The 144,179-nt window shown below is 41.7% G+C and overlaps 4 protein-coding genes and 1 pseudogene across 8 annotated transcripts; 2 read left to right on the forward strand and 3 right to left on the reverse strand.

Annotated features, from left to right (window-relative positions):
- Positions 1-42,696: 42,696 nt before the first annotated feature.
- LOC143440618 (formyl peptide receptor 2-like) lies at positions 42,697-47,862 on the reverse strand (annotated as a pseudogene).
- Positions 47,863-52,127: 4,265 nt separating this feature from the next.
- Positions 52,128-57,062, reverse strand: Fpr2 (formyl peptide receptor 2). Of its 2 annotated transcripts, none has more exons than XM_076927899.1 (2): positions 56,965-57,062; positions 52,128-53,334 (listed from the first exon to the last, which is right to left on the reverse strand). In XM_076927899.1, exon 2 carries the CDS (start codon positions 53,321-53,323, stop codon positions 52,271-52,273), a length of 1,053 nt encoding a protein of 350 aa, XP_076784014.1. In that variant the 5' UTR covers positions 53,324-53,334; positions 56,965-57,062; the 3' UTR covers positions 52,128-52,270. The 2 variants fall into 2 exon arrangements, with proteins under 2 accessions (XP_076784014.1, XP_076784015.1); XM_076927900.1 differs by lacking the exon at positions 56,965-57,062 and adding an exon at positions 56,808-56,952.
- A 4,267-nt stretch (positions 57,063-61,329) lies between these two features.
- LOC143440957 (fMet-Leu-Phe receptor) lies at positions 61,330-68,023 on the forward strand. 3 transcript variants are annotated; one of them, XM_076927901.1, is made up of 3 exons: positions 61,330-61,427; positions 65,257-65,600; positions 66,259-68,023. In XM_076927901.1, exons 2-3 carry the CDS (start codon positions 65,588-65,590, stop codon positions 67,359-67,361), a joined length of 1,116 nt encoding a protein of 371 aa, XP_076784016.1. In that variant the 5' UTR covers positions 61,330-61,427; positions 65,257-65,587; the 3' UTR covers positions 67,362-68,023. The 3 variants fall into 3 exon arrangements, with proteins under 3 accessions (XP_076784016.1, XP_076784018.1, XP_076784017.1); XM_076927902.1 differs by having other exon boundaries at positions 61,365-61,427; positions 65,478-65,600; XM_076927903.1 differs by lacking the exon at positions 65,257-65,600 and having other exon boundaries at positions 61,333-61,427.
- Positions 68,024-87,192: 19,169 nt separating this feature from the next.
- On the forward strand, positions 87,193-100,010 carry Has1 (hyaluronan synthase 1). The gene is made up of 5 exons (XM_076927904.1): positions 87,193-87,475; positions 92,318-93,025; positions 94,861-95,086; positions 95,560-95,692; positions 98,902-100,010. Exons 1-5 carry the CDS (start codon positions 87,467-87,469, stop codon positions 99,575-99,577), a joined length of 1,752 nt encoding a protein of 583 aa, XP_076784019.1. The 5' UTR covers positions 87,193-87,466; the 3' UTR covers positions 99,578-100,010.
- Positions 94,977-116,101, reverse strand: Spaca6 (sperm acrosome associated 6). 2 transcript variants are annotated; one of them, XM_076927905.1, is made up of 9 exons: positions 115,175-116,101; positions 114,361-114,438; positions 107,852-107,920; positions 107,274-107,297; positions 106,446-106,523; positions 106,262-106,371; positions 105,837-105,993; positions 105,554-105,764; positions 94,977-95,109 (listed from the first exon to the last, which is right to left on the reverse strand). In XM_076927905.1, exons 1-9 carry the CDS (start codon positions 115,380-115,382, stop codon positions 95,049-95,051), a joined length of 996 nt encoding a protein of 331 aa, XP_076784020.1. In that variant the 5' UTR covers positions 115,383-116,101; the 3' UTR covers positions 94,977-95,048. The 2 variants fall into 2 exon arrangements, with proteins under 2 accessions (XP_076784020.1, XP_076784021.1); XM_076927906.1 differs by lacking the exon at positions 94,977-95,109 and having other exon boundaries at positions 105,001-105,764; positions 115,175-116,092.
- Between the last annotated feature and the right edge of the window lie 28,078 nt (positions 116,102-144,179).

Consider the following 144,179-nt stretch of genomic DNA (forward strand, 5'->3'; position numbering starts at 1 on the left):
ATAGAGACAACCACCATTGAGAGGATCCACAGAACTCTGGAGATGATAGAATCATAGACCATGACTTCTGATCCATTCAGAGGGATGGAGTAGTTGGTTTCCATCTTATCTGTACCTGAAAATTTTTAACAACAACCATTTCTCAGATGTGGCTCCCACTTATATGACCCCTATTTTGAATGTTCACCAACTTCTATCAAAGGAAAGCCATTTTACCAGTAATATTCCAGAACTAGCTCTTTACTCAGTGCCTTTCTGGGATAACATAGCTATCCAGATTCTTCTCATTCTTAAAACAATTCAAGCTTTTCATACTGATTATCAAAAAAATAATAATCCTTCATGTCCCAGCAGTGATATTGAACTGAGTATGAACAGAGAGCAAAACATGGGTGACAGGAATTTAGCACTTCAAGGAAAGTGGTGGGATCAGTAGATTATCCTTTGTGAAGGTTTTTTTCTCAGGTCTCATGTTAATAAGAAAAATAATTCAGAGGAGAGATGCCAAAAGTTTAATCAAAATGTTGTATACAAAGCAATGAACTGTAAACTCCGGGGGGGTGGGGGGGAGAGGAGGCAGGGAGACACAGACAGACAGTCAGACAGACAGACAGACAAGAGATATTCAATGGCATGACACAAAGAATTAATAGCAGTCCATTTTACTCTGCACCCTGGATTTCAAAGACATCATTTGCGAAGATTTATGAGGTGAGTGATATAAAAATAATGTGAGCCTTTATTCTTCACACTTCTGGTAGACCAGATGCTGTTTTTGAGTATTGATTTCAATGATTCTCTTGAAATTTTAAAAAGATGAGAGGTTAAAACTACCACAGCTTAAAGGCTATTATAACAAAACTATGGTCACATGCAGAATCTTTAATAATGTATAAGTATCATTACTGGTTATGCTTCTTGGTGTCTTGGTTTCTTAAATAGTACAAAAACCCTAACTGCAATATAAAGAATGCTTAAACATGAAGGAACATTGTGGAAACAGCTGTACACAGTGACACATAGGTACCACCTCTATATTCAATCCAGTACCATCCACTTTCTCTGCATGAGAAGTTCCTCACACCTTAGTATACAAAAAGTATATATAACTGAACAGTTTAGTGTTACATGGGTTACAGGGTGATACCTAATGAATTTGGGGGAAGTTTGTGGACTTCTGAAAGAACATGCATTCTGTAATTATTGTATATGGAATTTAGATTGACCTATATGAAAACTGTAAAAGGTTCATTATTTCTCATTTTTGTAAGACTAGAATGAGCTTAAGAGAAAATATGACCCTGAAAGCTACCTAAATAGTGATAGGACAGATGTCAGTCTAGCTACATCTGCATCCTCCTACCATACCAAATGTGGCAGAAGTTGCTGAAAGTGCCCTGTGCTGTCCTTCAGAACTGATCACTTGCTCTCTGCTAGGCAAACCACAGTTTTATTGAGGTAAAGTTGTCCCTCCATCTACTTTTGAGTGTAATTCCTAATCAGACTAGAGAGTATGCTCAATCTTCACTGCTTCTTAAGGTATTAATGGAGTCATGAACTTGACACACTTTTGGATGATAACACTAGAAGCTCCTCAGGGAGGTTCTCTGGTTACTTTTTAAGCATCTTGAGAATATGACTCACTTTTACTGTTTCCTGATATATAGTTAGTTCATATCTGTGTTTAGTGTAGCCAATTAAACCAAGAAGTTTTTGTGAACAACTCAGGTTAAAGAAACTTAAAATATTTCCATATGCTATAGTGTGGGAGCTATAATATCTGCATACAGGCTAAATTCTTAAAATTTATTCATAGGCCTGATGTTGTTATATTAATAATAATAGAGTGCTTGTCTAGAATCCTGTTAAGAGATGGGATGCAGTTCAAAGGTAAAACACCTACTGGACCATATAGAAAATACTAAAACAAAAACTGTAACCCAAAAAGGATAATTATTCATGCCACTCTCATCAAGAAAATACAGGAAATGACAAGCACACACACACACAGTAACACTACTAATATCGAAATAACAGGAAATAACAACCATTGGCTATCAATATCTTTCAACATCAATGGACTCAATTTCCCCCAATTAACATTCACAGGCTAACAGAATGGATGCAAAAACAACATCCATCATTCTGCTGCATACAAAAAACATATCTCAGCAATAAAAATAGACATTATGTCAGAGTAAAGTGCTGGAATAAGGATTTCCAAGCAAATCTCAAAAAGCAAATTGGAGTAGCCATAGTAATACCTAATAAAATATAATTTCAACCAAAATTAATCAAGAGACAGGGAATGTCACTTTATACTCATTAAAGAAAAAAAATCTACCAAGATGATATCTTGATTCTCAATATCTATACCTCAAATATATGGACATCAATATTTGTAAAAGAAACATTGCAAAGGGAGACAACCATGGAGATGAAAAACCTAGGAAAAAGATCAAAAGACATAGCATCACCAACAGAATACAAGAGATAAATGAGAGAATTGCAGGCATAGAAGATACCATAGAAGATATGAACCCAACAATCAGATTTTTAAAAACTGCAAAAAGCTCCTAACCCAGAACATCCAAGAAATTAAAGAGTCAATGAAAAGAGCAAACCTAAGAATAATAGGTATAAAAGGGAGTAAAGACTGTCAATTCAAATGTTCAGTAAACATTTTCAACAAAATTTTAGAAGAAAACATTCCTAACCTTAAAAAAAGAGATGACCATAAATATTCAGGAAGACTACAAAACACCAAATAGATTGGAGCAAAAAAAAAAAAAAATTCTTTCATCACATAATAATCAAAACACCAAATTCACAGAATAAAAACAATATTAAAAACAGTAAAAAAAAAATGATCAAGTAACATATAAAGGCAGACCTATCAGAATTACAACACATTGCTCAATGGAGACTCTGAAAGTTAGAAAATCTTGGGCAGATATTATACAAACCCTAAGAGAACAAAAATGCCATCCCACACAAACTCTCAATTACAATAGATGGAGAAACCAAGAAATTCCATGACAAAACCAAGTTGAAATGATATATTTCCACTACAAAAGATAATAGAAGGAAAACTCTAACACAAGAAGAAAAACTACAACTCCCCCAAATAATAAAACAAGAAATTAATTTCTCACAACAAACCCAAGAAACCACATAAACATAATTACACCTCTAACAACAAAAATAACAGAAAGCAACAACCATTGGTCTTTAATATATCTCAACATCAGTGGATTCAAATCTTCAATAAAAAGACACAGACTAACAGATTGGACACATAAACAGGACCCAGGATTTTGCTCCATAGAGGAATCACACCTCAATTACAAAGACATACACTACCTCAGAGTAAAAGGGTGAGAAAAAAACTTTCCAAGCAAATAGTCCCAAGAAACAAGCTGGAGTAACCATTCTAATTACCAATGAAATAGACTTTCAAACAAAAGCTATCAAAAAAGGTGGGGAAGGACACTTCATACTCATCAAGGAAAAATCCACCAAGATGAATTCTCAGTTTTGAACATCTATGCTCTGAATGCAAGGACACCTACATTTGTGAGCAAAACATTACTAAAATTCAAATCTCACACAATAATATAGGGAGATTTCAGCACCACACTCTCAACAATGGACAAATCATGGAAACAGAAACTAAACAGAGACACAATGAAACTAACAGAAGTTGTAATCCAAATGGATTTAATAGATATCTACAGGCACCTCATTATACCTTCCCCAAAACTGTCCATATAATTGGTCACAAAACAAGCTTCAACAGACACAAAAAGATTGAACTAATTCCATGGACTCTATCACAACAGACTAAGGCTGGTCTTCAATAACAACAAAAACAACAGAAACCCCACATACTCATGGATGGTCAACAGTTCTTTGACTCAGTGATAATTGGTCAGAGAAGAATTAAAGAAAGAAATTAAAGACTTTTTGAAATTTAAAGAAAATGAAGGCATAGCATACCCAAACATATGGGATACAATGAAAGCAGTGCAAGAGGAGAACAAATAGCTCTGAGTATCTTCATAAAAAAATTGGTGATAAACTAGAGACATAGCTCAGCAGTTAAGATCACTGACTGCTCTTCCGGAGGTTCTGAGTTCAAATCTCAGCAACCAAATGGTGGCTCACAACCATCTCCAATGAGATCTAATGTCATCTTCTGCTGCGTCTGAAGACAGCTTCAGTCTACACAAATACATAAAAAAAATAAAATCATTTTTTTTTAAATAAAGTCGGTTAGGTCCTACACAAGCAGCTTAACAGTACTTATGAAAGCTCTAGAACAATAGAAAACAAACATACCCAAGAGGAATAGACAACAGATAATAATCAAACTCAAGGCTGAAATTAACAAACTAGAATCGAGAGAACTATACAAAGAATCAAAACTAGGAGCTGGTTCTCCGAGAAAATCAACAAGATAGATAAACTCTTAGCCAAACTAACTATAGGGCACAGAGACAGTATCCAAATTAACAAAAACAGAAATAAAAAGACATAACAACCGAATGTGATAGAACTCAAAAACTCATCAGATCCTACTCCAAAAGCTTATATTCAACAAAACTGCAAAATGTAGATGAAATGAATGATTTCTAGACAGATACAGGGTGCTGTCAGGCCATGGAAGGGTATCCTGGTTCTTGGGTTGTGGGTCCGGCCACGCCCCCAGAACCCAGGCTTCTGACATGAGGTCTGCTCTCCATTCAACCTGTGACCTTCAGTCATGTAGGACACAGGTAGAGGGTGTAAACAGGCACCTGGCCCTAGAGAGATTTACATACTAATGAGGTACCTGAAGGCCAGAGGGTGGAGCCAATTAAGCATTTCTCCCCAACCCCTCCCCCTCTCTTTCTCTGCTATTTAACTCAGGACTGCCCTGGGTTTGGGGGGGTGGGAGGGGCATCCAGATCCAACCACCATCCATCATGCCAATAAACAGGTTTTGGAAACCCAAGGACTTTCTCCTGTGTTGGTACCATGCCATGAGGAACCATGAGGTCACAACAGCCAGGCCAAACTTCTAGCTGGAGGAACCCAGAGCATTCCCAACCAACTACCCACAGCCTGGTGTGAGGAACTCTGCGGTTCCCCAGACATTTTTTACCTACAGAGTGCCAAAGTTAAGTCAGGATCAGATAAATCTTCTAAACAGACTTATATCCCCTAAGGAATTAGAAGCAGTCGCTAAAGTCTCCCAACCAAAAAAAGCCCAGGGCCAGAGAATTTTTGTGGAGAATTCTATACTTCTCAAACTATTCTTCAAAATACAGACAGGAGGCAGACTATCTAACTTCTTCTTTAAAGCCATAATTAAGTTGATACCTAAACCACACAAAGGCCCAACAAGAAAAGAAAATTTCGAGCCAGTTTCCCTTATGAATATCAATGCAAAAGTACTCACTAAAATTCTAACAAACCAAATCCCAGAACACATTAAAATGATTATTCACCATAATCAAGTAGACTTCGTTCACAGAATACAGGGTTGGTTCAATATCTGGAAATCCATCAACAAAATTTATTACATAAACAAACTCAAAAAAAATAACACATGATTATCTCATGAGATGCAGAAAAAGCTTTTGACAAAATGCAACACCCCACCATGTTGAAAGTCTTGAAAATATTAGAAACTCAAGGCACATAACTAAACTTACCAACCAACCAGAGCTCCCAGGGCCTAATTCACCAGCCTGAGAGCACACAGGGAGAAACCTGTGGCTCCAGCTGTATATGTAATGGAGGATGGCTTTGTAGGGCATAGCAGAGAGAGGAGGTCTTTGGTCCTGTGAAGGCTGGATGCTCCAGTGTGGGGAAATTCAAGGGTGGGGAGGTGGGAGTGGGTGGAAGCATGTCCCTGGTCCAATAACTGGAAAGCATCAATTAATTCAAAATAGGAGCCTCCTTTCTCTTCAGGCCTGTCCAATTTTGACTTCCCTCCCAGAGAATTTTTAATATCACAACCACCAATCATATAACATCATTCATTTTGATAATTAAAACAATTCAAAGCAATTAAGGCAATCTAAACAATTATTATCTTTTGAGACAGTGGTGCTTCATTATCCTCTGTCTTGTTTTTACATAATTAATTTTTAATAGTGAGATCAATACCTAGACTTATTTATTCATCCATGTATACTTAAATTCTCCGTCTATGGAGATTAATATCCTGGTAGGTGCATATATCCCCTTTCTCTTTATATAACTTGAACTAACATCCTTGCCTATAAATTTAACTTCAATTAAATTTCCTTCTATATTTTTGTGTGGGCCTATTTCTAGGCTACTAATGTCATATGCCAAGCTAAACAATCCAAGAATTCCTGTGGAGCCCATGTTCAAAGAACCCACTGCTTATAAAGCATAAACTTTTAAATTTTTCTTTAAATCAATTGTTCTATTTCTATACCTTATTTAGACTAGCTCTCAGTGGCCTGCTTTCTCCTCAGCAGGAGCTGCCTGTTTGTTGCCTACCTTCTCCCCTCTTTACCATTCAAAGCTCAAGCACTTTAAGAATACCTAGCCCCCAACACCCCATCACTGTCTCTGGGTCAGCTTGGATGTGTGTCATCCTTAATCCACAAAGCCCAGAATGCTACATGCCAGTTTAACAAGCCTTTTGTTCTATTTCCAAACCCACACAGCTTGGGCAGGAACTGTGTGGCTTGGGCAAAACCAGCAGCTTGGCTGAGAAACCATCTCTCCTCACCACCTAATCTTTCTTACATTATTGCACGTGTTTTCCCATTAATTATCTCCAATTAATTTTATATGTTTTTATTAGTAATTTTATTTATTTAGAGCTCAAATAATATCCTCTTTCCAATTCCCCGTCCACAGACCCACCTAACTCATCCCCTGTCCTTTTTGTCTCTATAAGGGTGCTCCTCCACCCACTCACTCCTGCATTACCACTCTAACATCCCCAACACTGGGGCATCAAACCTCCACAGGACCAAAAGCCTCTCCTCCCATTGATGCCAGATAAAACCATTGTCTTCTACATATGTAGCTAGAGCCATGGGTCCCTCTTTGGTTGGTGGTTTAGTCCCTGGGAAGTCTGGGTGGTCTGGTTAGTTGATATTGTTCTTCCTATGGGGTTGCAATCCCTTTCCCCTTCTTCACTTTTTTCCTACCTCTTCCATTCAGGTCCCCAGGCTCATTCCAATGGTTGGCTGTGATGATCTGTATTTATTAGAAAGGTGCTGAGAGGTCACCTCAGGGGACAGTCATACCATGCTCCTCTCAACAAGTGCTTCTTAGCATCAGCAATAATGTCTGGGTTTGGTGTCTGAAGATAGGATGGATCCCTAGGTGGGGCAGTCTCTGGTAGGCCTTTCCTTCAGTCTCTGCTCCATTTTTGTGGGAAAAAAACATCACAGGGGACCAGCTGCTGGGTAGCAGGGAAGTCCTCCACTCTGGTCACACGATGGCAGGCCACATTAGACATGAGGGAGTCTGTGGGTTTCCAAGTGTTTATTGTTCATGGGGAATATAGATGGTGCACACTCCCCAGTTAAGCCAGAGTGGGTCTGACTTAAATAGGGAAGGGAAAGAGGGGAGGTTCTGGGAGGGAATAACTTAATTAGCTATACCCTCTGGCCTTTAGACAACTCATTAATATGGAAATCTCTTGAGGCTGAGGTCTCTAACCACAGCCTCTACCTGTGTCCTATGTGACTGAATGGTGTAGGTTAAATGGAGATTAGACCATCTGTCACGGCCCTGGGTTCTGGGGGTATGGCTGAACACCTGTCACTTCTCCCTTGGAGTCTCAGGGTTCCAGGACCATGTCCGCCCAAGAAACAAGATACCCTTCCACAGCCCAACATTTTTTGATCCTATCTTCCCTGTAGACAGGAACAAATCTGGATTAAAAATTTTGAGCTCAAGGCCAGTGGCACAGGACCCTTCCTGTCTGCACCTGTGCCTGGAGCAGCCCTAAGGCTTCAGCTCTGCACTCAACCCTCCAAAACCCAGAGGAGTCTGGACTCTCAGGAGTTCTAACACACCAAGGAGTGTAGGTGAGTAAGTCACAACACCCTGCCCCCTAAACAGGAAAAAATTTAAGACCTGCTGGGACCCAGGACCTCCCTCAAGGCCAGTGGCCCAGGACCTTTCCTGTCTGCACCTGGAGCAGCCCTAAGGCTTCAGCTCTGTACATAACCCCCCAAAACCCAGAGGAGGCTAGACTCCCAGGAGTTCTAACACATAGGAACATAGGATTATAGCACCATAGGATCTCAGGAGCTTGGGCACATCAGATTTCAGAAGCCCAGAAGCAGCCTGACTCCCATGAGCTATCACAACCAGGGTCTCACGATTACAAGATCACAGAGACAGCTGGACTTTGAGGAGTTCTGACACAGCCAAGATAACAGAACAGAAAGGCTCCAATCAGAGATAGTGAGTGAAGGTAGCACTAGAAATAACCAGATGGTGAAAGGCAAGCATAAGAACATAAGCAACAAAAACCAAGGTTATGTGGCATCATCAGAACCTAGTTCTCCAAACATAGCAAGTCCTGAATACCCAATGACACCAGAAAAGCAAGATTCAGATTTAAAATCACTTCTCATAATGATGATTGAAGACTTTAAGAAGGACATAAATAACTCCCTCAAAGAAATACAGGAGAACACATTTAAACAAGTAGAAGCCCTTAAAGAGTAAACATAAAAATCCCTTAAAGAGTTACAAGAAAACACAAACAAAAAGGTAACAGAATTGAACAAAATGATTCAGGACATAAAAATGGAAGTAGAAACAATAAAGAAATCACAAATGGAGACTACCCAGGAGATAGAAAACCTAGGAAAGAGATAAGGAGTCATGGATGCAAGCATCACCAACAGAATACAAGAGATAGAAGAGAGAATCTCAAGTGCAGAAGATTCTCCCCATTACATAATAATCAAAACACCAAATGCACAAAACAAAGAAAGAATATTAAAAGCAGTAAGGGAAAAAGGTCAAGTAACGTATAAAGGCAGACCTATCAGAATTGCACCAGACTTCTCACCAGAGAAGATTCTCAGCCAGAAGATCCTGGACAGAGGTCATACAGACCCTAAGAGAACACAAATGCCAGCCCAGACTACTTTACATAGCAAAACTCTCAATTACAATAGATGCAGAAACTAAGACATTCCATGCCAAAACCAAATTTACACAACATCTTTCCACAAATCAAGCCCTACAAAGAATAATAGAGGAAAACCACAAACACAAGGAGGGAAATTATAGCCTAGAAAAAGCAAGAAAGTCATCTTCTTTCAATAAATTCAAAAAAGATAGCAATACAAACATAACTCCACCTCTAATAACAAAAATATCAGGAAACATCAAACACTTCTCCTTAATATCTCTTTGTGAGGCTGTGGCTCATGCATGGGTGTTGGTCCTGTTGAGCTGAGTTGTGGATCCTGCATGTCTGCCACAGCTCAGGGAGGCAAAAGCGCAGGAATTTGATTAAGTTTACTCCACATGTGCCAGGAACATGCCGTGATATGAGAAATCAAAGAACTCCACTCCAGGCATGGGAAAATCTCAGTCTGTGGTCCCGTGTGGGTGGAGCTCTTGAGGGCCAAGGTGGCCTGCAGGAAATGGGTGGTCTCTGCCCTTGGGCACCCAGGCACTGTTAGGAGGCAGCAGAGGGACTGAGACAGGGGGCATAAGGGATAGACAGGCCCACAGCTAAGAAGGACTAGGGAAAATCGCTCCAACAATGCCCAACAGGGTAGAAACTATTGTTTGAGGCAACTCGCTTGGCTGGGTCATAGCTGGCTTGGCTAGCTTGCTTGAGTTGGTGAGCCTCCGTGGCTGAAATGCAGAGAGGTCCTCTGGCGGGAGATTAGATGGTGGCTCAGTAGTTGAGGACCATTTCCATGGTTCCCCACGATGGGCCCCAAGTACAAGAGGAATTCCATGGTTTAAAAGGTTTATTGTCATAGTAGAAAGTGGATGAAGCTATACCCATGTCCTCAGGGTGGGCCTGAGGTTAAATATCTTTTGCAAGGAGGAGGGTCTAGGAAGGAATTCTTTATTGGCTACGCCCTCTGGCCTTTGGGTATCCCATTAATATGGGGATCTCTTGCAGCCTTTAGTCATGTGCTCTACCTGTGCAACCTGTGCTACATGACCTAAGGCCACAGATTTTTTGGGAGGGGCTGTGGATAAGTGAAAGGAACCAGAGCCCAGGAACAAGGCCAAACTCCTAACATTACATTACAGTCACCAGGGTTCAAAGCCTGATCTTGACCAAGTACCCAGCTGCCTCTCACAACCCACTGCTCCACATCTCAACATCAATGGACTCAACCCCAATAAAAAGACATAGATTAATGGACTGAATATGTAAACAGGACCCAACATATTGTTGCATACAGAAAACACACCTCAGTGACAAAGACAAACACTACTGCAGAATAAAAACAATTATCCAAGCAAATTGTCCCAAGAAACAAGCTGAAGTAGCCATTCTAATATAGAATAAAAGCAACTTTCAACCAGAAGTTATCAAAAGATAGGAATGGACACTTCATACTCATCAAAGGAAAAATCAACCAAGGCTAAAACTCAATTCTGAACATCTATGCTCTAAATGCAAGAGCACCCACATTCATAAAAGAAACTTTACTAAAGCTCAAAGCACACATTGCAGCTCACACAATAATAGTGGGAGACTTCAACTCCCTGCTCTCATCAATGGACAGATCATGGAAACAGAAACTAAACAGAGACACAGAAAAACTTAGAGAAGTTATGAACCAAATGGATTTAGCAGACATTTATAGAACATTTCATCCAAAAATGAAAGAATATACTTTCTTCTCAGCACCTCATGGTACATTCTCCAAAATTGACCATATATAATTAGTTTCACAAAAGGCCTCAACCAATACAAGAAAATTGAAGTAATCCCATGCATCCTATCAGATCACCATGGGCTAAGGTTGGTCTTCAATAATGATAAAATCAATGGAAAGCCAACATACATGTGGAAATTGAACAATGCTCTACTCAATGATAACTTTGTCCGAGAAGAAATAAAAAAAGAAATTAAAGACTTTTTAATTTAATGAAAATGAGGACACATCTTACCAAAACTAGTGAGACACAATGAAAGCAGTACTAAAAGGAAAACTCAGAGCTCTAAGTGCTTCCAAAAAGAAAATGGAGAGAGCACATTAGCAGCTTAACAGCACACATGAAAGCTCTAGAACAAAAAGAAGCAAATGCAACTAAAAGGAGTAGACGGCAGGAAATAATCAAACTCAGGGCTGAAATCAACCAAATAGAAACAAAAGGAACTATAAAAGGAATCAACAAAACTAAGAGCTTGTTCTTTGAGAAACTCAACAAGATAGATAAACCCATAACCAGACTGACCAGAGGGCACAGACACAGTATCTAAATTAATAAAATCAGAAATAAAAAGGGGGATATGACAACAGAAACTGAAAAATTCAAAAAGTCATCAGATCCTACTACAAAAGCCTATACTCAACAAAACTGGAAAATCTGGATGAAATGGACAATTTTCTACACAGATACCAGGTACTAAAGTTAAATCAGGGGCAGAAAAACCATCTAAATAGTCCTATAAACGCTACAGAAATAGCAGCAGTCATTAACAGTCTGCCTACCAAAAAAACCAAGGACCAGATGATTTTAGTGGGGAATTCTATCATCCCTTAAAGGATGACCTAATATAAATTTTCTTCAAACTATTCCACAAAATAAAAACAGAAGGAACACTACCCAATTTGTTCAATGAAACCTATACTCAACAAAACTGGAAAATCTGGATGAAATGAACAATTTCATAGACAGATACCTGACTCCAAAGTTAAATCATGATCAAATAAACTATATAAACAGTCCTATAACTATTAAAGAAATAGCAGCAGTTATTAAAAGTCTTCCTACGAAAAAAAGCCCAGGGCCAGATGGTTTTAGTAAAGAATTTTATCAGACCTTAAAGGAAGACCTAATACCAATTCTCTTTACACTATTCCACAAAATAGAAACAGAAGAAACACTACACAATTTGTTCTGAGGCCACAATTATGCTCATACCTAAACTACACATAGGCTTATGTAGTAGGATCTGATGACCTTTTGAATTTGCTCAGATTCTGTTGTTATATCTCCCTTTTCTGTTCTGATTTTATTAAATTAGATAATTAGATACTGTCTCTGTGCACTCTGGTTAGTCTGGCTATGGGTTTATCTATCTTGTTCAGTTTCTCAAAGAACCAGCTTTGGTTTTGTTGATTCTTTGTAAGAAAATGTTAGACCAATCACCTTTAGGAATATTGATGAAAAAATACTCAATAAAATTCTTGTAAACCAAATCCAAAGACACATCAAAACAATCATCCATCCTGATCAAGCAGGCTTTATCCCAGGAATTCAGGGATGGTTCAATATTCAGAAATCAATCAATGTAATCCACTATATAAAGAAACTCATAGAAAAAAAACCACATGATCATCTCACTAAATACTGAGAAAGCATTTGAAAAATTCAACATCACTTCATGGTGAAAGTCTTGGAAAGATCAGGAATTTAAGGCCCATACCTAAACATAGTAAAAGCAATATACAGCAAACCAGTAGCCAACATCAAACTAAATGAAGAGAAACTTGAAGCAATCCTACTAAGATCAGGGACTAGACAAAGCTGCCCAATCTCTCCTTAACTATTCAATATACTACTGGACGTCCTACCCAGAGCAATTAGACAACAAAAGGAAGTCAAAAAGATACACATTGTAAAGGAAGAATTAAAAATTTCACTATTTGGAGATGATATGATAGTATACTTAAGTGACCCTGAAACTTCCACAGAGAACTCCTAAACCTGATAAACAACTTCAGCAAAGTGGCTGGATATAAAATTAACTCAAACAAATCAGTAGCTTTTCTCAACTCGAATGATAAACAGGCTGAAAAAGAAATTGGGAAAATGACACCCTTCACAATAGTCACAAATAATATACAATACCTTGGTGTGAGTCTAAACAAAAAAGTGAAAGATCTGTATAACAAGAACTTCAAAACTCTGAAGAAAAAAATTGAAGATCTCAGAAGATGGAAAGATCTCCCATGCTCATGGATTGGCAGGATTAATGTAGTAAAAGTGGCCATCTTTCCAAAAGCAATCTACAGATTCCATGCAATCCCCATCAAAATTTTAACTCAATTTTTTAGAAAGAGCAATTTTCAAATTCATTTGGAAAAACAAAAAAACAGGATGGCAAAAACTATTCTCAACAATAAAAAAACTTCTGGGGGAATCACCATCCCTGACCTCAAGCTGTACTACAGAGCAATAGTGATTTTAAAAATTTGCATAGTATTGGTACAGAGACAGGCAGGAAGATCAATGGAATAGAATTGAAGATCCAGAAATGAACCCACACACCTATGGTCACTTGATCTTTGACAAAGGAGCTAAAACCATGCAGTGGAAAAAGGACAGCATTTTCAACAAATGGTGCTGATTCAACTGGAGGGCAGGATGTAGAAGAATGCTGTAGTGAGCCGCTGTTTCAGTGGCTACACACGTGCATTTTCCAAGATGGTGCTGGTCTCATGTTTCCCCAGCAGTAAACAATCATTCTGCGCAGCTGCTAGGCAGAAAGAGCGCCAAGTCACTGGCCTATCCCGAGGCGTAATATTGGGTGGTGAGCGAACAGCCATTCAGAAGTGAATACGTCACTCTAGGGTGTATTTAAGGGAGCCTCTTCCGGTTTCTTCCGTCTTTCCGCTTTATCGTGTGGAGTAATAAAAGGTCCTCGTCGCAGTACACCCGATTACCACCTCCCTATCCTTATTCGTGGGCGAAAAGGGATTTTGGGGGCGCTCGTTTCAGAATGCAAATTGATCTATCCTTATCTCTTTGTACAAAGCTCAAGTCCAACTGGATAAAGGACATTCACATGAAACCTGATACACTAAAACTATTAGAAAAGAAGGTGGGAAAGACCCTTAACTACCTGGGCACAGAGCAAAAGTTCCTGAATAGAACACCAATGGCTTATGCTCTAAGATAAAAAATTGACAAATGGGATCTCATAAAATTGCAAAGCTTCTATAAGGCAATAGGACAAAACAGCAGCAAACAGAATAGAAAAATATTTTACCAATCCTATATCTGATAGAGGGTTCATATCCAATACTTACAAAGAACTCAAGATATTAGACTCCAGACAACCAAATAACCCTATTAAAAATGGGGTACAGAGCTAAACAAATAATTCTCAACTGAGGAAACTCAAATGGACAAGATGCACCTAAAGAAATGCTCAACATCTTTAGTCATCAAGGAAATGCAAATCAAATAACCCTGAGATACCACCTCACACCAGTCAGAATGGCTAAGATCAAAGACTCCAGTGATAGCAGATGCTGGCGAGGATGTGGAGAAAGAAGAACACTCCCCCATTGTTACAGGGATTGCAAGCTGGTGCAACCACTCTGAAAATCAGTCTGGAGGTTCCTCAGAAAATTGGATCTAGCATTACTTGAGGTCCAAGCTATACCATTCCTGGGCATATATCTAGAAAATGCTACAACATATAACAAGGACATATGCTCCACTATGGTCAAAGCAGCCTTATTTATAATAACCAGAAGCTAAAAATAAACCAGGTGTCCTTCAGCAGAGGAATGGATACAGAAAATGTGGTACATTTATACAATGGAGTATTACTCAGCCGTTAAAAACAATGAACTCGAGAAATTCTTAAGCAAATAGATGGAACTAGAAAATATCATCCTGAGTGAGGTAACCCAATCACAAAAGAATACACATGGTATGCACTCACTGATAATTGGATATTAGCCCAAAAGCTTGCAATACCCAAGATACAACTCACAGAGCACATGAAGCTCATGTAAAAGGAAGACCAAGTGTGGGTTCTTTGGTCCTTCTTAGAAGGTGTAATAAATTATTCATGGGAGTAAATATGGAGGCAAAGTGTGGGACAGAATCTGAAGGAGGGGTCATCTAGAGACTGTCCACCTGGGTCTCCATCCCATGTGCAGTCACCAAATGTAGACTGATATGGATGCTAGAAAGTTCATGCTGACAGGAGCCTGATATAGCTGTCTCCTTAGAGGTCTGCCAGAACCTGACATATACAGAGGCAGATGCTCACAGCTAACCATTGAACTAATCATGGGGTTCCCAATTGAAGAGTGAGAGAGACAGAAGACTGAAGTATCTAAAAAGGTTTGCCGCCATATGGGAAGATCAACAATACCAACCAACCAGAGCTCCCAGGGTCTAAACCGCCAGCCTGGGAGCACATAGGAAGGGACCCATGGCTCCAGCTGTATATGTAGGGGAGAATGGCCTTGTCAGTCATAGATGGAAAAGGAGGTTCTTGGTCCAGTGAAGGCTGGATGCCCCAGTGTGGGGAAATTCAAGGGTTGAAGTGTGGGTAAACCAGCATCTGGATGTGAATACATGAAAGCTGATCCCACCGACTCTTTCTCATGGAGTGGTACAACACAGAGGTGATGCCCTCCCCTTCTCACCCTTTACCACCTGTTGCAATGAGAAAGCTGTTCCAGGGTGGGCATGAGAACAGGTTGTAAAACTCAGGAGAAAGGGCCCTGCACCTGCATGGGCAACACAGTGGAGCTGGCCCTGATAACAAAGGAAACAATGAGCCAGACCCCAGGGTGTGAGAGTGGGTATAGCTGGACTCTCTGGCAATGCTATGTCCAATTTTCTGAGGAATCACCATACTGATTGCCAGAGTGGTTGTACCAGCTTGCAATCCCAGTAACAATGGAGGAGTGCTCCTCTTTCTCCACATCCTCATCAGTATCTACTATCACCTGAGTTTTGATCTTAGCCATTCTGACTGGTGTGAAGTAGCATCTCAGGGTGGTTTTGATTTGCATTTCCCTGATGACTAAGGATGTTGAGCATTTCTTAAAGTACTTCTCAGCCATTCGAGTTTCCTCAGTTGAGAATTTGTTTAGCTCTATACCCCATTTGTTAATAGGGTTATTTGTTTATCTGGAGTATAATTTCTTGAGTTCTTTGTATGAATCGGATATTAGCCCACTATCAGATGTAGGATTGGCAATGATCTTTTCCCAATCTGTTGGTTGCCCTTTTGTCTTATTGACAGTGTCTTTTGCTAAACAGAAGCTTTGCAATTTTATGAGGTCCCATTTATCAATTCTTAATCTTAGAGCATAAGCCATTGGTGTTCTGTTAAGGAACTTTTCCCCTGCGCCTAGGTATTCGAGGGTCTTCCCCCATCTTCTCTTCTATTACTTTCAGTGTATCTGGTTTTTATGTGAAGATCCTTTATCCACATGGACTAGAGCTTTGGACAAGGGGATAAGAATGGATTAGTTTGCATTCTTCTACATGCTGACATCCAGTAAAGACAGGATCATTTGTTGAAAATGCTGTCCTTTTTCCACTGGATGCTTTTAGCCTCTTTGTCAAAGTTCAAGTGACCATAGGTGTGTGGGTTCATTTCTGGATCTTCAAATCTACTCCATTGATTTTTCTGCCTGTCTCTGTACCAATACCATGAAGTAAGTTGTTTTTTTTTTTTTTTTTTTTATCATTATTGCTCTGTAGTACAGTTTGAGGTCAGGGATGGTTATTCTCCCAGAATTTCTTTTATTGTTGAGAATAGTTCTCACTATCCTGGGTTTTTGGTTATTCCAAATGAATTTGTAAATTACTCTTTTTATCTCTATGAAGAATTGATATGGGAGTGTACCCCGGATTCCACCAGACACATTCTGGGGGATCCATAGAACCCATAGCCAGCGCTAGCACTCCCCTGCCGCCGTGTGCCCCTCTTCCTGTCTGAGGCCTGGGCCGGACCTCTGCTAGGCCAGCTTGTGAGTGCACCCAGATTCCACCAGACACATTCTGGGGGATCCATAGAACTCATAGCCAGCCCTAGCACTCCCCTGCCGCCGCGTGCCCCTCTTCCGGTCTGAGGCCTGTTGGTGAGTGCACCCTGGTTACCTCTGCCAGACACATTCTGGGGGCTCCACAGATCCCACAACCAGTTTTAGGTAGGAAAACCCACATACTACCCTGAACTCATAGCTGGGTGCCCTGAGTGCTCAGAATCCAGCAGATACCCCCCCCCCCCCGCCCCTGCCAGCTAGCACCCTCCTTCTGCCCATCTCCCGGGTCTGAGGCCTAGACCAGACCTCTGCCAGGTCTGCAGTTGTGCGGACCCCAGATTCTGCCTGAGACATACTGCAAGATCCACTCAACCCAGAACCACAGAGGAACAACTGAACTCAGAGTGTCAAACAACATATCCTGAGATATCCAAGAGGAGACACTGCACCCAGAACAGCAGACAAATAGCTGGACTGCTACCTTGGAGGCACCATATTCTGAGGCATCCTAGAGATACCACCGTAATCAGTGCAGCTGGAAAAAATCATAGAGACATCTGGACCCCTAGAAGACCAAACACAAGCAAGACAACTGGAAAGGCAGGCTACAATCAGAGACAGAAGCACAGGTAGTACTAGATTTAACCAGATGGCAAAAGGCAGGCGCAAGAACGTAAGCAACAGAAACCAAAGTTACATGGCATCATCAGAACCCAGTACCCCCATCATAGCAAGTCCTGAACACCCCATCACACCAGAAAAGCAGGATTCAGAATTAAAATCACTTCTCATGATGATGATAGAGGACTTTAAGAAAGACATAAATAACACTCTCAAAGAACAGATAGAAACCCTTAAAGAGGAAACACAAAAATCCCTTAAGGAATTGCAAGAAAATGCAACCAAACGGGAGAAGGAATTAAACAAAACCATGCAGGATCTAAAAATGGAAGTAGAAACAATAAAGAAATCACAAAGGGAGAATACCCTGGAGATAGAAAACTTAAAAAAACGATCAGGAGTCATAGACACAAGTATTACCAACAGAATACAGGAGATGAAAGAGAGAATCTCATGTGCAGAAGATACCATGGAAAACATTGACACAACTGTCAAAGAAAATGCAAAATACAAAAAGCTACTAACCCAAAATATACAAGAAATCCAAGACACAATGAGAAGGCCAAACCTAAGGATAATAGGAATAGATGAGGGGGAAGACTCCCAACTTAAAGGACCAGTAAATATCCTCAACAAAATTATAGAGGAAAACTTCCCTGACCTAAAGAAAGAGCTGTCCATAAATATACAAGAAGCCTACAGAACTCCAAATAGTTTAGACCAGAAAAGAAATACTTCCCACCACATAATAGTCAAAACATCAAATGTACAAAACAAAGAAAAAATACTAAAAGCAGTAAGGGAAAAAGGCAAAGTAACATATAAAGGCAGACCTATAAGAATTACACCAGACTTCTCACCAGAGACCATAAAAGCCAGAAGATCCTGGACTGATATCATACAGACCCTAAAAGAACATAAATGTCAGCCCAGACTACTATACCCAGCAAAACTTTCAATCATTATTGATGGAGAAACCAAAATATTCCATGACAAATCCAAATTTACACAGTATCTCAACACAAACCCAGCACTTCAAAGGATAATTGGTGGAAAACTCCATCACAAGGAGGGAAACTACAACCTAGAAAAAGCAGGAAAGTAATCTTCTAAAAACCGTAAAAGAAGGTAGCTACACAAACATATCTCCACTGCCAATAACAAAAAATAACAGGAAACAGCACTCATTTTTCCTTAATACCTCTTAATATCAATGGACTCAATTCTCCAGTAAAAAGACATAGACTATCAGACTGGATATGTAAACAGGACCCAACATTTTGCTGCATTCAGGAAACGCACCTCTGTGGAAAGGACAGACACTACCTCAGAGTAAAAGGTTGAAAAACAATCTTCCAAGCAAATGGTCCCATGAAACAAGCTGGAGTAGCGATTCTAATATCAAATAAAATCAGTTTTCAACCAGAAGTAATCAAAAAAGATAAAGAAGGACACTTCATATTCATCAAAGGAAAAATGTACCAAGAGGAACTCGCAATTCTCAACATCTATGCCCCAAATGTAAGGGCACCCACATATATAAAAGAAACTTTACTAAAGCTTAAAGCATACATTGCACCCTACACAATAATAGTGGGAAATTTCAACACCCCACTCTCAGCTATGGACAGATCATGGAAACAGAAACTAAATCGAGAAACAATGAAACTAACAGAAGTTATGAACCAATTGGACCTAACTGACATCTATAGAACATTTCATCCTAAAAAAAAGAACACACCTTCTTCTCAGCACCTCATGGTACCTTCTCCAAAATAGACCATATAATTGGTCACAAAACAGGCCTCAACAGGTACAAAAAGATTGAAATAATCCCTAGTACCTTATCAGACCACCATGGTTAAGACTTGTCTTTGACATAGACAAAAACAACAGAAAGCCCACATACACTTGGCAACTGAACAATGCTCTACTCAATGATAACTTGGTCAAGGAAGAAATTAAGAAAGAAATTAAAGACTTTTTAGATTTAAATGAAAATGAGGACACATCATATCAAAACATGTGGGACTCATTGAAAGCAGTACTAAGAGGAAAAATCATAGCTCTAAGTGCTCACAAAAAGAAAGTGGAAAGAGCATACATTAACAACTTGACAGCAAATCTGAAAGCATTAGAACAAAAAGAAGCTAGTATACCCAAGAGGAGTAGACGGCAGGAAATAATCAAACTCAGGGCTGAAATCAACCAAGTCGAAACAAAAAGAACTATACAAAATATCAACAAAACCAGGAGCTGGTTCTTTGAGAAAATCAACAAGATAGACAAACCCTTAGCCAGACTAACCAAAGGGCAACAAAACCAGGAGCTGGTTCTTTGAGAAAATCAACAAGATAGACAAACCCTTAGCCAGACTAACCAAAGGGCGCAGAGACAGCATTCAAATTAATAAAATCAGAACTGAAAAGGGAGACATAACAACAGAAACGGAGGAAATTAAAAAAATTATCAGATCCTACTACAAAGGCCTATACTCAACAAAATTGGAAAATCTGGGGGAAATGGACCATTTTCTAGATAGATACCAGGTACCAAAGTTAAACAAGGAGCAGATAAACCACCTAAACAGTCCCATAACGCCTAAAGAAATAGACACAGTCATTAAAAATCTTCCCACCAAAAAATGTCTGGGGCCAGATGGTTTCAGTGCAGAATTCTTTCAGACCTTCAAGGAAAACCTAATACCAATCCTCTTCAAGTTATTTCATCGAATAGAAACAGAAGGAACACTACCCAATTCATTCTATGAAGCTACCATTACACTCATACCTAAACCACAGAAAGACCCAACAAAGAAAGAGAACTACAGACCAATCTCTCTTATGAATATTGATGCAAAAATACTCAATAAAATTCTCGCAAACCGAATCCAACAACACATCAAAACAAATATCCATCAAGATCAAGTAGGCTTTATCCCAGGAATGCAGGGATGGTTCAATATTTGGAAATCCATCAATGTAATCCACTACATAAATAAACTCAAAGAGAAAAACCACATGGTCATCTCACTAGATGCTGAGAAAACATTTGACAAAATTCAACATCCCTTCATGTTAAAAGTCTTGGAAAGATCAGGAATACAAGGCCCATATCTAAACATAGTAAAAGCAATATACAGCAAGCCAGTAGCCAACATCAAACTAAATGGAGAGAAACTTGAAGCAATCCCACTAAGATCAGGGACTAGGCAAGGCTGCCCACTCTCACCTTACCTATTCAATATAGTACTGGAAGTCGTAGCCAGAGCAATTAGACAACAAAAGGAAGTCAAAGGGATACAAAGTAGAAAAAAAGAATTCAAAATTTCACTATTTGGAGATGATATGATAGTATAATTAAGTGACCCTAAAACTTCCACCAGAGAACTCCTAAACCTGATAAACAACTTGAATAATGTGGCTGGATATAAAATCAACTCAAACAAATCAGTAGCCTTTCTCTATTCAAAGGATAAACAGGCAGAGAAAGAAATTAGGGAAATGACACCCTTCACAATAGCCACAAATAAAATAAATTATCTTGGAGTGAATCTAACAAAGCAAGTGAAAGATCTGTATGACAAGAGCTTCAAGTCTCTGAAGAAAGAAATTGAAGAAGACCTCAGAAGATGGAAAGATCTCCCATGCTCCTGCATTGGCAGGATTAACTTAGTAAAAATGGCTATCCTGCCAAAAGCAATCTACAGATTCAATGCAATACCCATCAAAATTCCAAATCAATTCTTCATAGAGATAGAAAGAGCAATTTACAAATTCATTTGGAATAACAAAAAACCTAGGATAGCGAGAACTATTCTCAACAATAAAAGAACCTCTGGGGGAATCACCATTCCGGACCTCAAACTGTACTACAGAGCAGTAGTGATAAAAACTGCATGGTATTGGTACAGAGACAGACAGGATGATTAATGGAATAGAATTGAAGATCCAGAAATGAACCCGCACACCTATGGTCACTTGATCTTTGACAAGGGAGCTAAATCCATCCAGTGGAAAAAGGACAGCATTTTCAACAAGTGGTGCTGGCTCAACTGGAGGTCAACATGTAGAAGAATGCAAATTAATCCATTCTTATCCCCCTGCACAAAGCTCAACTCCAAGTGGATAAAGGACCTTCACACAAAGCCAGATACACTGAAACTATTAGAAGAGAAGTTGGGGAAGACCCTCGAATACCTAGGCACAGGGGAAAAGTTCCTGAACAGAACACCAATGGCTTATGCTCTAAGATCAAGAATCAACAAATGGGACCTCATCAAATTGCAAAGTTTCTGTAAGGCAAAGGACACTGTCAACATGACAAAACGGCAACCAACAGATTGGGAAAAGATCATTACCAATACTACATCTGATAGGGGGCTGATATCGAATATTTACAAAGAACTCAAGAAATTAGACACCAAACAACAAAATAACCCCATTAAAAAATGGGGTACAGAGCTAAACAAAGAATTCTCAACTAAGGAAACTCGAATGGCCGAGAAGCACCTTAAGAAATGCTCAACATCCTTAGTCATCAGGGAAATGCAAATCAAAACAACACTGAGATACCACCTCACACCAGTCAGAATGGCTAAGATCAAAAACTCAGGTGATGGTAGATGCCGGCGAGGACGTGAAGAAAGAGGAACACTCCTGCATTGTTGGTGGGGTTGCAAGCTGGTACAACCACTTTGGAAGTCAGTCTGGCGGTTCCTCAGAAAATTGGATATAGCACTACCTGGGCATATACCACTCCTGGGCATATACCCAGAAAATGCCCCAAGAAATAACAAAGACATATGCTCCACTATGTTCATAGCAGCCTTATTTATAATAGCCAGAAGCTGGAAAGAACCCAGATGCCCTTCAACAGAGGAATGGATACAAAAAATGTGGTACATTTACACAATGGAATATTACTCAGCTATTAAAAATAATGAATTTGGGAAATTCTTAGGTAAATGGATGGAACTAGAAAATATCATCCTGAGTGAGGTAACCCAATCACAAAAGAACATACATGGTATTTACTCACTGATAAGCGGAGATTAGCCCAAAAATCTGAAACAACAAAGATTCAACTACCATAAGACATGAAGCTCATGAAGAAGAAAGAACAAGTAAGGATGCCTAGGTCTTTCTTAGAAGGAGTAACTAAATACCCAAGGGAGCAAATATGGAGACAAAGTGTGGGACAGAATCTGAAGGGGGGGGTTGTAGGGAGACCATTCCATCTGGGTATTCATTCCATGGGCAGTTATCAAAAATAGACCCTGATAGGGATGTCAGGATGGGAAAGCTGACAGCAGCCAGATAAGGCTATCTCCTTAGAGGTCCCCCAGAGTCGGACATACCCAGAGACAGATACCCACAGCTATCCATTAATCTGATCAAAGGTTCCCAATGGAGGAGTTAGAGAGTAAATAGAAGGAACCTTAAGGGCTGGTGGCCTCTTGAGGAGAGCAACAATACCAACCAGCCAGAGCTCCCCAGGGTCTAAACCACTAGCCTAGGAGCACATATGGAGAGACACATGACTCCAGCTGTATATGTAGGGGAGGATGGCCTTGTCGGGCATAGGTGGGAGACAAGATCATTGGTACCCTGAAGGCTGAGCACTGAGGGGGTGGAATCTGAGGGTGGGGAGGGGGGCTGGGAGTAGGTGGGTAAACACCTTAATAGAGGCAAGAGGAGGGTGGATGGGATAAGGGGTTCCTGGGTGGTGGGGGAAATATGGTAAGGGGATAAAATTTGAAATGTAAATATTATATCCAATAAAAGAGGGGAAAAAATAGAAAAGCGGGTAGAACCAACATTCTTAATAAAATGTCAGCCCTCTTTTTAAAAAAAAAACTATCTTGATACTGAAAGTTGTTTTGAGAATTGTATATTGCAGAATGATCAGCCTTGGTGCATCTACTCAACAAGCAAGCTGGGCAGACCTGCTCAAACCTCTGAGGTCCGGGAATTCTATCTGGAGGCAGCGAAGACACAGCATCAGAGGATTGTCAACTTGCTCTCCCCCCCACTCCTCTTCTAATATCTCAACGCCTATAATCAGCTTGAAGAAGCTAATGATGAGTCAGCGCCCCTATTCCCTGGGCTTGGGGACTAAGGTGGTAAATGTTGGGCTGTCTCTCTAGGGAAAAGTAGTGGTTTTGTCGGAATAGAGAGGATTAGCTAGGGTTTATTGCATAGCCATAACCTATTAGTAGAAATCTGTATAATTAATATCAAGATGAAGATATAAATTCTTAAATGGCACCAATTTACTTTGTTTACAAATTTTAAGGTTTTCATTGGCATGAGCTTCTTAGTGATATAAGAGTGAGATGAATATTGTTACTCCCATAGGCATTGTACCATTATAACACATTTAGGAATACAAAGCTTAGACCCAGTCCTTCTTTAACTTTTTTAACTGATTTGAGATGGTCAGCCTGTGAGTTAAGGGACTATAGCAAATTCATGGCTTGGAGTTTACTATAAGGGTGTTCTCTATGTTTTATTTAGAAATAGCTGAGTGGAGTTAACAGGCAACAGTCCAGATTACCTTACATGGATAGCTGGTTTTCAAAACATCAGAAATCCTTAGAATTGATTTGACAAACATTTCAGTACTAATGTTCATTTTCATTAGAGACCTGTCTGCTCCGGACAGCTTCCTATATTGAATTCTAAGAAGAAATTGAGCATCCTTGGTGTTACTCCAGTTGTGGTGAGACAGCCACTAGGCAAGAATTGCCACTTTCCTCCTACAGACAAATTACTGTCCAGAAAAGGACACACTTGCAGAATAGTCGACTGATTATATCTGCCTAGACAGAGTAATCAGCCCTTAATAATTCTGCAGCACTAAGGTCTGTCAGATGATCCTGGGCCAGAAGGTGGAAGAACAGATGCTCCAACGTTTTGAAGTAGAGGGAGTGTCCAGGTGTTCAGAGGTCTCTATAAATTGGCTAAGTTTTAGAAACTATGATTTGTGCTTCCCACAATTATAGTTAACTCAGTCATTCTGGACTTCTGATGGGGTTGAAAACATATAGCTATTGACCTTAAGAGAAAAGACTTGAGTGGATGGTCGTCAGCTGACATTCATCCTAAAGCCAGGTTCAGAACTACATGTTTTAGTTAGAATAGATGACAGAGGAGCTGGTTAGTCAACAAAAGGATGGACTGGGTATTAGGACTATCCTGTACCTCACTGGTACAAATTGGCATAATTATTCTCTAATTGAATTTTGAGAGAAAAGTTTCATTTTAACAGGAAGGGTGATGTGTAGGAGGAGCTAAGGTAGGAGGAGCACTGAGAGGAAGAAAAGGAGTAAGAAGAGGAGAAGAAGAAAGAGAGGAGAAGCTAAGTGAAGAAAGAGAGAAAGAGGGGGGAGACAGGGAGGCAGAGGTTCAAGTATCTCCACCAGTCAAAGATAGTTGTTATATCTAGGTTGGTCAGTGGGTTACACCTCTGATTGAACAATTCCAAACTTATAAAGCATATGATTAACATTATTTTTAAAAAATGTATAAATGCAAAAAGGAAAAGGGGGCATGGGATAGGGGTTTCCTAAGGGGGGTGGGGGGGAATGGGGAAAGGGGATGCCATCTGAAGTGTAAATAAAATATCTAATAAAAAAAAGAAAAAAGAAAAGGAAAAAAATTTAAAAAAAGAGTATTTAACTACCTCATAATAAATTATGCCCTCACTCCCCTTGAATTTAAAAAAAAAAAGAATTGATATAGAATTTTGATGGGGATTGCATTGAATCTGTAAATTACTTCTGGCATTTTTACTATATTAATTCAGCCAATCCATGACCATGGGAGATCTTTTCATCTTCTGAGATCTTCTTCGATATTTTTCTTCAGAGACATTCATTTCTTGTCATACAGATCTTTCACTTGCTTGGTTAGATTCACCCAAAGTATTTTATATTATTTGTAACTATTGCGAAGGGTGTCATTTCCCTAATTTCTTTCTCAGCCTGTTTATCCTTCAAGTAAAGAAAAACTACTGATTTGTTTGAGTTGAAGTTATATCCAGCCACTTTGCTGAAGTTGTTTATCAGGTTTAGGAGTTCTCTGTGGAAGTTTTAGGGTCACTATCATATATATATATATATATATAATCATATGATCTGCAAATAGTAAAATTTTGATTTCTTCCTTTCCTATTTGTATCCCTTTGACTTCCTTTTGTTGTCTAATTGCCCTGGCTAGGTCTTCTAGTACTATATTGAATAAGTAGGGTGAGAGTGGGCAGCCTTGTCTAGTGCCTTATTTCAGTGAGCTTGCTTCAAGGTTCTCTCCATTTAGTTTGATGTTGGCTACTGGCTTGCTGTATATTGCTTTTACTATGTTTAGATATGGGCCTTGAATTCCTGATCTTTCCAAGACTTTTACCATGAAGTGATATTGAATTTTGTCAAATGCTTTCTCAGCATCTAGTGAGATGATCATGTGGGGTTTTTTTCTTTTAGTTTGTTTATGTAGTGGATTACATTGATGGATTTTTGAATATTGAACCATCCCTGTATTCCTGGGATAAAACCTACTTGATCATGATGGATGATTGTTATGATGTGTTCTTGGAATCTGTTTGTGAGAAATTTTTGAGTATTTTTGCATCAATATTCATAAGAAAAATTGGTCTGTAGTTCTCTTTCTTTGTTGGGTCTTTGTGAGGTTTAGGTATGAGCGTAATTGTAGCTTCATCAAACAAATTGGGTATTGTTCCTTCTGTTTCTATTCTGTGGAATAGTTTGAAAAGAATTGGTATTAGGTCTTCCTGTAAAGTCTGATAGAATTCTGCACTAAACCATTTGGTCCTGAACTATATTTGGTGGAGAGTACTTTTAATGACTGCTTCTATTTCTTTAGGGTTATGGGACTGTTTAAATAGTTTTTCTGCTCCTGATTTAATTTTGGTACCTAGTATCTGTCAGATTTTCCAATTTTGTTGAGTATAGGCCTTTGTAGTAGGATCTGACAATTTTTTTTAATTTCCTCAGTTTCTGTTGTTATGTCTCCCTTTTCAGTTCTGATTTTATTAATTTGAATACTGTCTCTGTGCCCTTTGGTTAGTCTGGTTAAGTGTTTATCTATCTTTTTTATTTTCTCAAAGAACCAGCTCCTGGTTTTCTTGATATTTTGTATAGTTTTTTCTGTTTCTACTTGGTTGATTTCAGCCCTGAGTCTGATTATTTCCTGGCATCTACTCCTCTTGGGTGTATTTGCTTCTTTTTGTTCTAAAGCGTTCAGGTGTTCTGTCAAGTTGTTAGTGTATGCTCTCTCAAGTTTCTTTTTGTAGGCACTTAGAGCTATGAGTTTTCCTCTTAGTACTGCTTTCATGGAGTCCCACAAGTTTTGGTATGATGTGTCCTCATTTTCGTTAAATTCTAAAAAGTCTTTTTTTTTTGTTTGTTTTTTTGTTTTGTTTTGTTTTGTTTTGTTTTTCAAGACAGGGTTTCTCTGTGTAGCCCTGGCTGTCCTGAAACACACTCTGTAGACCAGGCTGGCCTCAAACTCAATTTCTTTCTTTATTTCTTCCTTGACAAAGTCATCATTGAGTAGAGCTTGGTTTACTTTCCACGTGTATGTGGGCTTTTCATTGCTTTTGTCATTATTAAAGACCAGCCTTAGCCCATGGTGGTCTAATAGGGTACAAGGAATTATTTTAATCTTTTTGTATCTGTTGAGGCCTGTTTTGTGACCAATTATATGGCCTATTTTGGAGAAGGTACCATGAGGTGCTGAGAAAAAGCTATGTTCTTTTGTCTTAGGATGAAATGTTCTATAGATATCAGTTAAATCCATTTGGTTCATAACTTCTTTTTGTTTCATTGTGTCTCTGTTTAGTTTTTTTTTTCCATGATCTGTCCATTGCTGAAAATAGGGTGTTGAAATCCCCCACTATTATTGTGTGAGGTGCAATGTATACTTTGAGCTTTAGCAAAGTTTCTATTATGTATGTGGGTGCCCTTTCATTTGGGGCATAGATGTTCAGAATTGAGAGTTCCTCTTGGTTCATTTTTCCTTTGATAAATATGAAGTGTCCTTCCTTATCTTTTTTTTATTACTTCTGGTTGAAAATCAACTTTATTTGATATTAGAATTGCTACTCCAGCTTCTTTCTTGAGACCATTTGCTTGGAAGATTGTTTTCCATCCTTTTAATCTGAGATAGTGTCTGTCTTTTTCACAAAGGTGCATTTCCTATCTGCCGCAAAATTCTTGGTCCTGTTTATGTATTCAGTCTGATAGTCTATGTCTTTTTATTGGAGAATTGAGTCCATTGGTGTTAAGAGATATTAAGGAAAAATGATTGTTTCTTCCTGTTATTTTTGTTAGTAGAGATGGAATTATGTTTGTGTAGCAATCTTCTTTTGGGGTTATTGGAAGATTACTTTCTTGCTTTTTCTAGGTTGTAGTTTCCCTCCTTGTGTTGGAGTTTTCCATCAATTATCCTTTGAAGTGCTGGATTTGTGGGAAGATATTGTGTAAATTTGGTTTTGTCATGGAATATGGTTTCTCCATCTATAGTGATTGAGAGTTTTGCTGGGTATAGTAGTCTGGGCTAGCATTTGTGTTCTCTTAGGGTCTGTAGGATCTTAGGGTCCAGGATCTTCTCTTAGGGTCCAGGATCTTCTGGCTTTTATAGTCTCTGGTGAGAATTCTGGTGCAATTCTTATGGGTCTGCCTTTATATGTTACTTTGCCTTTTTTCCTTACTGCTTTAAGTATTTTTTCTTTGTTTTGCACATTTAATATTTTGATTATTATGTGACAGGAGGTATTTTTTCTGGTCTAGTCTATTTGAAGTTCTGTAGGCTTCTTGTATATTTATGGACATCTTTTTCTGTAGGTCGGGGAAGTTTTTCTGTATAATTTTGTTGAAGATATTTACTGGCTCTTTAAGTTGGGAGTCTTCACCTTCATCTATACCTATTATCATTAGGTTTGGCCTTCTCATTGTGTCCTGGATTCCCTGGATGTTTTGAGTTAGTAGCTTTTTGCATTTTGCATTTTCTTTGACAGTTGTGTCAATGTTTTCCATGATATCTTCTGCACATGAAATTCTCTCTTCTATCTCTTGTATTCTGTTGATGATACTTGTGTCTATGACTCCTGATCTTTTTCCCAGGTTTTCTATCTCCAGGGTAGTCTCCCTTTGAGATTTCTTTATTGTTTCTACTTCTACTTTTAGATTCTGGATGGTTTTGTTTAATTTCTTCATCTGTTTGGTTGTATTTTCTTGCAATTCTTTAAGGGATTTTTGTGTTTCCTCTTTAAGGGCTTCTACCTCTTTACCTGTGTTCTCAAATTCTTTGAGAGTGTTATTTGTGTCCTTCTTAAAGTCCTTTCATCATCATTAGAAGTGATTTTAATTTTGAATCCTGATTTTCCAGTGTGATGGGGTGTTCAGGGCTTGCTATGGTGGGCGAATTGGGTTCTGATGATGCCAAGTAACTTTGGTGTCTGTTGCTTACATTCTTATGCTTGCCCTTTGCCATCTGGTTAACTCTAGTGCTACCTGCACTCACTGTCTCTGACTGAAGCCTGTCTTTCCAGTTATCTTGCTTGTGTCTGAACTCCTCGGGATTCAGATGTCTCTGTGATCTTTTAATCCTGAGCTCCAGCTGCTCTGAGTACAGTGGCTCCTCTAGGATGTCTCACAATATGGTGTTCCTCAGTAGCAGACCAGCTAGGTGTCTGCTACTCTGAGTGTAGTGGCGCTTCTAGGATGTCTCAAGATATGTTGTCCACCGCTCTGAGTGCAGTGGCTCCTCTAGGATGTTTTGTGATATGGTGTCTTCATGGGAGCAGACAAGCTGGGTGTGTGCCCCAGCCACAAGGCCCAGGAGAGGGGAAGAAGGGGAGTGGTATTCCACAGGGGCAGGGTTTGGGTGCCTGGTAGGTCCTGAGCCTTCCCTGCTCCCAGTTGTAGCTCTGGGGTGTAGGGCAGTGGGCGACTGTTCTTACCTGCTGCTCTGAGTTCAATGGCCCCTCTAGGATGTCTCGGGATATAGTGTTCACATGGGAGCAGACCAACTGGGTGTCTGCTCCAGCCACCAGGACCAGGTGAGGGGGCACGTTCTATTCTTGATTCTAACCTCATTATATCTCTCTGGCAAAACAACTTTGTCTTAAAACTTTCTTCCATTTCCAATGGAGGAGTTAGAAAGAAGACTGAAGAAGCTGAAGGAGTTTGCAGCCCCATGGAAAGAGCAACAATACCAACCAACCAGAACTTCCAGGTTCTAAACCACCAGCCTGGGAGCACATAGGGGGTGTCTCATGACTCCATCTACATAGGGGAAGATGGCCTTGTCAGGCATGTGTGGGAAAGGAGGTCCTTGGTCCTGTAAAGGCTGGATGCCTCACTGTGGGGGAATTCAAGGGTGGGGGATGACAGTGGGCAAGTGGGTGGGGGTACATCCTTATAGAAGCAGGAGGAAGGGGATGGGATAGGGAGTTTCTGGGTGGGGGGAATTGGGAAAAGAGATAACATCTGAAATGTAAATAAAATATCCAATAAAAATTCATTAAAAAATCTTTCTTCCAATTATTATTTGAATCACATCAGGAATTTTGTAAAATAATTTACTCACCTAAATAGTATTAACTCATGAAGATTCATATTTATGTGGATCTGCAGGAAATTTGCTTAATAGGGTGGGCAATGCCCAGGAATCCTTAAGCTATATAATAGGAACAGGAAAATCATATCAGCTGCAAGAATCAATCCTGAGATGAAGTCTTTTGATATTCTGCCACTCAGAGCTCATCCATCCAAGACCATGCAAAAATGATGGGCCATCTCCAAGAAAGTCACTGGCTAGCCTTAGCCTTTCCTAGATGGCTCCTGACAATCTATATCATCTATGAACTATTAGGATGTATGATAAGACCAGTGTTGATTATCCAAAGCTACAGCATCTCCCTGACACAGAAGATGATGAGAACATGAGAAACAGAAGGAGTACTGCTGAGAATCCAGTGTTAACACTGTCACAAAAGCTAGAGATATCAAACCAGAACAATGATTCATCGCAATGAACATTTGCAAGACAAGTATGGACACAGAGATATACCATGGGACACACTCTGACATAATATCATTTTCAAAATGAGATGATTTTATGGGTTTTTTTTAATGTTGTTTACATTGGTTTGGTTTAGCTTTTTTGTTTGTATGTGTGGATTTTTCCCCCTGGGGGCATTGCAAGGGTGGAGCACAGATTCAACCTGGTGGGTAGATGAGCAGAACTGGAATGAATGGTGAGAAATTCACAAAGAATAAATAAAAAGGTTTTTAAAAAATAAAATAAAGACAAGCATCCCTGGCATGGCTTCCTCTGGGGTTTTTGGATTTGCTTTCCATGAAGATGTAAAGCTTCTTACTTGATACTGTGTGCCATCTTATGCCTGTTCACACAAAAATCACGGAAACAGAAGTCATTCGTCTCAAAAGAGATTGGGGGAGAAAAACTGTTCAAGAAAGCAAGATATTCTGCTAGTAATGACAAAATTATAGAAAATAATAATATAGGATGAAGGAATGGGAGAAAATACTTTAGCTGTATGGTTATATCTATGTTTGGGACAATTTTTCCTTTAGAACAAAGACCACTAAACCAACAGAGAATAAGTTCATGGTGATGGGAAGTGAGTATTTTAGGAGTGGATACATAGAGCTAATGGTCAGATCTTTTCCCCTTCAGTCCTGGACCTATGAATACTCCATATAGGCAGTACCACAAAGTAGAAGCATATACAACTTCTCAATGTGCATCTCTCTAGCCCAGAAAAGTACTGACATCTATGTGATGCTATAACTGATTCACCAAAAGGCCAAACCACCTAACTCATGGACGGTGAAAAATATGCAAAGGTCTCTTAATTTACCCACCTTGTACAGCCACACAGGTACTCTCTGATCCTAAAGATACCAATAAGTTAGCGGCTTCCTCGTTAATTTTTTTTTTAAATCGATAGACTTTGTGACTGAATAACATTACATCTATATATACATCATATTTTCTTTACTTGTTGCACATCTCACTAGTTGCTGTGCACCACATCTTTTATATCTCCTTGGACAACGATTGGTACCTAAACTGATTCTATTTATCTTAGCTATTATAAACAGTGTTGTCATAGTCTTTATTATGTGAATTGCATTTCCTTTGGTTGAATAATATTTATCTATAATATAATTTATATAAGATTTAAAACTAGAAGTGGGATTTTTGGATCATATGGTATATCTATTTGTAGTTTGATTGTGGAACTTTCATTCTGTTCTTCATAACAACCATGTATGAGAGTCCCCTTTTCTTCATATCTTTGCCAACATTCGAGAAATCCTGCTATTTTCAGCAAATGGATAAAATAGGAAAATATTATGTTAAATAAAATAAGCAAGGAACAGAAAGACATGAACCATATGTTCTTTTTCATATATGGAAGCTAAATAAAGCTGACCTGAATTTAGAAAAAAAAAAAAGAAAGAAAGAAAAATATGCAAAGGTCAGTAATTTCCAGTGTGGGCCCATCAACACATTTTATTTGCTATAAATAAGCTGCTTAACAAGAAGGAATTATGGGTAATTCAAGTGTTAGTGGTTTTGCCAGCAGCTTCATTTGCCTATAAAGAAAAATCACACCCAGTATGGAGGTCTCAGCCAATAACAACAAGGCTCTGGGCCTTCCATGATGGAACTGGCTCAATGTGATCAACAGTAATGATATAATTTTTTGACTCTATCTTCCAAAATTTCTCCTAAGACTGAAATTTTATTTGATAGATAACATATTTGTCAATAATAACTGTTTAGAAGCTGAAGAGATGGTGTGTTAGTGAAAGTCACTTGCTGCTTTGGCAGGCAGTCTGGGTTCTGTTCCCATCATGCACACCTACCTACAGCACAAGTCTTGGGTGATCTGACTCCCTTTTCTGGCTTCCACATGCACCAGACACTTGGATGCTTGCATGTATACATGCAGACACACCAAATACAGATAACAAATAAATAAAACAAAGTAACTGTGTTGTGAGCATTGGTATGAAATTTGAGAAGTTTCCTGTTAGAGCCTGGTGGAGTAGAGGCAAAGATAACTGGGCCTTTGTTGCTGAATCAGAGGTTATCCTTCCTTTCTGACTCAATACATCTTAAAGTCTTTGTCTACCCAGCCACACACTGGTTCTTGAGTATTGGTTATCTGATAAATGATGTGTAGTTGAAATAAAGGAGTGGAAATTGAAGGAATTCTTTTTTCTTAATCATTAATTCTACCAACTTCTCCTGGTAATCTGCTCTGTCAGAAGAAAAAAATATTAACATTTAACTTGCAGCCATCTGCTGCCTCAAGACAAACAGTAGGGTGTTACCAGGCTTTGCACAAAATGCTAGAAATAGCAGGCTTTCTCTAAAAGATTATGAAGGTCACTAAACTTTGTCCCAAGCTCTCTTTTTGGGGACAATGACACCAGCCCCTTGTGAAGATTTCCACCCCTCTAGAGTGTGGATTATATTCTTCTTGAAGATAGTGTTCATTAAACTACTGACAGGAGATTCTGGATGCAGAAAAAGAATGCTAACATGAATAGAACCAATCTGTGTGTGAATAGGAGAATATTTTGTGTTTCTACAGCAGACTGCATAATTGTGGTGGTTGTTGTTCAGACAGTCTTGGTGAACTGAGACTGACATAAAACTCAGAAGATAGCTGAGGTTTGAAGTAATTCTCCTAATTCTATCTACTGAATCTTGAGTGTAGTAATAATGTTGGCTTTCTGCTTTGCTCCCATGATGTCGTTCTACCAGACACCTCCCAGTCACTCATTGGATTCACAAATGAAACACACACTGGCTATTTATTGATAAATCAAAAACCAATTAGGAACAAGTTCCATTAGTTTTTGGAGATGTAGATTCCCAGTTTTGAGGGCCAAATTAATTCAAAGTATTAGAACTGATCCCCAACACCCGGAATTACTGGCTGGTTTTATACAGTAGTGATAATTGAACCCAGGACATCATTACATGCTGAGAAAACAGTATCCTCACCAATGGCTGAAAAAATGTTTAAGAGAGAAAAGGAAAGTGTTCTCTGTGATTGTGTTTTTCCTGAAGCATCTGTTGTACATCAGCCTCTGAGAAACCATCACTCTAGTGGAATATGCAGTTTTGCAACAGACAGAAGAGCTAAGTGTGTCGGGTAAGCCCAGCAGCATATCAAGATGATGAATCTCTGGGCAGGCTTTCTTTAAAAAAACAAATGCTTGTCTTGAGGTGGTTGGAATGACAAGTCAACTCCAAACATACCTTCTGAAGTGATAGCAGTTCTGGCTTTAACAGTAATATTTGCTTGTGCAGCTGAATTTAAGAATTCAGCAGGGGGAATTAAAGAAAAAAAATGTCTAAGGTGTCTCCATGAAGTCACCTTAACAGCATGAGACCTGAAACAGCAGGACTGACTTACTTTCTTACTGTGTGCTTGGATGACCACAAGATGGCGCACAGTATCCAATAAGTTGTTTTGCATTTGCTTGCAAAACAAATTTAAAGGCCCTGGAGCCAGCCATGCAAGAGGTTTTGGTTTTCAGTGTTTGACACCTCCATCTCCTACCAGATTCAAGTAGAACTTCGGCTTTTACATGAATACATTCTCTTTATTAAAGTACCCTGAATCCAGACAACAGGAAGGAAAAAAAAAAAAAACTCAAGTTTAACATATCTATCTTTTAAAAATACTTACACATAAGTATTCCACCCATCATCATGTACCCAAAAGATTCTAAAACCTAGTATACACATGCTCATCCATGCTTACTACTGCTGTATTCACAGTAGAAAGTGAATTAATTCATCTTATCTATATGGAACAACAATTGGTTTTAAAAAGAGACCATGAAATTGAAAACAGAAAAAAAAAAAAAAAAAAAAAAAAAAAAAAACAAGAAAGAGTATACAGAAAGATTTGAATAAAGGAAGATGAAGAAGTAAATAATATGATTATGTTATAATCTCAAACAATAAAGAGAGGAAGGAAAATGTGTGGAAGGAACTGTGGAGAGATAGAAGTAGTAGAAGGTACATACACACACACCGAATGATAAAACAAAATTCTTTAATTTTCTTTCTTATTGACTTTTTCTCACTATCAAAAGAGATACTTGAAATCTTATTTTTGGGGATGTTGGAGGTCTTTACTACAGCAGTTCCATTACACTGGCTTACAGTATTTTTTTATTATTGGATATTATGTTTACATTTCAGATTTTATCCCCTCACCCCATTTCCCCCACCACCCAGGAACCCCATATCCCATCCTGCCTCCTCCTGCCTCTTCAAGGGTATGCCTCCACCTATCCCCCACTCCCACCTCCCCAACCTCAAATTCCTCCCCGCTCAGTGTTCAGCCTTCATGGGACCAAGGATCACCTCTCCCTCCCATGCCCAACAAGGCCATCCTCCCCTAGGTATACAGCTAGAGTGATGGGTCCCTCCCTATGTGCTCCCAGGCTGGTGGTTTAGACCCTGGGGAGCTCTGGTTGGTTGTAACTATTGCTCTCCTCTTGGAGCCACCAACCCTTTCAGCTCCTTCAGTCCTCTAACTTCTCCATTGAGAACCCTTGGTCAGATCAATGGGTAGCTTTGAGCATCCGCCTCTGGAAATGTCAGACTCTGGCAGACCTCCAAGGAGACAGCTACATCAGGCTCCTGTCAGCATGCACTTCCTGACATCCATATCAGGGTCTATGTTTGGTGACTGCACATGGGACAGATACCAAGATAGAATGGTCTCCAGACGGCCCCTCCTTGAGTTTCTGTTCCACACATTGTCTCCATATTTGCTCCCTTGAGCATTATGTCACTCCTTCCAAGTAGGACCAAGGAATCCACACTTGGTCTTTTTCCTTCATGAGCTTCATGTGGTCTGTTAGTTGAATCTTGGCTATTTCAAGCTTTTGGGCTAATATCCGCTTATCAGGGAGTAAATACAAAGAATTCTCAACTGAGGAAATTTTTTGTATTTTGTGATTGGGTTACCTCACTCAGGAAGATATTTTCTAGTTCCATCCATTTACCTAAGAATTTCATGAAGTCATTGTTTTAAGTGGCTGAGTAGTACTCCATTGGGTGGGTAAATGTACCACATTTTTTGTATCCATTCCTCTGTTGAAGGACGTCTGGGTTCTTTCCAGCTTCTGGCTATTATAAATAAGGCTGCTATGAACATAATGGAGCATATGTCCTTGTTATATGTTGGAGCATCTTCTGGATATATGCCCAGGAGTGGTATAGCTGGGTCCTCAGGTAATGCTAAGTACAATTTTCTGATTTCCAGAGTGGTTGTACCAGCTTGCATTCCCACCATCAATGGAGGAGTGTTCCTCTTTCTCCACATCCTTGCCAGCATCTACCATCACCTGAGTTTTTAATCTTAGCCATTCTGACTGATATGAGGTTGTATCTCAGGGTTGTTTTGATTTGCATTTCCCAGATGACTAAGGATGTTGAGCATTTCTTAAGGTGCTTCTCGGCCATTCGAATTTCCTCAGTTGAGAATTCTTTGTTTAGCTCTGTACTCCATTTTTTAATAGAGTTTTTTGGTTGTCTGGAATATAATTTCTTGAGTTCTTTGTATATATTGGATATTAGCACTCTATAGCATCTAGGATTGGTAATGATCTTTTCCCAATCTGTTGGTTGCTCTTTTGTCTTATTGACAGTGTCTTTTGCCTTACAGAAGCTTTGCAATTTGATGAGGTCCCATTTGTCGATTCTTGATCTTAGAGCATAAGCCATTGGTGTTCTGTTCAGGAACTTTTCCACTGTGCCTAAGTATTCGAGGGTCTTCGCCACCTTCTCTTCTAAAAGTTTCAGTGTATCTGGTTTTATGTGAAGGTCCTTTATCCACTTGGACTTGAGCTTTGTACAAGGGGATAAGAATGGATTGATTTGCATTCTTCTACATGCTGACCTCCAGTTGAACCAGCACCACTTGTTGAAAATGCTGATCTTTTTCCACTGGATGGTTTTAGCTCCTTTGTCAAAGTTCAAGTGACCATAGATGTGTGGGTTCATTTCTGGATCTTCAATTCTACTCCACTGATTTTCCTGCCTGTCTCTGTACCAATACCATGCAGTTTTTATCACTATTGCTCTGTGGTAGTTTGAGGTCAGAGATGGTGATTCCCCCAGAAGTTCTTTTATTGTTGCAAATGGTTCTCGCTATCCTGGGTTTTTTGTTATTCCAAATAAATTTGCAAATTGGTCTTTATATCTCTATGAAGAATTGATTTGGAATTTTGATGGGGATTGCATTGAATCTATAGATTGCTTTTGGCAAGATGGCCATTTTTACTAAGTAATTCTGGCCAATCCATGACCATGGGAGATCTTTCCATCTTCTGAGATTTTCTTTAACTTCTTTCTTCAGAGACTTGAAGTTCTTGTCATACAGATTTTTCACCTACTTGATTAGATTCACTACAAGATATTTTATATTATTTGTGACTATTGTGAAGGGTGTCATTTCCCTAATTTCTTTCTCGGCCTGTTTATCTTTTGAGTACAGGAATGCTACTGATTTGTTTGGGTTGATTTTATATCCAGCCACTTTGCTGAAATTGTTTATCAGGTTTAGGAGTTCTCTGGTAGAAGTTTTAGGGTCACTTAAGTATGCTATCATATCATCTCCAAATAGTGAAATTTTGATTTCTTCTTTTCTTCTTTGTATCCCTTTGACTTCCTTTTGTTGTCTAATTGCTCTGGCTAGGACTTCCAGTACTATATTGAATAAGTAGGGTGAGCCTTGTCTAGTCTCTGATCTTAGTGGGATTGCTTCAAGTTTCTCTCCATTTAGTTTGATGTTGGCTACTGGTTTGCTATATATTGCTTTTACTATGTTTAGGTATGGGCCTTGAATTCCTGATCTTTCCAAGACTCTTAACATGAAGGGATGTTGAATTTTGTCAAATGCGTTCTCAGCATCTAGTGAGATGATCATGTGGTTTTTTCTTTGAGTTTATTTATGTAGTGAATTATATTGATGGATTTCCGAATATTGAACCATCTCTGCATTCCTGGGATAAAGCCTACTTAATCATGATGGATGGTTGTTTTAATGTGTTCTTGGATCAGTTTGCAAGAATTTTATTGAGTATTTTTGCATCAATATTCATAAGAAAGATTGGTCTGTAGTTCTCTTTTTTGTTGGGTCTTTGTGAGGTTTGGGTATGAGCCTAATTGTAGCTTCATAGAACAAATTGGGTAGTGTTTTTTCTGTTTCTATTATGTGGAATCGTTTGAAGAGAATTGGTATTAGGTCTTCCTTGAAGGTCTGATAGAATTCTGTACTAAAACCATCTGGTACAAGACTTTTTTGGTGGGGAATACTTTTAATGACTGCTTCTATTTCTTAAGGGTTATGGGACTGTTTAGATGGTTTATCTGCTCCTCATTTAACTTTGGTACCTGGTATCTGTGGAAAAAATTGTCCATTTCATCCAGATTATCCAATTTTGTTGAGTACAGGCCTTTGTAGTAGGATCTGAAAATTTTTTTAATTTCCTCAGTTTCTGTTGTTATGTCTCCCTTTACAGTTCTGACTTTATTCATTTGAATACTGTCTCTGTGTCCTTTGATTAGTCTGGCTAAGGCTTTATCTATCTTGTTGATTTTCTCAAAGAACCAGCTCCTGGTTTTGTTGATATTTTGTATAGTTTTTTCTGATTCCACTTGGTTGATTTCAGCTCTGGGTTTGATTATTTCCTGCTGTCTACTCCTCTTGGGTGTATTTGCTTCTTTTTGTTCTAAAGCTTTCAGGTGTGCTGTCAAGTTGTTAGTGTATGCGCTCTCCAGTTTTTTTTTTTAAGCACTTAGAGCTATGAGTTTTCCTCTTAGTACTGCTTTCATGGAGTCCCACAAGTTTTGGTATGATGTGTCCTCATTTTCATTAAATTCTGAAAAGTCTTTAATTTCTTTCTTTACTTCTTCTTTGACCAAGTCATCATTGAGTAGAGCATTGTTCAGTTTCCATGTGTATGTGGGCATTCCATTGTTTTTGTCATTATTAAAGACCAGCCTTAGCCCATGGTGGTCTGATAGGGTACAAGGAATTATTTCAATCTTTTTGTATCTGTTGAGACCTGTTTTGTGACCAATTATATGGTCTATTTTGGAGAAGGTACCATGAGGTGCTGAGAAAAAGATATATTCTTTTGTTTTAGGGTGAAATGTTTTATAGATATCAGTTAAATTCATTTGGTTCATAACTTCTGTTAGTTTCATTGTGTCTCTGTTTAGTTTCTGTTTCCATGATCTGTCCATTGCTGAGAGTAGGATGTTGAAATCCCCCACTATTATTGTGTGAGGTGCAATGTATGATTTAGGCTTTAGTAAAGTTTCTATTATGTATGTTGGTGCCCTTTCATTTGGGGCATAGATGTTCAGAATTGAGAGTTCTTCTTGGTACATTTTTTCCTTTGATGAATATAATGTGTCCTTCCTTATATTTTTTATTACTTCTGGTTGAAATCAATTTTGTTTGATATTAGAATTGCTACTCCAGTTTGTTTCTTAGGACCATTTGCTTGGAAGATTGTTTTCCATCCTTTTACTCTGGGGTAATGTCCAACTTTCTCACAGAGGTGCATTTCCTGTATGCAGCAAAATTCTGGGACCTGTTTATGTATCCAGTCTGATAGTCTAGGTTTTTTTATTGGAGAATTGATTCTATTGATATTAAGAGGTATTAAGGAAAAATGATTGTTGCTTCCTGTTATTTTTGTTATTAGAGGTGGAATTTTGTTTGTGTAACTGTCTTCTTTTGGGGTTGTTGGAAGACTGCTTTCTTGCTTTTTCTAGGTTTTAGTTTCCCTCCTTGTGTTGGAGTTTTCCATCAATTATCCTTTGAAGTGCTGGATTTGTGGGAAGATATTGTGTAAATTTGGTTTTGTCGTGGAATATTTTGGTTTGTCCATCTATAGTGATTGAGAGTTTTGCTGGGTATAGTAGTTTGGGCTGCCATTTGTAATCTGTTAGTTTCTGTATAGTATCAGTCCAGGATCTTCTGGCTTTTATAGGCTCTGGTGAGAATTCTGGTGTAATTCTTATAGGTCTGCCTTTATATGTTACTTTGCCTTTTTCCCTTACTGCTTTTAGTGTCTTTTCTTTGTTTTGTATATTTGATGTTTTGATTATTATGTGACGGGAGGTATTTCTTTTTTTGGTCTAGTCTATTTGGGGTTCTGTGGACTTCTTGTGTATTTAAGGACATCTGTTTCATTAGGTTAGGAAAGTTTTCCTCTCTGATTTTGTTGAAGATATTTACTGGCCCTTTAAGTTGGGAGTCTTCACTCTCATCTGTACCTATTATCCTTAGGTTTGGTCTTCTCATTGTGTCCTGGATTTCCTGGATGTTTTGGGTTAGTAGCTTTTTGTATTTTGCATTTTCTTTGACAGTTGTGTCAATGTTTTCCATGGTATCTTCTGCACATGAGATTCTCTCTTCTATCTCTTGTATTCTGTTGGCGATGCTTGCGTCTATGACTCCTGATCTTTTTCCTAGGTTTTCTATCTCCAGGGTAGTCTCCCTTTGTGATTTCTTTATTGTTTCTACTTCCATTTTTAGATCCTGGATGGTTTTGTTTAATTTCTTCACCTGTTTGATTGTGTTTTCCTGCAATTATTTAAGGGTTTCTACCTGTTTACCTGTGTTGTCCTCAAATTCTTTGGGAGTATTGTTTATGTCCTTTTTAAAGTCCTCTATCATCATAATGAGAAGTGATTTTAATTCTGAATCCTGCTTTTCCGATGTGATGTGGTGTTCAGGACTTGCTATAGTAGGAGAACTGGGTTCTGGTGATGCCAAGTAACTTGTTTCTGTTGTTTACATTCTTGTGCTTGCCTTTGCCATTTGCTTAGCTCTAGTGCTACCTGCACTCACTGGTTCTGACTGGAGCCTGCCTTTCCAGTTATCTTGGTTGTGTCAGAACTCCTCAGGGTCCAGATGTCTCTGTGATCCTGAGCTCCAGCTGTTCTGGGTACTGTGGCTCCTCTAGGATAACTTATGATATTGTGTCTCCAAGGTAGTAGACCAGCTAGGTGTTTGCTGCTCTGAGTGTAGTCGCTCCTCTAGGATGTCTCAGAATATGGTGTCTGCTGCTCTGAGTTCAGTGGCTCCTCTAGAATGCCTTGGGATATGGTGTCCCCTGCTCTGAGGTCAGTGGCCTCTCTAGGATGTCTCCTGATACGGTTTCCACAGCGGACCAGACCAGCTGGGTATCTGCTTCAGCCACAGGTATCCGGGTGAGGGGTGGAAAGGGAGTGGTATTCCACAGGGCAGGGTTTGGGTGCCTGGTGTGTCTTGCGGGCTCCCTGCTGCCAGTTGTGGTGAATGATCTTACCTGCATCTCTGAGGTCAGTGGTCTCTCTAGGATGTCTCCTGATGCATTTTGTACATGGAAGCAGACCAGCTGGGTGTCTGCTCCAGCCATTGGGAGTATTTCTTATTAGTTAAGAAATAGTGGAGAGTCCCATCTCTCAGCCTTGGTTTTACCATTTGTTATTAAAATTATGTCCTGGTGGACAACATAAGCAGTTTTTCTATCCTCACTTCAGGTCCCAAAGACAAACCCAGTTCTTGTCTCTCACTTTGGAGAACCAGTGAGTTTATTGAGTAGCTTCATGAATCATAGGTGATGGATTCCTTACAGGATCACAGTCACTCTTTCCCCACCCAACCTCATCTAAAAAGCCTCACCCAGCAGAGCTGAGGAATACTCACTGTTGTATAAATAGAGCCCTTGTCCTGGTTCTTTCAGGCCTCTGTATATTCTAGCTTGTTCCCCAGGCTATGTGAATAGGCACCACACAGTAGGGGAGGCTGGATATTCAAATTTAAATTATGTGCCTTAATCTGACCCTCTATGAAAGGTGTGAACCACCAACAAACTCAGGTGGATGATCCAATGAAAGATGGAGATGCTAAACTCTCCAAGATGGCAGTTGCTTGTCTCAGAGGACCATCACTGGTACCAAGGTTCTAAATGATGTACATGGTGTTTAGATAAACCAAAGACCTGAAGACATAGTCAAATATTTTTTACTATCTCTTTTTTCTTTGTTTCTTTATGTTGTCCATGTTACAGTTTCATTTATTTTTAAATTTTAAAATTATGGACATGTGTACGTTAATTGCTTGTTTCCAGTTCAAACACACTTGCCTACATTTCTCACTTAATGTCACTCCTCTTAATCTCCTTTGTCTCCATATACCCACTTACTTAAATACCTACACACACAAACCCACACACACAGACACAGATGCACACAGACTCACATACATATACACACACATACACAAGTATGATTCTGTTTTTATATATATAATTAAAGAATGCCAATAGAAAGGTAACCTATAATAGATGTACCTCATTTTCATTCACTTAATGTTACTATCTCCAGTTACATCTGTTTCCCTGAAAACCACAACACTTTATTTTAGAGACTGGTCTTGAATCAATCTCTCCTGTTTCTGCCTGCCAAATGCTAAGTTTAGAGGCATGCCCACCAAAAACTTACCTGTTAATAAAAGGGATCTTAATGGTTTATTTTACATACAGTTATTTGTTTGTAAGCGGACAGTATGTGCACATGAGTATAAATGCTTCCTGAGGCCAGTGCCATTGAATCCTCTAGACATGGAATTACTACCAAGTGTAATTTGAGTGGTGTGGGTAATTGGAACTAAACCCGGGTACTCTACTAAAGCAGAAATTTTTATAAACCATTGAGCCATCTCCCCAGCCCCTGAAACAGAACAATTTTAATTTTAATATATACTGTCTTATCTAATCTGTGCAACTATGCATTACTCTTTTCAATCTTTTATTATATTGCTACCTTAGTTTTATCTCAGGCTATATAGGTTTAGTTTTTAAAAGCGCCCAAAAGAACAGCAATAATAACTTTGACTTTTATTTCATTTCCCAAATTCAGGGGACACAGAAGTACCTTCCCTGATTAGTAATGCTCTAGGGCACAACATAAGGTAAGACAAAAGTAGAGTGGAACTGAGGTGGGACAAAAAGCATCCCCCATACCAATCTTCATATTGCAATCATCTCAGTGTCTGCAGGAGGTGAAGCAGAACTGGTAGCTCTATCACTGGTCTGGCCAGAGTCCTCACTCAGCGCTCTCTCAAGACTAGAAGGCAGGGAATGAATCAGTCTCTCTCAGAAGTCCTGGTCCATGAAAACATAGAGTATTAGATTGAGACAACTACTGAAGTAGGCCAATGAGATGGATGGATTAACCAAAATCTTAAGAATTTTGCAACCACCACTAAATAATCTTTCTTTGAACTACACTGTGCCCAAAAGAGTCAAAAGTTGAAAAAGGAACCAACAGATAAAGAAGGAATACACAACTGTCTTAAGGACTCATAATGCATGGCTGGAATTAATAAGGGCTCCTCTGTGGATCTTGACAATGATGAGTCCATAGCAGATGGCAATGATAGACATGGGTATGCTAAAGTCAATAATGAGCGTGATGATCCCTGTAGCTGTTAAGAAGTGATAGCTATGTTTAACTTTTCTTCATCAGTGTTAGCCCAAAATGCAAAGTTGAATGTACAGTTCACATCCCCTCTAGAATCTCTAACTGTAGTCAAGTAAAGGGAAGGAGCAAAGAGAGAATCAGAGCAAAAATCCAGGGTCCAACAAACACCTTCCTAGCTAGGCTCACTGTGTGGTGGTTCTGAGATCAGACTGAATGCAGAACACAAATACAGTGGTCCAAAGCAATGACAGCAATCAGGAAGACACTGATAGGCTTGGTAGGTCCAAATAGGTTTATGTTTACCATAATATGAACAAATTTACATAGGAACCAGTCAACAGGTCTTTTTTTTTTTCATAGTCATTGAGACAAGGAGGAATGGTAGAGTTGTTGTGAAAGAAAAGTCAGCCAAAGCTAACAGATAGTGGTGACAGTCTGTACCATCTTGAATCCAGCTACCCAGATCGCTAGTCCATTGCCCAGCATGCCAAGAAAAGTGATAGAGGCAACCACCATCAAGAGAATCCACAGAACTCTGGAGATGGTAGAATCATATGTGACTCCATCTTACATGACACTTATTTAGAATGTACACCACCTGCCACTATAGGAGAGTCGTTTACCCAGTAATATTTCAAAATTAGCACTTACTGCATGTTTTGGGGGGGTAGTATAGCTCTCTACATTCATCACATTCTTAAAATTATTCTTGGTTAGACTAATTATAAAAAATAACGATAAGCCCACATGTCTCAGCAGTGATACTGAACTAATGGTAAACGAGCAAAATATGAGTGGAAGGTGTTTAGCACTTGAAAGAAATCAATGGACTTAGTAGATTATTCTTCAGTGAAGGCTTTTTTATCAGTTCTCATGATCACAAGAAAAATAATTCAGTGGAAAGATGTCAAAACTTAATCAAAAAGGTTTTTTAGCAAAGTAATGAACTGTACACTCCAGAGGAAGAGTAAAAGGCACAGAGGGAAAGACAAACAGATGCATAGACTCACACAGACAGACAGACAGACAGACAGACAGACAGACAGACAAGAGATAGTCAGTGGGATGACCCAGAGAATGAATAGCAGCCATTGGAGTCTACACTATAGATTTCAAAGATATTTTTGTGAAGATTTATGAGGTGAGTGATGAACATATGGAAATACGATGACCTTTATGGTTCGAACTTGTGGTAGGTCAAAGCTTTGATTTTAGGAGCACTGAATGCTCTTCCAGAGGACTCAAGTTTGATTCCAGTAATTCACGTGGTGACTCACACCATCTGCAACTACAATCCAAAGGGATTCAATGCCCTCTTCTGGCCTCTTCAGGTATCAGACGCAAACATAATGCCCAGTCATGCATAGAGGTAAGACACTTATACATTTAAAAATAACTATTTTGCTTTTAAAACACAAAGATGGTTAGATGCGTAGAAGTCTCAATGGCAAATGGCACTCACTGTTCTTTCAGGGGACAAAACTTCATTTCACAAGCCCATACCAAATAGCTCATAACTACCTAAAACTTTACACAACTAAGTGGACCTCTGGACTTGTGATCCTCTTGTCTCCACCACTAAAGTTCTAGGATTACAGGCATGCACTATCATCACCAGTTTTTTATACAGAACATGGTGAATGTTACATAGTCATTCTGCTAATTGATCTATACCCCAGTCCAGTCATCTTCTTTAATATATTGTGGTAACTAAATGAATTTAAGGTTATCATAGACATGGGAATCCCTAAACTAAAGCAAGTAAGTTTGCAAAGATTGTCACTACAAATCAGCACACACTGGGTTTCTTAAAAATATAGCAACTGATTTTGTCACAGTTCTAGATGCTGGAGGTCCAAAATCACAATGTTGGTTCCAGGGTGTCTCTCTCTCTCTCTCTCTCTCTCTCTCTCTCTCTCTCTCTCTCTCTCTCTCTCTCTCTCTCTCATCAATCTTCTCCTATCTAACTTCTAACATACACATTTCTGTAAGCTTACACCACCCTGGTGTTTCCTTCCTCTCAAAAAGACAGCACTTATATTGGATTACGGCCCCACCTTGATGGCCTCATTTAACTTTAATTAGTTCTTTAAGTACCCCAAATCTGAACAATCACATTCTGATGGAATATGAATTTGGGCTTTAATCTAAGAATAAGACTCCAGTTTCTGCCAGAAGACAAATTTATGTTACAAGTTGATGAGAGAAGAAGATTCTAGAACGGGACCTGAAGGGAAAAGTGAACCTATCATGTGCCTTCATTTCAAAAGCAAGGTCTGAAAGAAAGGCAGGGGATGGCATGAGGTGTGACAGAAACTTCCACCCAGAGAGTCTGTCAGGAGAAAAGACTGTTTTATAAGACCTAGATAATATTTGCTACACTGGAATTTGTGATATGTGCTCTGTATCAGTTATCTTGTCTATTATACTCAAATAGAAATTATATTTGTAACTATTATAACTTTGTATTCACAGGTAAACTGGCTGAGCCTCATAAACCATGATCACAGCCTGCCACCATTTTAACTGATCTTAACCACTGACACTCTCTTTTCTGTCCCACCAACACCAGTTGTACAGCCTGAAAGCTAGGAATAGTTTTCTTGTTTGGTTGGTTAGTTTTGTTTTATTTTGGGTTTTGCCTGAACAACAAGAAAAGAATAAAAGATGTGTGAAGTGATGTGATATCCAACTACTATGTTTTTAAGTGATGCACTGTTGCCATATTTTCTCTGTCCTCATGCTATAAATCTGAGCTGAGGACCCTGAAGCCTGCCAGGTATTAAATATTAACGTTCTCACCCTTAATAGGAAATGTTCAGTTCTGGTTAAATGGCTTATCTTATCACTCAACTAGTGACCTAACTAGGCCCAGTTCTAACTGAGAATTTGCATTGTTCCCAGAGGCAGTCGGTAGAACTCTATTATCTGACAGTAATGATTTGGTATCTCAAGCAGGGATTTTCCCCAACACCACAGATTGGAGTCCCACTTCCCTTGGGTTTTCATAAATTGTGCAACAGAGCCACACAGAGCAGAAGTCCCCCCCACCCAAAGATGTTCCTGATTTTCTTCATTCTCTAAATTGTACCCTGAACACACATGCCTCAGCATTTTTACAGTTGCTGTGTGGTAACCATGGGATGTTGGACAGAAAATAACAAAGCTTCAGTAATAAGGGTGATGGAGTGTGGAGGAGCCAGTTTCTCATCAACCATCTTGAAGAAAAACATTCAGAGTTCAAACAACCTGACACTTAGTTCTGCAATTACTCTCTATTGATTCTCTTTCTTGTTTTCTCTTGGGATCTGAGTCCTTCTCAATATAAAAACTGATACCCCTTACCATTATTTCTGTGAATTCCTTTTGAGTTTGCATAACTTCACTCCAATAAAATCATTGATGCTCAAAGTTGGATGTGACTTATTCATTACTTTGCATTGTCCTCCATGTCTTATCTCAAGTCAATAGTTATCTTTTGATATTCCTCCAGAAAAAAATCTCACACACAACATCTCCCTTTCTTGGAAAAATTTCTAAAAGGTGCTTGCTATAAATGAACACAAAGACAAGTTGACAGAAGTGTGGGCTATTGCATGATGGATCTCAGAGACCGTAGCTAAGTGTAGAATGGCTGACCACCTCTGACTGTCTGAACTATTCACATTTATCTAGCTCTGTCTGGGTATCTAGTTCCTATTTCTCTCCTCTTCATCTCTGCCTTTCACTATTTATGATAGGTTCTCCTTACCCTAGCCTCCTCTTCTTTCATTAAGGAGAAAGGGGGACATCATTTGAAATGTACATGAATAAAATGATTAATAAACAAAAAATAATAATTTATTCATTTAAATGGTATTAACTCCTGAAAGTTCAAATTTATGTTGATCTGCAGTACATTTACATTTACAGGGTGGCCTAATGCCCAGGAACCTTTAGATTATGTAGTAGTGACAGGAAAGTCATATCAATCGCAAGAATCAATCCTGAGATGAAATCTCTTAATACCTTGCCTTTCAGAGCTCTCCCATCTGAGACCATGCAGAAAAAGGTAGGCCATCTTCAATAAAGTCACTTGCTGGCCTTGACCTCTCCTAGATGGCTCCTGAAAATCTACGTCATTTGTGAACTACTGGGATTCTGAAAAAGGCCAGACATGATTAACCAAAGCTACAGGATCTCCATGACACAGGGAAACAACATAAGAACCATGATGAGGGCTGCTGAGGATCCAATGTTAATGGTGTCACAAAAGCTAGAGATATCAAACAAAAACTATGACTCATAGCAATGAACATTTGCAAGACATCTGTAAATAGAGAGCTATACCAGGGGACAGTCTCTGACATAGTACAGCTTCCACGATGGGGTGTGTTTCATGTTTTCTTTTTTTGTTGTTTTGGTTGGTTTGGTTTGGTTTGATTTGGTTTGGTTTGGTTTGGTTTGGTTTGGTTTGGTTTGGTTTGGTTTGGTTTGGTTTGGTTTCTTTGTATCTATGGGTATTTTTCCCCTTGTGGGTGTTGCAAAGGTGGAGCACAGATACAACTGGATGGTTAGATGAGCAGGATTGGGTGCATGATATGAAATTCACAAAGAATAAATTAAAAGGCTTTAAAAATACACAGACAAGCATCCCTGGCAGGGCTTGCCCCAGGGTTTTTAAATTTATCTTACTGCAGATGCAAAGCAACTTACTGGATACTGTATGACATCTTACGGCTGTTCAGACACAACACACCAAAACAGAAGTCATTCAGTGCAAAAGAGATCAAGGAAGAAAACCTGTTTAAGAAAGCAGGTTATGATGCTAGTAATGACAAATTTTTTAAAGTGGTTGTATAGGAAGAAGGAATGAGAGAAAATACTTTAGTGGTCTGGTTATATCTTTGGTTAGAAACATTATTCCTTTAAAACCAAGACCACTAAACCAACAGAGAATAAGTTCAAGTGATGGGAAGTGAGTATTTTAGAAGTGGATACATAGAGCTAATGGTCAGATCTTTCCCCTTTTAGTCTTTGACCTATGAATACTCCATATACGCAGTACCAAAAAGCAAATGCATATACAACTTCTCAATGTGCATCTCTCTAGCCCAGAAAAGTACTGACATCTATGTGATGCTATAACTGATTCTCCAAAAGGCCAAACCACCTAACTCATGGATGGTGAAAAATATGCAAAGGTCAATAATTTCCAGTGTGGGCCCATCAACACATTTTATTTGCTATAAATAAGCTGCTTAACAAGAAGGAATTATGGGTAATTCAAGTGTTAGTGGTTTTGCCAGCAGCTTCATTTGCTTATAAAAAAAGATCACACCCAGTATGAAGGTCTCAGCCAATAACAACAAGACTCTGGGCCTTCCATGATGGAACTGGCTCAATGTGATCAACAGTAATAATCTAATCCTTTGACTCTGTCTTCCAAAATTTCTCCTAAGATCGAAATTTCATTTGATAGATAATACACTTGTCAAAAATAACTCTTGAGGAGTTGAAGAGATGATGTGTTGATGAAAATCATTTGCTGCTTTTTGCAGAGGGTGTGTGTTCTCTTCTCAGCATGCATATGAAAGTTCACACCCACCACAAGTCTTGTGTGATCTGACTCCCTCTTCTTGCTTCCACAGGCACCAGGAACATGTATTCTTGAAGACACACAAAATACAGATAACAAATAAAGTGAAACAAAGTAATTGTTTGGTAAGCATTGGAATGAAATTTGACAAGGTTGCTGTTAGAGTACTCCTGGTGGACTAGAGGCGAAGATAACTGGCCTTTGTTACTGAACCAGAGGCTATTCTTTCTCTCTGTCTCAATATGTCTCAAAATCTTTTTCTAACCAAGCACCCACTGATTCAGTATTCGTTTACCTGCTACAGGAGGTATAGTGGAAATAAGGGAGTAGAAATGGAAGGAATCTTCTTTTCTTAAACATTATTTCTACCAACTTTTCCTGATAATCTGCTCTGTCAGAAAAAAAAATTAACATTGAACTTACATCCATTTGCTGCCTCAATACAACAGTAGAGGGTACAGGGCTTTGCACAAAATTTTAGAAACAGCAGACTTTCTCTGAAAGGTTTTGTAGTCTCAAAGGCTGGGTACTCCTAAAGCTTCCCTACTAGTAAACACTCCCCTCCAGGTCTCCTGAGGCTATGCTAAACCTTCCCCTGCTACTCTAAGCCCAATTAAGGAAGTGGCCAATGGCCAGTTACCTGAAATCTTGCATGAAAGGTTGACTTTCTCTCTTGCAGCTATTCTGCCTTATCCTTCTCCCCAGAGTCATGAAGATTCCCTGCCTCCTTCCTCTGTTCCAGATTCTAACCTGCCCAGATCCAAAGGACCATCCTCAGTCTACCTGTACAGCCACTGGCTATTGGTTCTTTATTTATTGATCAAAAACCAATTAGGGACAATGGCCTTTTCTTGTGGAGACATAGATGCCCAGTTTGGGGAGCAGAATTAACTCAAAGTATTAGAACTGATCCCCAACACCTCGAATTGCAAGCTGGTTTTATACAGTAGTAGGAATTGAACCCAAGATTTCATACATGCCGAGGAAGCAGTATCCTCATCAATGGCTGAAAAAGTTTAAGAGAGAAAAGGAAAATGAACTTCTCTGTGATTGTGTTTTCACTGAAGCATCTGTTGTACGCCACCCTCTGAGAATCCATCACTCTGGTGGAATATGGAGCTTTGCAAGACACAGGAGAGCTTGGTTTCTGGGGGAAGCCCAACAGTGGGTCAAGATGATGACTCTTTGGACAGGTTTTTCTTTAAAAAGGCTAATGCTGGTCTTGGGGTGATTGGAATGACAAGTCAATCTCAAATGCACCTTCTGTAGTGATAGAGGCTTTCCTGAATTTATCTGTCACATTTACTTGTGCAGATGCACTTAGAAGTTTAGCAGGGGCCACTAAAGAGAGAGGGGAAAAAAGAAAAAGAAAATGAAACATTTCTAAGGTGTCTCAATGAGGTCACAGACCTGAGCAGCGAGGCTGACTTATTTTCTTACTGTGTGCTTGGACAACCACAAGATGGCGCACAGTATTCAATAAGTTGCTTTGCATCTACTTGCAAAACAAATTTAAGAGTCTGGACCTAGCCATGCAAGAGGCTTGGGTTTTCTGTGTTTGACACCTCCATCTCCTAGTAGATTGAAGTAGAACTTCTGCTTCTACATAAATGCATTCTCTTTATTAAAGTACCCTGAATCCAGACAGCAGGAAGGGAAAAACGACTCAAGTTTAACATATCTATCTTTTGAAAATACTTTATATAAGTATTCCGCTCACTATTATATGCCCAAAGGACTACGCAGCCTAGTATACACACCTACTCATCCAAGCTTCTTGCTGCTGTGTTCACAATAGCAAGCAAATGAATTCATCCTATCTATATACAGCAACAATTTTTAAAAGAAACCATTGATATAAAAAGAACAAGGGGAGTACGGAAAGATTTGAACAGAGGAAAGCGAATAAGTAAATGATATGACTATGTTATAATCATAGACAATAGAGATAAGAAAATGTGGGGAAGAAACTGTGAGGAGATATAAGGGGTAGAGGGTACACACATACACACACACAACAAAATTAACAAAATTCCTTAATATTTTTTCTTATTGGCCTTTCCTCACTATCAAAACAGAGACTTGAATTCTCCTTATTTATTGAGATTTTGGAAGTGCTTACTACAACAGTTCCGTTACACTGACTTACAGTATTTCTTATTAGTTAAGAAATAGTGTAGTCTCATCTCTCAGCCTTGGTTTTACCATTTGTTATTAAAACTATGTCCTGGTTGATAACATAATGGTTTTACCATTTGTTGTTAAAAATATGTCCTGGTTGATAACGTAAGCAATTTCTCTATCCTCACTTCAGGTCCCAAAGACAAACCCAGGGCTTGACTCTCACTTTGGAGAACCAGTGAGTTTACTGAGTAGCTTCATGAATCATAGGTGATAGATTCCTTACAGGATCACAGTCACTCTTTCCCCACCAAAGACCTGAAGACATGGGCGAATATTTTCTACTACCCCTGTTTTCTTTATTTCTTCATCTTGTCTATGTTATAGCTTCATTTATTTTGAATTTTAAAATTGTGTACATGTGTATATTGACTGCTTGTTTCCAGGTCAAACACACTTGCCTACATTTCTCACTTAACCTCACTTCAGTTCATCTTCTCTGTCTCCCTAGACAGGCTTTCTTAAATACCTACACCCACATGCATACACACATGCATGAACACAAACACACACTACACATATCACACAGACAACAAGCACACACATCACACACAAACACAAAACAAAAATACACGCCAAGCATCATAGACACACACACACAAACAAACACATATGATTCTGTTTCTATGTAGATTATACATAGACACACAATTGAAAGTTGGTATAGAATAGCTGTGCCTCATTTAATTCATTTAATGTGAATATCTCCAGTTATATCTGATTGTCTGCAAACAACATTTTCTTTTGGGAACCGGTCTTGAATTAGTCTCTGTTGCTACTGCCTGCCAAATTTAGAGGCATGCCCACCAAAAACTTACCTGTTAATGATAAAATAATTCTTAATGTTTTATTTTATATTTAGTTATTTGTTTGTGTGTAAACAGTATGTGTGTATGAGTATACATGCTTCCTGAGGCTAGTGCCGTTGAATCCTCTAGAAATAGAATCAATAGCAATTGTAATTTGAGTGCTTTGGGTAATTGGAACTAACCCTAGGTACTCTGCTAAGGCAGAAATTTTTATTAACCATTGAGCCATTTCCTCAGCCCCAGAAATAGAGTAATTTTAATTTTAATATTTACTATCTTATCTAAAACTTGCAAATATGCATTACTCTTTTCCTCTCTTGTACTACATTGCTCCATTAGTTTTACTGACATTGGTTTTACTCAGGCTTTATATGCTTAGTTTAAAAGAGCACCCAATAGAACAGCACTATTAACTTTGACTTTTATTTGATTTCCCAGGGTCAGGGTACACAGATATTTTTTTCATATTAAAAATGCTCTAGGGCACAACATAAGGTAGGACAACATTGGAGTGGAATGAGGTGGGACAAAAAGCATCTCTCATCCAAATCTTCATATTGCCTTCATCTCAGTGTCTGCAGGAGGTAAAACAGAATTGATGCCTGTGTCGTTGGTCTGCCCAGAGTCCTCACTCAGGGCTCTCTCAAGACTAGAAGGCAGGGAATGAATCAGTCTCTCTCGGAAGTCCTGGCCCATGAAAACATAAAGCATTGGATTGAGGCAACTATTAAAGTAGGCCAATGAGCTGGTTGGGTTTACCAACATGTCAAGAAGTTTATAACCACTAAACAATGTCTCTTTGAACCAGATTGTGCCTAAAAGGGCCACAAGTTGAAAGGGAAACCAACAGATAAAGAAGGAAGCCACAACGGCTGTAAGGACTCGTGAGGGACGGCTGGAATTAACAAGAGCTCTTCTGTGGATCTTGACAGCAATAAGTCCATAGCAGATGGCGACAGTGCACATAGGCATGCTGAAGCCAATAATGAATCTGATGATCCCTCTAGTTGTTGAAAAAATGATAGCTGTCTTCACCTGTTCTTCAGCAGTTTTAGCCAAAAATGCAAAGTTGAATGTACAGTACACAGCTCCTCCCGGAATTCTAACGGTAGTCATGAAAATAAAAATGGGCAAAGTGAGAATCAGAGCAAAAATCCAGGGTCCAACAATCACCTTTCTAGCCAGGCTCACAGTGCGGTGGTTCTGAGCCCAGACTGGATGCAGGACACAAATACAGCGGTCTAAGGCAATGACAGCAATCAGGAAGACACTTCCAAACAGGTTTATGTCTACCACAATGTGAACAAATTTACAGAGGAACCAGCCAAAAGGCCATTTTTCTTTCATAGCCATTGAGACAAGGAGGAATGGTAGAGTCGCTGTGAAAGAGAAGTCAGCCAAAGCTAGATTCAGATAAAATACAGTAGTGACCGTTTTTGCCATCCGGAATCCAGTGACCCAGATCACTAGTCCATTGCCCAGCACACCAAGGAAAAAAGTGATGGAGACAACCACCATCGAGAGGATCCACAGAACTCTGGAGATGGTAGAATTATAGACCACAATTTCTGATCCATTCAGATGGATGGAGTAGTTGGTTTCCATTTTCTCTGCACCTGAAAACGTTCAAAAACAACCATTTCTTAGATATTTGGTGCCTTCTGACATGGCAATTATTTAGAATGTACACCACCTGCCACTACAGGACAGCCATTTTACCAGTAATATTCCAAAACTAGCACTTTACTGCATGCCTTTCTAGGGTAGCGTAACTCTCCAAATTCATCAAATTCTTTAAACTATTCTTCCTTTTAAACTAATTATAAATAATAATAATAATAATAATAATAATAATAATAATAATATAAGCCCCCATGTCTTAGCAGTGATACTGAACTGAGGGAGAAAGAGCAAATGTAAGTGAAAGGAATTTAGCACTTGAAGGAAATCAATGGGCTTAGTAGACTATCCTTCAGTGAAGGCTTTTTATCAATTCTCATGGTCACAAAAGAAATAATTCAGTGGAGACATGTTAACTGCTTAATCGAAAAGATTGTTTAGCAAAGGAATTAAAGGTATACTCCAGAGAGAAAGAGTGAAAGACACAGAGAAAGTGGCAAACAGACACACACAAAAACAGACAGACAGACAGACAGACAGACAGACAGACAGACAAGAAATATTCAATGGGATGACCTATAGAATGAATATCAGCCCACTGGACTCTGTACTATAAATTTCAAAGACATTTTTGTGAAGATTTTTGATGTGAGTGATACACATATGAAAATACAATGATCCTTTATCATTCAAACTTTGGTAGACCAAATGCTATTTTTGAGTATTTTTTGAGTATGTTTCTAAGTATCTTGAAATTTTATGAAGAAAGAGGTTAAAACCACCACAGTTAAAGGGATATTATAACAAAACTAAGGACACATGCAGACCCTTTGATAATGTATAAGTGTGGTTTCTGGTGATGCTTCTTGGTGTCTTAGTTTCTTATATAATACAAAGAGAATGTTCAAGCAAAAAGGAACATTCTGGACTCCGCTGAACATACTAACAGGTAGGTATCATCTTTATATTCAATTCAGTACCTGCTTGAGGTGATGTTTCTCACACCTTGGTATACAAAGAGTATGCATGACTGCACAGTTTACTGTTATGTGGGTTAGAGGGTGAATATTAGTGGAGTTTGCAGACTTCTGTTGAAAAACCATGCATTCTGTATTTAATGTGCTTGGAATTTTGAGTGATCTATAGAAAAATTCTAAAAATTCATTATTTCTCATTTTTATAAGACTAGAATGGGGATAAGAGGAAATATAATCCTGAAAGCTAACTAATGTGACAAATTTTAATCCAGCTGCATCTGAGTCCTCCTACCACACATGTGACAGATGTTGCTGAATGTACCTTATACCCTCCACACCAGAATCTGATAACTTTTTCTCTGCTAAACAAATCACAATTTTGTTCATGGAAGTTGTCTCTCCATCCACTTTTGAATATAAATCCTGAACAGGCTAGAGAGTATCTTGAACCTTCACTGCTTCCTAAAGTAGTACTGGCATCATGCACACAGGGCAAAATTCTGGCAGATACCACAATGGGGAGAAGTCCTCAGGGAACTTCTTGGTTACTTTTCTAACTTCTGGAGAACAAAAAGCTTGAAATACATTCAAGTTCAGGAGACTTGAAATATTTTCTTATTCTATAGTATGTGCCCTACAAAATCTGCATATAGGCTATCTTTTCAAATTTGTGTGACTGAGGTTGTTTTATCAGTAATAGAGTGCTTTTTTAGAATCTCCTGTGAGGAAATGGAACATGGCTCAAAGGTAAAACACTTACTTGCCTTTAGTCCCCCACTGAGGAATGGGACATGGGCTTGATAGTAGAACATGTATGTTGTATGCAAGCAACTTTTAGATCCAATCTCTAGCAATATAATAAAATAAAAGTGCAGAAAGAAACTATACCAATTATCACTTAATCCTGCCTTAAAATGTACTTGCATAAAATATAGGGTAATTTTGTACCACCATAAAAGTTTTAGACTTATCAATCTATCTTTAGAAAGGAACAATAATACTGAGCATTTCTCTGGTTGATAGGTTGGTTGATAGGTTGGTTGTTGGATGTGTGGTTAAGCTATGTATCTCATATGGTCTAGTTATATATCTCAGCTGACCTCATACTCCTCAGCTTCTGCTTCACTGTTCAGAGAGCTGAAATTACAAACATATGCTAGAAAGCATCAGTTCACAAAATTGCACTTTACTGTAATCATTATATTACTCCATCATGGAGTAGACATGTGTGTCATGTTACGCCCAGAAGTCACGCAACACACACCCATATGTTACTCACCTATAATTCTCATGACAATATTCTCCCAGAAATTCAACTTTTAATTTTTTCCTTCTCTTTTCTTCCAAGCCAAAGGGGGAAAAACAAACCAAACAAAAACAACACCAAAACAAACAGACAAACCAACATGCCAGGATATACTTTCCAGTAAAGCTTTTTCATCAACATATAATTATCATGTTGCCTCCTTTCAAGACCCATCCAAACATGGTCTTCATACCAATAATCCCAACTGTTATTTGAGGCTGTGATGAGAACTGCATATTCAAGGCATGCCTCTGAAACAGGAAAAGTTCCAGTTTGATAATATTCTGGGATCATGTCTACACAATAAAAAGTAAAAAGGGGGCTGGTAAGATTACTCAGAAAATAAGAGCACTGTCTGCTCTTCCTGCAGATCTCAGCTCAGTTTCCAGCACGCTGATGTAGGCTTATAACTATCTGTAATTTCAATGCCAGGAGATCCAATGATCTTTGCTGGCTTTCTCATGCACCAAGCAAGCAAAAAGACACATATTTGTGAAAAATACCGATGCATATGAAGAAATCAAGAAGTAAATTGAATGCTGGGAATGTTGCTGAACATTAAAGCATCTGACTAGAATCCTTTACTAGTAAGGAACCAGGAGTGTGAATCAGTGGTCGACCACCTGCCTAGGATCCCTGAGTGAGGGGCATGATTATCAGCACAGCATCTGACTAGCATATGAGAAACATTAAATTCCATTGAGAACAGAGGCAAGAAGGGGAAAGGAGAAAGAGAATGTGATAAGCTCTGTTTCATTAAACAGACTTCTTCTGTGAAAAAACTCACAGGGCAATCTTAGGCCCTATAAATAGTCTATACACTTTAGTGTTATCTCATACCTTCTCATTAATTCACTCCATATTGACTTGGGTCTTTGTTACTGCACCAAATTTCCACCTTCATGGATGTGGACTCCAGAAAGCCAAACCCAAGGTTCTTAGTTCTTATGCTGATAGCTCTCATGGCACAGTGCCAATCAAACCCTCTTCTTTCTTCCTAAGCCACATTTTTTTTATACTTTAAGTTGAAAAAAGATACATACAACACCTTCCTGGTTACCTTTATAGCTTAATGGCTGTATATATAAAAAGCACAAAGATCAGACTCCTCCACTTGACTTTTAAAAGTGTCTTCAACTCAGTTCTTGCAAGGCAAGCACTTGTGTACTGACACATTTCCCCATACCTTCAAGTGTTTCTGTTCTTCACATATTCTAAGTCAAGAACTCAGCATCTGGTGAGAGTAAAGATCCCACACCTCTCTTCACAGGATTTTAGGAAGTGTCTGTCATATATAATAGCCATTCAAAAAATAAGTTTTCAGTTGTTGGAACACAACTTACCACCAGCTGAGGTCTCTTTCCTACAGCAAACTCTTGGCTTCCTGTGGTGTAATTGAAGTACTTGGCTCTCAACATAAACTTAAGGAAACCCTGAGAGGAACAAGAAAGCTGAAACCAATCTTGTTGTAGAAACACGAGATTTCTTAAGATTCCCAGAAGCCATGCAAACGTGATGCTACTGGCATCATTTTATTTTGTTCTATTTTTTTCTGTATGGATGATTTCCTTATCGTTGTGTGCATATAGCACATACATGCCTGGTGTCCTCAGAGGCCACAAGAGAGCACTGGATTCCTAAGACTGGAGTTACAGGTAGTTGTGAGTCACAGTGTGGGTACTGGGAAATGAACCTAGATCTTCTCGAAGAACAGCCAGTACTCTTAAATGCTAAGCCAACTCTCTAGCCCAAGTGGAGTTCTTAGAAACATAAAAGTGTTAATGTTCTTCCACCATTGATCTGTGGAAGACGTGCCTTCAATCCCTGACAATCTCTGGCCCAGGCATCTGTGTTCTGGTTCTTTGAATTTGGTTCTGATTTGATTTTACAAACAGTTGTGAACAGCCTGATAAGGGCTTTGGCAATCAAACTCGGGTCTCTTTCAACAGAGCTATACCTGTTCTTAACCTCCCAGACTCCTCACTCTTTAAACAAATGGGGAGGCATAGAAGCTAGAAGGATGGCTTTGAGATTAAGATGCTCTTCCAGAGGACCCAAGTTTGATTCCAGAAATCCACATGGTGGCTCACACCATCTGCAACAAGAGTTCCAGGGGCTCAATGCACTCTTCTGGCCTCTGCAGGTAGCAGACACAAACACAATGTACAGTCGTACATGAAGGTAAAACACTTATACATTTAAGAATAATTATTTTGCTTTTAAAACATGAAGATGGATAGCTGGATAGATGTCCAAATGGCTAATAGCACTTACAGCTTTTTCAGGAGACCCAACTCATTTCCCAATGCCCACCTCAAACAGGTCACAAATCCCTATCCAGATCCAGGGAAACTAGATATCTGCTCCTGGCCTTTATATGCACAAGTACATATATACATGAATTCTGAGATGATAACAAACACAATCTTTCCTCTGTGCTTATTACACAGTTTTAACAGCACACGTATGAGTTTCTTTCCATACCAAGACATTCTCCACTTCTCTATGAACAAGAACTCTGAACCCTAACAACTCAGGTCTTCCCTAACTCAGATATAAACAGAAAGGATATACACACTACCATAGTTACAGAAATGTCAAAAATAAACACATTCTTTAATTTATGCCACTGTGTCTCTGTCTCTGTCATTATTCATGTCCCCACCAGCCACTCTCTTACCCCCATACTTTGAAAAGACTCCCATGAGCCCAACCTGTCTTTTTTTTTTAGAATTCTTTGTTTATTATTTGTTTATTTTTGATATATATGAGTGCACTGTCATTGTTGTGTTTTCAGACACAACAGAAGAGGGCATCAGATCCCATTACAGATGATTGTGAGCCACCATGTGGTTGCTAGGAATTGAACTCAGGACCTCTGGAAGAGCAGTCAGTGCTCCTAATTGCTGAGCCATCTCTCCAGACACCAGCCTTTGTTTAAACACACTAAGTGGACATCTGAACTTATAATCCCCTTGTCTCCACCACTTGAGTGTTGGAATTACAGGCATGCATTATCATCACCAGTTTACACAGGACATGGTGACTGTTACACAGTCATTCTGCTAATTGATCTGTACCCCAGTCCAGTCATCTTCTTTAATATACTGTGGGAATTGAATAGATTTTAGGTCATTATAGATGTGGGAATCCCTAAACTAAAGCAGAAGGGTTGTCCCTACAAATTAACACACACTGTGTTTCTTAACGTATACCAACTGATTTTGTCACAGTTCTGGATGCTGTAGGTCCAAGATCACAATGTTGGTTCCAGGGCTTCTCTTTGACTTGCAGGTGGTCATCTTCTCCTCTCAGAGTTCTAATATACACATTTCTGTAGCTTACACCACCCTGGTGTTTCCTTCCTCTCAAAAAGACAGCACTTACATTGGATATAAGTAATGATGGCCTCATTTAACTTTAATTACCTCAAATCTGAATAGTCACATTCTGATGGAATATGAATTTGGGCTTTGATCTGAGAATGAGTAAAACTCCAGTTTCTGCCAGAAGACAAATTTGTTATAAGTTGATGAGAGAAGAAGATTCTAGAACGGGACCTGAAGGGAAAAGTGAACCTATCATGTGCCTTCATTTCAAAAGCAAGGTCTGAAAGAAAGGCAGGGGATGGCATGAGGTGTGATGGGAACTTCCACACAGAGAGTCTGTCAGGAGAAAAGAATTTTTTTTATAAGACCTAGATAATATTTACTACACTGGAATTTGTGATATGTGCTCTGTATCAGTTATCTTGTCTATTATACTCAAATAAAAATTATATTTGTAACTATTATAACTTTGTATTCACAGGTAAACTGACTGAGCCTCCTAAACCATGGTCATAGCCTGCCACCATTTTAACTGATCTTAACCACTGACGCTCTCTTTTCTGTCCCACCAACACCAGTTGTACAGCCTGAAAGCCAGGAATAGTTTTCTTGTTTGGTTGGTTAGTTTTTTTTTTTTTTTTTGGGGGGGGGGTGCCTGAACAACAACAAAAGAATAAAATATGATGTGTGAAGTCATGTGAAATTCAACTACTGTGTTTTTAAGTGATGCACTGTTGCCATATTTTCTCTGTCCTCATGCTATCAAGCTGAGCTGAGGACCCTGAAGCCTGCCAGGTATTAAATATTAACTTTCTCACCCTTGATGGAAAATGCTGAGCCCTGGTTAAATGACTTATCACTCAACTAGCGACCTACCTGGCTTGTTTCTGAAAACCTACACAGTTCCCAGAGAAAGCTGTTGCTAGTACTCTATTATCTGACAGTAATGATTTGGTACCTCAAGCAGGGAGTACCCCCAACACAGAGCACGGTGAAGTACCAATTCCTTTGGGTTTTCTTAGATTGTGCAAACTGGGACACACCCAGCTGAAGTTCTAAGACTTTCCTGATTTTCTTTACTTTCTGTCTTAGTTAGGGTTTTAGTGCTGTGAACAGACACCATGACCAAGGCAAATCTTATAAAAGACATTAAATTAGAGCTTGCTTACAGGTTCAGAGGTTCAGTCTATTATCATCAAGGCAGGAACATGGCAGCATCCAGGCAGCCATGGTACAGGAGGAGCTGCGAGTTCTACATCTTCATCTGAAGACTGCTATTGGAAGACTGACTTCTATGCAGTTAGGGTGAGGGTCTTAAGACCACATCCACACTTACACCACAGACAGTGACACACTTACTCCAGCAAGGCCACACCTCCCAACAGTGCCACTCTTTGGGCCAAGCATATACAAACTGTCACACCCTCTAAATTGTACCCAAAATACACATGCCTCAGTATTTTCACAGATGCTGTGTGGTAACTATGGGCTATTGTTCAGGAAAGAACAAAGCTTCAGAAATAGGGATGGTGCAGTGTGGAGGAACCAGATACCCATTAAACTATCTTCAAGAAAAACAATCACAGTTCAAACAGCCTGACACTGCTCAGTAGTTCTCTCTACTGATTCCCTTTCTTGTTTTCTCTTGGTGATCTGAGTCATTTGCCATGTAAAAGTGATATTCCTTACCACTCTTTCTGTGAGTTCCCTTTGAGTTTGCATATCTTTACTCCAATAAGATCACTGATTTTGCCAAGTTGCATGTGACTTGTTCATTACTTTTCTTTGCCTGCCCTCCATGTCCTGTTTCAGGTAAATAGACATCTTTTGATATCCCTCCAGGAAAAGGCTCACTCACAACATCTCCCTTTCTTGGGAACTTGTAAAAGGTGTTTGATATGAGTGATCTCAAAGACATGTTGACAGAAGTGTGGGCGATTCTTGGAGGATCTTGGAGGCTGTAGCTAAGTGTAGAATCTCTGACTGTCTGCAGTATTCACATTTCTCTTCCTCTGTCTGGGTATGTAGTTCCTATTTCTCTCCTCTCCATCTCTGCCGTTCATTGTTTACAAGTGCTCCTTACCCCAGCCTCCTAGCTTTTCCTTACAATCAGAAGGTTCCTAGGCACCCAGTTTCCTTCTGCTCTGATATGAAGAAGGTTGGACCTCTGTGTTCCACCAAAAATGAGGCAGAGGAAGTTTCTCAGACTCTTGAGTTTACAGAAGGATCCAGCCTACTCACCAAGTGCTGTTAAGAAATCATGTAATTTGGGTATAATCTCAGGGTCCTTGTAAATCACAGAAAACCCTTGCTTCCTGTTTTCTGTTTCCTGTTACCCAATGCATTTCTGCTCTCCTTCCCCTCCCCCTGTTGGTTTTGTATATTTTCTGCTGAGCCCATTAGGGACAGGCTCCTTTCTTCAGGAGATCAGACGTAGATCTGTCCAGAGGAAGGGCCACAGCTGTTGGAAAGTTCAGGTGAGAAAACTTTGCCTAAAAATCTGCACAAATTGGTGAGAATGCATTCTGCAGATTGGAAGCACAAGAGACTGTGTGGTAGAGGGATGGATATGTAGCATAGTGGGTAGAGTGTTTGCCTAGTACACACAAACCCTGGGTTTTATCTCTAGTACCATATTAACCACAGAGTGGCACATTTCTGCAATCTCAACATTGGAGACATAGAGGCAAGAGAATCTGAATATTAAGGTAATCCTTGGCTACATATAGCAAATTGACGTCAGCCTGGATTACATGAGAGCCTATCTAAAAATATTTAAAAAAAAAAAAAAAAAAAAGGAAAAAAAATAAGCTCAGTTGTGAAAAACGGTAAGATAAAAAAAGTAAATATGGGCAACCCATATCACTCTTTTGCCACAAAAGAGAGTCAAATGTATGGTTGGAAATTAAAGGGTGATTAAGAAAGTGAATGATAACTTAAGTTGAAAATGGAATACTCTAGAGAATATTGATGTGTGCTCATTTTTAGAGAGGAAGCAAGGAAAAGTGTTGAGTGTGTACTGAACATGGATAGCACTCCTGGAAAAAAAGTAGAAAAAAAAAAAAAACTAGAGACCAGATCTAAGGTTGTGTTAGTTATTACCTGGTCATAGAGATGAAGCTAGAGAAAGAAGGTACTTCAGGAGAGTGGAGGGCAGTGGCGATGCAGGGGGTGGGTGGTGGAATCTATGAGGGCAGTGGTGATCCCACAAGCAAACAAATCCCAGATCCTTCATGAATTTGCCTCTGTGTGCTCCAGAGTTGCTAATTTCTCTTGTTTCCCCCTCTGAAAGCCTGAATTTCTCCTATCACAATGTTGATGATATTTAATCAAGTTCAACCTTACCAGGGTCTGTAGAAGGTGAGGATGCAGTACAGTGATTGAAAGATTGAATGGGCTCTATAAATGGTGTGCTACAACATTCCTATTCAGTCCAAACTGCAATCTCTGTTCCTCCAATTGTAGATAGGGCTGTATCTTAGACTTCTTCTGCTCTTGTATGTTGTGACCTAACACTGCAGAATTTTCCCTGTTCGTTTCGTAAACCTTTTATTTATTGCCTCATAGATTTTTTAAGAACAAACATCCCTCAGCACAGCTTGGTGATTGGGGGATGGTGGAACGTGGAAAAAGAGGAGACAAATAGTTTCTAAAACTGTAAACCATTTAGGTTCAATAGTAATGTGATCCACACAGGTGATTTTAGGCTGTCCCGTGGGCACTTTAAAGAAGGAGAGTGGCAGGGCTAGGGTTGTAGCTCAGAAGGAAGAGTAATGTGTCTAGCATACATGACTTGGAGTCAATCATCTTGTAAATTGAAGATTGTTCATATCTGCAATCCCAGAATTAGGGAGTAGAAGAAGAGGAACAGACGGTGTAAGTCTATCCTTGGCAAAATTAAGATTCATAAGACTATGTCTCAAAAGACAAAAAACAAAAGGGAGAAAGAAAAGGAGGATGAGGAAGTAGAAGGAAAATGAGGGATATCTGGTTTTGATAGCACATATATGCAATTCTACTACCTGAGAAGCACAAGTAGGAGGACTATTATAAGTTTCAAGGCCAGCCTGATTTACATTGAAAGCTGCATGCCAACCAGGGCTACATATAAAGAACCTTTGTGAAACAGAAGGAAGGGAAGGAAAATGAAATGGGGGAGAGAGAGAAAGGAAGGAAGTAGGAAGGAATTAACTTTAGTTTACTATCTGTTTAACAATTCCATAACCTTAGCTAACCAATTTTTCATTTCAGCATGTTTTCAAGAAATGTAAACATCATTAGTGCGGTATTGCAAGTTGATTCCTCCATATAATTTTAAATTTGATGGTCATTGTTACTCTTTCCCGTCTCAAACTGGAGTCAATATTTCGTGAGTCAACGCATCTGCCAAAGTAGTATGGCAGAGCAGGGTCAGGAAGAGACCATTGCTGAAATTTCAGACTGAAAGATTAAGTAATTTTTCAGAAGTTAACTTAATGTTCCAGGACAGGTCTGTTTTCTAATTTTCAGTGTCATGATGAAAAACAAAAACAAAAAAAAAAAAAAAAACAAGTAAGTTCTCTGGCAGAAGCGATGCTTCAATTAATAAATTCTTTGCTATGCAATAAGGACCTGTATTCAGATCACCAACACCCACTTAAAAGCTAGGTGCAGTGGTATGAGTCCTCAACTTCAGCATTGGGACTGGCATGTGGGAACAAAAAGGAGATGGGCAGATATTTGGATCTCACTGATCAATCAATGTAGCTCTAAGTTTAGTGAGACACTTTGTCTCAAAAACATAAGGTGAAGAGTAATTAGGAAGGCACATGACATTGACATATATATATATATATAATCAATACACATATATATGTGTGTATTGAACATGTATATATACATATATATATGTATTGAACATACATATATATATGTATATGAACATGCATATATTGAACATCTATATGCATGTTCATCAATACACATACATGGGGATAAAACCTTCATTATTCAGTACATACTACTTCTCAATCACTAATTCATGTCCAGTCCTATTAACTAATTTTACTCCCTCTACCCAATTTAAGGAAGTCTGTAGTTAATATTAGGGCAAACCGTTTTTGACATGAATAATACATAATACATACATACATACATACATACATACATAATCGCATACATAATCTAGTGAAATCTCATACCCACAACATGTTGGAACCTTCCTCTCTCTCTTGTCCTTTCTTACCGTAAAGCATATTGAAGACATCTCACAGTCAGCGAGAACATTATTTCTTTCTACCAAGACAATCTCAAGAAGAGGCTGGAGAGACACTTCTTGGAGAGATGTTAAGAGTGCTTGTTTCTCTTGAAGAGGTCCTGCATCCAGTAGTCAGCACATAAGTCAGGCATGTACATCTGGGATCCACCATCTCTGGCCTTCTTGAACATCTGTCCTCATGCACAGATACACACACATATACACATATACACAAGTAATTAAAAATCAGTGTTAAAAGGTAATTTCAATTGGTTATCCAATACCAAATGATCTGCCTGAGGAAGTTGTATCTCTCTCTCTCTCTCTCTCTCTCTCTCTCTCTCTCTCTCTCTCTCTCTCTCTCTTTCTGTGTGTGTGTGTGTGTGTGTGTGTGGTGCAACAACAATTAATGAAAAAATGAGGCCATACCCTTGAAAGAGAGCAGGGAGGAAGTGGGGAAGCATATGGGATAGATGGTTTGGAAGGAAGAAAGGAAGGGAGGAATGATGAAATTATAATATCAGATTTAAAAGAAACTATAAAAGATGCAATTTCTGCCATGTCTCCGGAAGCCATTACTCATGTAAATGTTTTCTATCAGCAGTGGTAAGGAGCCTCTGTTGAAACCCTAGTAAGGCAGGAGGTAGGTGTGTAATGAAGACAGCTGATCACTGTCTCTCTGAGTCACTGAAGTGGTCTTCTTCCAGTTACCTAATGTCCACACACTATTTAAACTGTGCTAAAATAAATGTAATAAAAATTCACCTGCTACTTTTTTCTTATTGTTGTTGTTGTTGCTTGCATGAAGAGGCAATCAACTTTATTATTTTGAGAAAAAGACTCTCACTGGACTTGAGGTTCACCAGTTTAGTTTGATTTCCCTTCATAATAGAGTATAAAATATACACTGAAACAAACCCTTTTCTTCCCAAATTACTACTGAAAAAAAAAAACTAGAAAAGGTTGTTTTGATATTCTAGCTATAATGAGAAATGCTACAATAAAATTTGTGCACAACTTTTGTTTGAACACAAGTGTTTTGACAATAACTTTTATTTATGCTTTGACAGTTACATACACGATCATCCTCACACTCTTGGCCTGATGACATCTCCCAGCACATATCACCTCTGCCATCATGTCTCCTCCTTCTGTTTTTAACAGTCCAATTAGGACTGTCTGCTGAAATGTTGACTCATCCTGTTGGTTTAATCTTGTAATGAAGTGGTGAACATAAATCTTACCTATGTACTGTTTGCCCGGTTTCATTTGATTTCTCTTGCAAGTTAAGGATCTACATAAGCCCGACTAATTGCTTTGTGAGCAGAGTGCATATTAGCAACTGTGGAAGCACCGGCACACCTTCCCCCATCTGATAAGAGGTTAACAACAAGCGTAAGCATGTCAGGCCATGGTGAGTTTTCTCTAGCTTGAGTGCGAAGGACTTGGGAGGAATGTAGACTCGATACAGTAATAAAGAAAAGGAAAACTGCTTGGAGGAAGCATTTTCAAAAATAGGTACTGAAGAGATGGCTTAGTTGCTATAATGCTTACATGCAAGTGTGAGGGCCAGAGTTTGAATCCCTAGAAAACTACGTGTCAAGCGGACAGAGTGGTTCATCTATAATTCTAGCCTCGGGAAGTGGAGAGATCCAATTATTGGAGCAATTTGCCTTTCAAGGTTAATCACAGCAATTAGCTCTGGATTTGGTTGAGAGACCCTGTTTTTGGTGAATTAGGTGGAGTTGTGGTAGAGGATGATTTCCAACATCAATCTCAGGGTTCCACATAAATGTGCACATATGTATAAAAGCATGCCCATACATGCATACACGCATGCATGTTTAGAAAAGAAGCACACAAGAAAAAAATGAAAAAATAAAGTCAGGCATCATGATATATCACTTTAATCCCGACACAAGAGAGGAAGAGGCAGGCAGGTTTCTATGAGTTTGCAGCCACTTTTGTCTCTAGAGAAAGTTCTAAGTTAGCAAGGATGTTTACAGAGACTTTGTCTCATGGAGAAAAGGAAAGGTAAGACAAATAAACACACCTCTTTCTTAATGTTCTAGGAGGCTACAAGATGAACACCAACGTGTCCCTCTTCATGAACATGTCCGCACCAAACGTCATGAATGTGTCTGGGAGTACTCAGTCTGTATCTGCTGGCTACATTATTCTGGAAGTCTTCTCATATTTGATCTTTGCAGTCACCTTTGTCCTTGGAGTGCTGGGCAATGGGCTCGTGATCTGGGTGGCCGGTTTCCGCATGCAACACACCGTCACCACCATCTCTTACTTGAACTTGGCCGTTGCTGACTTTTGCTTCACCTCCGTTTTGCCATTTCATATCGCCAGCACAGCCATGGGGGGACAGTGGCCATTTGGTTGGTTCATGTGCAAGTTCATATACACTGTAACAGACATAAACCTATTTGGAAGTGTCTTCCTCATTGCCCTCATAGCATTGGACCGCTGTATCTGTGTCCTGCATCCGGTCTGGGCTCAGAACCACCGCACCGTGAGCCTGGCCAAAAGGGTAATCATTGTACCCTGGATTTGTGCATTTCTCCTTACCTTGCCTATTATCATTCGTGTGACCACAGTCCCTAATAGACTTGGACCAGGGAAAACAGCCTGTGCTTTAGACTTCTCCCCCTGGACCAAAGATCCTGTAGAAAGGGAGAAAGTGGCCATCACCATGTTTACTCTCAGAGGAATCATCAGGTTCGTCATTGGGTTCGGTACTCCTATGTCCATTGTCGCCATTTGCTATGGCTTAATAGCCACTAAAATCCACAGGCAGGGCCTGATCAAATCCAGCCGTCCCTTGCGGGTTCTCTCTTTCGTTGTGGCTGCCTTTTTCCTCTGCTGGTGCCCATTTCAAGTCGTGGCTCTCATCGCCACAATCCAAATCCGTGAACGGTTGAAGAACATGGCTCAAAACATTGTAATTGCTTTGAAAATCACGAGCCCCTTGGCTTTCTTCAACAGTTGCCTAAACCCAATACTTTATGTCTTCATGGGCCAGGACTTCAGAGAAAGACTAATCCACTCTCTACCTGCCAGTCTAGAGAGGGCCCTGAGTGAGGACTTAGCTCAGACCAGTGATACCGGCACCAACTTGGGGACCAACTCTACTTCCCTTTCTGAAAACACTGCAAATGCAATTTAAAGAGAGGGCTCTAACGCCCAGCTTCACCTGCTTTGAGTTCCACTGTGCTATAGGCATTTCCTGTTGACCTTCAGGCTACATTCACATTCGAAAAACTTGAAATGAACTTTTAGACTTTTGTACCTCAACCTAGGATGGTCAATAAAAAAAAAAAAAAAAACACATATATTTTCTTCTAAGTCTGAAATAAATCCAAATGATGGTTAGTACTATAGTGTCATTACTAATAGTCCACTCACAGGCTGTAAACTCACAAATTCTCTTAAGTGTTCTTCTGCAGGGAATGGATGTATGTTCTCTTTAGAAAATGAAGCGATATGGGGAAAGACTTCTATTTCTTGAGCTATGCAACTGCCTGATCCCTTTTATTGTATTATTTGATCTACCTGTTGCCCCCAGGAGACAAGTGTATTCACTTGTGGCTCTCAGTGTAGCTACAACCAAATTAGTATAGTTTAAATGGTATCTGGCATTTAAGGTACTTGCTCCAAAGGGAATGAACCCAGAATGAAATTCCTGTTTCCATTCCCAATGGCAGTGAATAAGTGTCATACCCCGCCCCCTCCACACACACCCCAACATTTGATGGCATTTGGGTTCCTTGATCTTCGCCATTCTAACTACAGTAAAATGAAATCTCAGAGTACTTTTAGTTTGCAATTTCCTGCTGGCTAAGAATTTTGAATATTCAATTAAACATATTTCAGCCATTAGTAGTTCATCCTTTGAAAAATCTGTCTTCTCTATTGCCCCTTTTTCATTGTATGTGTTATTGTTGTTGTTGTTATTTAGGGGGTTTTGTATATTTTAGATAATATTCCTCTGTCAGATGTGCCAACAACCAGCCTCGACTTGGAATGAGGTTCTGAGAGAAGGGGTGTCTGGGAGCTACAACAAAAAAAAAAAAAAAAAAAAAAAAAAATGACTTGAAATCAAATCATGGACCCATGCTAACAACCTGTATTCTGCTTGACACAGTTTTTCCAGTCTGCTTCTCTCTGTGTTTTGCTTTCTCTCTGGAGATCTTTCTGTCTATATCCTGTTTTAAGATATCTCTCTGTCCGTGTCCTGCTTGTGTGTGTGTGTGTGTGTGTGTGTGTGTGTGTGTGTGTGTGTTCTCCAAGCAATCCTCCCTTTTTATCCTAAAAAATTCTGTGGATAGCCCATCTTCTGCAGAAAACAGGTGCAGTCTTTTATTTTACATACCAGTTTAATCATTTACTCGAGGTTTATTATTATTATTATTATTATTATTATTATTATTTATTATTATTATTATTATTTTATGAATCAGCATCCAATGACCCCAGATCTTTGATTCTTAGGAGACAGTAAGTATACATTTTTTTTCTTAACATTGCAAAAGAATTCAGAGATCTGACTTCCATTTTTAAGCCCAGATGATAAATTAGTTGAGTGGAACTCTGCCCTGAAACTACCATTTCTACCACACCTTAGCCTGAACTTGCTGTGTCCCAGGCTGACCCTGTATCTTGCTGACAAGCTAGCTTATTAATGCAGCTGCCTTTGTTAGCTTAGATTTATGAAGTTCCTCATAATTCATACTGCATCCTCATATTTTGTATAGTTAAGAAATTACATATTTTCAAACTCATGTATTTAAAGCTCTCTCACATGGCCTCAAGGACTGTCTTGAAGGTCCCAGTGTTTACCATTTTGCTGAGACATAACCGCACCCTCAACTCCTGGACTGGTGCTGTTTCTAATTATCATGGAATCATTAACATTAACAGGGAGGACATTCCTCAAAGGAATGTGAAATATACATTATTATACAAACTAGATATAACCCACAGCAGCCATCCACACTCCACACTTGTGGAGGCTCACGCCAGGGCCCTGTCCCAGGGGCAAGAACCAGGGCACTCTGTTCCCACCAGGGCTACTCCAGGCTAAAGTTCTATTTTTAAAAGTCTTGCCTATGCCAATGAGTTCACATGTATTCTTTGCTCTTTTCTGTATCAGATTCAGGGCACCTTACATAATATTACAGTCCTTGATCCATTTGGAGCTGAATTTTGTGCAGAGTGTGGATTAAGCTTTTTCTTCTACATGTAGCTATCAAGTTTAATCAGCATCATTTATTGAATGATGCTGATTAAACTACTGCCATGTGTACTATTGGTTATTTAATTAAATATTAATGTAAGGGTCTGAAAAATCACTGAAGGAAGACCCCCAGACTCAATAGCATGCAAAAACAAAGAGCGTTTATTGTGCAGAAACAACCAGCATGCAGGAGTCAACCATTTTTTAAAATGGTAACCCCAAACAAAAGCATGCAGGCCCTCTAATAGGAAACCAAGAGGAATTCTCTAGAAGGACTAAATAATCTAAAATTATATTGGTGGGTGCTAGGGGGTCACAGGTGGTCAGTGGTCTGCATTTCTATGTCATAATATTTAACCATAGGATGAGATAGGGCTGTCCAGCACAGATGGCCCATTCTGGGATAAGATATTTCTCCATTTTTGTGATTATACTCGGGCTGTTATTTGGGAAGGGGTTTTATGATCTTGTTCTGGATTTTCTGGTCTGTCCCTGGAGCTGGTGCCTATGGGCTAGTTTCTGGGTCTTATGGTATATTCCTGGAGCTGGTACTGTACAGCCTTTTTTCAAAATCAGGCCTGGTCCTTAAATAGAGACAAGTGAGGTCCTTAAGAGCCCCCCATATGTTGTCCTTTCAATTACTTGCTTTTGGGAGTGCGGACTTATATCTGGATTCCCAATCCTATTTCAGTGAACAAGGAGTTTGCTTGCAGGCCAGTGTCATGTTATTTTTATTGGATCTGTATAGATCTATAGCATAGTTATATAGTGCTAAAAGGTGCTATTCACACTATGAGAAAAGAAAAGGAATCACCAGTCTCACCCATTTGTGAATACTGAGAGTTGCAATAACAAACATCCTGGCAAGACATAGCCATTGGTACAATACTAGCATAAACAGCATGGAAGTAATCAAACACTCTCTTATTGGATTTAAGGCCCACTTCACAAATCCAAACTCCTAATCTTCCACCATTATTGGAGGTATTAACCTATGTCTAGGGAGCTCAGAGGCCCTAGGACAGAACCTCTACCGCTATTCTGCTAAACAGACAGTGTTAACCAACTAGTAATGACTATCAATCTATATATAAGTTATCACATCCCTCAACTCCCGTCAGAGAAGCTTTTATGTCCTGGAGATAATAAGGAATGCAGAGACCCACAGTTGGGTAAGGTGTAGAGAACAAGAGACTAATGAATGTTCAACCCTAAATGAAAAATATATATCACACACAACCCTCCCAGGGTTCAAGGATCATTGTAGGGTTTATAAAAGTGTGAACAATTCCTGTGAAAACTCAAACCAGATCATATCCCAGTATGGAAGGAAGAAATGGGCTTGAGCACCTAGCTGAGGATTTGTTGACAACTGGAAGCTTATGGGAAGAGTATACTTTTTTGTGTAAATATATAGCCTCTGGTATATCAACCATACTACACTGGAAGGCCACACATCACAAATTATGCAGGAAGCACAAACTTGAACATGAGTGTGTATTTATTTGCCTATGACTGTGTTTATATGTGTAGATGCATCTGGATGTGAGAATAGCAGATATCATCTTCTATCCCTCCACCCCCTTATTTTGAGAACGAGCTTCTCAGTGAATCCAGAGAATACCAGTTTACTAAACCAGATGGCAATGCAATCTGGAGTTCTGCTTGTCTCTGCCATCCCTAGCTCTGGCATCATAGGTATGCACTACTGTTCACATCTTTTAAATGGGTTCTGGAGATCTGATGTCAGGTCCTCATCATTCCATAGTAAGCACTTTACCGAGTGTGCCATCTCTCCCTAGCCCATGAACAGGCCTTTCTGCCTGCAAGATAGGATTAAGACACATATCACCACATCTGTTTTGTGTGGTGCTGGGGACTGAATTCAGAGCTTCTTGATTATGAGGCAACCAAGCTATTAATAGAGCTATATCCTCATGCTAATACTATTAAACTGTTAGCCCAGAGTAATTCACATGCATCTCTGGGTCTTCACTAAGCCAGAGTAAATTGAATCAAATGGTAGAACTCAGAGAAGACATCAACCAAGAACTAGGGAATTTCTTAGTACTAGAAGAACTTCCATATATTTATTTTCACAAGAGCTATAAATAAATGTGTTTTTCCCCTTAGCCCCCATCCCAGAGGATAACAAAACAACCACTAAAGTGAAGAGTACATTGAGAAAGAAAGCTCAGTTATGGCAAACTTGGAAGTGTGAGGAGTCTATTATTGAGGGGACTGGGTAGTACCTTAGTTCAAAGAGGCTCTGTCTTAACCACTAGTTGTGAAGACAGAGTTAAGCCATATCCCTTGCATTTTGAAAATCAGAAAGAACATTGATTTCCTGTTGCTCAAGTAGCCCCAAGCCTACTTCCCTCCTTTTTTTTTTTTCTCAATTCTGTTCAGAAATCCCGGAAGATTGAGACACATTCCACAAATGACCAGAAGCCGAGAAATCATAGAGTTAAACCAGGACTTAATAGTCTGTGTCAGAAATATATATCTCTAGAGCACGTAATTAAAAAGTGAAGAAGAGCTGAGGGGAGGGGATAGTAACAGACTTCTGGAACTCAAGACTTCATCTCTCTCTGAGCTTCCATCATCTGGTTTGTAAAATGAGTGATTGACCTGTAGGCTAGTCTGTAATTTTCTTAGTTAATGATTGACGGGGGGAGAGGGGGCTGCTCACTGTAGGCTCACTGCAGGTAGTATTCTGTCATATTATAGGCAAGTTGTTGGTCTAGAAAAACAGCTGGCTAGAATTTGGTATCCTGCAGCCTAAGAATCCACAAGGTCTGGTCTCGGGGCCTCATATGTCAAGTATAGATATGACAATGTTTACATTTACAGTGAAGATTGAGGGCTCAAGAATGCTCTACTTCAGTATTGGTTACAAGACCTGTTAACACAGACACATTAACCATGTGAAGATTTATCAAGAAATGGTCTGTGCTAAGTACAATGTTTTCTGCCTATACTATATTTTGTTTTACCAAAAATAAAGAAAAGCGAGGGACAAAAATGACAAAGATAAAGAGAGGATGGGGGAGGGAGAAAAAAGAGAAATACACAGAGAGAGGAGGAGAGTATTTCCTGGCATGTAAGAAATGAAAGATGGCTTTTAAAGTGTTTAGCAGCTGAGCAGGGTAGCACAGGAAAACCAGTGGAAATTCATTTCTGGAGCCCAAGATGCTTTAACAGGTAAACACTCTTGTTACCAAGTCCAGTGGCCTGAGTTCCATCCTAAGAATTCCTGAAAGAACTAATTCCTTTAAGTTGCCCTCTGTGTCACTGTGTGGATGCATTGTTTAACACTGTGCACTCCCAATACACAATAAACAAATAAATGAAAAGATTTTAAAGTAATTTCCAATCTTTTCCTACCCACTTCTTCATCTGAAAATCTAGAGTCACAGAGGGGAGGCTGGGATGACACCAACTCTGAAGATAGGAATGTCTGAACACAAAGCATACCTGTGTCAGGAAACTGAGGGATCAGAACTGTGTCTAGGGTAGAGATATAACATCTGACAAATTCATCTGTTACCCTATTATTTCCATTGGGAGTGGGTGATCTGCTTACCTTCCATACCACAAATTAGCCAGAGACCTTGATTTTTGGAAATCAGAAATGAAAAGTTCCCCAATTTCTCTTTCTTCCACATAAACAGGGTTCCCTCCCCCAGTCAGGTATTGTGATGGTTAGATCAGGCTGGAATGACATTGTTGCTCTGATTTCAAGAATTTTACAGTTTTCCTCTCTGCCCCCAATTTGTCCTTCCAACCTCAGTAAAAATGTTGAAGTGCAGTATACATAAACATGTTGCACCGGTTATTAATATATTATTCAATGAGATAAACAGAATAAAGCAGACACAAGACATCTCTATCAAACCCCTCAGGCTCAGTGAACATTGTGGAAGAGCGGGGGCTAAAAGAATGTTAGAGCTGGAAGAGGAGAAGTGCTGTGAAATAAGATCTGGATATGCCATGGCTGCTGCCTGGAAGAACTCACAGCATATAGAAGATCTGTAGCTGATCAAGCCAGTTAAAAATTCCAGTGTGGGTTAGGGATGAGCTCCTGAGGCCAAATCACGGCAGAGAAGCTATTGGCAGTGGATGGCTACAGGGGAATGTAAAGCCACTTTCATTTCCCTTTATTTTTAAAGATCTATTTTATTTTGTGTATATGAGTATGTTCTGCGCATACATCTGTGCACTATGTGCATGCCTGGTGCCCACAGAGGCCAGAAAATGGCATAGAATTCCCTGAATCTGGACTTACAGATAATTGTGAGCGGCCATGCTACTAAGAATTAAACCCAGATTTTTCTGGGAGAGCAACCAGTGCTCTTAACTGCTGAGCCATTTCTCCTACCCTGTACTATGTTTTATTGGTTGTTTGATATTGTAACATAATTGTTGGCAATAGGATTAGAAAAACTACTGTTGGATCTACAGATAATATTAAGTTAGTGGTGTGCTTACTTGGCATTCACAAAGCCCTGAGTTTTATCCCCAGAAGCAAGTAAACCAGGTGTGGTGATATATGGCTGTCACTCCAGCACTCAGGAAGCAGAGGTAAGAAAATTAGTTCAAGATCATCTTCAGCTTCCTAGAAAGTTCTAAGCCAGCCTGGTCTGAATGAGACACTGTTTCAAATGAAAGGAGAAAGAGAAGGAGAATGAAAGAGTGGGATGGAGGGGAAGGGAAAGGGAAGAAAAGAGAAGAGAAACTTCACTTTTCTAAGAAATGTCATTTCTCCCTTTCTAATCACCCTCCCTTCCTCCAGCCACACCCTTCTCCCAGCTGCATGATACATCTTGAAATTTCCAACACCTCTCCAAACTGCCTGAGAATGTTACCTGTTTGCATATAGGTCATTGAAAATATAATTATTTAATTTAAGGTTGTATCATATCAGATCAGGGTAGAGCTCTAATCCAGTATGACCAGAATCTTTGTGTAAAGGGAAATGTGGACACACACACACACACACACACACACAGAAAGAGAGAGAGAGAGAGAGAGAAACAGTATGTACTGAAGAAGGCAGGGAGACAGAAAACATTTTGAAAAACTGTCAACATATCAGTAGCAGCTGAGTTATGGGGTTATGGGCTTGGAACAGATCTTCTCTCATAGTCCTGCTAAATCCTTGATCTTGAATTTATAGCTTACAGAATTGTGCAGTAGCAATATTCTGTTGTCTCATTGGCCTTCGTTACCATGGAAACTGTAACAAATGAGTATGCTTGGCTCATAAATTCGTCATAGCTCAGCCTGTCTTCTAGTCATTTTCTCAACTTTACTGGCATTTAGGACCCACCCTACACACAGGATGAGCTCATCTAAGAGTCTTTAACCTTATTCTGTCTACAAATTGGACCAGTGTCCTCAAATTCTGGGCACTGAAACTTACAGCTAGCTTTGGGAGGCCATCAGCTGTCTTACTACATATTAATGTCTTTGTGCAATCTTTGTTCCAAGAGACACAGGAGGGAAACTGAGGCTCAAAAAAAATGTCACTTATGCAAGTTCAGTATTGGAGGAGGTATTCTAGTTTGATCCTCACTGCCCAAATAGTCCCCGTTTCTGTTCTCAATACCACTTATCCCATTACACTCTTTCTCTTCTCCTTCTTCCCCGGGCATCCTTCTCCTAGCTCCAAGAATTGGATTTCTGCAGTTCAATGAATATAATAGAGTCTTGGGGGGGTATGTAAAATGGGCATTATAATGTTTACCTCACAGGTTGTTTTGGAGGACATCAAGTGAGAAATTGCTCTCAGGCCAGTGTCATGTATAAATTAATAGATTGGATTGTGCTATTTTACGCCAGGACCCATTTTCCCTAGTCATCTAGGGATCTCCGTATTTTATAGCACACGAAGTGTTCTGGAGTTCCAAAAACGCAGGCCTTTGTTGGGGACTCAAGAAAGCTGGAATGCTGGCCATGGCCAGTAAGAAAGGGAGAAGTGAAGACTTGCTGTTCAGGCTCTGCAGGACCATCTGGAGTTTGAGAAATTCTGGCCATGTTGGAGCAGTCTGTGAGGTTGGAGCATTTGGGGCTAGCCACTTTGGAGCCTTCTAGGATATGGATATTCAGGCTTGTTGGAAATTCCATCAGCAGCACCTAGAACTGACAAGTTTGAAGCAGCTTGCAGTCTTTAGCTGATTAAAAACCTACTGAAATAGATGTAAATTAGGGACAGAAAGTTAACTTGACACTTGAATATCAGAAAAAAAAAAAAACAACAGACAAATTAGCAGGGGAAAGAAAGGGGTCAAGCGCATTTGTTTCAGACATACACGAGTATACATAATGGAAATAAAAAGTGAATATTAAACAAGATTTTGAATTGTATATGCCCTTCCCTATAGCAAATGGAAGTTGGGAGTTGTGAGCCATTTAGAGGATGAGAAAATGACTTTTATGGGACATGAATAGTCCCAAACAATAGACAATGCTGAAGGAGAATACTTATCTCATCTTTGCTGTGGTGCTTGTCCCTCAATCTCTTCTATGGTGACAGCTTTTTTTTTTTTATTGGATATTTTATTTACATTTCAGATGTTATTCCCTTATCCCATTTCTCCTCCGCCCAGGAACGTCCTATCCCATCCCCCCTCCTCCTGCTTCTATGAGGATGTGGCCCCACCTACCCCCCCCAACTCCCACCTCCCCACCCTCGAATCCCACCCCCTTGGAGCGTCCAGCCTTCATGGGACCAAGGATCTCCTTTCCCACCTATGTCCCACAAGGCCATCCTCCCCTACATATACAGCTGGAGCTATGGGTCCCTTCCCTGTGTGCTCCCAGGCTGGTGGTTTAGACCCTGGGAGTTCTGGTTGGTTAGTCTTGTTGCTCTCCTCATGGGGCCACAAACCCTTTCAGCTCCTTCAGTCTTCTCTCTAACTCCTCCATTGGGAACTCCTTGATCAGTTCAATGGTTAGCTTCGAGCACCCACCTCTGAATGTGTCAGGCTCTGGTAGACCTCTAAGGAGACAGCTATGTCAGGCTTCTATCAGCATGCACTTCCTGACATCTACATCAGCCTCTACCTTTGGTGACTGCACATGGGATGGATACCCAATTGGAATGGTCTCCAGACGGCCCCTCCTTCAGTTTCTGTCCCACACTTTGTTTCCATGTTTGCGCTCTTAAGTATTTTGTTACTCCTTCTAAGAAGGACCGAAGCACACACACACTTGGTCTTCCTTCTTCATGAGCTTCCTGTGGTCTGTGAGTTGAATCTTGGCTATTTCAAGCGTCTGGGCTAATATCCAATTATCAGTGAGTTCATACCATGTGTGTTCTTTTGTTGTTAGATTACCTCACTCAGGATGATATTTTCTAGTTCCATCCATTTACCTAAGAATTTCTCGAATTCATTGTTTTTAATACCTGAGTAGTACTCCATTGTGTAAATGTACCACAATTTCATATCCATTCCTCTGTTGAAGAGCATCTGGGTTCTTTCCAGCTTCTGGCTATTATAAATAAGGCTGCTATGAACATGTTATGTGTCCTTGTTATATGTTGGAGCATCTTCTGGGTATATTCCCAAGAATGGTATAGCTGGGTCCTCAGGTAATGCTATGTCCAATTTTTTGAGGAACCGCCAGTCTGATTTCCAGAGTGGTTGCACCATCTTGTAATCCCCCCAACAATGGAGGACTGTTCGTCTTTCTCCACATCCTTGCCAGCATCTACTATCATCTAAATTTTTGATCTTAGCCATTCTAACTGGTGTGAAGTGGAATCTCAGATTTGTTTTGATTTGCAGTTCCCTGGTGACTATGGATGCTGAACATTTCTTTAGGTGCTTCAGTTTAATTTTGTTGTTGTTATTGTTGTTGTTGATGAAATAACAGAGCAAGATTTTGTGCAACTGTGTTCCTTTCTTGTAAAGCCAGGCAGACAAGGAAATTTGGAATAAAAGTCCTTGCCTACACTTGCTGCTACCCAGACACAGTTTGATATGGAAAGTGATACTTTCCTGTTATTTGTTAAGCCTCAGTACTAGACAAAAATCATGGCAAAACTATTTCCTTTTCTCTGTCTCACTGAGGATGTCATCATGGTGGTTTTGACTGTTTCTCTATAGGTAACTAAAGCATTTGACACAAAGGAGGCCTCTAGGCCTCTAACCTAGCATCTTCCACTTGGCCCCTCCCATGCACCCCTTAAAGAGTCCATTGTCTATGTTGCAGACTCTTTGAGGAGCCACACCCAAGCCATTCCAGTCTTCCCACTGAGCAATCTCCTCTTGTAGCCCTGGGAAGAGTGATCTCCTACCCCACACTCTAGACATGAGAATGATCAGTTCAGGAACTAAGGCTGCCCACATCCATCAACACAGTGACTGCATCTTGTGGGCTAAAGTAGATAAAGATGAGAGTCAAAGTATGGAAATGACTGGCCCAAGACAACCAGTTTTGGAATCCACAGTGACTTGGAATACAGGCTTCTTCCAATTTCCACCTGGCTGATTCTTTGGAGCTGATATCCTCAAGGAAGACAGTCTTGTCTCTGCTCCCAGCCCAGCCCAGCCCAGCCCAGTCCAGCCCAGCCCAGCCCATCCATCAGCTACCCAGTGACTGCTGGTTCAGCAGTCATGCTATAGTTTAAATCTGAAATGTCTACCCTTGTCTCCTAACTGGTGCCGCTGTTTTGGAACGTTGTCTGCCTGTTGTCAACTGTTAGGAGATTGGGAATTGTGCCGATGTTGATTGCCAGCCTCATAGGATATGTATTATTTAGGAGACAAACTTCCATGCACTCCTGTAAGAGATTATTTAGATTAGGAGTTACCTTGGAAAAAAGAGTCAAAAAGCCAAATAACCCCTCATGGCCTCCAGCTAAGGTCTGAAGACTTCCTAGTTTGTCTGTGGACCTCCACACCAAGAACCAAGTTGCAAACTCAATACGTCATTTTGTATCAAAAGGTCAGTTATGAAGCACCTAGAATTTTTCAATTAAAAGAATGTATTCTCTGGGTTCTGTTGTGGCCCAGATAATAACTTTTTTTTCTATTGTGGGTTCTGTTTTTTTTTTTCCCCATCGAGAAATTGGTTTTGATGTACCTATGACTTAAGTTTCTCAATAAAGGAAATAAAATCTTAAAAAAAAAAAAAAAAGGAGTTATCTTGGTTAGGTCAGTCAAGGTATGAAGATCTTCCCCATTTACATGGCACCATTCCATAGGCTATGGTCCACATGAGAAACCGAACACCAGAATTAATCTCCCTTTGCCTGCCAACTATAGATGCAATGTGACTGGCTACCTCAAGCTCCTGCTACCATAACATCCCATCTATGATGGACTGTACTTTCCAACTATGAGCCAAGATAAAATTTCTTCCTCCATTAAATTGTGTTTCCCCAGAATATTCCATCACAGCAACCTAAAATAGCTAATACAGGCCTAGTGGGTATGAATAGGTCACTAGGGCAAATGGTTGCATATTTTATACAAACCCTGCTCCATTTTGTATGTCCTTCTCTCTTTCCCACACACTTTCCCCCTTGACTGCCTTGAACTGAACTGCTCTGACATGCTTTTCCCACTGTGATGAACTGAAGCCTTTGAAAACCTTTAGCCAAAGTAAGTCTTTCCTTGCCTCATTTCTGTCTGGTATTGTGGTCACAGCAAGGTAAAAGCAACTTCCACAAATGGATAACCCCACTTCATGTCCTCTGTTCTGGGAAGGTTCTCCCTTAAGGGTTATGCTGTGAAATATGACTTGAAATAATTTGACATTATATATGATGAAAGAGGGGTTGAGCCTTTCAAGTAGCATGCAAGCAATTATGGTATGTATAATCAGGGTTCATATCTAAAATCCATAGTATGAAACTTAAGGAACACACTGGCAATAGGTCTAATTTCATTTCGACTGATGTGATAAACACCATGACCAAAAGCTACTTTGAGGGAGAAAGAATATATCTTTCAAATGACTTACAAATCCAGGTAACAGACAATTCCTGTGGGAACTCATGGCAAGAACTTGAAGGCACAAGCCCTAGAGACTCCACACAACATTACCTACAACTAAAAAACTCACGTAACAACTAAAGAAGTATGGAAAGAACTATGGAGGATTTTACTTGCTGGCAGGTTCACACTCAGCTAACTTTCATATGTAGACCATAATGACACACCTAGGGAATGGTGCCTCCCACGGTGGGATGCCTGGGCCAACATGGCGAAAAGAGAGAAATAACTACTGGAAACTGTCCTCTGACTTCCAAATGTGTGTTGTAGCACATGTGTACAAATTCTTAACATACAAAATTTTTTAAACAAACAGTAAAAATCATTTTTTTAAAAAAAAAAAAAATGAACCAGGGTTTCCTTACTTTCTAGTATAAAGACCCTCCTCCTTCAGGCCTTAAGTATAAACCGTAGCTTTCCTCCCACAAATATAGAGATTCAAGCTCTAGTCCTGTTCCCTTGGATTCAGAGCTTCAGAACACAGCCCTCTTGTCTTGTCCAGGAGTCCAAATCCCCATCCTCCCCCATCAGACTCAAAAATCCAGGACCCATCCTCCTCCCTTAAAGCCAGGAGTCCAGACTTCCATCCTCCTCCCTCAGACCCAGGGGTCCAGACCCACTGCCTCCTCCCTCAGACCTAAGAAGCTAGGTTCCATCTATCCTTTCACAGACTCAAGTATCCAGGCTCCAGCCCCCTCCCTCATACTTAGATGCCAGGCCCAGCCCTCCCTCTTTCAGATTCAACTGTCCAGGTCCCAATCTTCTTCCTCAAATCATGGGTCCAGGCCCTGTCTTCTCTTCTCTCGCCACAGGTCCCAGCCCCCTATCACAAAAAGAGACCTAATTCAGAACACATATTTGGTCAGCTGGTTCAACTAACCCACATTCTTGCTTCATTTTTCTGGCTGGGGTATTACATTTCTTGGGCCTCAGTTCTTCTTTGCTTGCTTAAGCAAGGACAGAGAACTGCGAATAAATTTCCTGACTTCTTTCTTCCCTCTTGTTCTTTCTTTTACCCTCCAGTGAGAAGGGTGGAAGTAGCAGAAACCCCTGGAGAATAAGTACAGGAGTATCTGTCTGGGATAGCTACCTTCCAGAGGCATGAAGCAAACTGCTTCTGTTGGGTGATTTCCCAATAGAAAAGAAGTCTTAAAGGTCTAGGTATTTCCTGGAATTTCCTTTGTGGGGGAGGAATGGCTCACTGAGGACCCATTAGCAAGCAGCATTAGGATCCAAGCCTGCCTAGTTCCTGGAAGTCAGGAGCAAAGAAGCAGAATGCTTGTGTATCTGGGATCTGTACCCATCCTAGGGACTCCTTGCCTCAAGTCCCACCTCTCCCAGGCCCCACTCCCACCCACACTGTTAGGAGTTCCTTATCTTATCTTGCCCAACTGAGTGGCTGTCAGCCACAGAGTTGTCAAGTGTGGGCCTTCCATCTGCTGGGCCCTCTTCCTCCTCTCATCTCCTCCTTCCCTTTTTCATTTTGCTGTGATCCCTCCTCCCCAATCGTTGTCTCTCACTTGTCTTCTGCCTCCCTGGGAAATCCCAGGGTGTGAAAGCAGAGAGAAACAGCAGGGAGTTATGGGGTGGGGAGAATGGTGAGAGATTGAGAATATATGTATGAAAATAAAGATACAGACAGATGAAAGTTTGAATACTCAGAAAATAAAGTCAGGAAAAGTAAACATTAGGGTGACCCCTGACCCAGACATCTTTCATTTCCTCAATCTAGAACTTCCTAGGCCACGAGATTGTGAACTGGAGAGTAAACTGGGCTACAGGGTGAGTTCAAGGCCTGTCTGAGCTGCAAAGTGTCAGCCAGGAAGGGACATGTAAACAAACAGAAAGAAAACACACACACACACACACACACACACAACAAGGAAGAATGAGAAAGAGGATAAAATGAAGAACCAATGAAAAGAACAGATTGAAGGAGGAAAGGAGGAAGGAAGGAAAAGATGGAGGGAGGGAAGAATGGATAGAGAGAGTGAGATACAATGAAACTATAAGTGTTGTGTTAAAGTTCCTCTTGCTTTTATTTTCCCTCTTCCCCATTCTGACTTTTCATCCTGGCCACACACAATCATCCAACACCTGCTGTCCAGTAATTAGCCAAGGCTCTAAGGGCAGAGATACTGTGTATACTGGGTAAGGACACCTGCCTATGGAGAACTTACATTCTAACAAGAGAAGCCCTCATTATACCAAAGAAAAAGATGCTGCATTATACCAATGAAAAGGAATTTACATTATGGTATATGGTCCATAATGGTTAGGGAAGTGTGCCGATTCAGTGACTGAACCCATCACAGTAGAAGCTCATTCGATGGCTTATTCACATGTTGATGGATCAGGAGAGAGTGGGAGGATAAAAGAGACCAGCCTTATAACACTCAAAGCCCTTCACCTACCCAATGGCCAGGGTCTGACAAATAGACAGAGAGCCCAAAACATTATAATTCTGAGTAGAAAAAAAAAAAAGTTCAATATGAGGCGTCCTAGCTTCTTTCTGTGGGAAAGAAAATAAAAAACCTGCTGATGGGGGAGAGGGGAAGGAGGGGGAGGAAGAGGGAGAAGGGGAGAGAGAGAGAGAGAGAGAGAGAGAGAGAGAGAGAGAGAGAGAGAGAGAGACTTATTTGGCTTATAATTTCAGGTCACAATCTATTTTAATGGAATTCAGTGCAGGAACTCATATAGGAGCTTAAAGAAGAAACCATCAAGGAATGCCACTAGACTGCCTCACTTGTAGACTTATGCTTAGTTAGATGTATTCTGCAGCTCAGGGCCACCTGCCTTCACTACCACCCACAGTGGGCTGCAATCTCCTACATCAATCACCTGTCAAGATGTTCTTTGTCAAACATGGCCTCAAGCCAATCTGATCTAGAAGCTCTCTTCTCATGTAGCTCTAGGCTGTGTAAAGTTGACGAAGCTAACTGTAACAAGAGGTAACTGGGGAAAACTGTACCTGAGTCTTGGTAGGTGTATCTTCCTGTGGTTAGAACTTCTGTGCAGTTAAATATTCCTGAAGCAGTTAGGTTGTTCGCCTCATAGTAGAAACTAAGACAAGGGGAAGGGGAAGAAAGTGGATGTGATGGGGGGGATTGTGGAGGGGTAACTGGGAGAGAAGGGTGATATCATTTGAAATGTAAATAAATAAAATGATTAAAAAATGTACAGTAACCAAGTGTCTGCACACTCAAATTACATATATATATATATATATATATATATATATATATATATATATATATTCACTTGAATTGTAGTATTTATTGTCCTTTTGTGGACTTTTCTAGAGGATCATGGTCATGGGAAGAAATACCTTAAAACAAATACCTAATCTCTTGACTGAACTTGATTCTTCAAAAAGACAAGAACAGAGAGACCATACCACATACACACACAGACACACACACACTCAACCTTTAAAACAGTGCCACCAGCTGGTTACCAAGTGTTCAAACACATGATCTGTGAATGATGCCTCCACCTATCTCTCCTATGTCTCTAGGTTTCTACATCTCCTTAAAGTATTTTCTTTCTAAATCAGAACACTCAATAGAGTAACCACATGGTTGGATTCAAGCAATTAATAGAATGCATACTTCACGTTACATTTCAGTGGCCAGTTACCCTCCTTATTTCTCCATGAAGGAAGTTCAAACATAAAACTGGGGCTGTAGTTCAGTTAGTAGATAGAGTGCTGGCTAACCATACACAATGCTCTGGATTCCTTCTCAGCACTGCACAAGTCAGTCATGATACCTATCATATGCCTGCAATCCTAGCACTTACACCAGGACCTCAAGTTCAAGGTTATCTTCAGCTATATTGAGAGTTAGAGCTCAACCTGAGCTATAAAACGTTAGGTTTCAACTCAAAACAGATGGCTGACGTGCCTACTTAACATATTAAAGCAGACTTGGCCACCAGATTCTCCCTGCATATCTCCCCCACCTCCGCCACCATAAACTTCTCTAGTCCTGAGGCTGGGCTGCCTTTCCCCCAGTTGCCCTTCCCAAATAATTGAGCTATTTTTGTTACCTGGTCTTTTCTTCTACTCTTTTGGTCCTCCTAGCTGCTGTGCCTTCTACTTCTCCTTCCCTTCTCTCCACCTCTGCCACTTCTCCACACATGACTCAGAGTCATGTCCACTCTGGACTCTTCCAGATGTCCCTGCCTCTGTCTCCATTTTATCCACAATATATAGATGATAGTTTTATATAAATCAATGATAATTGAAAAGAGGCCATGAATTTGAGACGAACAATGGGGAAATTAGTGGAAGGCCAGAATGAAGTTATTATTTTATTTTATATTTTTTATTGGATATTTTATTTACATTTCAGGTGTTATCCCCTTACCCCAACCCCACCCCGCCCAGGAAACCCCTATCCCATTCCCCCTCCTCCTGCTTCTATGAGGACGTGCCCCCACCTACCCCCCACTCTCCCACCTCCCCACCCTCAAATTTCCCCACACTCGATGGAAGTTATTATTTTGTAATTAAAAATTATTGTTTTAATTTATAGATTGTTGAGCTGGAGAGCTGACTCAGTGGTTAAGAACACTAAATGCTGTTATAGATGACCTGGATTTGATTCCTAGACATACAGACAAGCAAAACACTTATGCATACAAAATAATAAAATAGAAATAAGGTTTTAAAATTCTAATTGTCTATTCCTAGGAATTTCTTTTGGACCTTGGTTGATACTGTTAATTGCAACCTCTTTGTTTGGTTTTTGAACCCAGACAAGGGACTGAGGTGCATATTGTAGATGCCAAAACAAATCTGGCCTCCAGGTTCTCCCAGCATCCCTCAGTCCCTGCCTGGCATACTGTGCCCCCAACCTGAACTTTTCAGTCCAGGGGCTGGGCTGCCCTACCCCCAGAGGCTCTTCCCTAAATAATACAGTAATACAGATCTCTCTCTCTCTCTCTCTCTCTCTCTCTCTCTCTCTCTCTCTCTCCTTCTTCTTCTGCTCCACCACCTCCTCCTCCTCCTTCTCTTTTTTACCACCCACGTGACAGTATAGTATAGAACAGAGTTTATTCAGGGCACAGGGAGGGCCGTTGAAAGGGTAGTAGAGACAGAGAAAGGCAAAAAGAGAGAGTGAGTGAAGGAGTAGAGTAGTGGAAGCCCGCCATGAGCACATAGAGAAATGGGGGAGGGGAATGAGGGGAGAAGAGGAGGTGGCAAGAGTACAGAGCGCGAGTAAGAAGGCAAAAGAGAGCAGAGGGGAAAACAGCCCCTTTTATAGAGAGTCAGGCACACCTGGGTATTGCCAGGTAGCTGTGGGGCAGAGCTTAGACAAAATGCTAACACACAGCAAGCACCACTCAGTGTGTGTTTTGTAAACTAGCCACAAGTCTTGCCTTGGACACCTTTCTCCTTCTTTTTCCACTCTGCTAACTCCACATCAGTCAGGAGCACCTCCTCCAGGAAGCTTTTCCTGCCTTTCAGTTGGGTTGAACCATTATTCCATCAGTGTTCAATCCTGTATTTACACAGCTGCCTCCTCTACTAGACTAGCATCTCCTCAGAGGCAGGGCCTCCCTGCTGAGTCATTTTTGTGTGCCTGGCATCACTTAGGCCAGGGCCCCACCCATCATCTGCTCAAGAGATGTCCTTATAATGAACACATGTTTTTCCTCTGCTTCTTCTCCATTTTTAGCAATCACCCTTACCCTTCTCTTGTGCTGAAGTTAAACGGTGATGATCCTACCTGGAAGACAGTGTAGATTCAGGACAGGGACGAGTTAGTTCTAAGCCCTCATTGGAGGGCAGGGATCTGTCAAAGAGTGCTCAGCTTCATCTGTCCTTGTCATCTTGTCTTTGCTACATTCAGTCTTGGTCATCTGTGCTTGCAAGGAAAACTGGACCCCTGCTCCTAAGGGAGCAGGGTTAGGCCTGTATTCATTTTTTGAAATAGGAGGGCAGATGTCTAGACTCAGACTCCTGAGTTGAAATGAGGGGACTGAATTCTAGGCATCCAGATCTGAGGGAAGCAGACTGGGGTCTGAAATTCTTGGTCTGGCGGAGGAGAGCTAGAGACTGTGACCCTGGGTCAAACAGAGGAGTACTGATGCCTGGTCACCTGGGTTCAAAGGAGCCTGTGGACTCTTGTACCCTGGCAGAGAAAACTCCCAGGGTTTGTAATCCTGGTCTGTCTCTCATGACTCTGGTTTTAGAAACATCTGGTTTTATACAGCTGCTCCACCCAGTTAGGGTGGTGTTGAGGCTAGGCAATCAAATACCCAGCTCCTGGGTGGAGCCTGGGCTATCCCTTTCTAGCCATGGGAACTCCCCTTATCCCCAGCTCTGGGCTTGCTTCCATCAGAGGATCCATCATCCTGACACAGCCAGACACTAGGCAACACAGGTTCCCAGCAATAGCATCAGACATAGCCTGTCCTGCCCTGATATTGGGTAGTATCAGTTTCCAACCATCAGAGACCTTCTCCCTAGTGGCCAAGGTCAAGCAAAGGCCCAACATGGCACTGGACCTACACCCTGTATAACAAGGTTCTCACACCCTGGGTTCTCACACACTCCTGGCTCTGTCTGGGAGAGTGCTGAACGGTTAGAAGAGATGAAGCAGTCAGAGGAAAGAAAAACAGAGAGACATAAAAAGTCAGAGGGGGAGAAGTGAGTGAGAGTCTGCCAAACAGACCGGCAGGCAGATGATAACTAAAGACACAGAGAGATAGAAGAGTAGATAGATAGATACACAGATTGTAGATTGGTAGAAGTTGAGAATAATAATAGACCTGAGATGGGGAGAAGAGGAGAAGCAAGAGTGAAAGAAATGGGAATACAGATGGGTAGAGAAATATAGTCAGAGCAGCAAGTACAAAATGAAAAAGTAAGAAAGTGAGACAGAGAAAAAGGAGAGAGAGAGAGAGAGAGAGAGAGAGAGAGAGAGAGAGAATATAAACTTTATCAGCATCCCTCACACAGCCGAATGCAGGAAGAGACAACTACTGCCACAGACTGAACACAACTCATCATTGTGTACTAAGAGGAACTCTGAAAAACATAGTCTCACAGAAAACATAGTAGATATAGATATAGATTAGATATAGATATATAGATATATATCCTTATAAATATCATATAAAAGAGTGATAGGGATCACTGGCCTTCTGGCCCCTAGGAGAGCTAGGATTTACTCTGTGAGACCCTCTTCTCTTCCCAGCTGTGTTCTGACCTAATCTCTATCACAGCACTGAGCACAGGCCACTCTATGGAGTCACTGCCCCCCCCCCCCGCCCCCTGCCCGAAGACAGATTCCAGTATCCCAGCCCTTAGCCCTAACCAGACTGTAACATGAACATATGTGTACACAAGTACACACACACACACACACACACACACACACACACACACACACACACACATCAGCCCAAAAAAGAACAGAGAATTCTGGCTGTGGCTCTAGTCTGCTGTGATACACATGCCAGCAATACAGACACACCCACAGAGGTGCATGTGTGTGCACTTTCTGTATCTGCCCATTGCTGAAATACGGTCCTGGGAGGACACATTTGTAGAGACTCTGGGGAGAGGAAAGGTGGGCTATGGGGAGATGAGTGAGTGAAGAAGAGGAAGAGGTAAGGAGGTGTGGGGGCAGGACAGGGAGATAGGGAGATGGGAGTTGTGACAGGGGAAAGATGAAGACAAAAATACAGACAATACACAAGGGAGACAGCTGAGGGAGATGGGAAATACAGAACTGGGGGAAAGGGCTGAGAGAGGGGGATTGTGAAGGGCCAGTTTGAGGGGCTGGGAAAAGAGGTCCTATCTGATGAGGGGGATGGGGAAAATATCCGGGAATTGAAGAGGGTGGAGCAGTATGACTGCCTGACCTCAGAGCCCCTGGTCAGACTTGTCTGACGTCAGCCCTCCTCCACCCCCGCAATGTGCTGGTCTTCAAATGGCCCCCCTCCAGCTAACTTCAGACACACTCAGATTGCAGAGCAAGTCGGAGAGGAGAGAATCCAGGAGGACCAACTGCCATGAGACAGGTGCGTGTGTGTGTGTGTGTGTGTGTGTGTGTGTGTGTGCGTGCACACGCGTGTGTGTGTTCATGTGCAGTGTCTGCTGCCATGAGGGTTTATTAATACCATATGTATTGGAGGCTAGTAAGAACGCGCTTGTATGTGCATGTGGTGAGTCCATGTGTATCTATGTAAGCGTATCTATGTATTTGACAGCAACCATATGAGTTCAGTGACCACATGAAGTAAAGTGTGTGAGTGTCCATCTCTGTGTTCAACATTGTAAGGTTTGCCATCCATAGATGTGTATGATTCTATGAATACGTGTTTGTGTTTCCTAGGAGTGAAAGATTTTGCCGGTGTGTAACATATGCATTTTGGGTTTTGATTTTTTTTTTTATGGGATCAGAATCTACTTAGTTGAAATGCATGCAGTCACCAATATTCAACCTCTCTTGCCCTGTAAAAAATAGCAGTTTCATATGGTTGGGGTTCATTTTAACTGTTCAGTATTTCTTCTGAAACTTTCTGTTTCTATTCCTTCACCCCAGACTCACGGTGGCTGTCTAGGTATTTATTGACATATTGCTAAATCTTCTTGATATTGTTTCTTCCTGAGGCTGAGGCCTTGTGTGCTCAGGTCCCCTGAATGACTGTCAGAGGAACCCTGTGTTCAGCCTGAGACACGGAAGTCTTCTGAAACATGGTGCTTTCAGTTGTGTGGTTCTTAGCGTTGTGGGTACAGCTGTACGTGGAGGTATCTGTATGGCTGGCATCAAAAACATCCTTCTAAGATGAGCTAGCCTTAGGAGCCCAGGCAGAGCTGTGTTTGAGACAAAAAGATAGGAACAAAAGAGTGTAAAAGAATAATTGTTATTGGTAATTTAAAATGTCTATCTCAAGTTGAGTATCGTGTACCTGAGGTCTTAGATACTTGGCTGAGACAAAGGAATGCTTGAATCTCGGAGCTTGAGGGTAGTTGGGCAACACAGGGAGACCCTGTATCTTCTTTAAAACTCCATGAAAACCATAACTCATCTCTATTGTTCAAAAACACAAACTGACCTAATAAATACAATATATTAATAAATAATAATAAGTATATTAGTTTTAAATCCTCTTGAAAAAGTAAAGGGGGGCCACAAGATGCTCTGGGGGTTAAACATGCTTGCTGCTGAGCCTGACAATTTGAGTTTGGTCTTTGGTCTCCAAGACCCACATGGTAAAAAAAAGAGAGAGAGAGAGAGAGAGAGAGAGAGAGAGAGAGAGAGAGAGAACCTATTCTCATAATTGTCTTCCAAACCCCCCAACACACACAAAAGTACACAGCAAGGCATTGTGCATACATATACCCACAAGTATACATACACAAAATAAACAAATAACTGTACATTTTAAAGGAAAATGAAAGGAAATTAATTTTGTTAATTTATTTGCTCCAACCCAGAGTGTGAAATGACATAAACTTTCTACCAAACACCAGGTGGTATCATTTGAGGGCTGGAGAACACTGCATTCTCTGCTGAAACTATTCATCGTAGGCATTCTACCGTGTCCGCATGCTTGGGTTAAGAAGACTGGAGTTTTGAACTGTGTGTAACTTTCATTCTCCACAAAATATTTTTTTGTTCACCTTTAGCTTTAAAAGCAATTTGCAAATGTAAAACATTACTTATTTGTAAGTGGTAGTGGAAATTAGTGTACTGACCACTACTGTATACTTAAAAATATGATTCTTTGGGGCTGACAAGATGGTTCACCAAGCAAAGGTGCTTGCTGCTAAGTCTGATTAGCTGAGTTTGCTCCCCTACATGTTGGAAAGAGAACTGACTCCCGAAAGTTGCCCTGACTTTCACTCACACACTATGGCATGTACACATGGGCATACACATAAACACACAAACAAACACTTTTGAAACAGGATTGTTTTAGGGACTAGTGATGTAGCTCAGCTGGTAGAGTGATTTCTCAGCATGCATAAAGACACGGGCTCAATCTCAGCACCAAATAAACTGAGTGTGGTAGCTTACTTCTATCATCACTCAGAAGTCAGAGGCAGAAGCATCAGAAATCCAAGGACATTCTCAGACACACAGTGAAGCCAAGGCCAGCTTGGGATTTATGGGACATTATCTAGGAAACATGATGATCATTTCAATATTTTGCTAACACAAAATATTAATGAGGTCTCTTGTTTTATTACCCACCCCAGACTAAGACTGAAAAATACCCTGTGTGTAGAAAATGGTTTATTCAGGTTTAGGTTTTTGTAAAATTGACAGTTAAGAAGAGAAGGATCGGGTATCACACTTTGTCAAAACATATTTTAAAGTTTTTCAGGAACCAAGCAAAACTAAATAAGAAAATTTGTCTTAATCTGTGTATTTAAATTATGTATTTACATACAAAGTGCTCAGGATTGAATCCAGGGCCTCATGTACGCTTGGCAAAAAGTTCCACCACGGAGCTTTACACCCACCATTTTTTTACTTTTTTTAAAAAAAAAACATTTGTGTGTGTGTGTGTGTGTGTGTGTGTGTGAAAGAGAGAGAGAGAGAGAGAGAGAGAGAGAGAGAGAGAGTGTTTACTCACAACAGGTTTGGAGATCAGAGGACAACTTGCAAGAATCTGCTCTCTCCTTCTTCTATTTGAGTTTTGAAGAACAACCTGAGGTCCTCAAGCTTAGTAGCAAGTACTTTTACTTACTAAGCCACCTTGCCAACCTCTTTATGTTTATTTTGAAACAGAGATTCACAAAGTTAATCAACCTAGCCTTAAACTAGAGATCTTCTATCATTCAGCCTCAAAAGTAGCTAGGAGGACAGACTGCACCACTGCCATTTTAGTGTCTGTGTGTGTATGTGCTGTATATGTGTGCTCATCTGTGCTAGCTCCCATGGAGGTCAGAGGTCAAGATTAAGGTCTTCCTCTATCTCTTCCCCACCCCCCACTCCCACTTTTTTTAAAGAGAGAGTTTCCAGTAAACTTGGAGTTCACAATTTCAGTTAAAATGGCCCTCCAGCAAGCCCTAGGCCTTCCTGTTGATGGAATTACAAAAGGGTGCTCACTCTGCTTCTTTGTGTATCCTGAACAACCTCCTCAGCCCATTAACAGTAAATTTTAAATTAAGATTAGAAACTCGCACTCAGGTCTGAGTGCCTGCCTTTCAGCTGTGGTCAATGTTGATTATGTTGTAAAGATGTCTTAACCCACAGTCAGAGAAAGAGGGTCTGGTAGCCTAAAATAGAGGATGCACAACAGCCAGATTGTCTGTGTCTGAACCCTAAGTCTTCTGCTTACTACTTAGGTGACCTTTAGAGAGGGAAGTTATCTATCTCTTTGGGCCTCAGTAACAAGACACAGCAATAAGACCCATTGCATAGGTTTGCAGTAGAACAGGGTCGAGCTGCGGAAGCTGCTACTCACCCATTTTATTGACAAGAAGACAAAAACCATTTTCAGTCTCCTTTGCACATGGCTCTGGCAAATAACTGGACAGTAGAAAAGGGGTACAGGCCAGGCCTGTAGGAATTCAGAAGTATAATTCTGCCACCCATGGCTCTGTGGTTGATCACCTGCCACAACCTTCTGTCAACCCTCACCTTTGCTATCTATACCATTACTGAAAATGCTGTCACTCCTGAGAGGAGAAATCAGTATAGAAGGACTGATTAATGATTAGGATCATGGGTTCAAGTCCCACTATCTTATATGTAACTGTCTGCATTTCTATGACTATGTACGTCTGCTGGAAAATAGGGATGATAAAAGTACTTACCTGGGGTTAGAAATGTGGTGCAGTTGGTAGAGCACTTGCATAAATTCAACATGGTGGTACTAGCCTGGCATCCTAGCAATCCAGAGGTTATGACAGGAGGATCAGAAGTTCAAAGTCATCCTTGGCAACATGTAGGCTAGGCTGGGCTATAGAAGACCTCGTCTCTAAAATAAACAAGTTCGTCTAGAAGGGTTAAGAAAGCACTTGATACACATTTTCTATTAACTCTTTAGTACGTGGTATTGTGTCTTGGCACAGAGAAACTTTTGTTTGTGAGGTTATTCTTAACTTTATTGTTTTTCTAATTGTAAAAATTATTTTGTGTGTGTGGGGGGGAGGGCACACCAAGGCATGTGTTTTAATCAAAGAACAGCAAGTTGATTTCTCTCCTTGAATCCTGTGGGTTCCAAGGATCAAACTCAGTTGTCAGACTTGGATGCAGAACCTTTATGCCACCTACCAGTCAGCCCCATAGTATGGGCCTCTAACAAAAACAGAGGAAAAGCCTGGGGAATTGCGTTGTGTAATCCTTTTATATACAAGAGATGTTAAAACTGGAGGAGGGGGAGGCAATGTAACTTACTTTAGTAGGCAGCCAGTAAAAGCCTGGCTTGGTGGCTCCCTCCTTTCTTCCCTGCACTCAGGAGGCTGAGGCTAGAAGATTGAGTTACATAGACCTTTTCTACTAAAAAAGGGAAGCGACTAATAAAATTAGTCATTAAAGTCAACATTATAGCCACAATTTCTTCAAACATGGTACTGAGAGTAAGAGTATCTTCTTTATAAGAGGTCCTGATACATAGGTATCTCCGCGGTTAATGGCATCTGATGGCCTTGCAGAGGACCTGAGTATGGTTCCCAAGAGCAAACCGTTTCACAATTACCTGTGATTCCAACTCCAGCTGCATCCCATACTTTTTCTCTTTCTGGCCTCCATACACATTAAATAAAAATAAATTTACCGTTAAAACATAAAATATTTCACTAAAAAGTTCTGAGATGTCACCATCCAGTTTAGGAGAAGGATTACCAGGAGTAAAGTCACCTCCATCAGGTCCCCAGGGCTGATCTTTCTCCTTGGCCACCCACAGGACATGCCAAAGCCCTCGGAGGCAGCGCGTTGCTGCTCCGGCCTGGCCCGGCGGGCGCTCACGATCACCTTCGCCCTGCTCATCCTGGGCCTCATGACCTGGGCCTACGCCGCAGGTGTTCCTCTGGCTTCCGATCACTATGGCCTCCTGGCCTTTGGGCTCTATGGGGCATTCCTCAGCGCGCACCTAGTCGCACAGAGCCTCTTCGCTTACCTGGAGCATCGGAGGGTGGCAGCAGCTGCGCGGCGTGCCTTGGCGAAGGGACCCCTGGATGCGGCCACTGCACGCAGCGTGGCGCTCACCATCTCAGCCTACCAGGAGGACCCGGCTTACCTGCGCCAGTGCCTGACCTCCGCCCGCGCCTTGCTGTACCCGCGCACGCGGTTGCGCGTGCTCATGGTGGTGGACGGCAACCGCGCCGAGGATCTGTACATGGTGGACATGTTCCGAGAAGTCTTCGCTGATGAGGACCCCGCCACCTATGTGTGGGATGGCAACTACCATCAGCCCTGGGAGCCAGTGGAGGCGGCGGGCTCTGTGGGTGAAGGTGCCTATCGCGAGGTGGAGGCAGAGGACCCTGGGCGGCTGGCGGTGGAGGCGCTGGTGAGGACCCGCAGGTGCGTGTGCGTGGCTCAGCGTTGGGGCGGCAAGCGCGAGGTCATGTACACGGCTTTCAAGGCACTGGGCGACTCCGTGGACTACGTGCAGGTGAGTGAGGGGTTTCCCCGGGACACCTGTGAGTATGATATTATAACCGTCCTCCCTCTCTACACACACACACACTTCAGAAAGAATAGGGTGCATCCAAAGCCATGCTTGGGAGGTGGAGACAGAAGGCTCAAAAATTCAGTCCGGTTTGAACTTTTATCCAACCTCCAATAGACCATGTATTCTTCAATGCAGAGTCAATTTTGTCCTCTCTCAATTGTCTCTGTCTGTCTGTCTGTCTCTCTGTGCCTCTCTCTGTCTCTGTCGCTCTCGCTCTCGCTCTCGCTCTCACTCTCACTCTCACTCTGCATGTGTGTGTGCCTGAGAAGAACATCAGGTGCCCTGCTCCATTACTCTGTTTCCTTTATTCTTTTGAGACCCGCTATCTTATTGAACTTAGACCTAGGCTGGCAGTCACCAATTCCCAGTAACACATACACACACACACACACACACACACACACACACACACACACACACACTATTATGTTACAGGCAGGCATATGCAGCTACACCTAGTCTTTTACATGGATGCTGAGGATTCTGGGTCCTCAAGCTTGTTATCTGCCCAGCTATCTGCCAGGCTTTGAAACCTTTCTTTTTTTCTTCATCACCGCACGTTCAGACCCTCATTCATTCATTCATTCATTCACCAACTATTGATAAATTGATTTAATGTGGCTATTTAGCCAGTCTTATCTATCCATTTGATATGAGTCCTTTATTCCTTTGATGTGATTCTTTTGCTTTCAATGGTACATGCAGCTATACAGTGAATTCACTCTATCCATTTGTATACTGGTTGCTGTGACAAAATGCCAGACCAAAGCAACTGAGAGAAGGAACGGAGGAACGGTTTATTTTGACTCACAGTTTCATGGTACAGTATATCATGATAAGGAAGGAATGGACCCAGGAGCTTGAGAAAGCTGATCACACTTACTCCTGCAGATAGGAAACAGAAGGAGAAAAGGAAGTGAGACCCACTAGCTGTCCTCCAGTGACCCGCTTCCTCCATCGAGGCTCTACCTCAATGAGAGGTAGCAGGCTCTACCTGCTATGAGACCAAGTGTTCAAACACATACATTTATGGAAGACATTTCACATTCAAACCACAACACTGAATGAAAACAAACAAACAGACAAATCCATTACCTTCTTTCATTCATACAGCCACTGAAGACAGAAGGAAACTCTTTCATTATACATTCATTCATTCATTCTTGTAGCTTGCTACTTATTCATTTAAAATAACACTTATGCACCCACCAACCTAATCAGGCATTAAATATAATGTTATTTTCTTTCTCCATTCAATATGGAAGTTTTACTGCTCTACCCACCCATGCATTTTCTATACAACCAGTGTGGACCTCACCCACTTATTTTTTTTCACTTACCTTTTTTTATATAGGGGCTGCCCCCCCTTTTTGTCTTTTTCTTCAATGTTGACATTTTTGTCATCTATCTAAGAAATATAGACCTTTATTTCATCATACGTTCATCTATTCATTAGTCATTCACTGATATGCTGCTGTCTTAGTTTCTTTTCATGTCACTGTGAGAAAATTCTCCAGCAAAAACACCTTAAGGGATAAAGGGCTTGTTTTGCCTCACAGTTTAAGGGCTAATTCTTCATGGAGAGAAAGTCGCAGCAGTAAGCGCTTTAAAGCCATTGCATCCAGTCAGGATGAACGCTTGTGTTCAGCTCACATTTTTCTTTTTATATAATCCATAATCCCAGTCTGGGGAATAGTTTAATATGTTTATAAGCTTTTCCAAGCAGTAGCCCTGTTCAGGGTTCTGGTCTGATCCGGCTTTTTTGCTCTTCACAGGTCTGTGACTCAGACACAAGGCTAGACCCCATGGCACTGCTGGAGCTTGTGCGAGTGCTGGATGAAGATCCCCGAGTAGGGGCTGTTGGAGGAGATGTGAGAATCCTTAACCCTCTGGACTCCTGGGTCAGCTTCTTGAGCAGCCTTCGATACTGGGTAGCCTTCAATGTGGAGCGAGCTTGTCAGAGCTACTTCCACTGTGTGTCCTGCATCAGTGGTCCTCTGGGTGAGTGAAAGCAGCTTGGAGGGCTTGTGGGTGGGGAACAAGAGAGAAAGGGAGGAAGAGGCAGGGTAAAGTTGAGGACAAAGGATTGGGGTCTGGATTTCAGATAACATCACATTGGGACCAGTGGATAGAGATGGTGTTAGAGTTGAACTGAGTTTACTGGAGAGGAACGACGCTGAGAAAGGGAAAGGGATGGAGATTGGGGAAGTGGCTGCAAAAGGTAGTGAGGTGAGGTTGGCATGGAGATGGGGTTGAACAGGGTACTGAGAATGCAGTGGCTTTGTCAGGAGATTGGTGAGTTTCTGCATGGAGATTGTGCAAGGTCAGGTGACAAACACATTGGAATGGGCTTGAGCCTAAGACTGGGGCTGTTTGTAGGGGATGGTGAGGTACAAGGATGAAGCATAGGGTGGGAAACAGAGAACATTGTACACATCAGAGGCTGATGCTTGGGCACTCCCCATTCTACCTAGGCCTATACAGAAACAATCTCCTGCAGCAGTTCCTAGAGGCCTGGTACAACCAGAAGTTCCTTGGCACCCACTGCACATTTGGGGATGACAGGCACCTCACCAACCGCATGCTCAGCATGGGCTACGCTACCAAGTAAGTTAAGGTGACCAAGTGGTCAAATGTGTGAAGCAAGTGAATGTCTTTGATGGAGAGAGACAGAGGGAGAGAGAGGGAGAGAGGGAGAGAGGGAAAGAGAGAGAGAGAGAAGACAGATGCCATAAGAGGCAGAGAAGCCATTTGTATTTAGCCAATGGCCTTCAAAGAGTTTGATATTAGGATAAAATTGAAGGTATTGTGAAGGTTGGAAAGAGTTTTCATGAACTCTTTTCATTAAATGGTCTCCACCAAGCAAGACAAGGTGAGGGTGTGTTAATTCCATACAGAAAAGACAAGGTAGGTGGGTTCAGTGGGCTGTACCAAGGAGACCAAGCCAGCATGGAAGTGAAGTGAGAGGGGTAAGCTGAATGGATAGAGTGAGTGAAATCCAGTGACAAATGCAGCAAGAAAAAATGGGCAACTGCTGACAGAGAAGAGTGCATGCTAGCCCCTAAGTACTCTGGAGAAGTCTTTCAGTGGCAATATGAATTTGGTCACTAAGTCTCTGTTGGATGCTCTAGAGACACAGAAGTATGCAAAGGAAGACATAAGTCCTTCCTGCTTTGAAGAGACAATGTAACTATCAGGCGTGCTAACCTACATAGTATGTCTTGTGACTTTCCCAGAGAAGGAGTAGTGATCTGATTTAATTTTTGTTTCTGCCACAATATCCTTGACTGAAAACAACTTGAGGGCTTGTTTATTTAGCTTACAACAATTCCTGATCCCAGTGCTTCAAGGCAGAAACTCAAGCAGCCAGTGATGTCACATGCACATTCAAAAACAGAGAGAGATGAATGGAACTCCTCAGGCTGCCACCTTCTGCTTACCATGTAGCTTGCCTTCTCTACTCTCACACTGTTCCGTGCCTGCCCTGTGAAGTAGCGCTACTCAAGTTCACACACAGGCCAAGGGCCAACCTGATCTAGACAGCTCCTCAACGAAGGCTTTCCTCTCAGGTGATTATATATTGTGGCAACTTGAAACTAACTGGCACAGATGTGAGCAGACAACCATTTACCCAAGTCAGGGCATAAATGATAGACCAAACCAAACAAATAACGAAGCCAAACAAAATCTACCCATGATTAACATGGTGCTATTGAGATTATTGGATAACTTATGTATGAGTGATTCTGCGGCAGCTTTGACGGGTTACAAGAGCTGCATCCGAAGAGCTCCCTGCATACCTTGCAAGCAGCTCCACTGAAAAAATCCTCCTTCCCCCTCCCACACACACCTCCCTTAAGAGGGTTCTTCTTGTAACATTTTAATCTTCTCCAGTTTGGGTCTTGTAAGTCCCATGAGCTTCCATCAGCTTTTTAAATCTCCCCTCCTCCCTCCAAGAGGAAATGTTTCAGTTTGGATAAAACTGCTAGATTTGGAATAATCTCATTTTAGCCTAGGGCACCAGGAGAGAGGAAAGAAGGGCAAATGGGTCCCCTTGTGAAAGGCTCATAGGACCTTCAACAAAAATGAATGGTGGAGGACTTTAAGGAGAAGACTGGCATGTATCAGCATCCTTCAGACAGCTGGTTTGGGTACAAACAGCAAAGGCAGAAGCAAACAGGGCATGGAGGGTGCCAAATAACACAAGGAAGAGAGACTCTTTAAGTGCTGCCCTTGGCAATAGGCTAGTTTGATGTTGCCTAATGAACTAACTGTGTCTGACTACCTGTGATTTTCCCTAATTGAGATTCTGTGTAACCTTGATGGGTGTGGCTAAGCCATGCCGGGACAGATAAACGGTTTCTGCCTCAGCCACAAGAAGGGGTTTAACTGCTCTGTTCCGAATTTCTTACGCATAGACTAACCTGGGTAGCAGCCAGTCTCATCTTGCTTCTCATAGCAGATCCTGCCAATTTGGTCAACACTTAGTCAAGTCACCGATGGTGTTAGTGTCAATGACTATAATATTAGTCACTTCTGTAGTAAAGGTGTTAGTCACAGGAAAAGCAGCAGTAGCTAAGTAAGCAGTTACAAGAAACTCTTTGGCATTTTGATCTTCATGCAATCTGGGCTGTTATAAATATGAAATAATGGTATAGGTCCATAGAAAGGATGCTTTGAAGACTTTTGAAGACGGTTCCTTGGTTAAAAGGACCTCTTCCAGGGGACTCAACTTGAATTCTAGCACTTCCATCTGGTGTTCACAATTGCCTCTACCTCCATCTACAGGGGACTTGAGACACTCTTCTGGCCTCCTTAAGCATCCATGCACATGGGCATCCACCCCGGACCCACCCACACACTCACAGACACATACACACAGACACACACACACACACAATGATATACATAGGGAAAAAATAAAACAAATCTTTCAAAATCAAACTGAAGCTCAGAGAGGTTAAGTTTGATAGCTAGTATTGTCAACTTGGGGGGCTCTATGATCACCTAGAAGACAAATCTCTGGGCATGTCGGTCAGGGATTTTCTAGGTTAGGTTCATAGAAGTGAGAAGACCCATCCTAAAGGTGGCAGCACCATTTTGTGGGCTAAGGTGCCCCAGATTGAGTACAAAGAAGCAAGTTGGGCAAGCTAGGTGACTTGACTGGTAACCGTCTGAGAACTGATTCCTGTAAACAGTCCACTGACCTCCACTCAATGCTTGAGCTTACTCATGCGCATGTACACCCTCCCGCCACACACACACACACACACACACACCCCATTCATTCCTCTCTGCTTCCTGTCCATGGATGCAATGTGATCAGATGCCTCATATTGCTGTCTCTGTGCTTTCTCTTCCATGCCAGACTTCATCTCTGAACTCTGAGCCATACCTCTTCCTTCCTTAAGCTATCATTGTGCATGTGACTTGTCACAGTGACAACAAGACAGAGACAGAGACAGAGACAGACAGACAGACAGACAGACAGACAGACAGACAGAAGCCCCAATAGTAGTGAAACCAGTCACTTCGAAATTCTGCCCACTGAACAGCACAGACACCTCAGCAATGACGAGCACAGGCTGCTCTGGGAAAGGACCTAGTTTCAATTGCCAGCATCCCCACGGCAGCCCATAATCTCCAAGAACTCCATCTATAACTTCTGACCTCCTTAGGCACCATGAACACATGAAGCACACATACATACATGCAAGCAAAATATTCAAGCGGATAAAATGATCTTAAAATTGAAAACTCCTGCCCAGGCCCCAAGGAGAAAAACACTGATGCCTTTCTTGCTTTGTGCCTGTCAGGTATACCTCCCGCTCCAGATGCTACTCAGAGACGCCTTCCTCCTTCCTTCGTTGGTTGAGCCAGCAGACCCGGTGGTCCAAATCTTACTTTCGAGAGTGGCTCTACAATGCCCTGTGGTGGCACCGCCATCACGCGTGGATGACCTATGAAGCAGTGGTCTCGGGCCTTTTCCCTTTCTTCGTGGCTGCCACAGTGCTGAGGCTCTTCTACGCAGGGCGCCCGTGGGCTCTGCTCTGGGTGCTGCTCTGTGTGCAGGGCGTGGCACTGGCCAAGGCGGCCTTTGCAGCCTGGCTGCGTGGCTGCCTGCGTATGGTGCTACTGTCACTCTACGCACCACTGTACATGTGCGGCCTGCTGCCTGCCAAGTTCTTGGCGTTGGTGACCATGAATCAAAGTGGTTGGGGCACCTCGGGCAGGAAGAAACTAGCTGCTAACTATGTCCCCGTGTTGCCCCTGGCACTCTGGGCTCTACTGCTGCTTGGAGGCCTGGCCCGCAGTGTGGCCCAGGAGGCCAGAGCTGACTGGAGCGGCCCATCTCGAGCAGCTGAAGCCTACCACCTTGCTGCTGGGGCCGGTGCCTATGTGGCCTACTGGGTGGTAATGTTGACTATTTATTGGGTAGGTGTGAGGAGGCTGTGTAGACGTCGGAGTGGTGGCTACCGTGTCCAAGTATGAGTCTGGGCATGAAGATCCCCCAAGGGCTCTTAAAAGAGGCAAAAAGAGTCTTTATGAGGTAGCCCCTGGAGTCATGGATTTCATGGGGAGTCCATTTACCTTCTCTTTGAAATGACGGACTCATTCAAGATTCTTCAGTATGGACTGTATTGGAACTCAGACGTCTGGGGCTCTGGGGAGGGGTAATTTATTGATCAGGGAGTGGGGTTGTAGGACCAGGGCCAGAAGGTCTCCGATTTCTCCCTGTTGCTATTTAATGTTTGTACTGTAAGATATAGTAAATTGTTTATTTATTTTCTTCCAAGTACCTCTTCCCTCTTTCTTGTCACTGAGAATTTGGGACACAGGGCCCTGTCTGGTGTGAGGGATGTTTGAGTCTCCACAGGACATGCGTCTTCCTAGGAACCAAGGTTCTAACTTCAAAAAAAAAAAAAAACACAGTTATTTAAAGTTGGGGAGCCAAGAATTAAGGGCCGTGGCTTGTCTTCCAGAGGACCTGAGTACAATTTCCAATGTCTACATGGTGGCTCATGATCCCTGTAACTTCAATTCCTGGGAATCCAACATCTTTATCTAGCCTCCCATAGGTGTAGTGTACAGACGTATACATGCACCAAGCACTCATACATCTTAAATTTAAATTAAAGAAAATTCGTTTATTAGCCAGAGGATGTGATGCGCACCTATAATCCCTATCACCTGCAAGTTGAAGGCAGGAGGATGAGAAGCTCACAGCCACTCTCAGTTACTTTTGTGTACTGTTGCTGAGAGAAATTAACCTGACAGAAGCAGCAAGGAAGAAGGGGTTTATATGGCTTAAAATTCTAGGCCACCGTCCTTTACTGCAAGGAAGTCAAGGCAGTGGGAACTAGGAGCCGCTAGTCAGATCACATCCAGGCAAAAGCAGAGACCCATGGACTGATGTACCCATGTTTGCTGCTCAGCTCACTTGTTAATCAGTCTTGGGTGGGCCTAGCTCATAAAATGGTGCTGCCTACATTCAGGGAGACTCACCCCAACTCAAGGAACCCCAGTTAGAATCACTCACGGGAAGGCCACTCTAATCCAGAGACTCTGTTCCCAGGTGTCAAGTAGACAATCAAAATTAAGCATCACGCTTTGCTACAAAGGGAGTTTAAGGCCATCCTAGGCTAGGTGAAATCTTGTCTTACCGAGGCTCTCGCCCTCAGTTTCCTTCTAAATTATCGTATCCCTTTCCTTTTTTTGTAGGGAGCAATATCCCATGAAAAGGCTAGTATAACTCGATTTTAGTCAATTGGTAGTTTGTGCAGCCACAGTCATAATCTAAGATTCCCATCACTCCCCAGGTGACTCTCGACCCACTGGTTGTCAGGCTTCCTCCCACTGTCCCTCCTGCCCTGTAGCCACTGAGAATCTCGTCTGTGAAATCTGCCTGTTCTAGATAGTTCATATAAATGGAATCAGGCAGCCTGTGATTTTTTTTTTTTTATGACATGATTCAGCATAGCACTTTCAAAGCTGATTCATGCTATTGACTCTCTGACGTATTCCTTTTTATTTCTAAGCAGTATACCCTAACAGGGATACAACCTATCTTTTATCCACCTTATGATCAGGTTGTAACTTGATGTTCTTGGCACTATGACATGCTTCAGTGAGTTTTTGTGGGGGGCCTAAGATTTTAATTCCCTCTAGTACACACCTACGGAAAAAAAAAAACCTACTAGCTCTTACAGTAATTTCAGACAGACTCTAGATAGAGCACATTAGCCTCAAACATGTCGAGGATGACCTTGAGCTTCTGATCCTCCAGCCTTCACCTTCTGAGTTTTGAAATTATACACACAAGTCAACACACTGCTCATGTTCTGAGGATAAAACCAGGAACTTGGCACATGTTAGGAAATTACTCCACTAACTGAGCCACGTCAACAGCCCCGGCCATTTCATTAATTTTGTGTTCTTCCTGTGCAAACTCACGTGTGTGCATATGTGTGTGCATTATGCGTACATTCATGTGCCTGCGTGCACACACCTGGAGGTCAAAGAATATGTCACCTCAGCATCCAGTCCTCGATTCTCATTATGTTTGAGGAAAAGTCTCTAATTAGTCCCTGCATCTGCCAGCCTTGGCTGCCACAAGCTTCCTAGGATATTACTGGAAGGAGGAGGGAGGTAAGAGGATCAGGAGTTCAAGGTTATCTTTGTCCAATCTAGTAAAAAAAAAAAAAAAAAACCAAACTCCAGAATAAGAAAGAAACTCTGCCCCAGAGGAACAGAACATGATAGAAGATATCCTAGACGTTCTTGAACCCCAGATACACAAACAAGTGTGCAAACCTATTTGCACACACACACACACACACACACACAAATACTCATACTCTCACTCAATAAAAATTTCTCATCTTGCCATAGGAGAAATAGGATTACAGAAACTGAGGACTATGTGCAGTTTTACATGGGTTCTGGAGATTTGAACTTGGGTCCTCATGATTTACTTTAAGTCCTTTGCTCACCGAGTCATCTTTCCAGATCCTAATTCTGGTAGAAACTGGCAGACTCTCCCACAGGGACTACTCTGTTTCACCTCACTGCTAGCCAATGTGATGAGGCTTTTGATCTTGCTCCCGGAACTTATTACCTAACATTTTAATTACAGGCTGTCCTGGTGGCGGCAGTTAGTTTTCTCTTTGTGGTTTTGACTTCTATTTCTCTATGACTAATGTTGACTCTCACTGTTGAAAACCCAAGCCATGACCAGCACCCCCACTACACCTATCTCCTTTTCCACAAAACTGGTCATCAAATTAAGTTTATTAATGATATCCGCACTGTTAAAACCATGGCCCTCCCACTGAGGGATGCTTTCTTCACTTGAGTGTCAGGAAGAAACAGGAGCCTCAGCAACTTGCTCCTTCTGTTTTTTGTTTGGTTTCTTCTGGGCTGGGGATGTTGCTTAGCTGTTAAGGTGCTTATCTATCATGCATGAAGCTGAGCTTCAACCCAGCACTGCATAAACTGCAGAGTTAGTGCAGACCTGTGATACCTGCACTTGGAAGCTGGAAGTGGGAGCATCAAGGTTACAGCCTCACTCTTCCCTTCTTTCTCTTCACTGCCTACCTGTGGATGAAATGATGATCAGACAGCTTCCTCTTCCTGCCTCTATGCCTTTCCCTGCTTGCTGTCAGGCTTTTCCTACCATGCCCACCCACCCCCCAAACACACACACACACACACAGAGCACATTCAAAAAGGAAAGAAGAGATGATAGAAGGAAGAGAAGAAGGAAGGACACTAGTCAGATACTGTGGCCTGTCCCTAGCAACACTAAGCCACATTGAGATTGGAAGAGTCTACCTCTTGCTGTCATCATTGGAAAGGGGAAAGGAGCTGAAGAGTGCTAATAACTAATCATATCTAGGGCTAGGGGTATACAGCAAGTTGCTACAGTGTATACATACATACCTAACAGTATATACATACATACCTAACAGTGTATACATACATACCTAACGGTGTATACATACATACCTAACAGTATATACATACATACCTAACAGGCACAAAGCATTATGTTCTGCCTCCATCACTGCATAGAACTGAGCACAGCAGTGCACACCTGTCTTACTTGGGAGGTGGAGGCAGGAGGATCAAACGTTGAAGGTTACGTGAGTTTTATTTAGGTGAGCCTGGGCTAAAGAGGACTGCATCTCAAAAACTAACCATCCATCATGTTACATGGAACATGGGGGTGGGGGATGCAGGGTGAGTGCGTGAGGAGTAGTAACTAGTCAGAGAAAGTGAATTGTGGGCTGGGGCCTGGGCAATAAGTGGTGAGTTCAAGTTCAAAAAAAAAAAAAAAAAGTCATTTCAAGAGCCAGGAGGAGCATGGGTGAAGGTTGACACGGAACAATGCTCTCAAAGTTCAGGGGACTGAAGTTAAGGTGCTCTGAGAAGTAACAAGGAAGATATGATAAGAGCTCCGCAGTAAAACAGTGCAGGTGTTGGAGGGTTGTCATGGCCATGTACAGGGATAGTGTAAATGAGTAAGGAGGTGTCAGGGGACTAAGAGGACATGAGGATAGAGGAAAGAAACTCATTACTGTGAATGGGAAACATGTGCCAAGATCCTGGGGTGACTGAGAATCTTAATGGAAACCACAAGGAGAAAACAGAATTGCAAGGTAGGATGGACAGCTCTCTTCCTTCTATTGTAGGAACAAGGCAAAAATAGACAAACAAGGGCCAGAATGTGTGGGACCTGGGGAGTTTTAACAAGATATTAGATTTGGTTCCAGTGACAACAGGAAGCTATTGATGGATTTAGAGTGGAGAAGTAACCCAATGTGATATACTTAAAAATACTGGATTGGAAACTAGTGTTTAAGATCTGAATCCATCCCCAGAATCTACATGTAAAAAGCATACACCTAAATTTTAGAGCTGATGAGGTGGTGACGTATTGATCCTTGGGACTTGTTGGCCAGCTAGCCTAACCAGGCAAGCCTTAGCATTGAGAAACCCTGTAACACCACACACACACACACACACACACACACACACACACACACACAAAAAAGCGAATTAACCGACAAATGGCACTAGCATTGACCTCTGGCTCCTCCATGCACATTCATGTACACATATTTATCCAATCCCACACACACACAAACAAGAAGCCAGATGAGGCATGTATCTTAGGTGTATAATATTTGTCTAGAACCCACAATAAGGGACTAGAGGTGTGGCCCACTGCTAGAGTTATTGCCTAGAGATGCTGGGAGTGTAACTCAGTGGTAGAGACCCTTCCTAGCATACTCCAGCGAGGGGCTGGGTGTGGCTCCTGCCTAGAATCCCCCCAGTGAAGGGCTGGGAGTATTGCTCAGTGGTTTCTACTCTGAACTAGTAGAAGGCTGAAAGTGCTTTTTCGGATATTAAGTTTTAGGGAAGGTTTTTTCTTGGGGGGCGGGGGGAGGTGTCACCGTATAGTACTCTGAGGGTATTTTCTAGAAATGGAAATATAAAAGTGTTTGAGCTGATGCCCAAAGTCCTCAAGAATGAGCCTCCCAAGCCGGGCGGTGGTGGCGCACGCCTTTAATCCCAGCACTTGGGAGGCAGAGGCAGGTGGATTTCTGAGTTCGAGGCCAGCCTGGTCTACAGAGTAAGTTCCAGGACAGCCAGGGCTACACAGAGAAACCCTGCCTCGAAAAACAAAAACAACAAGAAAAAAAAAAAAAGAAGAAGAAGAAGAAGAAGAAGAAGAAGAAGAAGAAGAAGAAGAAGAAGAAGAAGAAGAAGAAGAAGAAGAATGAGCCTCCCAAACTAAAAGTTTATATCCTGTCACCATATTCACCTGAGCCTTTGGAAGGTATTTTGTCGTGTCCTCACCTCTAGGTGAGCAGTGACCTTAAAAATCAAACAAACAAACACCCAAGAACTAACTAAAATATATACTTTATTTCCAGGACAGATGTAGGATCAGGATTTGTTAGTTGCCACTTAAGTACCATCGAATAAACAGCCTGAGAAAACAAAGGAGTCTGTGCTATAGGAAGGCCCAGTGATAGAAACACACTTGGGTTTCAAAGTGCACAGAGCTTTGACCTGAGTTTCCAAGAAGGCTTGGTATCAGGACTCATGGGTTTTCAGACCTGGACTCCTAGATCCGAGGAAGAAATGCTGGGGTCTGGACTCCTGGGTCTGAGAAAAGAGGGTTAGGCTCCCTAGGTCTTAAAGGGTGGGAACTAAACGCCTAGATTTCAGGTAGAATTGGAACCTGGAAACCTGGTTCTGGGGAAGGTAGGCTAGGGAGTGGACTTTGGAGTCTTGAAGGAGGAGAGCCAGGCTTGGACTTGGTCTAAGAGAAGACTTGGGTTGGACAGCTAGGAATGAGGAATGAGGTTGGGGCATGGACTCCCAGAGTCTGGGAGCAGAGGCATGCGGTGTAGACCAGAGAAGCTGGGGGAGGGGAGGGTGCTGGCTGGCACTCACCACACTAGCACAGTGACGCCAGCGGACCCAAGTGCAGCGGTGGCCGCTAGCAGGAATAAGTTGCCAAACGTCAGAGCCTGGGGCCTGGTAAGCAGTTCGCCTAGGCTGGGCCTCCAGGGCTGGATCATTTCCGCCTCCTGCTGCTTCCAATGCATCACTTCCCGGAACGTGACCTGGAGCTCAGTCTCCTCCGACGGAGGAGCGCCCGTCACTGCCAGAGCACACACGTTAGAGGGCAGAGCTCCGCCCTCGGCCCTACCTCATGTCCTCGCCCCGCCCGTACCGTTCAGAAAGAAGTAGAGCCGCGCCAGGGGGCGCTGGTCGTGCTGGATCACGCAGGAAAAGGTCCCACTGTGGCTAGGTTGCACTGGCCGGATTCGTGCCAGATACCCGTGAGCTCCCGGCACATCACGGAAGTGGGAAACGTCCTGAGTCCGGAGCTGCGGGACGGCAGGGCTGAGGCTGAAGAGCTTAAATACACCCGGAATGGCCAGCTCTAATGCACGCCCCCTCCCAAAGCACTGACTAAGCAACCCTTCTGGGCATTCCCTAAAGCCTGACTCATAATGCACACTGAGCATGGGTCTTCCATATATTTAGCCCCCATCTCTTCCTAGGTGCCCGATCCTTCTTGCACTAAACCGAATCCCTATATTGAACTGAACCGCATCCTTCCCAAGCCCTCCAGCTGGCTGTTTCCAAACTCACACCTCCTCCCGCAAATCTCCAGGAATAGGTGACCTCCGACTCTGGCAACTGGAAGGCCACGATACAAGAAAACAAAGCCTGGTCCCCTCGGCTCACCAACACGTCCTGAACTGGAAAGAGGCCGGGTAGCTCTTGTAGGCCCGCACAAGCCCCGCCCCGTAGCATCCCAGCCTCGCCCTCTCACCTGGACAGTCTAGAGGCAGCGTGCAGATTGCAGAAAAGCAGCCCGAGCAGTTGAAACTCCTAGTGTTCTCCTGGACGCCTAGTGAACCGAGAAGAGGGCTATTGGGCTCCCCCTGAAGTCTCCCCATAAATTCTCTGAACCTTGTTAAATCTATGAAAACCCCCAGGGTTCTATTGGGGAAGTGGAAAACAGACTCAGTCTTTTCTGGTAAATTAATCTCTGTCCTGTTGGGCCCTGGCTAACCTTCTGGCTTGTGTGACCACTTGAGCCAGTTTCCTACAACATATATGCTGTATGTTTTGTGTTATAGCCGCTGGAAACGAAACCTAGGGATTTATGCATGCTAGCCAAGTTCTCTACCACTTACCCATACTCCCACTCCCCTACTTGGAGATTTTAGGCAAGTCTATACCACTAAGCCATACATACCCCAGCCCCTCTGGAAGTCTAGGCAGGGGACCTACCACTGAGCCACACCTCCAGCCTATCACTGGTACTCCACGCAAGCACTCCATTACTGAGCTGTATTTTCTGCATTCTTTTTAGTTTTTGTTTTGAGTCAGGGTCCCCTAAATTGGCAGGCATGGAGTAGAATTCTTGTAGTCCAAGCTGACCTGTGACATGAGGTGGCCTCCAGTGGCTATGACGACAGGCCTGAGCCACCAGGGCCTGCTCCTCAGAAGTTTTTGAACAGTACCTAGTTTATGTGCTTTTCTACTGGGTCCCATTGGATCTGAGTCCCAGTCATTGTCTCATTCTTAAGTTCCAGGTTTCCACCCCAGTCACCATGCCTCCCCTGCTGTTTTGAGTTTGGAACTAATTTCTTACCACAAGGAGGGATGCAGTCCTTGGCTGTGGAGAGAAAAGAGGCATTAAGACCCAAGTAGTTGACAGAGGGACCTACCTAAAGCTCCTCCAGAAGGTATGACAGGCAAGGAACCCTATCCTCTGGAGAACAGGTCTAGGCTCCTAATATAGCACTTGGGAACACTGTACACTGACCCTAACATGCAAGGCCAAGTCCATGGAGCTTCATCCAAAAGATGGAGCAAGGCCAAGCATGTCAGGCCTTAACCTGCAGTTAGACAGCTATGAAAAGGAGAATGTGGTGGGGATACATTATCCTTGAGGGTGGGAGTAGATCCCAGGCAAACAATTTTTTTTAAGGAGTCAGCACCTAATTAGTGGGCCCTGTCAGAGAAGAAACACCTAGAGAGGATGCTTTCGAGTGCAGAGTCAGAAACAGATCCAGAAGAGACCTAGGTAGATATGAGCCGGGACTGTCATAATGAACTGTACTAGAACAACAGGAAATCCACAGTTCCCAGCATTTTGGCTGGATTCAGAATATCTGTCTGTGTGGTATGGGATACATCTGCAGGGAATGGAGTTAGAGGCTGGTTTACCTTTTGTAAGGTGTTCAATGAAGCTCTTCAATTCTGCCGAAGCATTGGTAAAGGCATGCCAAAAGGACCCTGAAGGATGAAGCAGGGTAGCTGGACTAAGAGCCCTTTCCCTGAGTCTTGCTGTCTCTCCCATAAGCCCAGGCTGTTTCCTCTTCCCACAGATCCAAAGGGAAGGCTGGCAAACTTCTCCCAAGTGTTCTTTCTGCCTCCTGAAAGAACTATCCATTTATGTCTTTGTGGAAACGGGAGGATAATGATCAAACACTCTTCAGGGCTTACCGAGCCCTACTCTGCTGGTTCAGTTTCCTCTTTCTCTGTTGCAATGCTCTTGTCCACTTTCCATCACCAGGTTACATGGATTTATGAACATCTTTTGCCCAGCTCCCCACCATTCTCTATCATCTCGTGTATCACTGCAAGGGTTTTGATCATACCACATATGTACGAGAAAGTCCCCCACCTCTGTCTCCCATTGTGCACAGTTTACATAAGCTCCACCAGTTTGCAGTTACGAATGTGTATGTAAATTTGAAGCTTACATATGCTAATGAATTAAGGTCATCTTTTTGCCATTTTGTTTCAAGGCAGTGGCTCACTATGTTCCAGGCTGGCCTTGACCTCTCTGTAGCCCAGTCAGGCCATGAACTTAGAGATCTGCCTATAGCACCCCTGCCTCCCCAGTGCTGGAATTAACGGCACACACAACCACACCTGGCATTTGGTATACTTTTAATTAATGTCTTTTTGTTCTTTGAGAATTTTATACATGCCTGCAATGTATTTTATATTTATCCCCTATCCTATCTTCTAAACCTACCCACCTCCTACTCCTCCCAACCCTCTTCATGTTTTTTCTTTTCTTTTCTTTTCTTTTTTTAATATAATAACCACTCAGTCCAATCTGTGCTGAGCGTTGACTAAAGCATGATTAGCCTTAAAGTCTATCAGGGACTACACGCACCCTTGAAAATAACTGTCTCTAATTCCGGAAGCAGCCACCCACTCACTATAAGTATGGCCTCCGTTAGAGGTGAAGGTTTGTGAGCCCCTCCCCCACAGTGCTGGAATGTTGACAGACTTGATCTTGTGCAGGCAACCACAGCTGCTGTGTACAGCAGTACATTAGTCCTGTCATGTTTCAGACACACTTCTTTGTCTCGTCCTCCCTGAACTCTGACCCTTAAAAATATTTTCCCCCTCTCTTCTCAATATCCCTGAGCTTTCCACCTCTCGAATACCGCATCTTCGGAACACACAAAAGAAAACAGCCAGGTACAGGTTGAGTGATTTCTAAAGTCCAGCAGGAACTATGTAAGTCACCAGCAGTGGCCTTAGACCCAAATGCATCACCTGTCTGACAGGATTTCCCCCCACCCCCACCCCCAGTTTTTCAAGACAGGGTTTCTCCGAATAACCTTGGCTGTCCTGGAACTCTGTAGAACAGGCTAGTCTTGAACTTGGAAATTGGCTTGCCTCTGTGGGCCGAGTCCTAGGATTAAAGGTGTGTCCCCTCAGTGTGACCTGGCTTCTTTTTTCTGAATATGAGCTGGTTGCCAATATATGACTTTGGGATAGCTTGGTATCTCTTTTTTAAAAATGGGAAGGAGGCTGAGGAGATGGCTCTGAAGTTAAACCAACGAATTGCTCTTGCTTTGCACAGGACCCTACTTTGTTTCCCAGCACTCATGTCAGGAGATTCACAACCATCTGTAACTCCAACTCCAGGGCATCTGAAGTTCTCCATCTGGCCTTCAAAGGCTTCGGGAAACACATACACCAACCCCTCCCCCGACACACACACATTCAAAAATGTGCAAAACTATAAAACATGGGCTACAGTGACATAAAGCTGTAGTTAGCAGGTCAGTGGCCACTATTCCCTTTAAAGAGCGCTTCTGAGTTCTCCTTTCCTACCCAAACCACCATTCATTTCTACCCCTTCACATGTTATGTTCAGAAGCCTTGATCCTAACCACTATAAATGCCACCAGATCATGAGCTGGAGCTCTCCAGAGACCAGCTTTCTGGTTGCAAATGGTTATGACAGTGTATACCCCCAACCCTATTCATATGTGACATCCCAAACCCCACTACATTATGGAAGAGAGTGCCCCTGTACTTGGAGACAGCATTACTAGAGGGATTAAAATGGGGTCCTTTGGGGGGATCCTAGACAAATAGGAAAGTTCATATTTTTTGTTAACTTCATGGGATTTAGAATCACCATAGAAACCAACCTCTGGGCCTGTGCAGGAGTGGGTAGGCACACCCTGTATGTGGGTGGTACCATATCATGGACTGGCGTTCCAGAGTGAATCAAATGGAGTAAGCTGAACACCAGCATCCATCTTTCCCTGTTTCCTGTGTATGCACAGACACCTCACACCCCTGCCATGTCTTCTCCACCCCACGGGCTGTACCCTCCAACAGTAATCCATTATAAATCTTTGCTCCACTAAGCTGATTATCAAGTCCTCTGGTACAGCACTGAAGGTAAAACCAAAATACATGTCTGTATGAAACTGTTCGGAGTGAACTGGAAGTATTAACTAAAGAATGGGTACATTGTGGGTTATCTATACAAGGAGAGAGAAATACCGGAGGCATAAAGTTGAATCAAAATGAAGAATCTGGGGGCAATTCTTAACTGTAAGAGCATGCTCTAGACATGGCAGTACTGTGAGGAGGGTATGGTTAGAGGGGAGCCCTCAGTCAGCGAGTCAGAGGCCTGGATCCTGAAGGTCGCACCCAATATACATCCAGAAGCCACACACTGAAGGGGATGGGTGGGTGGGACATACCAAGTGCACCATAGAGGCCTGCTAGGTGGGAAGAGGTGGGGTTTAGTTTACATATCTACTACACATGGGGTGGGTGATGGAGGGAAAGATCCTAAACAGGGTAATCTGAATGAAGGTGGATTATGACAACTGAACCATAGCAGTACAACGGATGCGGCAGTTACCCTGGTGAGGAGCATGTGTTAGTAGCTCTGACACTAGATTTCAGTTCTGGCCTGTACAGGCTCTTGGAGAGGCTCAGAGAATCATGAGATCAAGGTCAGCCTGGGCTACTTAGTTGAGAGCATCCCTCAAAATGAAGAAAAAGAGTAAAATAAGTGTCAAGGTTATATAGTCACATGACTCTGGCCTCTATACTTACTCACTCATGCAACATTTGTAAAATAAAATTTATGTGTCTGTGTGAATGTATGCATGAACCTGCAGGACAGGCATCTATTCATACCCATGAGATGTCCTATATTACTCTGCCTATTCCACTGAGATTGGGTCTCTCTGACACTCCAATTAATATTTCCTCAGTTTTGCTGGAAGCCATCAATCCCCACCAAAGCTCCTGTCTTCATGTACTTTAGACCTGGGATTAAAGGCAGGTAAGGTTGACACCTGACTTCTTTTGAGGGTGCTGCAATTCAAACTATAATTCTCATGATTGCATAGCAAGCAACCACTGAGCCATCTCTCTCTAGTCCCGTCTTTTATTTTGTTTGTTGTGACAGGGTCTCAGATAGCCGAGAGTGGTCTTCACTAAACCCAGGGACATAGACACATGATAAGAAATGAAAACAGAGCCTGGAGAGATGGCTAGGAAGTTAAGAGAACTTGCAGCTTTTGCGTAAGACCTGGGTTCAGTTCCCTGCCAACACATACATGGTTGCATACATCCTCTTCTGGCCAGTTCAGGCACTAGGCACAAACATGGTGTGCGGCATAAATAAAAAGGTAAAAATGAAAATTCAATTGTTTCATAAAACATTACAGTCTGAAGGTTGAGTTCACAAAATATTCTTAAGCAGTCCTGAGTTTCACCTGTCATGTCATGTGATGTTATGTACAGCTAAGGTGATACCCAAAAAGGCTTTGGATTTTGAAACATTTCATATATACGCATACACACAGGTAAGAACACATGTATGCCACTTGATTTTTTTGAGACAGACTGTATAACCTAGGCTCCCTCAAGCCTACTGCCTCCTCAATTCTGGCATTGTGTGAACTACCTGGATCATTTTATTTTTCTCTAAGACACGGTCTCTTATAGCCTTGGCTGGGTTCAAAAATCACTCTGTAATGAAGAATGATCCTCCTGCCTCTACTGCTTGAGTGCTAAGATTACAGATATATGCAACCAAGAAGTTTACTAGGTGCTTGTTATAAAATCGATGATTTTCTGCATAACAGACAAACACTCTACCAACTGTCTACCAACTGAGCAACATCCCTAGACTTTAAAAAAGTTGTCACTGTAGTTCAACGTGCTCTCAAACTCTTGAACCCCTGTCCCACCCCGCACACCCACTTAGAGTGACAAGTCATATCCAGTTTAGGAAATGTTCAGATTTCAGATTGTTGCACTAATGATATTCAATCTGTATTCACATTATAAACCTATGATATGTACACAGAGACATTATCACATGTGCATCCCCCTTTTCCTCCAAGAGACAGCACTAGTCTGGTTCATCCAATGCACAAATTACCCTAAATTCTTACTACATATCTTCAAGCCCAGCTCAGTCCTAACTTTTTTACCTGGAAGGTATGGCTTTAAAACTCCTAAGGGCTTGTAATGGACTAGCCTTTGGAAGACTAATTAGAATAAATGACTAACCAGGAGACACAGCACTCCTTAGGCAAGTACTCCACAGCTTATCCATAGCCCAGCCTTCCACTGCTGAATTCTGTATGAGAGCTTTATTACCAAGAATTGTAGAAATTGTAGAACCTTCTTGGGGAATTCTAGGCAGGCTCTCTTACCACTGAGCCACACCCTCACCCTTGTACTTTATTGGCTGTTTATTGTTGATGCTCTGTCCTTAAACAAATGCATCTCTAGGGCAGGCCATTTGTAGTTTTGGTACCAGCTGTGACCCCCACAAATGCTTCTGAAATATTCAATAAGCCTATGAAAAAATTACTATGAACTGTATCCACCAGTTTCCAGTTTCTCCCCCTATTTGGGGGAGGGGGCGTGGTGTCTGAAAGGCTCCCCTGCCCTGCTGAAAATTCCCATTTGGTTCTCCAGGTCTCCCTGGTCAGTGTCTTAAGTCTCCTTGACTGATCTCAACATCCAGGTGTCTTGGTTCCTTGTGGATTTCTTCAGTACTACTTCATGGTTATTGTATTATTACCCTAGTCATCTGTCACCAGTCCAGCTCTTGCCTCCAAGTTCTTCATTTTGGGATGTCACTTCTAAGTAGCCAAACCCCATAAAAGACCACCAGACACAGATCCACTTTTCTATTTTCTAGTCCACACCCTCTTCACTATGGTCTCAGATGTGCATCAGACGACCCCCTCTCTAGCCCCAACCTCTGCCTCGAATTAGAAAGAGCTCTTCTACTCCCAAGGTCTACCCTTGATCACTTTTTCCAAGCTTCTAATATGGAGACATGTGCAGGCATCAACAGAATGCATATCCCAGCATTCTACATTCCTTCCATCTTTCAGGTTCCTCTGAGTTTTTTTTTTTTTTTTTTTTTTTTTTTTTTTAAGAGTGGAGACACACAGAAAATTCTGAATAGGCCTGGACACCCTTGAATGAATTGTTCCTTTCTTTGTTTGGCAGGCCTCTGATATAAAACTTAGTGGGAACAAAATGAACTATTGTAGATGAGAAACAAAAAAAAATAAAAAAAGCCCTGAACTCCCAGATTCTGGGAGTGGCCAATTTATCCTTCAAATGAATAAACAAACAAAAAGGACTTCTCACACAGCCATACTACTACTATCTAATATACTTAGGAGACTGTGTGCCCAGTGGTTGAGAGTACCTGGTGTGATTAGTGTTAATCATATCTTTCGAAACTCATGTCCCCAGAGCCTTAAGTCTATTCCATACAGCTATGTGTGTCTGATCTTCCCTAATGTCCCAGCAGGAGTCTGGCCCTGACTATGTCCCCTGAATGGCTAGCTCCACTCTTCCTAACCTATCTTTGTTAGCCATTAGAGTGTATTTGTATGTGTGTTTCTGTCTGTGTCTGTCTGTCCTTTGATAAAGGATTATGTCTGTCTGTCTTGTTCTAAAGGATTATGTTTGTCCTGTCCGAAGGGATTATATTTTCTATAACACGTCTCATAAAAGAACCATTTCCTCCCAATGAGCTCCATTTTCTCTGGAAGATAAAGAGAATGTCTCACCCTAGGAGATAATAATGTTCCGCCCTCAGAGATGACAAGGACTCAATCTGAGAGCCTAAGATGTTTTCTATCTTACAGGTAAGTGGAGCCCAGGTGAGAGGCAGGAACACATCCAGGCTTCAGAGCCCAGACAGTGAGAATCACAGCTAAGTCACATGTACTTGACCCCACAAAAGCTTCAGACTCCCAGTGACTTGTATGCCTCCCTCAGTTCCTTGTTATCTTTGACTCCACTCACTTCTGGAGTTTTCTCAGCAAACAACCTAACTCAAACAGGTTTCCAATATCATTCCCTCAAGAACACTTTTCCCATCACTTATGCCTTCACATAGTCCATAAAACACTCACCCCGGGAAGCAGCCACCTCCTGAAGGGAAACCATCATCTGTGAAAATTCATCATGCAGGTGACTCCTCTCATCATAGTCTGAAGGTGGAGGAGAAGCAGGCTGAGGCACCATGGCACAAACCTGGTTCCATGGTGTTTTCTATATCCGACTTATGGCTGAATATCTCCAAGCCCTATGGCCATCCCAGATTCTACAGCCCCAGTCTATGTTCTATGTGCTCCCCCCTCTCTGTTTGTAGCCCTAACCCAAACCTTCAATCTGAGTATCTCTCCCTCTATCTCATATCTTTCTGCCTCTGTTACCTGGTAGCCTGGATCTGCTTTCCCTTCTCCATCTTTACTCCAACCCCATGGGTCTCTGTCCTACCTATCTCTAGATCACTGTCTCTCTATGCATCCTGAATCTGCTCTTTGTATCAGTACCTATCTCTCACTCTGGGTCTCTGTTCCTGTCTTATCTCTATGTACCTTACTCTTTCTGTGTTCATCAACTCTTTGGGTTTCTAGCTCTCTGTCCCTCTCTCTAGGTCTCTAATCTCCACACTCATCTGAGTTCCGAATCCATACCGTCCTCTCTCTCTGAGCAATGCTTCTACTTTCCCATCTCTTTCCTTGTAACTCTGTCTTTAGCCTCTCTCTGAGGCACTGTCTTGTCTGTCTCCACCCAACTCTGGACCTGTTTCCTTCCATCGTATCTGTCTGTCTTCCCTGTGTCTTTGCCATGATCCTGTACTTAGCTTTTCTTCTTGGGAGTAGCTCAAGAACTCCCCTTCCCCTCCCCAGGGCCCTGGTTCAGGAAGGTGGGGCTCCTCACTGATTTCCACGTCTAAGAGACTCTCAAAAGCAGCTGCGAATGCATTTGCACACTGGCGTATCTTGAGGTTCTCTTTTCCCACAAACATCTGGCAGAGACGGAGGCGTTCCTCATAGGTGGTGAAGCAGAAGAGACAGGCCCACGTGGATGCCCTGAAGATCAGCAGGAACAACAGGACAGTGCTCCCTACTAAGGCAACAAGACCCATAACAGAGGGTCTCTGGGTCTGAAGAGAAGATAGTAACAATTGTGAGGTCACTGTGGGGGAGGGGGAGCCTGTGATCAGAGATTGAGTTTAAGCCAGTGGCCCAGAGGAAGGTTGCCAGGGGTCACCTGAAATCCCTAAATTTGTGGCTGAGCCAGGCGCCAGGCTCCCAAGAACCTCACCTGTGACCCTGGACGTCCTCACAGGTTAAAGGGTCTCAGGGACCCAGAGGCCGGCAATACAGCTATGGTGAACCAGAAAAGCCCCCTTCCTCAAAGGTGGAAACAGGGATGAGAGACAGAAACAGATACCCTAAGCTCCAGAAGAGAGAAAGAAACCAAGAGAGACGTCAAGAAACTCAAGAGACCCACAATGTCACAGAGATAGATTCACAGCATTAGAGAAACAGAAGGTTCTAGAACCCTAGAGACAGTGGCGTAAGAGACAGAAAACTAGAAAGTCTCATGATGGCATAGAGACTGCAAAGAAAAGGGATAGGATAGAATGTGGACAGAGAAGACGCCCCGCTCCTACCAGGAACTCTGGTGCAGTGGTGTGGACCTGGGGTCCCCGCCGGCCCCTTCCAGTGCAGGGCGCAGCCTGGGGAAAGCTAGGAGGCCGTATAGTGATCTCCTCGGGTGTCTTCCTCAACTATACAACCTCCTACCTCAGCCCGGGGGGCGCGGCAGGTGGGCAGATTGACAAATGGATTGATGGGAGAGCAGAAGAAGGGAGGGTGGGGAGGGCCGGGGAGGTCCCAGCCGCGATGGTGAGCCCCCGACACGGACCCACAGACACGAGCTTGTGTGCGGCGAAGGCCCCGCAAGGTCGGTTCTACGGGTGGGTGCCAGGACCCAGGAGTCCGGGCCCCCGGCCCCCTCCTCCCCAAGGAACCCAGGTATTCTGTTCCAGCCCCACAATCTAAGCCCCAGCCCTCTTGTTTCAAGGCCAGAGATCCAGACCTCAGCCCGACTCCCTCAGATCCAAGGCTTCCTCCCTTAGACTAAGGAGTACTGGTCCCAGCCCTCCCTCCCACATATTTCCTCCAATCTTTGTCCTTTAGACTAAGGGGTCCAGGTTCCAGCCCTCCCTCCCACAGATCCAGGGCTGCAGACCCCAGGGGACTCAATTTTCCTCAGTCATACCCAGGGGGCCAGTCTCTAATCCTCACCGTTATCCTCCACCCCGGCCCCTTCCCCATCCAACCAGGTACTTTCCTTAGAGAAGACACAGTCTGGTTAGAGCCCTGGCTTCTGGAGTGCAGAAAGGATGTGTCCCCGTTTGTCTTGGCAATCTGAGACCCTTCTGTAACCCCTAAAGGTTTCACATCCCAAGCCTGAGCTAAAGGTCTTCTGGGTATCAGAAATTCTCATGGGCCTCTCGGAATAATCCTATCGTTTCCAAAACCGTTCTCAACCTTTAGGGTGATAGCTATGATCAAGGAATAATGACACCAACCAGAGCCCTGTCTCCTCGACGCCTCCCAACTCAGAAATGAGGTCGCTACCTGCACCCACGAGCCTCCCAGAGGGGAAGCCACTAGGCCAAAGTCAGTTGTCTGCAGGTGGGAGGAGCCCTAGGATCTGCACCCACCCTGAGGCTCTGAGCTCAGAACTGGTCCTCTGGGGCTCCCAGGTTCCATGTTCGTTCGTCTTTTTGTTTCTTTTTCTCCGCCCATTTTTTTTTTCTTACCTTGCCCTTTTCTTATTCTCCCTTTCTTAGTTTGTATCATCCCTGACTTGGCTTCTCCACTTCTCCCACATCTCCATGCCTGGTCCTCACTCTGTCTCTGTTCTAGCTGACTCTTTTCTACATTCACCTCCCTCCCTATCATCCATAGCTACTTCTCAGTCTCTCCCTCTTTTTCACAATCTTCTTCCGTCTCCTTAACTGGCTTTGTCTCTCTTTTTCTCTGGATTTCTGTCTCCCTCTCCTCCCTGCTTTTTATTTAGTCTAGCTTCCACCCTCCTCCCATCTTCCAGTCTCCTCTCGGGGTCTCTTCCTTTCTCTCTCTTTTCTCCTTCCCTCTCCTCCATCCCCTCCCCCATTCTTCTCTCTTTCTCCTTCCCTCTCTCTCCCTCCCCCTCGCTGCTCCGAGCCAGGTCTGGAGCTGGGGGTGGAGTGGAGATGGAGTGGGGGTGGGTTGAGAAGGGGCCCTGGGCCGGGGTAGCGACCTGCTGAGGAGGGGGAGGAGAGGCGGGAAGAGGGCGGAGAAGCAAAGGGGGAGGCGGGGGACCTGAGACCAGTCTTGGGCCTGAGCTCAAGTCCTCCTTTCCCTCCATCCCAACCTCCCAGACCCTCAGGCGGGGGCGAGAGTCAGGCCAAGGTGGGGAGGAAGGGGAAGGGAGGAGCCCCCCCACCCCCCACCAACCTGGCCCAGAGCCCAGGCCTGGGTTCCCAGCATGCCCCGGGGCTGCCTGGGGCCTGAGGAGGGGGGTGAGGAAAGCGGGGAAGCGAGAATCTTAAAAGATTCTCCAGACCTGAACACCTCTCAACACATCCGGCAAGTTTCTCTTCAGAGGGGAAACTGAGGCTCACAGAGAAGGTTCCGGACTGGTTCAAGGTCACTGCCCAAGGCGTGGGTGCATCTCCCTTGGGCCTACAGGCTTGCTTTGAGGAAGGGGTAGGCACTAGACTTCTCTCTGGGCATGGGTCCCCTCCCCCTCTTTGCAGACCCTAGGGAGCCCCCAAGGGTCAGAGAGCAGACCCAAACAGTCTGGCACCATAGCAACCAACTGGTCCCGCCCCCTTAACCCCTGGAGGGCTGGACTCCAGCTGGGGCTAATAAGGGGTCGGGGAAACCTGGTTCCCGGGAAGGAGCCCCCCACCTATGCTCGTCCTATGCCCTGCAGCTAAGAAGAAAAATGTTTGGGGCCTTGACTCGTGAGTTCTAAAGGAGGAGGGGATTGGGGTTGGCCTGTGCTTCTAGGCAGGAGGTGATGGCTGGAGAGTGACTCCTTAGAGGAAAGAAGGAGCTGGGTGACCCAGACTCCTGGGTCCTGGGCAGACCGCAACTAGAGCTTCGGCTTGTGGAATTTGGGCAACAGCTTGGTAGATGGACCCTAAGGGAAAAGGAAGCTGGGACCTGGAATCCCGGGTCCTCAGGGGAACCTGGACGCTGGGCCTCTCTACTACCAGACAGCCCCAGCCCCAGGCGCTGACCCGGGTCCGTCTGGCAGCCCAGACAACCGCCCCCTCCTGGCACCCTCCCACTCACACGGCTCACCCTTGACCCCGCAAAGCCCCGCAGCCCCATCTATGCCCCTCCCCCTCCCTTCCAGCCAGACGTTAACCCTTGGGCCGCTGGAGGCACTTCCAAAGCCAGACAGTTTTCTTCCACCTCCCTTGCGGTCTCTGGCATCTGGTCCCGAGTTCCTTACACTCTGGGGATCCTACAGCCTCCCTCTAAAATGTAAGAGATCCTCCAAGCTTCTGAAACCCGGGGACCCCAGAATCTAGACCAACAGCTCCTTCCATCAAAGATTCAGAAGTCTATACTCCCAGCTCTGCACCCTCCCCCCCACCACACACACACACTCTCCAAACCACAACCGCCACCACCACTTCGCCATCCAAGCCAGAAGCCAGAATTCCAGGCCCAGGCTAGCTGCCTCCTCCCTTGGGGACCCTGGAGTCCGGCCCAGGTCCCATCCGCCTCCGGTTCCGCAGACTCACCGCTCCGCAGCTCCAGCGTCGCGGGGACCCAGTGTCCTCCTCCAGCCCCAGCCCCAGCCCCAGCCCCAGCTTCTCCATCCTCTCCCTCCTCAGCTGCCCGCGGCCTCTCCTTTTCCTCCCGCCAGCCCCGCCATCCTCCGCCCCCAGTCGCCTGCTGCCTCCGGCCGGTGTCTCCTCCCGGCACTGAGCGCCCCGGCTCCCCCGCCCTAGACCCCGCGGGCAGCGTGGCCTCGGACCAGCCCCCTCCCCGGGGGGCCCCCTGCCCGGCCCCTCCCCACCGCCCAGCCCAGTCCGGCCTGGCTTCCCCCCCCACCCCCTGCCCTGAAGCTGGCCCGGGTCCAGGGGAAAAAATTCCATCCAGCCCTAGGGAGGAGGAGCAGGGCGGAGGAGGGAGCGGGAGGGGAGGCCGGGCTAGGGGAACATGACGCAGGGAGAAGGGAAGGGACAAAAGAGAGGCCGGGAGGCAGTGGAGGCAGACTCCCTCCTTCCCTCCTCCTCCTCAGATAGTGTCCGTTCAGTCTCAGTAGCTTTCTACCCTTCGATTCCTTCCATCTCTCTCCCCCTTCTAGACTCTAAACCTCCTCCCTCTTGTCTCCCACCCTCATGTCTGGCCTCCCTTCTATCTGTCCTTTCAGCCTTTCCCTGTCTGCATCTTCGACCATTTTCCTAGCAAAGGTTCTTGCATTTTCTTTCTGTTTTTTTCTCCCCCTCTGGATGGGTGTGTTCTCCCTCTCTTCTCTCTCTGCACCTTCTCCAACCAGGGGCTGCATTCCCACCCACCCCTTCCCCCTCCCTTCGCCTGCGCAGTGTTCCTCCCCTCCACTGCACTGGAACTCAAAGGTGAATCAGACCCCCCATATCTGCCCTTGCACACAGAGCTCACGGTCTGATGGAGGAATCAGACCCAGCCGCAGACTGTCCGGGGTGATGGAGGGTGCCGGAGGTAGCGGTGGGGGTGTCGAGACCAAATACTGAGGAGAGAGAGGATGGGTGGAACGGCCGATAGAAACCCTACAGCAGTCAGCAGATGATCCGCCAAGAAGGCGTGGTTGCTGGTGCGACCTTAAAAAAAAAAACAAAAAAAAAAACAAAAGTTAGATCCAGTTGTTGAAGGTGAGCAATAAGGGAGGTCCAGTCCAAGGGCACAGTTTAGGCAAAAGGCAAGATCTAAGGTGATAGATAGCAGAAGATAACAAAGAGGTCCATTATGATTAGGGACCAAGAGACCGGAAGCGCAACCCAGACTAGGGTGAGTGGGCGGGCAGTCCTGAGCATGTTCAAGGCCAAGCTCAGAATGAAGTTGCTTGAAGCTGACTAGGTACCTAGAAGCCTTTTTGAGCAAAGAGGAGGAGATGGGGTAAGAAGGCTGTCAGATCTTTCTGGGGATTTGGGTGATCTGGAAAGAAAGATGATGGATTCTGAGAAAGAGGGTTTGGCAGGAGCTAGGACCGAGAAGAAAGGAGTAGAGAGGAGAATGTAAGGGTTTCTGGGTACTTAGAAGAGGAAAAGAGAAACTGGGATTCCAAAACGGTGAAGAGAGAAGAGAGGCCAGAGAATATGAGGGGGAATATTGTGGGCAGCCTATCAGAACCTAAGGACATTAGTGAGGTAGATAAGGAATTTTGTATGTCTTTAAGCATACAGTGCCCTATTATTTCTCCCCAGGTAAGACCGCTTTTATTTTCTTTTCAAATGGAGTACTCCAAAGTTGCCTTATATTCATTCATTTTAGTGACTATTTACCAGTGTATTTATCCATAACTTAGAAGTGAAAAAAGAAACAGGGTCTTTTAAAAACATGTGTGCCCATTCAAATATTCTACTATATATATATGTGTATATATATATATATATATATATATATATATATATATATACTCTATACACACACATATATACAGACATATATACGTATATATACATGTATATATACGTGTATATATACATATATACATACATATATATAGATATACATGATATATAGTCACTGACAATTGAATACAGATCGTAAAAACATGCTGGGCAAGATTTCTGCTGCCCCCAGCCCCTCATGATAGTTGTTGGGTTTGTTTTTTGTTTTGTTTTGGCTTTTGTTTTTGTCAGTTTGGTTGGTTGGTTGGTTTTAGACAGAATGTCACTATGGCCTGAAACTCACTTTGACTAAGATGCATATGAGTGCAGGTGCCCATAGAGACAAGGAGAGGGAGGGCATCAGCTATTGGGAATCTGGAGTTAGGCACCTGCATGGATACTGAGAACTCACCATCAGTTACCTTCAAGAGCAATGCATGTTCTTAAGCACTGAGCAGTACTTCCAGCCTGTCTAATTTTATTTTAAGATTTATTTATTTGTATTTTATTTAGTTGAAGTCTGACTAGGTTGTCTAGGCTGGCCTTTATCACAACTCTCCTGCTCAAGATTCTTAGGATTTTCATTCTTACTGTACTGAAACTGTAATTAAACTTTGTCATAAACATATATGATGAAAGACTAAGTATATTCTGTATAAGGCTCAATAGTAATGGTTTCAGATAAAGATGTTGGAGCGTATTTTATTTCCACACCATATGAGGGAATACTACAGATGGCCCTGGCAATTACTACACATATTCTGTTGAAAGAAAACAAGAAGATTTCCTAAGTTTTGTAGTCTCTATAAAGGTTATCAATCTATGGGCTGTAACCTCTGTGGAGATTGAATGACCTTTTCACAGAGGTCACCTAAGACCCTCCTACATATTACATATTGACCTCACAGTTCCTAACAGTAGCAAAATTTCAGTTAGTAAGTAGCGATGAAAATAGTTTTATGGTTAGGAGTCACCACAACATGAACTATATTTAAAGGTCGCAGCGTTAGGAAGGTTGAGAATCACTGCTCTAAAGAATATTATTTAACACATACCTTATTGTCTGAAATTGGTGTTAGTCTCCATGTCAAAATTAGAGACCCAGGTTCTGCCAGTCAAAGTCAGAGCCTCCTGGATGGCAAACCCTGAGCACTTTACCAGTGACCTAAAACCCCAGCTCTCTAGGACATGGTGTTCTCGATAGATAGAAGCCCCAAAGGACTTATGCTGTGTCTGTGAAGATATGCTAGCACTGGGGACTGTCTCTGGCACATTTTGACTTCAGTGCACAGATTCACAGGTAATTTAAAAGTACTGTTTCTTAGTTGCTGCACATAGACTAGGTGTCCTGAATTGCGGTAACTCATCCATAACCCTGCTGATCTCTTCTCCTGGCTTGGATGAAGCTGGGTTCTGTTGTGTCTGATGGAGCACTCTTTGAGGGAATAGCCTGCCTCTGAGTCACCTCGTGGTCCTGAGCATCACTCAACACGGGGCGTGGCGCAGAGCAGGGATCAGGAAGACATTTGTTAAATGAGTGAATGGGGGGATAGGCGGGTGTCAGTAGGTTATTTAGAGATTAGTCTGTCACTTGTTTAAGCCGGTGGGATAAGGGAACACAACTCTGGAGACATGAAGCCTTTATTCGCATCGGGAAGTCAGGGGCACAACTCCTCCTCTTCTCTGCCTCAGAGCCTTCCTACTCACACAGAACCTAAAAGTCATACCTGAAGATGCTACATATTTTTGAAACTCAAGACCCAGCACTTGTATCAGGTGCCTCCAGCCCCTGTGGTTCAGAATCTGTCACACCCAGCATCCCCTGGGGGTCAAGTGCCATTTGGTAAGATGGCTTTGCAAGCATATCCATGCACATACTCCCACATATACACATAATTAAAAGACTTTTAGCGTACTTTAAATCTTAAATGAATTCATCAATTAAGGGCTAGTAAGATTTAACCGGTCAAAAGCATTTGCCATGCAAGTACAAACCCCTCAATCTGCCGAACACATATTAAAAAGCTAAATGTGAGCCGGGCGGTGGTGGCGCACGCCTTTAATCCCAGCACTTGGGAGGCAGAGGCAGGCAGATTTCTGAGTTCGAGGCCAGCCTGGTCTACAGAGCGAGTTCCAGGACAGCCAGGGCTACACAGAGAAACCTTGTCTCAAAAAAACAAAAACAAAAACAAAAACAAACAAACAAAAAACAAACAAACAAACAAAAAAAAAACAAAAAAACCAAAAAAGCCAAATGTGATGTCTCACAACTAAAATTCAGAAACCTTACACCCAGATAGAAGAAGAAGCAAAGGAAAATCACCCGACATTTGTGGACACACAAGTGCCCCCCACAATAATAGTAAATAAATATAATTTAAAATAAAGATTTTTTTTGGTCTCAGTACATGCTCCAATTTTATATTTTCTGTTTACATTAGCCTCATCCAAGTCTCTTGAATAGAAATTGATACACTAGTTATCCACTTGAAGGATTTTTCTGGGTGCCAACGTCTGTGGATGCATGGGACACTAGATCAGTGCCATAACCTTAGCCATACAAGCAGGTTCTGTTGCTCACATCATCTCGTTGCAGACATCTATGCACTATTTCCCTTACTGTTTGATGAAAGGCCAGATTTCTTTTTGTTGTTTCTGTCTAAATTTGTTATATATTTTCCTCGTACTCAGTGTATTGTCTCCCTTTTTAGCTGCCTTGTCACCCGCTTCCTCCTCGTGTTTCCCTTCCTTTTTGACTTCTATCTACATTTTCATGCATGTGTTATGAATGTTATTCCATGTGCATAGATAGGTTCATGCAGAGTCTGGAGGTTGATGGCAAGAACTATACTCTCTATTGTTCTTCTGCCTTATTCACTGAGGCAGGATCTCTATGACAAATTCAGAGCTCACAGGTAACAGCTAATCTCAACAGCTTGCCCTGAGGATGCCCTGATTTAATCTTCGAGGCTGGAATTACAGAGGGGCTCCCATGCCCACTTTATTTATGTGAGTTTCTGGGAATTCAAACTCTATTCTCGGGTTTGCACAGTAAGGACTTAATCACTGAGCATTCTCCTTCAGCTGTCTTTTGTTTAAAGCAAGGGAGATCTTTTAAGATTTTTATTTTAAATGTATGTTTTTCTGAGTGTATATCGATCGATGCACTACATGGATGACTGGTGCCAGGTGATCAAATCCCTGGGATTGGAGTTAGAGACAGAGACCACTGTAGGCCACCAGGTGGATGCTATGAATTAAATCCAGGTCCTCTGCCACAGTTTGCTACAGTGCGTGTGTGAAAAGTCAGAAGACAGCTTGTAGTCAGTTTCTTTTTTTCTTTTTTTGGTTTTTTGAGACAGGGTTTCTCTGTGTAGCCCTGGCTGTCCTGGAACTTACTCTGTAGACCAGGCTGGCCTCCAACTCAGAAATCCACCTGCTTCTGTCTCCCAAGTGCTGGGACTAAAGGCGTGTGCTACCACTGCCCGGCTTGGAGCCAGTTTTTATCTTCCACCATATGAGTCCCAGGGATCAAAGTCAAGTGGTCAGGTTTCATGAAAAGTTCCTTTGCTCTCTGAGACATTTTTTTCAGAAGTTTTACTTATTTATTTTAAGAAAGGAACTTCCATAGCCCAGACTGGCTTTGAACTTTCTATGTAGCTTGACATTTCTATGATGAAAACCTTTAAGTTCTAATCCTTCTGCCTCTCAATCCCAGATACTAGTGTTTCAGATAGGGGCTCCCACACTGTTTTATGCAGTGCTGGGAATCAAACCCTGGGTTCTGTACATGATAAGCAAATACTCTACCAACTGAGCTACATAACTACCCCCCTTTTTTTTTTCCCGTAGTTATATGTTACTGTATGTAGTTAGTTTTATGTTCCTATATGTTCTATACCTGTTTTCAAATTTAAGCATTTGAAAGTTTTAAATTCAAAAGAAAAATCTTGTCTGTTTTTATTCAATGTCAACACTTTTTCATTCAGATGAAAAAGTGATTAAAATGTGCTTATTATGTATGTATTTGCAGGAGCAAGGGGCTTGAATACTCAATAATGCTTGGGAAAGCATGGAGGGTGCAGGTGGAAAGCAGAGATCATAGTTCACAGGATTAAAAAGGCAACTCTCAAACTCACAGGTCAGGAGCAGAGCAAAGAGAAGAGGATCTGGCAGTAGGAAAACCCAAGTTTCCCAGCAGTCACAACAAAGGCTTTAGCCAATCCCCTCTAGAGATTGCGCTGAATCTTGACAAGAAGATTGGGTCTGAATATTGCACACTGACTGGTTAAGAAAACAACTTTAGCCCAGAAAGGTGTTTCTGGCAATAAATGCTGATGCTTGCTGGCAAGCCCGATGAGCTGAGTTTAACCCTGGGATCCACTTTGTAGAAGCAGAGGACAGAAAACCAAGAGTTTTCCTCTTACCTCCACAGAAGCACTAAGGACATGAACACATGTACACATACAAAATAAATAAGCACATGAGAGCACACACTAGTGTGCATACACACACAAAATAACAAACTATGACATATCAAAATATTGTAGTATTTTATAGATATGAAAATGCATATGTCTGTACAAGCATGCATACACGGAGGGGCACATGTGTGTAGGTCAGAAGACAACTTTTAAAAGTTGCTTCTTTGCTTCCATTATGTGATTCCCAGGGATTGATTTCAGTTTGTTAGGCTTTGTAGCATTCCCCTTTACAGACTCACTGAACCATCTTACTGACCTTGACAAATTAAAATAGCAATTCTCATTTGAACAAAGAATAGTCCATGTATCAGGAAGTGTTATGAACTAGAATTTTAAAAGTTTGACCCAGTAGGGAGTAGACAACAGGGAGCAGGTGGCTTCAAACACCCCCCCACACACACACACACAAACCAAACAGGTAAGCTGCTGATTGTCTAAGTTTGACGACTAAGTTGGCCTTGCTTGAATGTGATGTGGTTAGGGATTCTCTGTTCGCTGGGACTAGGCCAGCCAGGTAACTGATTGAGATTTGGCTGGAACTTCTTTGCAAATGGTAGAAATATGCCTGTTTGCTCACACACACACACACACACACACACACACACACACACACACACACACTTATACCAAGTTAGTGCTATATCAAATGAGTCCCTCCTCTAAAAGACTATTTTTAAAGTTAAGTCTTGAATGCAACAGAGTTGGGAGATGGGCCCTCATGGCCAGGGTTGGGTAGAAGGCATAAAGACCGAGTTTGGAGAAATAAACTCATGAGCAGAGTTGGAAGGCATAAAAAACAGAGTTGGAAGGAGATTATTGAAGGACAAAGATGTAAAGAAGGAATTAAAGACCGTATGGGAAGCAACCTTGTGGCCAGTCTTGAGAGGACAGACTTCACAGACTAGGTTAGAAGGAGTAGCCTTTAGAACAAAGTTGGAAAGAACGGCCTTATATTATAGACACAATTGGGAAGAGACAAGGGAGGGGGAGGCTCATGGATAAGATTGGGGCAACAAGGCTGGAGGAAAGTCACAGAGTTGGGAGAAAGGAGAAGAGCTGGGATGACAGTCCTTGTGGTCAGGTTTGAGACAAGGGAGCTGATGGGAGTGGCTTAGGCCATGAGAATTCCAGACTCAAGAATGTCAATTTCTTTTTCTTTTGCATCCTCTCACCTTGCTAAAGCCATGGGTTTTGGCTGCAAGAACGCCTATGCCTGGACATAGGACTTCAAAACAGTGAGGACAAATCTTTATCTTTTTTGTTCTGTTCTCCTTATTCTCTTATGAGTATATACTGTGTGTTTAGCACATGTCTCCATCCTCCTCTAACCAATGACAACTTACCCACGTCCCCCTCTTGTTTCTTTTTCTTCTTTCATTTTTTTTTTTAAAGAAAGATTTATTACCTTTGTGTGTGTCTGCTTGAATGGATGTCTTGTGCCACATATGTGCAAGTGTGCGTGGAGGCCAGGAGAGCATGTTGATCCTCTATGACTGTAGTTAAACAGGGTTTGTGAGCTGCCTTTTGGATGCTGGGAACCAAATATGTCCTTTGGAAGAGCAACAAGTGCTCTTAAGAACTGAGCCACAGCTCCAGTCCTGATATTTGTTATCCTAGGATGTAGGCCGCCGACCTGATTTGGCTGGCCAAGATGGCACCGCCCTCGGCCTCTGGTATCGGCTACTAGTGCACTGCGCATGTGCAACTTAGTTTTGGCGCAAACCCCTCCTGAACGGGTATGCTAATGAGGTACCTCGATCCTGACCACCCTCCTCCCGGGCGGGGTATGCTAACGTGCTATGCTAATGTGGTATGCTAATGAGGCACTGCAATTCTGACCAATCATGCACCTCCACGCGCTCCCCCCACACCCACACCCTTCCCCCCACCCCCCCAGGGCTGAGGGTATATAAGCAGCTCGCCCTGGGCATTCAGGGTCTCTCCCAGAAAACTAAAAGAGCGCTTCTACAATAAAGGTTGTTGAGAACGATCCGGTTGTTCGGTTGTTCGTTTCTTCCTTGCTGGTCGACACTAGGACTGGTTTGATAGCATATATGATTATGTCATATATGCTTTTTAACCTTTTTTTTTTTTTTTTTTTTTTTTTTTGCTGGTTTGTTTTTGAGTCAGGGTCTCATGTAGTCCAGGCTGTATCCAGATACATTATGTAGCTGAGGTGGCCTTGAACTTCTTTCTACCTGCCTCCACCTCCAGAGTGTTAGCATTATAGGCTGGATTTAAATGCATTATGTAGCTGAGGATGGCCTTGAACTTTTTTCTTCCTGCCTCCACCTCCAGAGTGTTAGCATTATAGGCTAGGCTCAGAGCAAGTGCCTTTAATGAGAATGTTTCAAAATCTTGGGACCAAAAAGGGATAGAAAAAATATGAGAACAAAAACCTATAAAGAAGACGTAAAGTGGAAACAGAGATGGGTTTTGTGATAGGCATACTTTGTAGAATTGCTTACTGTTGTAGCTGTCATCTTACTAAAGAATACTTAATAACTAATGTTTTAATCATTAATTTTATTTAGGCCATATGTCTTTTTAAGAAAGAAGTATTATTTGAAAAGTCTGCACATCTATGAGGATGAATTTGAAAAAAATTGACAGCTTTTTGAAATGAAAATAAAATCATGTGTAAAAGTCTTATAGTAATTTTTTTTTCCCCAAACAAAGTGAATGCAGAGACAAGGAAAACAAGAAAACATTGCCAGGTATTGCCCCCAACACATATTTTCTCTCACTAATTAAACTTCAAAGCAAATAACTTTATTAGAAAAATCACATGATAAATTCTTCATAGTTTCATGTCTATCAAAAATAAAGCTTAAAAAAAATCAAACCGTATAATATCATCACACGTTTTCAGAACTGAAAATTGAGGGATTTTTAAAATGAGTTTAAGTTAGAATCCTTAGAAGTACTTTGAAGAAGAAGAAAAAAATTAGGATAGGCATATTAGTTACCTTTCTGTTGCTGTGATAAAACACTATGGCCAAGTCAACTTAAGGAAGAGATAGTTTCACTCGACTTATGGTTCCAGAGGGTTACAAGTTCATCATGTTCTAGATTCATGGCAAGAAGCAGATGGGAAGCTGAGTATTCAAGTGTTCAAATGCAAGGAGTCAAAGAGAGCAAAGCAGAAGTAGAGAAGAATATGTACTACTTCAATACTTACCATCAGTGATACACTCACTTCAGCAAGGCTGAACTTCCCAAATTCCCCAAGGAGTACCACAGATTGGAGATTACCTGTTGAGATGCCTGAGACTGGGAGAGAGATTTCTCATTCAAACCACCACAAGAGGAGACATGGCTCAGTTGGTAAAGTGATGGCTGCAGACACAGGAGTGTCTGAGTTTGATTCCCCAGAACCAATGCTAACAAGAAGGGGAAAGAGAAAGAGAAGGGGGAGAAAGGAAGAAAGAAAGGAAAGGAGGGAGGGAGGGAGGGAGAGAGGGAGGGAGGGAGGGAGGAAGGGAGGGAGGAAGGGAGGAAGGAAGGAAGGAAGCAAGGAAGGGAGAAAGGGAGGGAGGAAGGAAGGAAGCAAGGAAGCAAGGAAGGGAGAAAGGGAAAGTAGAATAGTACTAGGAACAGAGACTGGTAAATTCCTGTGCTTAATAGCCAGCCTTGCCTATCTGGTGAGTTCCAGGTCAGAGTAAAACCTTGTCTAAACAATAACAAAAACAACACCCAGGATGTTCTGACCAAAAGCAAGTTAGGAAAGAAAAGGTTTGCAATTCTTGGTTACAGTCTCTTATTTCGGGGAAGCCAGGGTGGAAATTTCAAGCATCACATTCAGAGAGAGAATTATTGCCTGCATGGTTAGTAGTAGCCTATTTTTCTTTATTGACTCTTGAACAGGTCAGATCCCAAACCCAGGGAACAGTGTCATCCTCTTTCAGGCTAGTTCTTTCAACATCAGTTATGGCTGTCAAGAAAATCCCCATAAACATGACCACGGCCAACCTGATATAGACAGTTCCCTAGGAAGGGACTTTCTCCCAGGTGATTCTAGGTTATTTCAAGCTGACAATTTGAACCAACCTTGTCATTTTATCTAACAGGTGAGATAAGCAAGACAGGCAAGTCCTCCACTTTTGGGGCTTGAGACTGTGTACTCCAGCCCTGGTTCTGTATACTGTGTGATAGTTTAAAGCTAAATTGTTCTGTTAGATTTACAGAGTCTCACCAGGAGAATGTCCATTCCCTCAGCCTGCAACCAGTCATTTCACCAAAGCATTAAGCCATCTGCTTCTGCCATATTAGCTCATATGTTGTCTTTTTCTTTAGTTTCCTGTACAGGACCTAGACAGGTCATACCTCTAGCTGATTTGGTGATACTGGATTCTTTTTAAAAAGTCAGATACTTTTTTTTTTTAAGGCGTTATTTATATGGGTACACTGTAGCTGTCTTCAGACACACCAGAAGAGGGCATCTGATCCCATTACAGATGGTTGTGAGCCACCATGTGGTTGCTGGGAATTGAACTCAGGACCTTAGGAAGAGCAGTCAGTGCTCTTAACCTCTGCCTGCATCTCATGTTGGGAATGCGGAAGTTACTTCATGTCATTTTCATTTTGGTTGGCCTTCAAGTCACTGAGAGGCAGCCAGTACGCCACGAGATCTTCTTAGTAACCTTTATCACCAGGGTGGCTATATCACTTAATCTCCCCTAATGCTCTCCATCCTATTTCACTATTGGCAATATTTAGAGTAATCATAAAATATTAAAAGTGACCAGAAGACTCTAAAAATAAAATAGATTTAAATAAAAGAACGAAAACATTGAATGCGTTTCAATGAAAGTGTATTCTGATAGTTCAACTTGTGTTTGGGTAATTATATTAACTTCAGAGTTGTATTAGGTGTTCAAATTATAATGTTTAGGATAATGGCCAATGAGGAAACAGAGTGTAAAAATTACAAAAACAGAGAAAATAAGAAGCGGAAAAAGTACCCCCAAAATCAAACATGAACCAGAAATTTTTTTTTAAAAAGGATTATGGTGCCTAAATCTGATTCATCAGACAAAAGGTGCTGCCAGTGAGCCTCAAGAACTGAATTTGATCCCCAGTACCCTCCTGGTAGAAGGAGAGAACCTACTGTCACAAGTTGTGCTTTAATCGTCATGACATGTGGATGAGTATGTGAGCATGCGTGTGTGCACACGTGCTCTCTCTCTCTCACATACGTGCACATACACACACCCATACATGCAATTTAAATTCTCTTTTAAAGAGAAATAAAAATATCACCTTTTAATGATACTGTAATCACCTACTTAAAAAAATCTTGAGAAAATCTACAAAAAAAAATTCATAATCAGGTTCTTCAATTTGGTAAAATATAAGTTCTTTACATTAATCATAGTCTTATAATGAGTCAACCTTACACAAGACTATTTCAGATTTAATGTAACTTTTGATATGACTAAAATATGAACAATATGTTTTATCATAATCATTTCTCACTTGGTTACTTTCTTTTTTTTTTTTTTAATTTTTTGTTTTTGTTTTTTGAGACAGGGTTTCTCTGTGTAGCCCTGGCTGCCCTGGAACTCACTCTGTAGACCAGGCTGGCCTCGAACTCAGAAATCCATCTGCCTCTGCCTCCCAAGTGCTGGGATTAAAGATGTGCACCACCACTGCCTGGCTGGTCACTTTCTAAAGTAGGAAAATCATTGGTTTTTATGAATTAAGCATGTAACCCAACTCAAAAAGAAGCCACTTGTATTCTTCTCCCCAGAGACTTCACAAAGCCTGGAGATTTGTGTGTCGCTCTGTGTGTGTGTGTGTGTGTGTGTGTGTGTGTGTGTGTGTGTGTGTGTGTGTGTATGTGTGTCTATGTGTGTGTAGTCTAGAGAGTAGCATATCTGGTGTCTTCCTCAGTTATTCTCTGTCTTCTTTTTCGAGATAGGGTCTCTACAGGTCATGTTCTTGTCAATTAAACTAGGTTGGTTGGATGGAGAATCTAAGTGATGTTCTTTGTTTCTGGCTCGTCAGTGATGTGCTTACAAATGCATACCACCATTCCAGACTTTTGGTATAGGATCTGGAGATCTGAACTCAGGTCCCTATTTTTGTACAGTGAACACTTTACTCACTGACCTGTTCCCTGATCCCTGGAGAAATTTTATTTTGGATATAATTGAGATATAACCAAAAGATCTTCCTCCACAACAAACTAGCATCTTGTTCCAAATATAAATAGCAGTAAATTGAAATGCATTTGTGTGAACAGACATGGTAATGACATATTGATTGGTTGTTAGTTGTCTTTCTAGTTATTTTCACATTTTCAAGGTATAGAAGTTTATTAAATGCATATAATAATGACATAACCTTTTAAAATTAGTACTATTTAGTAGCTCTATTGTAAATTTATTTGACTAACAGTTTTTAAAATGTTTTTTAAAATATCGTTTTATTTTTAAGTGTGTGTGTGTATGTGTGTGTGTGTGTGTGTGTGTGTGTGTGTGTGTATGCCAGTGTGTCAGTGTGTATATGTATGTACCTGTAAGTACAGGTACCTAAGGAGACCAGAGATATTGGATTCCTTGAAATTGGAGTTATAGTCAGTTGTGAGCAACCCAATACAGGTACTGGGAATTGAACTTCTGTCTTCTGCAGGAGCCGCATGCACTCTTAACCACTAAGCCATCTTTCCATCCCAGTACAGTGTTTTCATTGGGAGGTTGAATGATTATTCTCTTCAGAGATTTCTCTATTTTGTGAGTTCTAGAGAGGAATCCAACATTGAGCAAGTGAGGACATAAATGACAGATACTTGACTTTCAGTATAACATGGCCTCTGACCTTAGTAGACCCCCAGACCTTTGCACAACTGACTCCATGGTGGAAGTTCCTTGCAGGTCATAAAATTCAGCACATAGACAGCTCCAGCTGTCAAACTGAAAACAAAGGACTAATTCATCAAAGTCCATAGTTCTGGGAAATTCTCTAAATGTACTAACATTACCTTTTGGCTTTTGAAATTCCATTTCTGGCTAACTGTTCTTGTTAACTGAGGTATATCAAGCCAGAATGTTTTTGTTCTTAAAATCTCACATTGAGCAAGGCTACACTGGGATCTTGAACACTCATTGTAGTCAATGGCTGACTAATACAAACTTCTGTTTGGTTTAAATCTACATCTACCATTCTTCTCTGGTAGATACTGCAGAACATTTCTGGAGGTCCCACTGAGATCCCCAGAGACAAGATCTTGAGACACTAGCGTCCCAGAGCTCCTTGGAGCAGGGAAAACCCTCAGTGGTCAAGGAGCTTCCCCAGGGTTTACAACATGAGATGTTCCAGGGCTCCAGGACTCCTTTTGATCAATTCCTGCTTAACTCTTGGGAGGAGTCTGACACTTCCACCCCTTAGGGAAACAAATTAGAAAGTCACCTAGTCTGTCACTTGCAGAGGAGGTAAGTCTGGTTAAGGCTCTGTGATGTCTATTCTTGGTTGTCAGTTTGACTACATCTGGAGTTAGCTAAAATTCACAAGTGGAGAACACATTTGAAAGGTAATTTTTGCTTAACTTGAAGTAGGTACATCCACTTCTATTCTGGACCTGGGAGGTAGAAACATACCTTTACTCCATATCTTGAGGCAGGAAGACACACTTTTAATCTGGTGTATACCTTCTTCTTGAAGCCTATATAAGGACTCTCTGTTCAGGTATATAACATGTACAACATATTATATATTATTGCATATAATATGTAATTATAATATATAATATTGTATATTGCTCTGTACAATGTATTACATGTATTTATTATACAATTATATAAAATTAAATAATATATATGTAGTATACATAAAAGTTAGTATATAATATATAGTATGATATATTCATTCTGTAAGTTCTGCTGCTCTAGAGAAGCCTAATTAATGCAAGTGTCTTCTGTTTGGACACAGGACAGGTCATAAGTGACAGCTGACCCAGTGTCCGGGGTCTGACATCACTTGATTCTCCCTGTCTATTCAGGTACATGAATGTGTAGTTGGCAGGTTGTCTTTGCATTGTTCGTGTATGAATTTGTCTGTGTTTTTCTATGTGCTTCTGTTACTTTGGTTTCCCTGGTATTGACCAGTGGCTTTCTCTGGTTGTGAGCACCACCTACCCCACCCAGGATTAAGACTCATGCCTTCCTGTTTGGGATCTGAATAAAAGAATCCCAACTTTGTACAACACAAGCTACCTACCTATCTTAGTTACCAGCTGAGGGAAAAGAAAAGGAGCCTGTCTCAGTATTGCTACCATCCTTCAGATTCTAACTCCAAAGACTAAAAGACAGGTTCTAGAGTATCTAGGTGCACCTCGGTATTGCTGCCTCTGGACACCAGAGTTTGTGGAGGTAGCAAGGCCTCTATACACCAGCACAAAGAGGAGGCAGTGAGTCCCTAGTTTTGACGGCGACTAAATATAAAACATGTGAAGCTTTACAAAGAACCCAGATATTGGCTCTAGTACTAGGACTTCAAAATGTCTCAAAACCTTTTTTATCTATTTATCACTGAAAAAAATTGTCTCGAAACACCTGGCAGAACCCTAGTAACCGTCACCGAGCTACTCATCTGGTGTCTACAAAATCGTCTGAGTTGCTCAGACCAAGGTACGTTACACCTAGACTAGACAGCCTAGCTTGTCTCCACCAGATATCAGGTTTGTGGGCAAGTAAATCCAAAACAGAGAACCCTTACCCAGGAATGGGGCTTAATGAGAGACTACTACCTGGTGAACTCTGGGAAAACTGACTTCACCAAGATCCACCCTGCCAGACAGGATGGGACTACCTACTAGTTTTTTTATAGTATCTTTTCTGGATAGGTAAAAGTATTCCCCATCTAGACTGAATCTCCTCAAATAGTAATGTAAAAGTTCCTCTGCTGTCTTAGTCAATGTTCTTTTGCTATGAAGAGGCACCATGGCCATGGCAACTCTTTTTTTGTTTTGTTTTGTTTTGTTTTGTTTGTTTTTTGTTTTTTGTTTTTGTTTTTGTTTTTCGAGACAGAGTTTCTCTGTGTAGTCCTGGCTGTCCTGGAACTCACTCTGTAGACCAGGCTGGCCTCGAACTCAGAAATCCGCCTGCCTCTGCCTCCCAAGTGCTGGGATTAAAGGCGTGCAGAAAAATGTTTCATTGGAGCTGGCTTACAGTTTCAGAAGTTCCGTCTATTATCATCATGGTTGGAAGCAGGGTGTCACACAGCGAGACATGGTGCTGGAGAGGTAGCTTAGAGTTCTACATCCTGATCACAGGCAGCAAGGAGAGACAGTGGGCACAACTTGAATATCTGAAACCCCAAAAGCCCACACTCAGTGCACTCTTCCCTCCAACAAGGCCACACCTCCAAATAGTGCCACTCTCTGGTGATGAAGCATTAGAATTTGTAAGCCTATGTAGATCATTCTTATTCAAAGTACCACATACCTCTCCCTTGCTCCCAGAGGCTTGTAGCGTTCAGTCCAACTCCCAAAGCCCCCATAGTCTATCAGTCTCAACACTATTTAAATGTCCACAGTTCAAAGTTTTTTTTTTCTAAGATTCATGGCAATCTTGTAACCATAACCCTTTGTAAACTCAGAAGGAAAAGGCAGATCACATACTTCCCACGTACTATGGCAGAGGATATACATTATCACTTCAAAATGGAGGAAAAGAAGCATAATGAGGAAATACTGGACCAAAGCAAGACAGAAAAATGGTTAGGCACACTCCAAATTCTATAAGTCTGATGTCCAAGAGCTCTTCAGGTTTCCAATTTCATTCTGATTTGTTGACTGCAACACACTTCTTTCTCTTCTGCTGTTTCCAGTGCATGTTGCAGGTTTCCTCAGCAGGTACCCCATGACTCTGACATTTCCCACATCTTAGGGTCTCCAAGACAATCCAGGCTTTACCTTTACAATTTCACACAATTGTTTCTCATGGCTTCCATGCAGGGACACCCCCGGCGTATGCCTGGCCTCCGTGGCTTTTCTTAGTTTTGGAGGGAGATTCCAAAGCATCTTTCTTGTATCTGGCTTTGACTCTAAAGCCAGAACCATGTGGCTGAAGTGCCAAGTCCTGCAGCTTGCTGGGCCTGGAACATAGCTAACTTGTTCAAATATACTTCAATCAGCTTTCGGTTTTCAATGGTTTACTTTATTGCAAAATATTGCCTGTCCCGTAGTATGCTGGTGTCTATACCGGATGCTATCTGCAGATATCAGTTGGGGCTCTGGACTGGCTGGAGTGACTAAAGGAGTGGCAGCTAGGAATGAAGGTCCATGTTACTAGGCAGGAAGTAACTGTGGGGGGCCTGGGCAGCTTCCAGTAGTAAAAGCTTCGGTAGAGAACTCTCTTTCCCCAAAAGATGTTACAGCTTTTAAGATGACAGAAGCTCTCAGAAGATCCTTGATGGACTGATTCTCACACCTTGATTTCTTCTACACAGGGACTTATATACATTTTGGGGTAGTTTAGATTCTGACAGCAGTTTGGTCTGAGACATTAGGGATGCCTTATCTGCATATGGAGGGGCTTCAGGGCACTGTGCCTATGTGACTGATTGTCATGATCCTCTCCTTGGGGTGCCATGGTCATGTGACAGGGACCTGGTCAGGGTGGCAGATAAAATGTCTACTATCCTCTGGTGTAAGGTGCTAGGGTTTCTGAACCCACTAAACTTTACCAAGTCTTCTGGCATGGTCTCCTGCCTACAGTGGCATGTTCTGCAGACCAGGCTGGTCTTAAACTCAGAGAGACACCTGACTGCCTCCCAAGTGCTGAGATTAGAAATCCATGCCTGCCCCCAAATCTTTCTTTAATTCCTTTCACAAATTGGGAATTTTAGTTAGGTACATAGGCTGTCTTCTTTTGCTTTGCGCTGAGTCTTCTGCATTCTGTATAGGGATAGATTTTCTCCCTATGAGGTCACTGCTACCGTCATCCCATTTAGCCTCAGGCTTTTCTTTAAACTTTTTATCTCCCGGAGGACTGAACTAGCCCAATTATACTTCCTAGTCCTCCTTTTCTCTTTAAACAGTTGTAGAAATTTTATAAATCATGGCCTCTGGTTTTTCTACCCCATCTTAGATCATTTAGTTTCCAGATAAAAATACACACAGCCTTTATATTGACAATAAGCCTCAATACGAAAGATAGGGATCTGCCTGTGCTGTATGCTGTGAGAATCTACTTTTCTATCAATAACACCAGATTATTACTTAGTGTGCACTATGTTTCATATGGGCTGTTCTTAGCTTTAATTGGCCAGCCCACAGGGCCATGTTCTCTTGACTCTTAACTCACAGTGGCTTCTCCTTCCTCCTCCTGCACATTCTTTTTCCCCTCATGGTTCTCTTCCAACCTGAAAACCTAAATCCCACTTATGTCTCTTCTGCCCATTTATTGACTGTTTTACTTGGGGAAAGGGTCACAGGGGCTACATGCAGACTCCAGGTCTTGGGAACTGTACTTCACATTACAAGAGACAGTAAAGGGAAAAAAACCTCTACATTAAACTGTGCATTTTGTTTTTTTTTTTCAGTGCTCAGATTTCTTTTTTTTAAATTGTAGATCTGCATAATACTGGTCACTAACAACTGCATTACACAGTAAATCCTAGACTTTTATGAAATCTCCTTTGATACATGCAATTAATCCAAAACTCTTTCAATTCAGCCTCAGACAGATCTTTCAGACAAGGACAAAAGCAACCATATTCTCTGCCAATATATCACAAGAATGGTCTCTAGGCTACTTACTAATACTCTTCTTCTCTGAAACTTCTTGAGCTTGGCCCCAACATTTCATCAGGCTCATTAAGCCCCACTTAAAGTCTTCAGTCACTTTTCTAGTTCACAGTCTTAAAGTATTCCATATTCCTCCAAACAAAAGGATGGCCAGATCACTGCAATACCCCAGTTTCTGGTATCAACATCGGTCTTAGTCAATGTTCTGTTGCTATGAAAAGACACCATGACCATGACAATCCTTTAATTTAGCTGGGGCTTGTTTACAATTTCAGAGGATTAGTCTATTGTCATCATGGTGAGAAGCATGGTGGAATGCAGGAAGGCATGGTGCTGGAGAGTTTTACCTTGGATCACAGGAAGCAGGAAAGAAAGAGAGACACTGAGCCTGGCTTGGACATTTGAAAGCCCAAAGCCCACCCTTCAGTGACATACTTCTTCCCACAAGGTCACACCTGCTTAAACAAGGCTATACCTCCTAATGTCACTCCTTAAGAATTCAGATACATGAGCCCATCAGAGGCATTCTTGTTCAAACCACCACATCCAAAAAGTGGTCTTTGATTTGACCTGAACTCTCCCTAGCAATGGAGTCTGACACTGGCCTTGCTTTCATAGCCAAAACCTCTCAATTAATAGTTTTTAAAGTTTTAAACATAGATTGAAAACATTATTGTGCATAAAGACCACAGAATTCTGGGCTAAATAGGATATTAAAGGAAATACTAACAAACCTCTCATTAGAGTTCAGTGAAGAATAGATAGACTGCCTTCCTTTGCTTTACTTTGGGTCTTCTGCATCCCATATAGCGAGGGATTTTCTCCCTATGCAATTATGCTGAGAAGAATGAGTTTCACATTCTCAGAGATTAGCAGTTAGCAGAGCTCTCTAACCATTCCTTACTCAAGTCACTACAGGCTCTCCAGTTCTCTACAAAGCCTATTCAGAACTATCCAAGAGCCCTAGCTGACCTCTGAGACCACCACCAGTTTGCCTTCCTTTGCATACGGTGATACTGTGTGGGTCAAGTGGGTAGTCAAAGGGGCAGCTGAACCAATCTGAAAAGGACTCTATATAGTGATTCTATTTTTATGGCTGTGAAGGTAGCTAGCATTAAACTATGGATTCACTATAACAGGTTAAGAAAGCAGAAGCTACAGACACTATTGCCAAATGGGTTGAATCCCAGCCTATGGATGTACTAAACTTAAGGCTTTAATTAATTAATTATTTAATAAATTAGGGTCCAAGGCCCTTCCACTTCTGTCCCTCTATTTTCTCTTAAGTATTACGTCTGGTATAAACTGAGTTGTGGTCCAACACCCCTCTACTCTCAGGCCTTCACCAGGGAACAGATAAAGACAAAGAAGAAGTAACATCTAATGAGGCTACAGACAAGCAACCAATATTGCATCTTTACCTTTACTTACTAATGCCTACTTTTAAGTGTCTGTTTATATTGAAAAAAAAAAAAAAGAACAGATATAGGATAGATATGGAAGTTTGTCTTTTGGAATAGGAATAGAAGTTTATAATTCTATTCATTCCCTGAGGCTGGACCCCTGGTTGCCAGGGACATGGGAGTTTCTATTGGGAAAATTGGGATTATAAAGCAGAGGCTTTCCTGAAAATATACAGATGAATATGTAGAGAAAAAAGCCCCCTCCCCAAAAATACATAATAAGAAAATATATCCAATAGTCATAAAATTAAAAAATCTAAAAATTCTGAAAAAAAAAAAGATTCTGGTCTTTTGAAAACAAGAAAAACTTGGGGAACAGACTCTATGTCACAAGAAAAGACCCTGGGGATAGAGTTAATCATCTCCAGCCTAAAATACATCAGGGTTGCCCGTTACACTTAGACAACCAGGCTCCATACTACACAGCAGTAGAAACTAACTATACTGTCAGTCTGTTGACTGACAAAACTGACTGTGACTGCAGGCAGTCAAAATTAACATTAAAAGACTTCCGAAGGACTGAAACTTGTCTAATATCCAAATCTTTAATCTAGGCATTTCCTCTTGTTCTGATATCCACTATTCTGCCTTACACATTAATTCATAACAAAAGTATTACCAACCTATGAGACCACTTTCTGGACATGTACTGATGTTTTGATTTAATGTACCTCTTCTGATGCTTTCCAGACTCATTAGCCAGGAACCTAGAGGTATTAAAATTTTCTTTTTCTGAATCAAAACAACAGTTACAGTCCTTTGCAGAAATGGTTTTACAAAATCAAAGATGCTTTGACTTCTTAAGAGATAAAGAAAACTATATGGCTTTGGAAAGAACCTGTCCTTGCTATGCTAACTGATCAGGTACAATTAGAAAAAAAAAAAAAACAAAAAAAACAACTGTGCCATGGTTGAAAAAAATGCCAAAAACAGAAATCAAATAACTGATACCAGTATTTTTTCTCTTGGCCCCCTTGCCTAGCTACTCTGCTATCAACACCAGTTGGGCTTCTAATTATCATTCTGATTGGATTAATGACAGGGTTCTGCATCTTAAATTATACAGCCAATTATCAGTAAAATTAATCATTCTTACAACCAACTATAACTCTTTTGAGCAGTATGAGACTACAATTTGACTCATCCCCTAAGACCAGTGAAGAATGTAACAGGGCCCCAGACCTTTCTAGACTCCCCAGACCTTTATCAAAACTGACTCCATGATACAAATACCATCCAAGCAATGAAACTCAGCACATAGTCAGCACCATTTGTCAAAATGAAAACAAAGGAATAATCCATCAATGTCCATAGCTCTGGGAAAGTCTCTAAATGTACTAACATTGCTTTGTGGCTTCTGCAGTTCTGGTTCTGGCTAAGAGTTCTTGTTAACTGAAGTATGTCAGCCCTATGTGTGTTGCTTTCTTTTGTTTGTTTGTTTGTTTTGTTTTGTGCTTAAAATCTCACCCAGACTGAGACTCAGGGCTACACTGGGATCCTGTGCACACAGTGGAGTTGCTGGCTAGCTAATAAGGACTTCCTGTTGGCTCAAATACATCTCCAAGCAGTCTTCTCTGGTAGATACCCACAACACCAGGGAGCTTGATGTCTAGTGTGGAGGTGTCACGCTGAACTCTCACTGTGACTTTATAAAGAAATGAAAAAAAAAAAATTTGGTGATCATTTCACAGTCTTGGCACTTTTTAGGCTAATCAAACTTGGCACCAGTTCTACTGTCATGGTTTCCTTGAGATGTGACCCAGTTTATGACCTGGTACTTTAGCTTTTGCAGGCTGCCAAGTTTCTGTTTAGGTTAAACCAACTAGTTAACTTCGCAAACAAGAATCTCAATATTAGAATGTTAAATAGTATGGCAGTGCCAGTTTATTATCCTTACTACCTGGGAAGCTGAGACAGGAGGAATCCAAAATTTCATGCTTTTCTGGACAGTTAAGGTTTAACTTGCAACTTAGGAAGATTGAGGCTCAAAATAAGTAAAAAGGCTCGGGATGTAGCTCAGGAGTAGTTTGTTTGCCGGGCAGTGGTGGCGCACGCCTTTAATCCCAGCACTTGGGAGGCAGAGGCAGGCGGATTTCTGAGTTCGAGGCCAGCCTGGTCTACAGAGTGAGTTCCAGGACAGCCAAGGCTATACAGAGAAACCCTGTCTCGAAAAAAACCAAAAAAACAAACAAACAAACAAACAAAGTAGTTTGCTTATCTAGTGTCAGTCAGTAATGGACTGGGTTTACTGCTCATGGGTAGAGCCTCTGCCTAGAACTCTCCAGTGAGGGGCTGAGTGTGTGGCTCAGTGGAAAAAAAAAAAAAAAAAACTTGTATAGCATGTGAAAGGCCCTGAGATTCCCCAGTACTACGAATAGAAAAAGTTAAAAAAAAAGGGGGGGGGGGGGGGTAGAGATCATTTGCATTCATTCATTAAAAGAATATTGAAATTTACACCTTTGCATCTTTGCCTCTAATGCCAATTCACTGCCATATAGATCACCATAAGCGTAAATCCCTTCTCTGAGATTGTGAAACTAGTTTCCCATTTTCTGGGAAGTATTTGTTGTACTATACAACTGGCCTGGCCCTTCATCTTATGACTCTTCCCAAGAGTGACTGTCCTCAGCCAGCCTGGCTCTGCTTCTCGTAGTTGAGGTGCCCATTCGTCAACCTGGGAGGCTCTTTTACCACACTACTGGGCTCTGGCACCAATCTTGCTAAGGATTCAACACTTCTTATTTATAATATTTGTTAGGAACCATCATTTGCTTTGGAGCATCCTATCATATGTCACGTTTTTGAAATAGAATATATCCTTTTGTACATATCTGTTGGTTTTAGGACTCACTCCATCCACCCTGATGTTTACTCTATTGCCCCTTCTGAGTGATATTTAAGCATTCTCCCTTAGGACCTTCTTGTTACTTAGCTTTTTTGGGTCTGTGTATTGTAGCATGGTTGTCTTCTACTGTGGATACCTGTAATGTGGATATCATGACTAATATCCACTTATAAGTGAATATATACTATGTGTCTTTCTGAATGTGGGTTACCTCGTTCACAATGATATGTTCAAGTTCCATACATTTGCCTACAAATTTCATGATGTCATTGTTTTTGATAGCTGGGTAGTATTTCATTGTGTAAATGAACCACATTTTCTTTATTCAATCTTTGTTTGAGAAATATGTAGGTAGTTTCTAGTTAGTATTGTGCTGAATAAATCTGCTATGAACATAGTTGAGCAAGTATCTTTGTGGTATGGTGGAGTATCCTTTGGGTATATGCCCAGGAGTGGTATAGCTGGGTCTTGTGGTAGATGCATTTGCACATTTCTGAGAAACTGACACATTGATTTCCAAAGTGGTTGTACAAGTTTGCACTTCCAGCAGTAATGGCCGAGTGTTCTCAGTAGAAAATTCTGTTAACTGCCTTGCCATCTCTCTAGGCTGCCAAGGTTATATATTTTATAATGTGTACATTTGTTTGCTGTGTGTGAGAATGGGCATGTGAGTACAGTGCTAAAAGCTAGGAAAGGATCTAATTTCCTGGAGGTGTCTCCTCAGGATGTTATGATGCTGGACATGGGTTCTTGAAATTGAACTTGGACCCTCTGGATAAGCAGCACGTGCTTTTAACCACTGAGCCGCCTTTCTAGACTTAATTGGGGCTTCTTAAAAATTTTTGTTCACAATTGCCTAAGAAAACTTTCCACAATCCTGAGTATATAGGCATATAAAGGAGATATACAAATTAAATATATACTGGTAACCGTAAAGAGTTTTGATTTAAAACATTTTTCAGTATTTATATTTTTTAAAGATGAAAGTAAACTTGCATAATCATGAAGTAGTTGTGTTTATTTTTATATAAAGAACTAAATTTCGGCTAAATATTTGATACTGCATGAGGCAAAGCATCATTAATGTGTTTTTTCTTTCTTTTAAAATTCTTACTTTCCAGTTCTGTCATGCAGTACTCTTTCCCTCCATCCCTCCTCCGACCTGTCTTGTTCCCATTCCAACCCACCTCCAGTACACCAGCAAAATCTACTCAATTTCCCTTCCCAAGGAGACCCATGTGTCTCTCTTTGAGCCCTTTTGTTACTTAGCCTCTCTGGGTCTGTAGATTATAGCATGGTTATCCTTTACAGTGAATATCTACTTATAAGTGAGTACATGCCATGTTTATCTTTTTGGGTCTTCATTACCTCTCTCAGGATGATTTTTTTCTAGGTCCATCCATTTGCCTGAAAATTTTATGGTGTCATTTTTTAACAGCTGAGTAATGCTCCATTGTGTAAATCTACCACATTTTCTTTATCCATTTTTCAATTGAGAGATATTTAGGTTGTTTCTAGTTTCTTGTTATTATGAATATTGCTCCTATAAATATAGTTGACCAAGTAAGTGTCCTTGTGGTAGGGATACAGCATCTCTTTGTTATGTGCCCAGAAGTGGTATAGGTGAGTCTTTAAGTAGATGAATTCCCAACTTTCTGAGAATGAGCCATATTGATTTCCTTACTGGCTATATAAATTTTCTCTTCAACCAGTAATGGAGGAATGTTCACCTCACTCCACATCCTCATGAGCATGCGTTGTCACTTGTGTCTTTGACCTTAGCTATTCTGATACTTGTAAGAAGGACTATCCAAGTAATTTTTATTTGTATTTCTCTGATGGCTAAGAATGTTGAACATTTCTTTAAATGTTTCTCTACCATTTAAGATTCTACTTTTGAGGATTCCCTGTTTAAAACTGTATTCCATTTTTTTAAAGTTGGAATATATGCTTTGTTGATAGTAAATTTCTTGACTTCTTTATATATTTTATTGATTAACCCTCTGTTGGAGGTGGACTTGGGGAAAAAATCGTTTCCCAGTAGTGTATTTTGTCAGTAAAATGAATAAACCACTTTCTGCTTAGATCCATTTGCTTGAAATATTAGTTTCTACCCCTTATCCCTAGAGTGATATCTACCCTCGAGGTCAAAATGTGTTCCTTGGATGTAGCAGAAGAATTAATGCTATTTCCATGTCCATTCTGTTAGCCATACCAGCAAATAAAAAAAAAAGGAGGAAAACACACACACACACACACACACACACACACACACACACACGCACACAGATACATACATATGCCTTACCGCTAACACCACCAATACCACCACCAATGAAAAGAACAGCAAAATTACAGGAATTAACAAATAGTGCCGAGGGAAATTTCCTTTCTGGTCCAAACAGTTTTGTGTTCTGTATGCTCCTTGACCTAGGATTATTTGTATCTTCTATTTTCATGAGTGTAGTTAACTTCTTTAGGCTGGAGTTTTCCTCTACCACCTTCTTTAGGGTTGTGTTTGTAGACAGACATCGGTCAAATTTGATATTATCATGTAATTGTCTTATTGTATTTATTTTTGGAATGCTTTACTTGGTATTGTGTTCTTGGGCGAAACCTATTTTTTCTTAGCATCTTTACCAAATCTGTCCAGGTCCTTCTGGCTTTTAGAGTATGTATTGGCAAGTCAGGTGTAATTCTAATATGTCTGCCTTTATATATTATTTATAT

Source organism: Arvicanthis niloticus, chromosome 30 (assembly GCF_011762505.2).
Source record: "Arvicanthis niloticus isolate mArvNil1 chromosome 30, mArvNil1.pat.X, whole genome shotgun sequence".
In the NCBI taxonomy this organism is placed as follows: domain Eukaryota; kingdom Metazoa; phylum Chordata; class Mammalia; order Rodentia; family Muridae; genus Arvicanthis; species Arvicanthis niloticus.

Excerpts from the sequence above, each read along its gene's own strand:
- Has1 (XM_076927904.1), top strand. Across the intron at positions 93,026-94,860 it reads ACTCCGTGGACTACGTGCAG|GTCTGTGACTCAGACACAAG; the intron begins GTGAGTGAGGGG and ends TGCTCTTCACAG. Across the intron at positions 95,087-95,559 it reads CTGCATCAGTGGTCCTCTGG|GCCTATACAGAAACAATCTC; the intron begins GTGAGTGAAAGC and ends CATTCTACCTAG.
- Fpr2 (XM_076927899.1), bottom strand. The coding sequence starts at position 53,323 with ATGGAAACCAACTACTCCATCCATCTGAATGGATCAGAAATTGTGGTC.
- Spaca6 (XM_076927905.1), bottom strand. The coding sequence starts at position 115,382 with ATGGGTCTTGTTGCCTTAGTAGGGAGCACTGTCCTGTTGTTCCTGCTG. Across the intron at positions 107,298-107,851 it reads CATTGAACACCTTACAAAAG|CCAAGGACTGCATCCCTCCT; the intron begins GTAAACCAGCCT and ends TTCTCTCCACAG. Across the intron at positions 106,524-107,273 it reads GGACTGCATCCCTCCTTGTG|GCGTCCAGGAGAACACTAGG; the intron begins GTAAGAAATTAG and ends TCGGTTCACTAG.